This window comes from Hemibagrus wyckioides, linkage group LG07 (assembly GCF_019097595.1).
Source record: "Hemibagrus wyckioides isolate EC202008001 linkage group LG07, SWU_Hwy_1.0, whole genome shotgun sequence".
Taxonomy (NCBI): domain Eukaryota; kingdom Metazoa; phylum Chordata; class Actinopteri; order Siluriformes; family Bagridae; genus Hemibagrus; species Hemibagrus wyckioides.
In genome coordinates, this window is record NC_080716.1 from 30,539,901 (window position 1) to 30,659,907 (window position 120,007).

General features: G+C 38.9%; 3 protein-coding genes and 1 pseudogene across 4 annotated transcripts in view; 1 reads left to right on the forward strand and 3 right to left on the reverse strand.

The window, feature by feature from the left end:
* The window catches only part of ptprn2 (protein tyrosine phosphatase receptor type N2), a 219,173-nt gene extending 219,148 nt beyond the window's left edge, over positions 1-25 (forward strand). Inside the window, exon 23 of the mRNA XM_058395448.1 lies at positions 1-25. This exon is cut by the window's left edge and continues 716 nt beyond it. The gene's annotated coding sequence lies outside the window, so the exon portion shown is untranslated.
* Positions 26-28,961: 28,936 nt separating this feature from the next.
* dnajb6b (DnaJ heat shock protein family (Hsp40) member B6b) lies at positions 28,962-66,180 on the reverse strand. 2 transcript variants are annotated; one of them, XM_058395449.1, is made up of 10 exons: positions 65,908-66,180; positions 59,586-59,684; positions 57,712-57,821; positions 52,734-52,796; positions 52,535-52,639; positions 49,671-49,817; positions 48,443-48,608; positions 48,280-48,350; positions 31,229-31,327; positions 28,962-31,122 (listed from the first exon to the last, which is right to left on the reverse strand). In XM_058395449.1, exons 2-10 carry the CDS (start codon positions 59,645-59,647, stop codon positions 31,022-31,024), a joined length of 924 nt encoding a protein of 307 aa, XP_058251432.1. In that variant the 5' UTR covers positions 59,648-59,684; positions 65,908-66,180; the 3' UTR covers positions 28,962-31,021. The 2 variants fall into 2 exon arrangements, with proteins under 2 accessions (XP_058251432.1, XP_058251433.1); XM_058395450.1 differs by lacking the exons at positions 28,962-31,122; positions 31,229-31,327 and having other exon boundaries at positions 47,629-48,350; positions 65,908-66,179.
* LOC131356991 (U6 spliceosomal RNA) lies at positions 45,182-45,279 on the reverse strand (annotated as a pseudogene).
* A 3,768-nt stretch (positions 66,181-69,948) lies between the features above and the next one.
* LOC131356305 (B-cell receptor CD22-like) lies at positions 69,949-113,791 on the reverse strand. Its single transcript, XM_058395207.1, has 11 exons — positions 113,749-113,791; positions 112,223-112,495; positions 106,314-106,580; positions 104,374-104,646; positions 97,816-98,079; positions 96,974-97,246; positions 72,546-72,809; positions 71,527-71,799; positions 71,072-71,407; positions 70,457-70,720; positions 69,949-70,103 (listed from the first exon to the last, which is right to left on the reverse strand). The coding sequence occupies exons 1-11, from the start codon at positions 113,789-113,791 to the stop codon at positions 69,949-69,951; spliced, it is 2,685 nt and encodes an 894-aa protein (XP_058251190.1).
* Positions 113,792-120,007: the final 6,216 nt, after the last annotated feature.

Below are 120,007 nucleotides of genomic sequence, written 5' to 3' on the forward strand. Positions count from 1 at the left end.
GTCTAATAAAGTCTACCATGATGGACCTGCTGTCCCTTTCTGTTCTTCATCTTAATAAAACAAAGACAAGTAGGGAAAGAAAGAAAGAAAGAAGTATATTAAAAAAGAAAGAAAGAAAGAAAGAAAGAAAGAAAAAGAAAAAAGTAAGAGAGAGAGAGAGAGAGAGAGAAGAAAAAGTGATGCAGGGAAGAAAGGATGAAAAAGGAGAAAAGTTGAGGATGAAGGGAAGAGTGAAGTGTTTCCTCCGAAAGCCCAGCTGTTTCTCTGCAGAAAGTATTGGCACCCCTGCCTGAGTCCAGCAGTGACCCGGGCGTGATCAGTAAAAATCCAGATGTTTATGTCATGCAGCGTAACCACGGTAACCGACTCTCCGTCCTGTAAATATTTCAGTTTCCTGTCTTCAGAGAGATGCACGCTTCTCCCGAGTGAGCCTGAGGAGAGACCGCCGCTGTGTTTCAGACTGCAGAAGCTGAATAAACAGCATGCTAATTCACTATTAGCAATACCATCAGCACCTTGGCCTTCCTGCTGTTTCTTTTTTTTCCTACATTCTCATTTGCATATCATTTGCATATGCAACCTTAGATCTGCTGCTTAACCTGCGCCTCATCAGTATGCGGCTAATCTGAACGTAAGGCAGACATGCTAATCAGCTTATGAATAGCTATATGGCACACCTAATTACGCATCTTTAATTGGTCATCATCTGAAATATACAAGTTTATTAGCATTTTTTAAAAACGTAATAATAAATTAGCGGTAGTAATTGCCTCCAGCAGACGCTAGCGTGTTTCTGTGGGTGCGTGATATGCCGTCTTCTCTCATCGGAGATGATTGTTATTTCCTCTTATCATTCGATACAGCTAGCACAATCAATTACCGCTTCAGCTGTGACCGCTTTAACGCCAGCTGATTTCTTAATGAACTTAGTTTCGCCATCATTCGTTCCGTACTTTCTTGCATGTCGCACTCGTCCTTGTCGCTTCTTCTCATGACATTGCTCCACTTTACCGCTCCGTCTCGATTCAATCCCAGCGCTAATCTCTCTGTTTGCTCTCTGAAAGGATCCGGGGATCCGTAAAAAAGCTACATCCAGACCTTTTTTTATATCAAATAAGAGAGAGACATTGAGTGAATAATAAAATCACATGCATAAAAGAGTCAAATAAAAAGTAATGAATCATCTCAAAGAATCACATGAATCATATGACAAAAAAGAATTATCGGAAAGACTCACATGACAATAAATGAATCATCTGAAAGAATCACATAAGAATAAATAAACTGTGCGGAAGCAAACGTTAAACAAAATAATAAATGAATCACATGAAAATAAATGAATCATCTGAAAGAGTCAAATGAACATAAAGTATGCATGCATGAATCACATAAGAATAAATAAACCATTTGAAAAAATTGTTTCAAATAAAAACAATTATTCAAAAAAAAAATTATTCAAATAATTGAATTATTTGGAAGAATCACATGAAAAGTAACGAACCATTAAGAAAAGTCACATGAACATAAATGAACCATGAGGAAAATCTCACATGAAAGTAAACAAATCATTTTAAAAGAATCACACGACAATAAATGAATCATTTGAAATAATCACATGATAAAAAAGAATCATTGGAATGACTCACATGACAAAAAATCTGAAAGAATCACAAAAGATTAAATAAACCATGTGAAAAAAAGTTAAAGATGATAAAAAATAAATGAATCACCTGAGAGAATCACATGAAAAGTAATGAGTCATCTGAAAGAATCAAATGAACATAAAGTAATATAATAAATAAACCATGTGGAGAAACTCACACAAAATAAATAAATCATTTCAAATCAAAGAATCACACAACAAAAAATGAATTATTTGAAAGAAACATATGAGAATAAATGAATCATCTAAAGACTCACATGAAAAAAACGATTCATCTGAAAGAAACACATGGCAAAATAATCATCTCACATGAGAAGAAATGAATGAATCGCATAATAAATAAACCAAGTGGAAAAAAAGTTATGAAAATAAATGAATCATCTGAAAGAATCACATGAAAGAATCACATGGACACAAATAAACCATGTGGAAAAACTCACATGAAAATAAATCAATCATATAAAAGAATCACAAGACAATGAATGAATCATCTGAGAGAATCACATGATAAAAAGAATCATACAAATATACAAACCATGTAGAAAACCCCACATGAAAATACATTAATCATCTGAAAGAATCACATGAAAAGAAAAGAATTATATGAAAGAATCACACAAGAATCAATGAATCATATGAAAAAAAAGTTATATTAAAATAAAAATAAATAAATAAAACAGCTACAGAAATCACATGACAATACATGAATCATTATTAAGCATATGACAATAAATGAATCATGTAAAAGTATCACATAAGAATAAATGAATCATTTGGGGGGGAGGGTTATATAAAAATAAAAAATCATCTGAAGGAATCACGTGAAAGTAAATGAATCATCAAGCGCTAGAGAATAAATGAACCATGTGGAAAAACCTGAATCATCTGAAAGAATCACTTGAAAATAAATGAATCAAATGAAAAAAACAAATGAATCATTTGAAATAAATCACATGGATGATGAAATCAGAGGAGTTGCTCATTAAAAGTGGTTAAAATATTTGTTGTGTTCATGTAACACATTCATCACCAACTGTGCAAATAAAAGTTCCTAAGGTTAAGATATCCCTTAGCGATAATAATGTCAAATATTTTGTCTCGTAATTTTACTCCATCTCACCCGTCAGCATTCAAATTCATGCTAGCTTCGTTTCATTCGCTTTCTCTGCTCTCTGCTTTTTGCTCCCTCTAGTGGTAGCTTGTACACTTTGCTTCCTGTTTAGTGCATGAACCAGGAAGTGATATTAGCTAGGATTTTTTTTTGTTTTTAGTTCACCATTTTGTAGCTTCTCTCAGTTTTCTGGAATGTTCCTCACCAGCAAATCCAGCATGTTAAGGGTTACAGTGAGCAGGTAGGTGGAAAACTCCTCGTGACTATCCTCGTTACTTCAGACTAGCTAGCCATTTTCGTTATATAATTCCACAAACCTGTGTGTTTTTTATGATTTCTATACAAAACAAAACACATAATTGTTAGCATTTTGTGAATAGATTCATAGAACAGAGAGTTGCAGGTTGCCCCCTTGTGTGAAAAGATATATATTAAGGAATTAGCTCAGAAGAACAGGACGAAGAGTTTAATCCACGCCAAACAATTTGATTTTGTAATTTTTTTGTCAACAACAACAACAAAAAAAAAGTTAGTGGCTAACTAGCCTAGTGTCTAGGGTTATGCTAACACATGTAAAGTTGCTAGCATGTTATTATTAGCCAGGATGCTAGTTATTATAGCAAGGTGTGTTTAAACGTCATTATATACTAAACAAAAACGTTTACTAACGTTTAATATAAACCCCAATCAATCCATTTAAAGCAAAAAACGAATTTCGAAACCTTTTTCTCTGTTCTCGTTAATCATCCATCTCTCCTGGTTATGAAAACTAGCATCTCCCTTCATCCCCTGATTGCTAAAGCATTATATTTAAGTCCACTTTTCAGCTGTGGTGGAACTTTCTGGAAAGCGCGTCCGCTGCTTCACAGTTGTGGAGAAGCCAAAAAATTGGGAGGCGAACTATATTTAACGGGACGCATGGGAAAGAAGCGAGACTCTGGTTCTCAGTTCCAGGCAGAGCAAAAAAAAGAGATGAAAAAAGTGTGATTAGTTACCCTCAAGAGTTTAGCGCTATCAGAGCCATGGATAGAAGAAACCCAGCCAATTATCCTGCTGAGCTTTAGCCTGTCGCCTCGACACCGGGGTCTGACGCTAAACTGGAATTCAGACCAATATGATGTGTGACACTTATTCATATCAGATCTGGTTAACGATCACGTGTATGATTAGCATTAGCATTGTTTTTTCTTTAGGAACCGTTTGTGTACAAAACAAGCAAAGAAACATGTAAAAGAAAGGAACCCCTTGGAGCTGAATAGCATCAGGCGTCTGGGTTTATTCCTAACTGCCCGAGTGTCGGACGAATCGCTTCAGAGTCTGCAGGCTGTGAGATCAGTGGAGGCAGGAGGGAGCCGGAGCCGGAGGGAGCGCTGAGGAGCCACGCTGTTTGATTTGGGCGCCGTCCAGAGGAGCAGCGTGGGAAGTGTTCCAGAAAAGCGCAGAAGTGCTGGTGGTGGTGGTGGAGGAGGAGGAGGAGGAGGAGGAAGGGGAGGAAGAAGAGGAAGAAGAGGAAGAGGACAGGGAGGAGGCTGCGCTTCAATCCAGCCTTGTTGTTCCCTTGTTGGTGAGGCTGTAACGAGACAGCAACAGATTGCAGTGCCAGCGTCTCATGTCTAGCCAAAACCTCCGCTGGCTTTGATCTGCTTTAAAAAAACGCAAACGTTTTTTCGTGGCTCTTGCTGACTTTTCTTCTCTCTCTGTTCAATCTGAACAAAGTTATACTCGAATATCCCTCTGACTGCATAGCTCATGGCCTGGAACACTAGGTTAGGATATGCTGTGCTAGCTGAGATGCTAACAAACACTCCATTCCCTGACATGAAGGATTACAGTGTAAACATATAGAATAAATATTCATTCATCTCATTCCACAGCAACAGTTACTAGCTGTTACTAGCAGTTATAGCTTCTATTCAATTAAACAACGACACATGGTGTTTCTTTTATCCATTTCTAGTTACAATGAACATCTTAAAAGCAGGTTAGCATCTTTTATAGGGCTTAAATACTTACTTATCTATTGATCTACTTATATATTATTTCTATAATATGTAAAGTTTAGCTACGAGCACAAAAATGTGTGTGAGATTTCTCATGATTTAATGTAGAATATATTCTTTACACAGCTTATATTTTGTTTATTTATTTATTTATTTTTCACTTAATTTCAATTTTATTTCAATTTTACTCATTTATTTTGTTATTGTTTTTATTTTATCATTTGTTTCCTAATTAATTTAGTTGAGTATTAAGTTTATTCATTTATTTAGTTAGTTAATTAGTTAGTTACAGTTTTTTGTAGTTAATTATTTATTTTAATTAATTTATTTATTAAACTGTTGCATTTTTATTTATCTATGTTTTTATTAATTTATTATTCATTCAATATGTTATTTTTATTATTGTATTATTTGTTTACTAATTAATTCTATTTCCTTTGAAATGTATTTAATTTTTTTATTTATTTGAATGTATTTATTTCACTTTAGTTCCCTATATATTTCTTTATTTACTATTTGTTTCATTCATATATAATTCATTTACTTTGTTACTTTTAATTTTAATCTTAAAACTGTGTACCAGTTTCACTTGTTTGTTTGTTTGTTTGTTTATTTTACTTAATTGTTTTATTTTATTTTTTATTATCAGTGCATGTTGGTGTCACAGCTTTTTAACGGTTCATCTCTGTGTGGATCACGTCCTTGTCCTTCCCCATGTTGAAGCGGGAAACACTTCTGTCCTTCCTCCCGCCCCCTTGTCCCTCCCTCCATCCTCTTTACCTCTCCTCCTCTGTGTGGTTGACAGAAGTGACCTCGCTGCCCTCAATATCTCCGTCTGTCAGTCAGCGTGAGCGAGTTTATCAGCACACGTCGGATCGAGGCGCTCGTCTCCGTGGGGACGTTAACCATTTGCATACTGAAATTGGCTCTGGGCCACAAAGGGGGCGGGTCCAACACGTCGCATAATTACAGCTGATAATGAGGACGGCTAACAAGCGTGTGGCAGGATATTAGCGGCATCTCATCCGGTCAGAGGTCAGGGAATAGCGAGGGAAGCTTTCACCGAGCGCTAATAATGCAGCTTGGATGCAGGGTCATGTCGAGGAAGCTGATTGGTGGAACGGAACAGAGCAAATTAGCATAATGTTTTGTTTGCAAAATACGACACGACCTAAAGCCTTATCAAGCTCACGAATTCCGTCCACATCCAATTGTTTAAAATAAACCTCAGGTCAGAGATTGTTACGCTTCAGTGGCTGTTAGATAGTGAAGAGGCGCGGCAAGACGATGTCATCAAAAAGCGCCAGACAGATGACAGCTGTTACTGAGCTAACTTTATTTTTGATAGATAGATAGATAGATAGATAGATAGATAGATAGATAGATAGATAGATAGATAGATAGATAGATAGATAGATAGATGAATGTGAGTGCAAATAATATTTTGTAATATAATAATATTTATAAAAATTTTACATTTTTTTTTGTAAATGAAGAAATATTTGATGGAGAAATAAAAATTACAGGTCTGAATAACAAAATTGTTTAATTGTAGGGAAAAAAAATCATTAAACACTTTCATTTAAAAATATAGCATGAAATGACTGATTCTAAAAACACTTTACACGCATATTTTATTTGATTATTATTATTATTTTTTATTTATTTTGCCATGAATAATTTCAGTGGGCTGCATCAGATGAGCAGACACACTGAACCTAAATGTTCTTTATTCATAATTTATTATGGTTTTTTTTATTATTTATTTATTTTTTTAATAAAAGTTCATTTTCTGTAAGGCGCGTGTGAGATTACAGCAGAAGACGAGAAGGTTATTTATGATGATTAGGAATAAAAGATGTGTTTATTCAATATTTACCATTATTAATTCCATTTTTCACACACACACACACACACACACGGAGTGAACGAACAAACTTATAGCAAAAGGAGGGTGTAGTTGCTGTTATAGATTGCAGAAAGTGTGTGTGTGTGTGATATAGAGACATCTGCTTGTGGTAATTACACCTTTTATCCCCTTTAAGGATAGTCGTCTCTATGAATAGTTGCAGAGCTTCTCAGGAACAGCTGTACAATTAAAAAAAAAAAACTTTAGTGCATTCTGTTTTTTTTTTTTCTATAAAAGATGAAATATCATTCACTCGTCACTTAAAAAAAAAAAAAACAGCACAGAACCCCTGTCCCTGTATCCATTGTGTGAGAATTCAATAAGGTGTTATTAAAAACGCTTGAAGCGGTTGTAGTGACGACGTCGTGCACGCTCGGGCCTGATTACGCATTTTAATGAGGATGTGATTCAGAGGGAGAGGGAGAGGGAGAGGGAGAGAGAGAGGGAGAGAGAGAGAGAGAGAGAGAGAACAACATGGAACAAAAGAATGAAAAACAAAAGGCAGCGTGTGGAACAATACGCCGGCATGATCAAATCTGCATCCTGACAAATCAACATGTTTTATTCAACAACCGTGAGGTGTGTGTGTAAGAGAGAGAGAGAGTTGCATTATGGGTAGAGCTGAGAAATAAATTGCACTTTAATCATGATCACAAGATTTAAACTCTGACAATTAATTCAACTCCCACCGCAGCGCCGCGTTCCGATTGGTCAGAGGGTGTTGATTAGTTCATTCTGATAGGTGCCATAGTTTCTATGGTAACAGCTGGTGTCACCGAAAGAGATCGATAGAAGCTGGTGGATGTTTGTGGAGCTTGTAAGGAAGGAGTCTCCAGTGTCAGCGCTTTGGAACAGTCGGAATTTTTTATGTTTTATTTTTAGAATTTTTTTTGTTTGTTTGTTTTTTTGGTCACTCAGGTTTTTTTAATTGATGAATTTATTTATTTATTTAACTAGCTGATCAGGTAAATGTGAAAGTAAAGCTTTCCAGTGAGTGTTGTGAAAGTAATGGTACCCCCTTGCAAGACTATGTATTTGAAATAATACATATTTCCATTTCTCATCATATATCCTTTTGTCATCCTTCCTCCATCACGCCATTCATCAACAGCTAATCTCAGAGGTCAACAGAAGTCCCGCCAGGGACAAGGGGCCAAATCCCTAGTGCTTCTCCTGAACAAATAACACACCGTGACCTTTGACCCCTGGCGCAGGATAAGAATCAGAGTCTGGATTCTGCAGCTGGTCACCAATTTCTCTCTCTCTCTTTTTTTTTTATCTTCTTCCAGTTCCTTGACTCTGCATGGCAGATCAGACCTGCCTCTGCCCCTCAATCTCTCTCTCTCTCACTCTCTTTCTCTCTAAAAATCATCCATACATAATTCATCATGTGTTTCCCCCCAACAGCAGCGAGCCATCCTAGCAACAGGATCCTAGCAACAGCAGCGACTCTCTCCTCCACAATCAGCCTATAGGGAACAGTCATGTCTCACTAAATTCATCCAATCACTAGAGAGAGAGAGAGATGGGTTGAGAGACACTGACAGCAGGGAAGAGATCGAGACAGACAGACAGACAGACAACAGAGAAGTAGATGGAGTGAGAGACACTGACAGCAGGGGAGACAGACAGACAGACAGACAGACAGACAGACAGACAGACAGAGAAATAGATGGAGTGAGAAACACTGACAGCAGGGGACACAGACAGACAGACAGACAGATAGACAGACAGACAGAGAAGTAGATGGAGTGAGAAACACTGACAGGAGGGGAGAGAGAGAGAGAGAGAGAAACAGACAGACAAACAGAGAGGGATGTAGAGAAAAAGAGAGAAGCTTTACTGGAGCTCCTTACATTTTTCCATTAGAATAGTTGTAATATGAGATAAGACAGTTAAAACACAGTGCAACTACAAGAAGATAACCAAAAGCACTACTTATCTTAACAATTCCTCTAAACTTTTAGAAGAAAAGAGAAAATCTTTATGATCTAATCACCAGCTAACAGGCTAACAGAAGAAGAGCAGGAGCAGCTAAAGTAAGAAGAGAGTTAAAACAACAAAAGATTCCTGACTTTCTGCTCAAGTCCTCTGCAGTAAATAGTGAATGAAAACCTTCAGTTACACAAAATTGCTGCAGAACCTTCTAAATAATCAAGCTTCCTTCCTAACACAGCTAGCAACAATGTGTGAGCCATTGCTGATCAATAATGAGAAATCTCCGCCCCCTTTGCCATATCTGTGCTCAAATGAACTAAAGAATACACAGATTGCAGTGTAGACCTGAGCGTGGGGGAGGGTCATGAGGTGGGACAAGGGGAGGAGCAAGGTGAGGGTCTCTCAACACCATACAGCACAGCACAGGACAGACAGGTGAAAAGGACGGTGTCAGAGAGAACCTTTTTCTAAAAGTGGTAGAGCTGACAGCACTCTAAGAGATGGTACTTACCAGCAGATAAAAGATGAGCTTTATGAAGACCTCAGCGCTGGAGCTGAGAGAAGACTTTCAAAAGCTCCAACAAATCTGAGACATGCTGAGGATTGAACAGTAAGGGAAGAGCTCTACCTCAGGGACCATATAATCTACAGCCTGCGAGAGCAGCTAGAGAGAATCAAAGCTAGGCAACAATCACCCAATCCAGCAAAGGGTAGACCCCCTCATCTACCATACCACCATCCAGGACTAATAACTAATAACTAGACAAAGCCACAGCCACAGAAACCTTGGATAGCCACCAAGCCCCCAGCCACAGCCACCAAGCCTGCAGCTACAGCCACCAAACCCCCAGCCACAGCCACACTATCCCCAGCCACAGCCACACTATCCCCAGCCACAGCCACCATACCCTCAGCCACAGCCATTGAAACCTCAGACAGCCACCCTACCCCCAGCCACAGCCACCTTACCCTCAGCCACAGCCACCATACCTACAGCCACTGAGGCCTCAGAAAGCCACCATAGCCACAGCCACTGAGACCTCAGAATACAGCCACCTTACCCTTTGCCACAAACATTGTGTTATGTCCCGTCTAGGGTAAAGGGTCAACAAGAAAGAATTGATGACACAGGAGGGAGTGAAAAAAAGGGCATCAAGGTTGTATTTTTAATGAAATCCAAGGGGTTTAGAGTACAATGGGGGAGTGTAGCTACCAACTACTTTCCAGGTCTCTAAATACCCTACTTCACAAAAGGAAATAAAATAAAAGTTCATTCCCTAACTTCCTATCCAAACCAATCAATAAAAGGATCCAAAAAAGAAAATGGTTTTGGTCTCCCTACATCCTCAAAATCCCTTGTATGACTATTTACAGTGGTAAGAAGAAATTTACAGTCAAGAGTCAAGGTCTGATCACAGGTGATAGGCCGTATTATAAATGGTTGGGCTGGTCAAACAGAAACAGTAGCAAACAGTCATTTCCTTATGCTCAAACACTCAAACAAACACACACTGATATTCTCTGTCTTACTAGCATATACCTAGAAAACTAGTAGACAAGGCAGAGCAAATACAGCAAGTGAGCACAAGACAGAGCAAAAACAGCAAGTGAGCAAAAGGCTGAAGCAAGAAGTGATCAAGAAGATTTCTTATAGGCTGCAAGGAGTCAGCTGACCATGCAGGGCTTGGCACCAAGTAGACTGGGGGAACCAATTATTCTTCTTCCTAAACAGAAGACACAAACATCTCCCAAAACAAAAGAAAACACAGAAGTAATACAAAAGGGACCGTAATTTAGACCTCAGAAAGCCATCACACCCCCAGCCACAGCCACTGAGACCATAGAAGACAGCCACCATACCCTCAGCCACATCCACTGAGACCTCAGAAGACAGCCACCATACCCCCAGCCACAGCCATCTTACCCCCAGCCACATAGACTTCAAAAGACAGCCACCATAGCCCCAGCCACAGCCACCATACCACCAGCCACAGCCACTGAGACCTCACACAGCCACCATACCCGCAGCCACGGCCATCATACCCCCAGCCACAGCAACTGTCACCTCAGCCAGTGCCACCATACCACCAGCCACAGCCACCTTACCCTCAGGCACAGCCACTGAGACCTCAGCCAGAGCCACCATACCACCAGTCACAGACATCTTACCCCCAGTCACAGCTACTAAGACCCCCAAAAAGAGCCATTAAGACTATAGACCATTGGTGTCAAACCGGATCCACAAAGGGCCGTGTGGGTACAGGTTTTCATTCCAACCAAGCAGAAGCCACACCTGATTCCACCTGTTTAATCAACTGATCTTGGCTTTCAGTAGACTCAGGTGTGGCTTCTGCTCAGTTGGAATGAAAACCTGCACCCACATGGCCCTTTGTGGATCTGGGTTGATACCCCTACTATAGACAAAGCCACCAAGACTGTGGAAAGAGGCACCAAGACCCCAGACAGATCCACAGTTCCTCCACACAGTGCCACAAATTTCTGCTGAGAAAACTCCTACTGCCACAGAAAAACATCCTCAACAAAATCCCCAACACACATAAACTTTGTCATTCTATTAGACTCAAATTCTCAAGCTTAAATTCTTAGATGAAGAACAGCTCTTCCCTGGATGCAGATGCACTAAACTGGTGTGTTCTAGGACCCGCAACACACTTGAGCTTGTCACTAAGACCATTTCCAATGAGCCAAGACACATCATCATTCACATAGCACTTAACATCTGACAGCACAACAAGGAGGAGTTGAGTCTCTCAAAAGAGTGGCACAAACTGATACACGCAAGTTTCCTCCCTTCAAAATTATAATCTCTATCTTCCAACCCAGGAGAGATGGTCACCCTGTTGCCATCCAGCAGGTCAACACAGAGATCACCCACGGCTGTGTATCAATGTTAAACGTTCACCTGACACACCGACCCAACCTCAGCATCCACAGCCTCCGCGACTACATCCACCTACACAGAGACGCAGCAGACATGTTTACAAAGAACCTTACAGAACCCAGATGCCCTCAGAGAAGCAACATATGACTCAGCCTCCACAGACTTATTTGGAACCTTCTTCACAGTCACACACCAGAAGCAGTCCCAGTACTCCCAGAATCCCCTGAACATCCCAAGTACTGAACAGGAAATACTTTGAAACAAATGAAACACACTCAGGTACCTGATGGCATCCTAAAGGAGATGATTAAAAAAATTTCAATTAGTTATTCTAAATTTATTCCTCAATTCTGAGTGTAGGTTTTTTTTCATCTGGTGTCCAGATTGAAGATCTAATAACATTCATTTTTTTAAATGGAGATAAATTTGACCCTAATAATTACAGAGGCATCTGTGTGAACACTAACACGGGGATGAGTTTATACAGTATCATTACTGTATGAAAGACAGAAAAAGAGAAAAAGACTGAGACAGAGAAAAAAAGACAGCTAGAGAGAGAGACTTCAAGAGAGAATGAATGTGTGTGTGTGTGTGTGTGTGTGTGTGTGAGAGAGAGAGACTGAGACAGAGAAGGGGAGCAGATAGAGAGACTGAGACAGAAAGACAGAAAAAGAGAGATAGACTGAGACAGAGAATGAAAGAAAGAGAGAGACACAGAGGGACAGAGAGAGAGAGAGAGAGAGAATGAAGGACAGAAAGGGTTATTAATGTTACAGTAACTAGGACAATGAGCTGAAGTCCATGTTGCAGTGAGAGACACAGGACTCTTTTCTTTGTGGAATCCCGTTTCCAGAAACCTCTCCTGTTTCAGTCCATCAGCAGCACATGCTCACTGTCTGACCTTCACTTCATTACAGCACTGGAGCTACAAAGCTAACGTACTGGAGCTAACGACTATGTGGGCGATTTTATCATCAATAAATAGTTAAAGAAACAGCTGTAAAAAAGTCCATATTTACAATGACATGGTCCAGGCTTTAACTACAGCACCGTTATTACATTTTTATGTGTGAAGGTGAATTCATACCTGGAATCTATCTATCTATCTATCTATCTATCTATCTATCTATCTATCTATCTATCTATCTATCTATCTATCTATCTATCTATCTATCTGTCTGTCTGTCTGTCTGTCTGTCTGTCTGTCTGTCTGTGTCTGTCTGCTGTTCTGTCTTTCTCACCATCTATCTCTATCTATCTATCTATCTATCTATCTATCTATCTATCTATCTATCTATCTATCTATCTATCTATCTATCTATCTATCTATCTATTTAACTATCTATCTATCTGTCTATCTATCTGTCTGTCTGTCTGTCTGTCTGCTGTTCTGTCTTTCTCACCATCTATCTATCTATCTATCTATCTATCTATCTATCTATCTATCTATCTATCTATCTATCTATCTATCTATTTAACTATCTATCTATCTGTCTATCTATCTGTCTGTCTGTCTGTCTGTCTGCTGTTCTGTCTTTCTCACCCTCTATCTATCTATCTATCTATCTATCTATCTATCTATCTATCTATCTATCTATCTATCTGTCTGTCTGTCTGTCTGTCTGTCATCTCTATGCCTGTCTATCTGTCTGTCTTTCAGGCACACTATCTATCTATCTATCTATCTATCTATCTATCTATCTATCTATCTATCTATCTATCTATCTATCTGTCTGTCTGTCTGTCTGTCTGTCTGTCATCTCTATGCCTGTCTATCTGTCTGTCTTTCAGGCACACTATCTATCTATCTATCTATCTATCTATCTATCTATCTATCTATCTATCTATCTATCTATCTATCTAGGAGATGCCTAAGAAACAACTTTTCTGCTTTTTCAGGAATTAGAACTAAAAGTTAATTCACAGAAGGGGAAAGGACATTTTAAAGTCATCGTCTGAATCTTGTTTTTTCAGCCAATAGAAAAGAAGAAGGCGGGGATTTTGGGGTGAGTAACTTGTTACACCATTAAGTAGCATCACAAAGAACGTTCATTATACAGATAATCATCATGTCTTTGTTTTTTGTTTTTTTTTATTAGGAAATAAATGGCAGAGTTTTTATTTGAGATCGACGCTAAAACATTGGAGGTAATGATAATTAGGATTTCTCCTAATGCTCTGGGAAGGTAATTGTCCCGCTGTTGAGCAGATCTGAGCGTTTCTACAGCGCGACACTCTGAGGAACTGGAATAAACAAGTCAGGACCTGTGTGCAATAACGATATGCTAATGATATGGTAATAATGATATGCTAATGATGTTTTTCCAGCCCACCTGACCCACACACAGCCACTGATCCATATGATGAGGAGATCAGGAATGATGCGGCAGCAATAATTATCTTCTCCAATGATGGCAAATTAGAAAGATGCGCGTTTCAGCCATGTGCTAACTAACCGGGCGAGGTGGTGAGGTGGCGAGGTGAGGCGGCAGGGCGAGGCAGGGGAAGAAGAGGAAGGTGTAGAATATAGGAATCAGGGTCAACGTTTAGTTTTCAACTAAAGAGATCGTGTTTTGTAAACGTAAACAAATACAGCTACGAAAAACTGAATGAAATCCATCACTCATTCAAGTTCCACTGCAATTCCTTTAAACTAACACGTACAGCAGTTTAATTTGCATACTGAAAGGTGATTGGCTCTTATATTTTATGATGCAATAACATGTCCTCCACTGAACAAGCTCAGATCTCTTTCCGGTTCTCTCTTTGAGGAAATCTCTAACTGCCTCTATGACATCATATCCTGAGACAATGTACAAATAAAATGCTTAAATGATTAAAAAACACACATTTCACTGCTTTTTTTGTGTCCACTCACCAGAGTAAGGTGCTAAGCTCCGCACACTTTATATAAACACATTATAACAGTAGAGTTTGTCCAATCATCTGGTCAAACTGAACACATGTCAATGTATCACACTACTAGATTGTGTTAAATCTGATGGTGGAGGAAAAAGCTTCATAACCAACTTCTTTTTCTTTTTCTTCTGTTTTTTTTTAAATAGAAGAATTCACTGTCACTGGTTTTAGTGACACATTCCTCACATCTGCTAATAACCACAACTGAGAGGAATCTGGTGTGTAGAAGCAGGATAAACACCTGTGTGTGTGTGTGTTTGTGTGTGTGTGTGTGTGTGTGTGTGTAACACATGGTTTGTGCTGCAGAAGCAGGTGTCACTGCTATTTAAATGACATTAGCGTGTGTCGTACAGCACAGGAGCGCAATATCTCTCTAATCTCTGAAGACCCCGAGGAGTCCGTGAGGAACATACTGAACAAATGAAAACACACACACACACTGTAGACTTTATGACATCAATTAGCAGCAAAAGGAAGTAAAATAAAGCCCTGTAGCAGCGGTTTCGAGTTAGCGCTGGAGCTAGGAGTGTCATCAGACTCCTGACTAACAATAAATTAATTACAGAATTAAATCTGTTTATAAATCACACTGTTAGCCACACAACACAACACAACATGGAACAGGAACAGTGAGTGTGTTTCTGGCTGAATGATCACTAAAAGAGAGAAGGTGCAACATGTTTTCAGTGTCTAGATTTCAAAACAGGATGTATCTATCTATCTATCTATCTATCTATCTGTCTGTCTGTCTGTCTGTCTGTCTGTCTGTTTATTTACAGTATAGGATGTAACATGTACATTGTATGAGTTATGAGTTTTATCCCTTGGGCCACTTCTTCTCGCTCTTTACTGACTCTAATGCCAGTCAGTAAGAGTTAATGTCTGTGTGTATTACACACTCTCACAAGCCTAATGTCAAGATCATTATTGTTATTATTATTATTATTATTATTGTTATTATTATTATTATTATTATTATTATTATTATTATTATTATTATTAAGCTATATTTAATAGTATTAATGGAAGTCCAAGCGATCGTAGCTCTCAGCTCTCACTCATTAACAGACTTTGACTCCATTATGAGAAGACGAAGGCGTCTCCTTCATTTCCTTCCTGTTTAATTGTGGTCTAATGAATGACGTCCCACTGAGAGCCGGAGCCGTGTGCGTCCTGAACCCTGGTCAAGGTGAAGTGGTGGGAATATTTCACTGAGGAACAGAACCTGTCTCTGTTTTCCACATACATTCTTTATTCTTATTTTGTATAAATGTAGACATCTGTAATAGATGGCAAATGTGTGCTGATGTTATCGATTAAGTTTATTTAAAAATATCTACACAGCCTGGCTGCTATACCACAGCATCTGATCCAGCATGTAGAAAAATTCAGAATCCAGAAAATATCCTAATCCTAATGAGGAAAAACAGAAAGAAAATCACAGAATTTTTACAGTCAGATTTGTTGAATTTAACGATATGTAACTTTCAATTACAGTTTAATATCTTTTATGAATCTTTTAAGATATTACAATCTATCTATCTATCTATCTATCTATCTATCTATCTATCTGTCTGTCTGTCTGTCTGTCTGTCTGTCTGTCTGTCTGTCTGTCTGTCATCTCTATGCCTGTCTATCTGTCTGTCTTTCAGGCACACTTTCTGTCTGTCCAATCTATCTATCTATCTATCTATCTATCTATCTATCTATCTATCTATCTATCTATCTATCTATCTATCTATCTATCTATCTATCTATCTGTCTGTCTGTCTGTCTGATATCTCTGTCTGTCTGTCTGTCTGTCTGTCTTTCAGGCACACTCTGTCTATCCAATCATTCAATCAGTCAGTCTCTCTGTCTGTCTATCAATCAATCAATCAATCAATCAATCAATCAATCAATCAATCAATCAATCAATCAATCAATCAATCAATCAATTAACCAGTCGGTCTATTTGTCTCTCTGTCTGTCTGTCTGTCTGTCTGTCTGTCAATTAATCAATAAATCATTCAATCAATCAGTCTGTCTGTCTATTTTTCTGGAAAGTCACATGAAGTCTAGTTGCGTGGTTTAGGCCACGCCCACTTTGGGTTTAATAATCTGAGTAGCGGATGTTTGGAGCACAAACACCGATACAGATCAGTGACTTTGTGTCTCAGCGCTAGTAAAGTAAAACATAAATGAAAGGAGCATTCATAGGGGTCCAAGCACTTTTTAGAGCTCTAATGAAACTACAGTACTGAACAATTGTACGTAAAAAGCAAATACTGATGAATACAAAAAAGGCACATGGTCAGGTTTATGAGCACCTTAATCGCATTTTTTCACATTTCTTGATGGACTGGAATATGTTATCACCTCTCAACTCTCAGCTCTGACCCTTTAATGTGCTCTTCATTTAAAGATCAGAGATTTCACCTCCTTCACTCTACAAATGAAAAAAAACTCTGTTAGAAGAAATAAATATGTGTAATGTGTTTGACCTGCAAAAAATGAGATCAAGTTCATTTGCAGTGAAAAGAAGAAAAAAAAAACAAGAAAATTGAGCAGTTGTCTTCCTTTAGTTTTGTGCCATTCGACAGCGCGAGCAACACAAACAGATAAATCCACACAAAACCACACAGTCACATTTAATTCACAGGAACAATTAGCAGATAAGTTAATTATATTCCGAGCGTCGGAGTCGGAGCTGACAGAAATAATTAAAACACCCGGAATGAAGCACTCGCAGTTCCCAACTAAGTGATGATGTGTGTTTTAGCTCACAGCCGCGTAAAGCGTAGAATAAAATAATAATGTTAAGAGCTTCAAAAAAAAAGAAGCTCATTATTTAAAATTTTGAAACAACTTCAGAACTATTGGCACCCTTTAAGAAAAAAAAAATATTTATTTTCTATCTTTGTTTGTTTTTTCTGTTTGTTCCGGTCACAAAGTAAAGCACTATTTTTGGTAAAATAAAATAATAAAATAAAATAAAATAAAATAAAATAAAATAAAATAAAATAAAATAAAATAAAATAAAATAAAATAAAATAAAATAAAATAAAATAAAATAAAATAAAATAAAAGCTTTTACAGTTTTGAATTTCAACAACTTACAATGTCAACTTTCAAATTTGGAAGTTCAAAATTTCACAATTTCAAAAATTAACAATTGAAACAATTGTCACAATTTTATTTATAGAATTTATTCATAACAAATTTATTTGTCACATCCACAACCACTCACAGTATGGCATGTAGTGAATTTTTTTTTCTTTTCTTTTTTTTTTAATGGACTGACTAGAATAAACTAGAACTAGAATTAAAGATTTCATTTTTTATTTAGTATTTTTTAAATAAAAATTTAGTATATTTTTTATTTATTATAAAAAAAAATTGTATATTTATTACCTTATTACCTATGTTACCTTACCTTTTTTATTACCTTATTACCTATGTGGATATTGCTGGAAGTTGTAATAATTAAGTTTTATTATAATAAAAAAAATAATGTAAATTATACATTTTTGGAATACAGAGAATTCTAGAGAAAATAAAAATTAAAATTAAAATACATTACAATATTAAAATACAAGTCGGTGGCAGAGCAGTTGGCTTTTATGTTACATTATCCACAATATAATCTTCTGAAACATAATACAATGTGTTTATTATAATAAACACCATAATAGAAATAAAGCAAGATTCGGTCTGAAGTAATGTGAAAATGTAGAGGATTATTGTTGTGCTTTTGTGGTGAAATAATCAGAACTGTTGTGTTGTGATGAAGCTAACACGCTGACGCTGGAGACTCCTTCCATAAGCTTTATGTTTACGTTTCTTACACTAAGAAAAATTCACCACATTTCTAGGTTTCTGTGGAGCGTCTCCTGCACATGTCCTTCTGATGCCTCCACCTCCTTCACCAGTTCCTTTGTTGGTGTCTTGGGATTCAGGTTCAAGTCTCAGGGAGTTGATTTGTGCCCCTGTGATTTTTAGATTTTCAGCAGATGCAACTGTGTGATGATTGGAATTTGCTTCTTGAGGAAGATCTGGACCACCTGCTGGTCCACGTTTTAGTCCTGATGTCCTGTCTGAGTTCTTGCATCCAGGATGCAAAGGCACTGACTCTAAACATGCTGGACCAATTTTGAGCACTAGAGGCTTCTAGAAGTAATCCCAGACATTACATGATGTTTATGAAAAAACTTTTGGCTTTGTCTGTACATGCTGTAAGCAAAGTCTAATGCTAGCTGTTATTCCCTATTCCAACCCATGTGTGTGTGTGTGTATGTGCGTGTGTGTGTGTGTGTGTGCGTGTGTGTGTGTGTGGGGATGAAATGTATGCTAGCCAAAAATATGTGCCCCCGGCGGCGGTGTTGCAGAGGAGAGGTGAAGTTTTGAAGTATGCAAGAAGCGGGACACGTGTGTGTGTGTGTCTGTGTGTGTGTGTGTGTGTGTGAGTGAGTCATGTAGCCGAGACTGAACAGAGCGAAGCGGCGTCTCGGTGCCTTCCGGTCTCCCGAATCGAGAGCGAGAGCAGCCTGACCTCTCCCCACCCACACACTGCCCTGTCTCAGGTACACAACTGTGTTCTAACACCACCACCGCCTGCTGAGAGCTCGCTACTCTCTCCATCACTCTCTCTCTTTATCTCTCTCTCCATCTCTCTCTCTGTCTCTCTCTCTCTTTCTCTCTCTCCCTCTCTCTCTCTCTCTGTCTCTCTCTCTCTTTCTCTCCCTCTCTCTCTCTCTCTGTCTCTCTCTCTCTTTCTCTCCCTCTCTCTCTCTCTCTCTCTGTCTCTCTCTCCTCTGCCAGTGGTTTGGGATTTTATTCGGTCTTTTTAAGCTGATTTTCTGCATATTTCTGTATAAAAAAAGTGGATGTGGATTTTTTTCTATTCAAGAACGAAGGTGTAAAAGGTCACAGTGATCCTCCTCCTCCTCCTCCTCTTCCTCCTCCTCCTCCTCTTCACATTTTGTACTCTCTCTCTCTCTCTCTCTCACTCTCTCTCTTTTCCCTTGACAATTTACTTCCACACCTTTCCTGTCTCTCATGTTCCATCTCTTATACACACACACACAGACACACAGACACACACACACACACACACACTCCACTCTGCTCTTCACTCCTGTGTGTCATGGATGTATGCTAGCGTGCATGTGAAGCTCTGTACATGTTCATCATTTTCATTTTTGAATTAAAATTACATTTGAAATGTTCTGGAAAAAAACTCATAGTTCAACTGTGTTCTAAAGAAATCCCTGAGGAACGATAGAGATGGTGAGCTGAAAGAGAGATGGAAGCTGAAATAAATTTGTTAAATTATTAAAGTATAAACAATTAAAATAAGGAAGGATGGGTGGACGGGGGAATAGAAGGAAGGAAGGAAGGAAGGAAGGAAGGAAGGAAGGAAGGAAGGATGGACAGAAGGAAGGGAAGGGGAGACAAGGAAAGGAAAGGAAAGGAAAGGAAAGGAAAGGAAAGGAAAGGAAAGGAAGAAAAAAAAAAAGGAAGACTGGAAAAGAAAGGAAGGAAAAGGAAAGGAAGGAAGGAAGGAAGGAAGGAAGGAAAAGAAAAGTGAAGGAAAGGATGCAATGACAAGTAAGGAAGAAAGGAAGGAAAAAAAGAAGGAAGGAAGGAAGGAAGGAAGTAGGGTGTAAAAATAGAAAGAAAGAAGATGCAGAAGAAAGAGAGAAAAGAATGAAAAAGGGAACAGTCTAATAAATAAATTAACTAGGAAGAAGGAAGATCGAGTTATAAATTCACTAGAGAGAGAGAGAGAGAGAGAGAGAGAACCTCTGCAGTTAATATCACCAAAATAAACCATTTTTATTATTTAAATTTTTCATTTTATTATTATTTTTATCTACACAGTGTTTTAGTGAGGAGATTTTTTTTAACCTTGTCTCCTGGAGCTATGAGGCTAATGTAGCTAACAAGCACTGAGAGCTAATAGCCTCAGGTTTAGCCTGGTGCACACCGCGGGTCTAAAACTCACCTCGGGGCTTCACACCTTAAAATAATCAGTTACTCTCATCAACAACACTGTTTATTTTATCTGTTTATAGTTACATTTAACGTTGTGGAGCTTCTATTAGTTTGTTCTGTTCTATGTTGTGAAATTAAACACTGCTAATTGAAGTCAATCACCTCGTTTGTTTGTTTGCATGCTAGCTTTTCTTTTAATCTTTCCTTCTGCTGTTGAAGGAAGTGAAAGTGTTGCGGTTTGTATATCAGTGTACTGTATACAAAACCATAATAGGCTAATTTTTTATTCTTTTTTTTATCTAGTTGTGCTTACATTTGATAGCTAGTTTCATCCATTTTGTCTTGACTAGCATGCTGTAGCTGTATTAGCATACTTCCTTCATTATCTTGAGCACATTTAAAAAGCCCTGAGATAATCATTACCTAGAGAACACATACGCTAATCATTTTTTGTTTAGTTTTTTCTTCCAATCGTTTCAGCTGTAGTTTGATGCTAAAGTTTTGTTCCTGTGCTATTTTATTAACCCCAACCCCTAAAATAAAGTCGTGGAATCAGGGACTCAGCATTAGCTTGTAAGCCCTGGACTTTTTGACGTTCTGTCGCATTTCCCTGTAATAATGTGTTGGGATATAAGATCCACAGACAGGATATGAATCTGTAAAGCTGCTGGATTTTCGGAACAGTTCATATTCACGGCGAGATTTCAGCTATAGATGTGGGCTTTTATCCTTTACTTCACGGCAGCTGTAATCACCCATATAATAAAACCTTCCTGGCTGCACATCAGTGATTTCCCATCATCCTCAGTGTGTGCAGTCTCAGACCTGATCAACAGCACCTCCTAGTGTCCGCACGCCGCAGCACAGCAGCACAAAAAGCAGAGGACGGAGCATCAAACCCACCATTAGTCTGATCTGATTACAAACATTAAAATAAATTCACCTAAAACCTTACAAACACGCAGACAGGAGACGAGACGACTGGTTGTTGATGTAATTTCCTGTCATCTAGCGATTAAATGTTAAACACATACTGCTGATGGAGAAACAGGAAGTGACGCGTAGAATTGAGGTGTAAAAGTCATTTATTCTGTTTGTGATCCGTTTTTGACTTATGATGTTCGAGTAACACTGAAGAACATTTATATAATACTACTACTACTACTAATAATAATAATAATAACAATAATACAATCCAAAGTATTTATTTATTTATTTATTTATTTATTTATTTATTTATTTATTTATTTATTTATTTATTTATTTATTCCTTCCTTCCTTCCTTCCTTCCTTCCTTCTTGTTTATTTATTAACCTCATTTGCATTTGCTTTCTTATTAATTAATTATTTTATTTGTTTCTATTTCATTTTATTTGTATGTATTACCTTGTTTATTTAATTATAACGAGTTAGATAGTTATTAGTTTATGGATTTCCATTATACATGCATTTAGTTTTATTTTTTATTTTTGCAGATTTATTTATTAACTGTATCATTTTCTCACATTTATTATTATTATTATTATTATTATTAGGTTAGTTAAATTATTAATTAGATATTTTAATTTATTTATTTATTTGTTAGTAATTACATTATTACTTTATTTTACTCTACTTATTTACTCTACATTTACTTTTTTGCTGATTTATTTATTGTTTTTAATTGCTTTCTTATTTATTTGTTTACCTACTCATTTATTTATTTATTTATTTATTTATTTATTTATTTATTTATTCGTTTGTTTGTTTGTTTGTTTGTTTGTTTACTCTGTTTTTGGGCTGTGTGTTTAATCTCAGGTGTATTTTCAATCTCAGGTGTGTGTTTAACCTCAGGTTTATGTTTCATCTTAGGTGTGTGTTTAATATCAGGTGTGTGTTTAATCTCAGGTATGTGTTTAATCTCAGGTGTGTGTTTAATATCAGGTGTGTGTTTAATCTCAGGTGTGTGTTTAACCTCAGGTTTATGTTTCATCTTAGGTGTGTGTTTAATATCAGGTGTGTGTTTAATCTCAGGTATGTGTTTAATCTCAGGTGTGTGTTTAATATCAGGTGTGTGTTTAATCTCAGGTATGTGTTTAATCTCAGGTGTGTGTTTAAGATCAGGTGTGTGTTTAATATCAGGTGTGTGTTTAATCTCAGGTGTGTGTTTAACCTCAGGTTTATGTTTCATCTTAGGTGTGTGTTTAATATCAGGTGTGTGTTTAATCTCAGGTATGTGTTTAATCTCAGGTGTGTGTTTAATATCAGGTGTGTGTTTAATCTCAGGTGTGTGTTTAAGATCAGGTGTGTGTTTAATCTCAGGTGTGTGTTTAAGCTCAGGTTTATGTTTCATCTTAGGTGTGTGTTTAATATCAGGTGTGTGTTTAATCTCAGGTGTGTGTTTAATATCAGGTGTGTGTTTAATCTCAGGTATGTGTTTAATCTCAGGTGTGTGTTTAATATCAGGTGTGTGTTTAATCTCAGGTATGTGTTTAATCTCAGGTGTGTGTTTAATATCAGGTGTGTGTTTAATCTCAGGTATGTGTTTAATCTCAGGTGTGTGTTTAAGATCAGGTATGTGTTTAATCTCAGGTGTGTGTTTAAGATCAGGTGTGTGTTTAATCTCAGGTGTGTGTTTAAGCTCAGGTTTATGTTTCATCTTAGGTGTGTGTTTAATATCAGGTGTGTGTTTAATCTCAGGTATGTGTTTAATCTCAGGTGTGTGTTTAAGATCAGGTGTGTGTTTAATCTCAGGTGTGTGTTTAAGCTCAGGTTTATGTTTCATCTTAGGTGTGTGTTTAAGATCAGGTGTGTGTTTAATCTCAGGTGTGTGTTTAAGATCAGGTGTGTGTTTAATCTCAGGTGTTTATTTAATCTTAGATGTGTGTTTAATCTCATGTTTGTGTTTAATCTCAGATTTGTGTTTAATCTCAGGTGTGTGTTTAATCTCAGGTGTGTTTTAATCTCAGGTGTGTGTTTAATCTCAGGTGTTTATTTAATCTTAGATGTGTGTTTAATCTCATGTTTGTGTTTAATCTCAGATTTGTGTTTAATCTCAGGTGTGTTTAAGATCAGGTGTGTGTTTAATCTCAGGTGTGTGTTTAATCTCAGGTGTGTTTTAATCTCAGGTGTGTGTTTAATCTCAGGTGTGTGTTTAAGATCAGGTGTGTGTTTAATCTCAGGTGTGTGTTTAAGCTCAGGTGTGTGTTTAATCTCAGGTGTTTATTTAATCTTAGATGTGTGTTTAATCTCATGTTTGTGTTTAATCTCAGATTTGTGTTTAATCTCAGGTGTGTTTAAGATCAGGTGTGTGTTTAATCTCAGGTGTGTTTTAATCTCAGGTGTGTGTTTAATCTCAGGTGTTTATTTAATCTTAGATGTGTGTTTAATCTCATGTTTGTGTTTAATCTCAGATTTGTGTTTAAGATCAGGTGTGTGTTTAATCTCAGGTGTGTGTTTAATCTCAGGTGTGTTTTAATCTCAGGTGTGTGTTTAATCTCAGGTGTGTTTAATCTCATGTTTGTGTTTAATCTCAGATTTATGTTTAATCTCAGGTGTGTTTAAGATCAGGTGTGTGTTTAATATCAGGTGTGTGTTTAATCTCATGTTTGTGTTTAATCTCAGATTTGTGTTTAATCTCAGGTGTGTATAAGATCAGGTGTGTGTTTAATCTCAGGTGTGTTTTAATCTCAGGATTTTGTTTAATCTAAGATTTGTGTTTTAATCTCAGGTGTGTGTTTAATCTCAGGTGTGTTTAATCTCAGGTGTGTTTAATCTCAGGTGTGTTTTAATCTCAGGTGTGTTTAAGATCAGGTGTGTGTTTAATCTCAGGTGTGTTTTAATCTCAGGAGTTTATTTAATCTTAGATGTGTGTTTAATCTCATGTTTGTGTTTAATCTCAGGTGTGTTTAAGATCAGGTGTGTGTTTAATCTCAGGTGTGTGTTTAATCTCAGGTGTGTGTTTAATCTCAGGTGTGTGTTTAATCTCAGGTGTGTTTAAGATCAGGTGTGTGTTTAAGATCAGGTGTGTGTTAATCTCAGGTGTGTGTTTAATCTCAGGTGTGTTTAAGATCAGGTGTGTGTTTAATCTCAGGTGTGTGTTTAAGCTCAGGTGTGTGTTTAATCTCAGGTGTTTATTTAATCTTAGATGTGTGTTTAATCTCATGTTTGTGTTTAATCTCAGATTTGTGTTTAATCTCAGGTGTGTTTAAGATCAGGTGTGTGTTTAATCTCAGGTGTGTTTTAATCTCAGGTGTGTGTTTAATCTCAGGTGTTTATTTAATCTTAGATGTGTGTTTAATCTCATGTTTGTGTTTAATCTCAGATTTGTGTTTAAGATCAGGTGTGTGTTTAATCTCAGGTGTTTATTTAATCTTAGATGTGTGTTTAATCTCATGTTTGTGTTTAATCTCAGATTTGTGTTTAATCTCAGGTGTGTTTAAGATCAGGTGTGTGTTTAATCTCAGGTGTGTGTTTAATCTCAGGTGTGTTTTAATCTCAGGTGTGTGTTTAATCTCAGGTTTGTGTTTTAATCTCAGGTGTGTGTTTAATCTCAGGTTTGTGTTTAATCTCAGGATTTTGTTTAATCTCAGATTTGTGTTTTAATCTCAGGTGTGTGTTTAATCTCAGGTGTGTTTAATCTCATGTTTGTGTTTAATCTCAGATTTGTGTTTAATCTCAGGTGTGTTTAAGATCAGGTGTGTGTTTAATATCAGGTGTGTGTTTAATCTCATGTTTGTGTTTAATCTCAGATTTGTGTTTAATCTCAGGTGTGTATAAGATCAGGTGTGTGTTTAATCTCAGGTGTGTTTTAATCTCAGGATTTTGTTTAATCTAAGATTTGTGTTTTAATCTCAGGTGTGTGTTTAATCTCAGGTGTGTTTAAGATCAGGTGTGTGTTTAATCTCAGGTATGTGTTTAATTTTCGATTCAATTCATTTGTATAGTGCTTTTAACAATGGACAATGTCTCAAAGCAGCTTTACAGAAGTATAGAAACATAGAAGGAAAAAAATATATAAAGTTTAAGTTAAATTCACTATTTCATCCCTAATGAGAAGCCTGAGGTGATGGTGGTGAGGATAAACTCCCTGTGATGACCTGAGGGAGGAACCTCGAGAGGAACCAGGCTCAGAAGGGAACCTCATCCTCATTTGGGTGACATTGAACAGAAAATGATGTAAATGTAAATAAATAATGTCCTTTCTACAACAGCAACCAAGGGCTTATGGGGAACTATTACTCACAGCTTTGTGTTTAATTTAGAGCTTAAAAAAACCCCTCATGGTTTCAGTGGAGAAATAATCCAAGAATTTCTCTCATTTTCTCTTTAAGATTTTTAAAGGCATTTAGCCTTGGCCTCATTTTGGTTCCAGTATAAAATCTCCGAATGAAATACTTCTCACTGTATCTGTGGATTTTTAGTTGCCTATTTCTGTAGTAAAAGCAGCAGGAAGAATGTGTGTGGTATTTAATATCATGTAGCTTTAAGCCTAGCTTCAGTAACTTTACAGTAATGTAGAAAATAAAATCCTGAAGCTTGAGTAACAAAATTCAGTGTTTATTATAAAAATGAAACAGATGTTAAAAATGGATGATGGAGAGCAGAAAATTGAAAGAATTTTTTAGCCCTATTCAGATGGGATTAGGTTTAGAACAGAATGTGGAATAATCTCACCATCTTTTCTTTATTTTTTACCTTTTTTGTTTTTCTTTTTTTTTGTGAGCAGTTCGTTCCTTTAGAGTTCTGTTCAGATATAAAAGTCTTTATCTCACAGTGATAAAATAATTATATTTAATTATATTTATCAATTATATTAAATTATAGTTGCATATGTTTTATTTTTTAAAAATCTATATTTTTATAATCATTTTAAATTCATTTCTGTTTTATTTGTATAGCACTTTTAATAGGAGACATCATCACAAAGCAGCTTTATAGAAATGTATAAATTCAGAATAAAAGGATGAAAAAGGATGATGATGAAGAAGATAAGGATAAAGTTAAAAATAAAGCTCTGGTGGTAAAAAAAATTGTGATTACTGGTAATTACTGTGGCTTCTACAGCAGCACAACACAACGGTTTACTCCTTACTTCATCTGATCGGGATAAAAGTTTCTGATTAATCGGCTTCGGTGCATCAGCCGTGATTATAGGAATTAGACATTTCACGATGAAGAAGGCTTAATCACCCTCGCCTGGCTCTCAGAATACCTTCTCTGAGAGCTCGCTGTGGACGAGAAGACACTTAAAGACTTCATTAAAAGGTCTTTAAAGCGGTGACTGTAATACAGCCAAGCCAATAACGGACCTCTTTCTTCATCTTTTACTAGAGTGCCATTTTTGTAAACAAGACTGAACTCATTTGCATTCAGCGACGCCCACAAAACTCTATAAAAAGTCTGGGAGCACAAAATGACAAATACACCACCACTTCTTTCAAAACCAAATGTTTAGTTTGCCTTTTTATTTTATTTCATTTTATTTTTTGATCATTTTTATTTAGTTAATTAATTATTTTATTTTATTTTTTATTTAATTTAATTTGATTTCATTTAACTTAATTGTATTTTATTTTATTTATTTACTGTAGTTATTTTTTAACCAGTACTCTGGCATTTTATTTTCAATCCGTATAAAGAAACGAGTGTCTGTGAGTCTGATCTAAAACGAGTCTGTCGTCTTTCAGTGTGTTTCAGACGTGTGTTTTTCCCTCTGTTGGAGAACCTTACACAGAGTTTTACTGGCTGAAGATGAAATCTGAGCTGCTTTTTAGATGAACAAGCACTTGGAGCATCTCAGAGAGCAGAAATGGGTTTGAGATCAACATTTACTTTGAAGATACAAACATTTGTGTGGGAAAAAATAACAGTTTCTGTTTATTTGGGATCTTTTCTATAGACTAAGGAAAAACAGAAACACTACAAATTCTTAAAGTCCCGAGTGTCTACTTTCATCTGAGCTTCATATTAACCTCCACTGTGGAGTGAGACATGAAAAAGACACTCAACCATCACCATGGAGACGATAAACAGAGGAGGAAACTCTACTTTTGGGGCTTCTGGGGAAAAGAGTTCATTTATGGGATTTGTGTCGTATCAATAAAATAAAAACACAACATACTTTACAGGATGTTCCTGTAAATTAGTCTTAATGTTCATTTTTATTTTTCTCTTCTTTTCTTTTTTGTTATCTTTTTTGTTTGTTTTTATTTATCACACCCAGGAGCATGAGTAGGCTATGATTTTTCTTTCTTTCTTTCTTTCTTTCTTTCTTTCTTTCTTTCTTTCTTTCTTTCTTTCTTTCTTTCTTTCTTTCCTTCCTTCCTTCCTTCCTTTCCTTCCTTCCTTCCTTCCTTTCTTTCTTTCTTTCTTTCTTTCCTTCCTCATTTTCTGTTTTTTCCTTTCTTTCTTTCTTTCTTTCTTTCTTTTTTTCTTTCTTGTTTTTGTTCTCCAATTATGGGATTTTTATAAATAAGTCGATTTATAAATAAATGTTTTGTTATCCAGATTAATCCAACCAAGAAAGAAAGTTTACCACAAAAAAACACACTAAAACTCCCAATTTGATAGTCCCAAGTCTATGTAAGTCTAAAGTAAAAGTAACTGATGCCAGATGTAACAAATGTGTTTTTTCCTTATCCCATGTTCTTTTAGTTCATCAGCTTTTTGTTTGTTTGTTTAGTCTGAGCTCAGGTTTAGCTTTTTGTTTGTTTGATTAGTCTGAGCTCAGGTTTAGCTTTTTGTTTGCTTGTTTAGTCTGAGCTCAGGTTTAGCTTTTTGTTTAGTTTTGTTTTGTCTAAACTCAAATTTATCTGGAAAAAATCTATTTAAAGTGTAGTATCATATCAACAGAAATAATCAAGCTCCTCTGCCATCAGGTTACTCCCAGATGTTATTAAACTCTGCAGTACCAGGGAAGCTGTGGGTTTCATCTGGAATATGGAGGAAATTAAAATGTTAAGCATCAAAGGTTTTCGAGCCAGAAAACCAATCCTGAAAAAAAAAAATCAGAAATGAGGGGAGTTTTAACCGTGGAGGAAAAAATGAGAATGTGTTTTTACCTCTGCTTGAAATTGTGAAGATTATTAAGCTGTGATTTTATTTCTTTACCCCATTTTCTTTTAGATAGAAAAATGTTGAGCTACTCATAAAACATCCCAAATAAACACTATCTATAAATCTAAAAACTATTAAAAAAATCTATAAATATCAGGAGAAAAAAACAAATAAATAAAAAAAGGAAACACTGAGAAAAAAATATCTTTATAATAACAATATCTAAATAAATCAAATATTTTATCTTAATATAAATAAAATATAATATATAGTTTAAATAATGCTATTTGGGTCATTTTTTGCATTTTTTTTCCCCTCTCATTCTTTGACTTAATTAATTGTAGATAGAAAACAAATTTGTTATGGATCGAGTCAGTCAGTGAACACAGAAATATTCTGTGTATTTTTTTTTTGTAAAAGCATTTTTATTGCTCAAAATCTATTTAGCAAATTGTCTTTATCAAGCTTCAATCTAAATCTAAAATATTCACAAAAGTCTTTCTGGATAAAATAGAGAACTTTACTAATCTAATACAAAAAGTATATATATATATTTCTTATTGAAAAAAAAAAAACTACATTATTAAAGTATCTCCTACAGCCGAGGCAGTACACAGAGGACGTAAACAGCAACAGCAGATTAGAATCTGAATATTCTATTAGAAACAGCGATAAGTAGTGAGATCCGGGTTCTCCGGAAAGTTCAACACCATTTACACCTTTAATCTTTAAACAGATATCGTAAAAAGATTTCTGTATAACTGAGATGTTTGTTACAGACAGGAAATACTGTTCGCTTTTAAAGGTTCTTTAGTTCTCCTTCTGAGGGAATACTTACAAGGTCTCTGTACAAACCTTTTTTTTAATTTGGATCATTCTTTAATTTTTTTTAATCTGAAATTAAGATTAGAACCCTGAGCAAACCCTGAAAGAACCCCTTAAAGAACCCTCAAAGAAACCTTAAAAAACCTTCAACAAACCCTGAAAGAACCTTAGAAAATCTTGAACCGAACCCTTAAAGATCCCTGAACAAACAATGACAGAACAAAGAACCAATTAAGAAGCCTCAAAGGACCCTGAAAGAACCCTCAACAAACCCTTAAAGAACCCCTAACAAACCCTCAAAGAACCTTGAACAAACCCTTCAAGAGCCATCAAAGAACCCTGAAAAAAACCTCAACAAACCCTTAAAGAACCCCCAATGAACAGTGACAGAACAAATAACCCATTAAGAACCCTCAAAGGACCCTGAAAGAACCCTCAACAAACCCTGAAAGAATGCTCAAAGAACCTTGAATGAACCCTTAAAGAACCCTCAATGAAAAGAGAAAAAATCTTTAAATAACCCTCAAAAAACCCTTAAAGAGCCCTCAAAGAACCCTGAAAGAGTCCTCAAGAAACCCTTAAAGTACTTTGAACAATTCCAAACATCCTCAAAAAACTCTGAAAGAACCCTTAATGAATCCTGAAAGAGTCCTAAACAAACCAAAAGAACCCTGAAAGAACCATAAAGAACCCATTTCACAAAGTGTGTAGCTAGCTGCTAGCCTCCTCTCTGTTCCTCTGTCAGATATCTGTATTGATGAAAGTGAATATTAACGACATAACACGAGAACACTGAATTAATAAAAGTCCCAAATAAATAAACTTCTTCATTTCCACCCTTCACTTTTTACTGTAAGTGATTTTATTAATAATTTACTAATCTCTGTTCCTGAGCTGGTAAAGCACTCTCAAGATGATAAATTTGCTTATTTGCATTGACCCCGCCCACTATTTTATGTCACTTTCAGGTACAAACACATGTAATTCCATATTCAGGAAGTTTATGTAAATCAGCTTGATTGTGTTTGTACTGACTGTGTAGTGCTGAGCAAAGTAATAATAAAATATTAATATTATAAATTATGCAAAATGACAATACTTTTATTTGATTTTGAAATATTCTATAAGGCTATAGGACTCATGTTGATTATTAATTAGTGTTCATTTTTTGGTTCAAATTCTCTACAACTTTAAAGTGTCAAATGTAAAAAATAATAATAATAATAATAATAATAATAATAAAATAAAATAAATAAAACAAGTAAGGTATGCTTTTTGCATTTTTTTTGCCTTAAATTTAAACTAAAAGCATATTTGTTGTATTAAATCCCACACTGTCTTTATTTATTTATTTATTTATTTGTTTGTTTGTTTGTTTGTTTGTTTGTTTATTTATTATTATTATTATTATTATTATTATTATTATTATTATTATTATTATTATTATTATTATTATGATTATGATGTTTTCATCTAATAATGGGGCTCCTTTCCCAATCGTCAATCCACTTAAAAATGTAGATATTTATTTATTTATTATTAAAAAAAAATCAATTTCTAGTGATATCACTAATTCTGTGACTAAAACTCTTTAAGAAATGCCATCTTAAGTCGTGACATTACCCAGCTACAGGATACTATACTATACTATCACACACACTCTACAGTTCTTCTGTGGTTTTATTATCTTGCGCTTATGAAAAAAATAATAATATTATTCCAAAAAGTGCTGCAAAAAAACTCAGAACCAGGAGCCGATCCTCGGAGCCAGGCGTGGATTCATCTTCTTTTTGTTATCCGTGTCTGAACGCCAGTGTTTCTTTCTTCTGCTTTCGAAAAATCCTGCAAGAGAGCAAAACGTTTAGAAAATTATTGAAAAAATGTAGAACTATCTGCATTTCATTAAAAAAGTGAATGGTTTGTGGATAAATCTGCTGATCTGTCAGACCTCTGGTGCTTCCTCGTTCCCCGTCATCCTCGTCTGTGGCGTTTCTAAGGTAACGGGAGTGAGAGGCGGGGCCAGGCAGGGCACTCGGAGTGCTGATATCTGTGTGAAAATGAACAGATAGAAATCTGTAATAAATATACACATAAGCTGGAGAGAAACACGCTGTACAGAAAAGTGTCTGCTTTTTCACCTTCTGCTTTTTTTCCAAATCAAATCTGGACATGGGAGATGTATAGCCTATCATTATGAATTATAATGAAAATATATAAACTGTTAAAAGCAAGTCTTACCCCTTGCATGGTTATGAGAGAAAAAAAAATATGAAAATAAGCACTGACAAAAATGTAAATGTGTTGAATACACCATAAAATAATCTTTTTTTTTATTATAATAGAAAGGAATATGTGTAAATCATTGAAATATATTAATTTTCATTTTTAAGTATATTTAGCAGCTTCCATTTATTGTAGTCCATTATAAATTTTTAAAGGAAAATGTTTTGCCAACAGATGCACTAAAACATAAAATGAAGTAAAAGACATTATTACAAAATAATTATTACTAATGAATGAATGAATGAATGAATGAATGAATAAATAAATAAATAAATAAATAAATAAATAAATAAATAAATAAATAAATAAATAAATAAATAAATAAATAAAGTCTAGATGAATTCTGAAATCTTCATAAAGCTCATGATGCTCACACAACATTCCAAGCTGTTCTTAGTAACATGACAAGCTGTTGGTCTGATTGTGAAGAAGAGGCTGGTGAGAGCATGACTGTTTTATAAACAATATCTGCAACTAACTACATTTGCTGATAAAAATATAAGGTATAGCTTTGTAATAAATAATAAATAATACATTTACACAGATAAAAATATATATTATTATAAATTTTGCTATAAGATAAAATTTTTAAGAGTTAGTAAGATTAAAAGCATGACTAAGAGTATGCGTAAGAGTAAGAATGATTGAGTAAAAGTTACAGTAAGAGTATTTGTATGAGTATAAGTAACAGTAAAAGAATGAGTAACAGAGAAACATCATAATAAGAGAAACAGTAACAGTAACAGTGTGAGTAACAGTAACAATGTGAGTAACAGTAACAATGTGAGTAGCAAAAAAAGTATCAATGTCAGTAACAGTAACAATGTGAGTAACAGTGTGAGTAACAGTAACAATGTGAGTAACAGTAACAATGTGAGTAATAGCAACAGTAACAATGTGAGTAGCAAAAAAAGTATCAATGTGAGTAACAGTGTGAGTAACAGTAACAATGTCAATAATAGCAACAGTAACAATCTGAGTAACAGTAACAGTGTGAGTAACAGTAACAATGTGAGTAACAGTAACAATGTGAGTAATAGTAAAAGTAACAATGTGAGTAATAGTAAAAGTAACAATGTGAGTAACAGTAAAAGTAACAATGTGAGTAAAAGTAACAGTAACAATGTGAGTAACAGTGAAAGTAACAATGTGAGTAACAGTAACAGTGTGAGTAACAGTAAAAGTAACAATGTGAGTAACAACGTGAGTAACAGTAACAATCTGAGTAACAGTAACAGTGTGACAAACAGTAACAATGTGAGTAATAGTAAAAGTAACAATGTGAGTAACAGTAACAATGTGAGTAACAGTAAAAGTAACAATGTGAGTAACAACGTGAGTAACAGTAACAATCTGAGTAACAGTAACAATGTGAGTAACAGTAACAATGTGAGTAACAGTAACAGTGTGAGTAATAGCAACAATGTGAGTAACAGTAACAGTAACAATGTGAGTAACAGTAACAGTTTGAGTAACAGTAACAATATGACTAACAGTAACAGTGTGAGTAACAGTAACAGTGTGAGTAACAGTAACAATGTGATAAACAGTATCAGTAACAGTGTGAGTAACAGTAACAGTAACAGTGTGAGTAACAGTAACAATGTGACTAACAGTAACAGTGTGAGTAACAGTAACAATGTGAGTAACAGTAACAGTCTGAGTAACAATAACAGTGTTACAGTAACAGTAACAATGTGAGTAACAGTAACAGTCTGAGTAACAGTTACAGTGTAACAGTAACAGTAACAATGTGAGTAACAGTAAAAGTAACAATGTGAGTAACAACGTGAGTAACAGTAACAATCTGAGTAACAGTAACAATGTGAGTAATAGTAACAGTGTGAGTAACAGCAACAATGTGAGTAACAGTAACAGTAATAATGTGAGTAACAGTAACAATGTGAGTAACAGTAACAGTGACAATGTGAGTAACAACGTGAGTAACAGTAACAATCTGAGTAACAGTAACAATGTGAGTAATAGTAACAGTGTGAGTAACAGCAACAATGTGAGTAACAGTAACAGTAATAATGTGAGTAACAGTAACAATGTGAGTAACAGTAACAGTAACAATGTGAGTAACAACGTGAGTAACAGTAACAATCTGAGTAACAGTAACAATGTGAGTAATAGTAACAGTGTGAGTAACAGCAACAATGTGAGTAACAGTAACAGTCTGAGTAACAATAACAGTGTTACAGTAACAGTAACAATGTGAGTAACAGTAACAGTCTGAGTAACAGTTACAGTGTAACAGTAACAGTAACAATGTGAGTAACAGTAAAAGTAACAATGTGAGTAACAACGTGAGTAACAGTAACAATCTGAGTAACAGTAACAATGTGAGTAATAGTAACAGTGTGAGTAACAGCAACAATGTGAGTAACAGTAACAGTAATAATGTGAGTAACAGTAACAATGTGAGTAACAGTAACAGTAACAATGTGAGTAACAGTAACAGTTTGAGTAACAGTAACAATATGACTAACAGTAACAGTGTGAGTAACAGTAACAATGTGATGAACAGTATCAGTAACAGTGTGAGTAACAGTAACAGTGCGAGTAACAGTAACAATGTGAGTAACAGTAACAGTGTGAGTAACAGTAATAATGTGAGTAACAGTAACAGTGTGAGTAACAGTAACAGTGTGAGTAACAGTAACAATGTAAGTAACTGTAACAGTCTGAGTAACAGTAACAGTGTGAGTAACAGTAACAGTAACAGTGTGAGTAACAGTAACAGTGTGAGTAACAGTAACAATGTGATGAACAGTATCAGTAACAGTGTGAGTAACAGTAACAGTGCGAGTAACAGTAACAATGTGAGTAACAGTAACAGTGTGAGTAACAGTAATAATGTGAGTAACAGTAACAGTGTGAGTAACAGTAACAGTGTGAGTAACAGTAACAATGTAAGTAACTGTAACAGTCTGAGTAACAGTAACAGTGTGAGTAACAGTAACAGTAACAGTGTGAGTAACAGTAACAGTGTGAGTAACAGTAACAATGTGATGAACAGTATCAGTAACAGTGTGAGTAACAGTAACAGTGCGAGTAACAGTAACAATGTGAGTAACAGTAACAGTAACAGTGTGAGTAACAGTAATAATGTGAGTAACAGTAACTGTGTGAGTAACAGTAACAATGTGAGTAACAGTAACAATGTGAGTAACAGTAACAGTGCGAGTAACAGTAACAATGTGAGTAACAGTAACAGTGTGAGTAACAGTAATAATGTGAGTAACAGTAACAGTGTGAGTAACAGTAACAATGTGAGTAACAGTAACAGTGTGAGTAACAGTAACAATGTGAGTAACAGTAACAATGTGAGTAACAGTAACAGTAACAGTGTGAGTAACAGTAATAATGTGAGTAACAGTAACAGTGTGAGTAACAGTAACAGTGTGAGTAACAGTAACAATGTAAGTAACTGTAACAGTCTGAGTAACAGTAACAGTGTGAGTAACAGTAACAGTAACAGTGTGAGTAACAGTAATAATGTGACTAACAGTAACAGTGTGAGTAACAGTAACAATGTGAGTAACAGTAACAGTCTGAGTAACAGTTACAGTGTAACAGTAACAGTAACAATGTGAGTAACAGTAACAATGTGAGTAACAGTAACAGTAACAATTTGAGTAACAGTAACAGTCTGAGTAACAGTTACAATGTAACAGTAACAATGTGAGTAACAGTAACAGTAACAATGTGAGTAACAGTAACAGTCTGACTAACAGTTACAGTGTAACAGTAACAATAACAATGTGAGTAACAGTAACAGTAACAGTAACAATGTGGGTAACAGAACCAATGTGAGTAACAGTAACAGAACCAATGTGAGTAACAGTAACAGTAACAATGTGAGTAACAGTAACAATGTGAGTAACAGTAACAGTAACAATGTGAGTAACAGTAACAGTCTGAGTAACAGTTACAGTGTAACAGTAACAGTAACAATGTGAGTAACAGTAACAATGTGAGTAACAGTAACAATTTGAGTAACAGTAACAGTCTGAGTAACAGTTACAATGTAACAGTAACAGTAACAATGTGAGTAACAGTAACAATGTGAGTAACAGTAACAATTTGATGAACAGTATCAGTAACAGTGTGAGTAACAGTAACAGTACCAGTGTGAGTAACAGTAACAATGTGATAAACAGTATCAGTAACAGTGTGAGTAACAGTAACAATGTGAGTAACAGTAACAATGTGATGAACAGTATCAGTAACAGTGTGAGTAACAGTAACAGTACAAGTGTGAGTAACAGTAACAATGTGATAAACAGTATCAGTAACAGTGTGAGTAACAGTAACAGTGCGAGTAACAGTAACAATGTGAGTAACAGTAACAGTAACAGTCTGAGTAACAGTAACAGTAACAGTCTGAGTAACAGTAATAATGTGACTAACAGTAACAGTGTGAGTAACAGTAACAATGTGAGTAACAGTAACAGTAACAATGTGAGTAACAGTAACAGTCTGAGTAACAGTTACAGTGTAACAGTAACAGTAACAATGTGAGTAACAGTAACAATGTGAGTAACAGTAACAGTAACAATTTGAGTAACAGTAACAGTCTGAGTAACAGTTACAATGTAACAGTAACAATGTGAGTAACAGTAACAGTAACAATGTGAGTAACAGTAACAGTCTGAGTAACAGTTACAGTGTAACAGTAACAATAACAATGTGAGTAACAGTAACAGTAACAATGTGGGTAACAGTAACACTAACAGTAAAAATGTGAGCAACAGTAACAATGTGAGTAACAGTAACACTAACAGTAAAAATGTGAGCAACAGTAACAATGTGAGTGACAGTAACAGTAACAATGTGAGTAACAGTAACACTAACAGTAAAAATGTGAGCAACAGTAACAGTAACAATGTGAGTAACAGTAACAATGTGAGTAACAGTAACACTAACAGTAAAAATGTGAGCAACAGTATCAGTAACAGTGTGAGTAACAGTAAGAGTAACAGTAACAGTAACAATGTGAGTAACAGTATCACTATTAACAATTTGAGTAACAGTAACAATGTGAGTAACAGTAACACTAACAGTAAAAATGTGAGCAACATTAACAGTAACAATGTGAGTAACAGTAACAGTAACAATGTGAGTAACAGTAACAATTTGAGTAACAGTAACAGTCTGAGTAACAGTTACAGTGTAACAGTAACAGTAACAATGTGAGTAACAGTAACAGTAACAATGTAACAGTAACAATGTGAGTACCAGTAACAGTCTGAGTAACAGTTACAGGGTAACAGTACCAGTAACAATGTGAGTAACAGTAACAGTAACAATGTGAGTAACAGTCTGAGTAACAGTTACAGTGTAACAGTAACAGTAACAATGTGAGTAACAGTAACACTAACAGTAAAAATGTGAGTAACAGTAACAATGTGAGTAACAGTATCACTATTAACAATTTGAGTAACAGTAACAATGTGAGTAACGGTAACAGTAACAATGTGAGTAGCAGTAACAGTAACAATGTGAGTAGCAGTAACAGTAACAATGTGAGTAGCAGTAACAGTAACAATGTGAGTAGCAGTAACAGTAACAATGTGAGTAGCAGTATGGGTATGAATAAGAATATGCATATGAGTAACAGGCAGTATAAGTAAGAGTATAAGTTAGAATATAAGTATGGATAAGGGTAACAGTGTGAGTAACAGACAGTATAAGTTAGAATATAAGTATAGATCAGAGTTACAGTTTGAGTAACAGATAGTATGAGTAACAGACAGTATGAGTAAGAATATAAATATAGATGAGAGTAACAGTAGGGGCTTCATCAAGATGTAAGAACACAAATGTAGGGTTTATCCAGGGCATTTGCCTCCTCCTCCTCTGTCTCTCTTATCACATAATGGTGATGCGTCTGGCATTCATATTTCACTCAGCACGCTTTAATCGTGATTAGACGTGTAAACAGATCGAGGTTTCTTTATTCTCTCAGCATGGTCATTTACATTTATATTGAATTAGCGTGACGGAGTGAAGGGGCTCGCCTCCCTCTGCTATTGTGCTGTGTAATTACACAGGGGAGAAGAGAAGAAAGGGGACAGATGCTGCTTTAACCATTCCTCTTTTATCCAACACACACACACAGACACACACACAGTATCAGAAAAAGAAATGATCGTGATGTTTAATAGCTGAATGTTTAACAAATCCCTCGTTAAGCTCTGTGTTCCAGTCGAGACGCTCGGGAAGGAAACCCTGCTGTACGGCTTCAAGAAAATGAAACATCTCAGAAATGACCTTTGACCCCAAGCCTGTGTATCCTGACCAGCAGAACCAAATAACTTGATGGTTCTTTTCAGTGATCAGTCCATTTCACACAATTCAACAGAAGTTGTGTCTGAGCCTGAAAGGGTTAATTGCAATAAATCAGTCCTGTTTTTCTTGTTTATTTCACAACACCGCTGCTTCGTTAATTTCATTAATCAGGAAGATAAATACAACTCAGCGTGCTTTACTCAGAACAGACCAGGAATAAATAAACTGCTAGAATTCATTGTGTTGTGTTAACTAGCTACAGAACAAATACACAGATTTCAAGAGTTTATTTTATTTATTAAAGAACGGGACATGCTTCCTTTTTACCCAGTTACAGATACAATTAATTTAACTTCCTGTTCGCACTTATGTTATAGCAGTGTATATAACAACTTTATTCTCTGTCTTCAGTCTAATAAGACAAAAATAAACAGCTTGTCATTTTACACAGAAACCATGAAGTGTAAACTCCTCTGTCCTGAAGGAGTCGGAAAACTCGCCAGAAGATAGAAGGAGGAGAAATGCAGAAAACACAGTCACAGTCACAAGACTCAGTGGACAGAAAGAGAGACATATAGACAGAATGGAAAAGAGAAAGATGGAAAAAGGGAGAGAAAGAGACAGAAAGGGAGAGAGACAGACAGAAAGGGAGAGAGAGACAGAAGGAGAGAGAGAGAGAGACAGAAAGGGAGAGACAGACAGATGGGGAGAGAGAGACAGACAGAAAGGGAGAGACAGACAGAAGGGGAGAGAGAGACAGACAGAAAGGGAGAGAGACACACAGGGGGGGCGAGAGAGACAAAAGGGGAGAGAGAAAGATAGACAGAAGGGGAGAGAGAGAGACAGAAGAGGAGAGAGAGAGAGAGACAGAAGGGGAGAGACAAACAGAATGGGAGAGCAAGACAGACAGAAAGGGAGAGAGACAGAAGGGGGAGAGAGACAGACAGAAAGAGGGAGACAGACAGAAAGGGAGAGACGGACAGAAGGGGAGAGAGAGACAGACAGAAAGGGAGAGAGACAGACAGAAAGGGGGAGACAGACAGAAGGGGAGAGACAGACAGACAGAAAGGGAGAGAGACAGACAGAAGGGGAGAGAGAGAGAGACAGAAAGGGAGAGAGGCAGACAGAAGGGGGAGAGAGACAGACAGAAAGGGAGAGAGACAGACAGAAAGGGAGAGAGAGACAGAAGGAGAGAGAGACAGACAGAAGGGGAGAGAGAGACAGACAGAAGGAGAGAGAAAGACAGACAGAAAGGGAGAGAGACAGACAGAAAGGGAGAGAGACAGACAGAAAAGGAGAGACAGACAGAAGGGGAGAGAGACAGACAGAAGGGGAGAGAGAGACAGACAGAAGGGGAGAGACAGACAGAGTGTTTGAGTGTTTTTTTATAAAAACTCAGACTGATCATATCACTGTTTCAATTTGAAAGAAAAAAAAGATAAAAAGAAAAGGACAAAAAAGAGGGAAACATTCACATTTCCCTCAGTATTAATACCTGCTTTTATTTCACCTGCATGATAAAAGGAAAAAAACACTGTAAGAGCTGTGTGTGTGTGTGTGTGTGTGTGTGTGTGTTCCCACATAATCCATCTTCATTTAATTACGTTTGGAGGAGAAATAAATAATGAAAAAGCTAATGTAATAAAATGTAATCCTTTAATACTAATCAGGCCTTTTCTTCTCCTGCTGCTTGCTTCTACACACACTCCTGTGTGTGTTTGTGTGTGTGTGTTGTGTCTGTGTGTGTGTGTGTGTGTGTGTTATTTAGGTAAGATTTCTCTCTCTCGTGTCTCATTTATTTCATGTAATCACATTTTATACGGCATCACGGTTAAATACATTATCGTTTCTATAGTAACAGCTCGGACGCAGGTATATCAGATAATCAGAAACTAATCAAATGTTTTAAAGACGTTACTCATGTCATCATGTGTGAAATCTGCCATCATCATCCACCACCATCCACCGTCATCCCCCATTATGCACTGTCATCCACCGTCATCTATCATCATCCACTATAATCCACCGTCATCTACAATCATCCACTGTCATCCACCGTCATCTACCATCATCCAAGTCGTCCCCCATTATACACCATACCATCATCCACAATCATCCACCTTCATCCAAAATCATCCACCATCATCTACATTCATCCACCATCATCCACCATACCATCATCCACCTTCATCTATCATCATCCACCACTGTCTACCATCATCCACCATCATCCAAAATCATCCACTACCTTCATCTACAACCATTCATCATCATCCACCATCATAAACCGCCATACACCGTCATATATCATCATCCACAATACCATCATCCACTGTCATCTACCATCATCTACCATCATAAACCACCATACACCGTCATACACCATCCTCCACCGTACCATCATCCACCATCATCTACCATCATAAACCATACACCGTCATACACCATCCTCCACCGTACCATCATCCACCGTACCATCATCCACCATCATCTACCATCATAAACCATACACCGTCATACACCATCCTCCACCGTACCATCATCCACCATCATCTACCATCATAAACCATACACCGTCATACACCATCCTCCACCGTACCATCCTCCACCGTACCATCATCCACCATCATCTACCATCATAAACCATACACCGTCATACACCATCCTCCACCATACCATCATCCACCGTACCATCTTCCACCTTCATCTAGCATCATTCACCATCATCTAAAATCATCCACTATAATTCACAGTCATCCACCGTCATCCACCATCATCCACCGTCATCCCCCATTATACACCATTATCCACTGTCATCCACAGTCATCTACCATCATCCACCGTCATCCACCACCATCATCCACTGTCTACCACCATCCACTGTCATCCTCCACCATCATCCACCTTCATCTACCATCATCCACCACTGTTTACCATCATCCACTATCATCCACCTTCAACTACAACCATTCATCATCATCCACAATACCATCATCCACCATCATCTACCATCATCCTCCATCATCTATCATCATCCATCATAATCCAAGTCATCCACCATCATCCTCAATCATCCACCATCATCCACGTCATCCAACTCATCCACCGTCATCCACTATCATCAAAGTCTGTGTTCCACATCCAAGGTTTAATATCAGAGATTAGAGCTGGGGTCAGGATTCTGAGCTCAGGTTAGCGGATATTTCTCTCTCTGTTTCCTTTATCGCTTTCATCTTTCATTAAAAGCAGGCTGGCAAAAACACCTGGAGCTTCATCCAAAACATCAACATCAACAACAACAACAACATCAACAACAGCAGCAGCAGCAGCAGAGATTCGAGCTCGGGTTACTGAAACTGTCTGATGCCGTTCAGCTTCATTTTCAGGATTTTACAGGTTTCCATTAATTCCAATGTTTCATCAAATCAAACCTTTTTTTCTTTTTTATTTATTTTAAACTACAGCATCTTGTTTTTTATTTGTATTTTATATTCCTTTCAAAAAATCTCTTTTTGAAATTTAAGATATGGCCTATTTTCTCTCTTTTTTAAAAATCTATTTACAGCTATAAAGTAAATCAAATAGAAGAAAATTAAACTAATTTCTAGACATTTTATTTACTCATTTTAAGCAGGAAGTGGTACTTCTCTATTGGCAGAAAGTGTTTCTAAATTTTTTAAATATTTATGCATTTTTAGGAAAAAATATACAATATACAAAAATAAATAAAAAAATATAAATAATTAAATATAATTACATAAATTCATGAGGTTTTTGTTATTTTCTTCAGTATATAATCTATAATTTTACAAATTTTATAGCATTTTTGTGCCACTTTGAGTGTTATTCACAAAAAATAAAAAATAAAAAATAAATTAATTTTAAAAAATCATATATGTATTTTTATACTGATTATGTAAAGCTGTGTTGTGGTGATCTCTCCAGTGAAAAATGATTTCATAAATAAATTTGTATTAAATTTTGTAAATTATAAATCACAGATGGACGCTTTAATGTAGCTGATCGCTGAAGAAGAACAGAATAAACTCATCCCCTGTGTGAACGGGGGAGGAGGGATCGAGCCGAAACCTGTGTTTAAGCTAAATAAAGGATTGAAGATTGCACTCCGGGAAGCCTGACCTTTTCCCAACGAGCCACAGTTCAGGAAAAAGTGTGTGAAGGAGTGTGTGCACTTTAAACGTCCGGGTGTTCATCAATAATGCACGCAGCTCGGCTTTTAATTAGACTCCAGCGAGTGTTTAGAGTCAGGACGTGAACTTTAAAAGTGCCACTGAGTGAGAGCGAGTCTATAAACAGCACTGGTATTTTAACGCCAGGGAAGTGTGTGTGTGTGTGTGTGTGTGTACAGAGAGGAAATGAGGGTGTTTATAACAATTAGCCAAAAGCAAACACTGTGTAAGTTTAATCAGGAACAGCACTTAAACACTTTAAAGTTCTGGATCTATACACACACACACACACACACACACACAAGCACTTTCTCATATTAAAGTGGAGGTTTAATATCCAACAAATAGCTAGGAGTGTAAATATTATGTATATCAAATTAAAAGTCCTGCAATGTTGAGTCGCGAAGCAGTGCATTAACACAGATGGAGGAAATAAAAATGTTCCTTAAGTGTTTCTTTAGGGTTCCTCAAGGGTTCCTTATAAGGGTTTCTCAAGGGTTCCTAAATTGTTTCTCAAGGGTTCCTTGAGGGTTCCTTAAGTGTTTTTTAGGGTTCTTCAATGCTCTTTATAAGTGTTTTTCAAGGGTTCCTCAAATGCTGTTTATAAGTTTATAAGTTCCTCAAGGGTTCCTTGTAAGGGTTTCTCAAGGGTTCCTTGTAAGGGTTCCTCAAGGGTTCCTTAAGAGTTCTGTATAAGGGTTTCTCAAGGGTTCCTTAAGGGTTTCTTTAGGGTTCTTCTAATGCTGTTTATACGTTTTTCTCAAGGGTTCCTAAAGTGTTTCTTTAAGGTTCTTAAAATGCTCCTTATATGGATTTCTCAAGGGTTTCTTAAAGGTTCCTTAATGGTTCCTTGCTTCCCAAGACCCCATGTGGTTCTTTACCTAGAACATTTAAAGCTTCTCCTCCCAGAGAGAGATAAACCCAGAACCCTTTACAGAGCTAGAGCTCTGAGTTTAGATCAATACAAAGATCTCAGATATACCAGATAATGTATCATATCTTTCTATCTTATGAATGAACAAAATGAATAATGGAATGTATTTATTAGTAGAAAATACATAATAAGAATTATTTTAATTAAATAATAAATGATATAAGACAACAGGTAAGTTAATAATATAGTCATGCATTTAATTATTTGTGTTGATCAACTTCTAAAAGTGTGTTACCAAAGTATATTATTTATTTAAATATACTTTATTATTATTTATTATTCAATATTTATACCATTTATTATTAAATAATTATATATTAATATGAATTAATTTTATGTCGACAGTTTAAAAAAAACTTTGTAAATTATAAATATTTGTCTTTATTCATTTAAAAAAAATACTGTTAATATTTGTAAATATTGGGAAGTTCTGCTACATTACATTTCGTTTATATTCTTCATGTGTGTTTAAGAATAAAGAAAGTTAGGTGTTAAATCACTTATTTAGAACAATCGATATCAGTTAAATTTGTAAAATTAAGTGAGTGTATTATGGATCTGACCTGCAGGTGGAGCCAAAACACAAGAAATAATCCATTCACACCGCGCGCGTCATTCCCGAGCTCCCCAAAGTCACTTCTATGTATAACAAACTAATTTTGTACAATTCGTACAAGTTAAGTTAAGACGTTAAGGAGTTAATAACAAACAAACAAGCAAATAAATAAGTACATAAAAAGTTGTTAATGTTAAATTTACATTTAAAAGTTGTAAAACGTGTTAAGTTGTTTAATGAATTCAGTGTTTAAAATCTATCTATAAAAATGAAAGGAGTAAAATTAAATTAATCAGCATGACCATAAAATTGTGATAGATTGTGACAGATAGATAGATAGATAGATAGATAGATAGATAGATAGATAGATAGATAGATAGATAGATAGACATCACCACATGTTTGGTTTCTTCCCTGTTGTTCTCTCTGGTCTTTACATTTCAGCTGTCTTCACTTCCTGTTTGTTCAGTTTGTGGGTCAGTTTATCTTCAGCTTTGTTTTCAGTAAATGAAATGCAGCTCAGTTGTGTTCAGCTGAAGTGACTAACTTGCTTACTACAGAACATTTCACTTCTTTTCCTTAAATAAGTGAGCGAATTATATCACTCTAAACTTCAGAATCCATCCAGTCAGCTGTGACCACATTAATAAATACATAAGAACCAGTTCCACTGCAGCTGAAAACGTCCACCCCATGAAATGTGGAGGCTGTTGTTCGATAGATTGGGGTCGAAGCCATAGCACCACCAAGCTGCCACCACTGGGCCCCCGAGCAAAGCCCCCAACACCCCTCCCTGCTCCAGGTTTGCTGCATCATAGCTGCCCCTCTGCCCTGACCCCAACCTCCTCATCATTGCAAATGTGAAGAACAGAATTCCAATGTATGTGCGGTGATAATAAAGGCTTCTTCAGATCACGAGAAGTTCCTTCACTTCCCTGAACTCTTTCTTTCCATCTTTGAATGTAGGATGTTAGATCTTTCTGGAAAACTTATCTGGCCTTCCAAATTTTGACCCTTACCAGTGTTGAAGATCTTGTGTATATTCTTTAGATTGTTGACTTTGACAAAAATGCCACCTCATGGAGGATGTTCTAGATCTGGCCAACTGTCATGAAGAGGTTTTTCTTCACCGTCTGTCATGTTCCATAGTTGTTCCTCTCTTGTGGTATTTTGGGCCTGCTGGTGTTCATGAGTTTTTATTTCTTTCTTTCTTGTTTTTCTTATCAGTAGGCCAATGCCTTAACAACTAAGCTACCACATCCCCCACCATTCATCACAGGTTCTTGTTATGCCATGTCAGCATCATTGACTATTTTCATGGCAAGTGCAAATCTGAAAGTGTCAACAACAACAGGTACATAAAGACCTTTACTTTAATATTCAGTAAGAACTATAGTATTTTGTCTGGTGAGACATTATGGAAGATTATCTAGTTTTGTTAGCAAGAGGGTCCATTAACAGACTTTTGTCAATTCTTTTCTTTATATATCCCAGCTTCAGAGTTGAGGCTCAGAGCACAGGGTGGAGCAGAGAGGGTTAAAGGGCTTGCTCAAGGACCCCACAGTGGCAGTACTGGGGCTTGAACCCCAGCTTTCTGAGCAATATCCCAGAACTTAAACGACTTGAGCCACCACTGCCCCAAAAATATGGTAATGCTTCATGATTTTGAATGTCCACCTTGCCCAAGGGTCATGCTAACCTTCTCTGTTGTTGTAATTTGAGCTACTCCCTGTTCAAAGTTTTTTTTTTTTTTTTTTTTACACCGGATGCCGTCCCTGAGTTAACTCTTCAGTGGCTGTGTTAGCTCCTTGCCTGGGAATCGAACCCCTTGCCATGGAGCTTTGAAAGTGTCCAAATATTTATGGACCTGAATCTTCAACACATGAAATATACCCTCTTGGGCAGGTATGACTAGCATAGCATTGCTATATACTCACACACACACCAGATCCCATGGAATGTGCTAGAACCTGAAGAGATAAACAGAGTGATATTTCACTCCTCTCAAGGTTTACAGCAGAGGGATTTTATCTGCTTTTAACAGAAGTGACCTGCACAGACATGTTAGCGTTAGCGAGTCGACGCGAGGGTCTCGTGTTACAATCTCATCTCAGCTCTGTTTAAAGGTTAAAGACAGAGTCAGATGTTAAGAATGCTGATGATCACCTACTTCAACACAGATCCATCACTGAGACACCGCTTGTTACATCTGAGGCTTTTTGCAAAAGCTATCTGCTAGCGTTAGCTGTCTAGAGGGGCAGGTATGAGTGCATTCACACACACCTCAGGTTTACACTAGGTTACTAAGTTTTCTGTCGCTCAGTTAGCTGTTATTTGCCAGGTTAGCTACTCAAAATTAGCTTCATCTTGCTTTCTAGGAAATTTATCACACACTGGGCTAGTTTCTATCTGTCAGGTCAGTATTGCTTTCCAGCTAGCTTGCTTTCTAACTAGTTTTTATCTGCCAGATTAGCTTTCACATTCTATTTTTTTTCACAAAGCTCTAGGTCAGCTTTCTCTCAGTCCCTCAGGCTAGCATTCACAGACTAGTTTTTATCTGCAAGGACAGCTATTGCTTTCACTCACAAATCATTCACACAAGTTAACATGAAAATTTCACACACTTTCACACACTGGGAATAGCATTGTTCGCTCGTCTGCTTAGCTATCACACCCTACACTAGCTTTTGCTTGCACAGTTAGCATTCACAAACTAGGCCAGCTTTCTCACTCGCTAGATTTGTCACAGAATTTTTAAAAAAAATTCTGCTAACACTGACATTGGTGAAACTGGTGCATACACAAGCTTTACCCAAAACTAGCCACGCCCACTTTGCATTAAAAAAAAGGCTTTTAGAGACTACTCTGATGTTTCTGTGCAGATTGTATCATGAGACCAACAATAACCTCAAGCCACGTTCCTGTTATCCTTGCATGTCACTAGTAGGTGTTCCCCTCCTTCTATTGGTTGCCAAAGTAATAACATTTATCAGCATTTCCACTTTGCAACAAATCAATGAAACATTCTGGATGGAGATTTAGCGTTTGTTTGTCTATCAATCTGCATCGTATCATAGGAGACGAAGAAGCAGCAGCATGCTCTCTACTGCCTTTGCTCCCGCTGGTGCACCGAGTCGCTCCGTATTTGCATAAAGTTCGACTTTTATCAGCTTTGCTGCATCAGTTGAACACGTCTGAATCTAGTGTCTGGCGCTCGCCATCACTCATGTGTTCAGAAGTCATCAATGAGTAGAAAACAATCGATCTCTAGTCGCTTGGAGTCGCTGAACGAGTGAACGCAGCATAACGTAGCAGTATTGTCCATTCAAGATGACTGTGATGTCATTAGTCTTGTTTTATAATACCGCAGGAACACACACACACAAACACACACACACACACACACACAACACAGATGGATTTGCAGTAGCATTCTGCTATTTCTACTTGTGAATGTTGAGTTCCTGTAGCTGCAGGTTTCAAAAATTCTCCCCGGGGCCGAACTTCTCGTCCAACAACTCACAGTGTGTTGTAACACACCACATACCAAAACACACACACACACAAAAGGTCACAGTGTGAGACCTGTGGAGAATGTTACTTACTCTCACTGGGACATAGTTTTAAAAAAACCAAAAACATTTCATTCATATCTATCGTTTGCAGATTGTTTTGTGTTTCCATAGTAACAACTGTCTGGCATCCTTCAAGATAATCATCCAACACCTTCTGACCAATCAGAATCCAGAACTCAACAGTGCTGTGGTGAAATATAAGGTGTGTTAAATAGCTGATTTTGTCTGTTTTTTCCCCTGCTTTCCTCAGATGTAACAGAATATCTGAGGTCTTTAAATTGATGCGTTAAGTGTGACTTCACTTGTAACTCCGCCGAGACGTGTCCGTGTGATTAGTCAGCATGTTAGAGGCATGTGGGGGGGATTAGCAAGTTATTAGCACAGAGTGTGCTTTAATGATTTGTGAAACACACGTGAGGCAGGAAATAGGCAAAACGTGAAACACACACAAAGTTACTGGTGAAATCGAAACAGAGAAAGCGTGAGTGCACACAACTTCCACAAAACATTTTATTGAACCAGAAACCTTTATTTATTTACACAAAAAATCCTATGCACATATTTATATTAACAATATATTAATATTCATGAGATATTAATAATTAGTAACAGTGTCAGAGCTGGAGGTTATGTAACAGTCACGAGAACAACCACATGAGAAGCCGCTGGTGTCACTGGCAAAACCATGCAGTGGTGATCAGAAATAATATGGCCAACACACAGCTAATAATAATAATAATAATAATAATAATAATACACATTAGTTAGTATTAAATTAGTCCTAAGATACAGGAATGTACACAGTGATTGGTGAAAGCAGATAATGAGGATGGGAGTTAAATATTACAGAGGAATGGACCGCCTCTGGATGGTTCAGTGAAGTAAAGAGAAATAAAGACATTTTATTTTTTAACAAAAAACAATATTACAATAAATAAATTTCCTGGATGAATATTCTATGAGATGGAGTGTATGATATGTTGGTGGAATGTTGTACAGAGAGAGAGAGAGAGAGAGAGAGAGTGCTGTCCTCCTGAACACTGGGCACAGGTTGTGTTTTGGAAATTTTTTGGTCTGGCTTAGATTTTTATTATTATTATTTTTTTATTATTATTTTCTGCTGGAATGGTCACATGTTCTGGATTCGCATGAGCTGCTCCCTACCATTAACTGTGAGAGACTTCAGCTGGCCATCTTCCTCAACCTCCACCCGCTCCTGACCGTTCTCCACGATGCTACATGCAAACACACACACGATCATGAACATACTTCACACACACGGCTGCATATCACTCTTCTCTGGTGCGAGGTGTGATGTGTTCAGTACCGTTTCGTGGTGATCCTTCTGCCGTTGATGAACTTGGTGGAGGTGGACACAGAACGGAAGTTCCCCATGCTGCCGCCGCCTCCTCTTCCTCCACCGCCGCCACCGAATGATGATGAGGAGAAAGAGGTGAAGCTTCCTCCACCCATGGGGCCAAGAGCCGCGAAACCTACGTGATGGAGATCACAGATTGAGCTGCATCAATTTACATTTTTTTCTGGATTTAAAATAATCCTTATAGAATAGAGATGCTTCTGCAGTACAGGAGATGCATCAAGAGATGTAGACATCATAAAAATGTCTAGAATGACAGCCAAGTTGCATTTAGAAATATAAAAATTAAAAAATAATGAATTAAATTAAATTAATTAAAATATAAATATCATGAATAAAAATATTTATTAAATTAGTCTGATATTTATTCATTTAATTTTAAATAATAAAAACAGTAGACTTTTTATGCAATATATAATTTCTTTTTTTTTTTTTAAATAAAAATACTAAGTGTATAAAGATACATAAGGACGTCTAAAATATTAGTAGGAAAGCAGGTAATGACATCATGACATTAATGACATTTGACAGATGCCCTTATCCAGAGTGACTTACATTTTATTTTTGACATTTATTTTATTCATCTGAGCAATTGAGGGTTAAGGGGCTTGCTCAAGAGCCCAGCAGTGGCAGCTTGGTGGACCTGGGATTTGAACTCATAAGCATCTGATTAGAAATCGGAGGCCTTAACTACTAAGCTACTACGTCCCCAAACGTGATAGGTCATATCCCTCAGGCTTGATTTTTTTTAATGAAAAAAGGAAAAATCATCCCTGAAAAATGATCCTCTTTTCCTTAAAAATAAAGCTAATAAAATTTACACCGTCCAACTGTTTTTGTTTTTCACACGTGTAAAATGAATCAATTCAATTCGATTTTATTTGTATAGTGCTTTCAAACAATGGACATTATCTCAAAGCAGCTTTACAGAAAGTATAGAAATATAGAAAAAATTATAAAGTTTAATGGGGCTTTAATGGGGTGAGGGTGGGTGATTATACAAAGATGACAAATTGATTGCATTTGTTGGGGGAAAAAAATTTGTCATCTTGGATAAATGACACTAAAACAACTCTCAGCTGTTTCTGTGAGGTTAAAATACATGTCACAACTTTCACATCCATCACCACGCCTAGGTGAGTACAAGCACACAACCGCAACCTACACACACACATACCTGAGTCAAAGCCTGAGAAGCCTCCGAACGAAGGGAATCCCCCAAAACCAGGGAAGAAGGAGGGACCAGTTCGACTCCTCATTCCTCTCTGCCTCCGGCTGCCACCAAACCCAAAGAAATCGTCAAATGGGTCGAAGGGGTCGTCTCCTAAAACACAACAGAGAAGTGTGTACATGTCAGGTTTGTCTAGTGTACTTTATTTCTGTCACATCATTCTTAAAACAGATTGGATTTTATGTCACACAATGGATTCAATTTTTCTTTTCTTTTTTTAAATAAATGAGTGGACAGGGAACAAAACCTTCCTCCTGCTGCTGAGTTCGGTCAGAAATTCTTGGTTCATTTTATTTCCAGCCCTTGTGCAGGTTTATATCAATGAGTTCAGTTTAATACATGATTGTTTCTATAGTAGCGGCTCATTCACAGATCCACATCAAAACTGTCGATATGGTAAGGTTTGTAAAGCTGTAATGTTAGGGTTTATGCTCTACACACAGAGAGAGAGAGAGAGAGAGAGAGAGAGCGAGAGAGAGAGAGAATTGATTAATTCTTTAATCAATTTAAATTTATTGATAAACTGCTGCGACTTTATAATTTCAGTTAAACAGCACAATTCTGTTTATTCTTGATTTATTTCCTTATTATTCTGCAGTATTTAGTTTTGTTCCAGCATTGATTAAACCTGAGTGATATTCTGTTGGAATCAATCTGTATGACGCATTCACAGTCACAGCTTGTTTGAACCGTTAGAATAGACGTCACTCGCTGCTGTACACAGTGGCCTTTGGTGTTTTGATGTTCCAGAGGCTGTGTTGAACGGTCGATATAACGGCATGTGTTTAACACACCCAGACACGCTAAATATGGCAAGGGCACTTCCACGCGGCCGAGAAGAGACTCTGCATCACCAGACAGGAATGCTTTCTCAAATAGCTCCCGTATAAAACACAAGGGCCTGAGGCAAGCGGGAAAGTGTGTGTGTGTTCAGTTGAAATATTTAGGCATGGCCTGCGTGTGCGGCTATAAATCCTGAAATCAGTACGAGGACAAGGTGTGTTTACACACTGAAAGACAAGAAGGTTGTGATAGTTTGGAATAAACCCTATGTGTGTATGGATGACACTGTGTGTGTGTGTGTGTGTGTGTGTGTGTGTGTGTGTGTGTGTACAAAAGGTCAAACTCTGTTCATAACCGTTTCTAACATTTTTAGAGTCCCACGTTTTTTGTTTTTTTTTCTTCCCCCTTGCTTCACTGCATCAAAACACATTCTCTACATTTTGGCTGCATGACCCACCGTTCAGACCTTCCATCCTTCATGGACATGCCGTGTGGGAGCTCTGAATTTCAACATCGTGGAACAAGTTATCATTTTTTCTTTTCTTTTTTTTTCCTTCTCTACTAAGCTTGCTGCTTTAGATTTAACCAAACATGGTCAGCTTTTCAGCAGTCAGATGTTTGGAATATTTATTAAAACATCTAATTGCTAAAAAAGACATTCTCACAGCACTTCCCAGGCAAGGAAGACCTCGTATTTTCACCTCACTTTCATTAGGATTCATGCAAATCTACAGGACTGAGGTGCTTGATGGGCAAAGCTCCATGCCATGACCAGAAAGCTGGAAATTCAAATCCTGACCTTTTAATCTTCAGCTCAGCTCTATGTACATAGACTGCATGCTGAATGTGGCTTAAATTCAGCTCCAGAATTATTGGCACCCTTGGAAAGGATGGGTTAAAAAATGCAGCTATGAAAAAATGTCTTCAGGGTTAATTATTTAATCATTTATTACTATAAAACAATGTTAAAGTAGTAGAAGATAACATAAGAAATAGCCTTTATTTGTCACATATACATTACAGCACAGTGAAATTCTTTCTTCACATATCCCATCCTTGGAGGTCAGAGCGCAGGGTCAGCCATGATACAGTGCCCCTGGAGCAGAGAGGGTTAAGGGCCTTGTTCAAGGGCCCAACAGTGGCAACTTGGCGGTGCTGGGGCTTGAACCCCCGATCTTCCGGTCAACAAACCAGAGCATTAACCACTTAAGCTACCACAGCCCAATCTTTTGATCCTCCCCGTCGGGGAATTGAACCCCAGTCTTCCACATGACAGGCAGAGAAATTGTCCACTATACTAACGAGGAGTTGCAATTAGCATTGATTTGTTATGTAATTTAAGAACCTGAACCTCAACCCGGGATCCTAAGGCTGGGAATCTAAGACCAAGGACCTAAGGCCAGGAACCTGAACCCGGGATCCTAAGGCTGGGAATCTAAATCCAGGGACCTAATTCCAGAAACCTGAACCTGGGATACTAAGGCTGGAAATTTGAGAATGTGGACCTTACACCAGGAAACTGATCCTGGGATACTGAGGCTGGCAATCCAAGTCCAGGGACCTAATGCCAGGAACATGAACTCGGGATCCTAAGGCTGGGAATCTAAGACCAAGGACCTAAGGCCAGGAACCTGAACCTGGGATCCTAAGGCTGGGAATCTAAGACATTAGTATTGTGATTTGTTATGTACAGAGTTTACAGCATTCAATCTGATGCCACCACATCACATAAATTATAAAAAAAAAATTCATTAAATTCACAGCACCATTTTAAAAGAAATTACACGTTGTTGATTAAGGTTGGATTTCAGATTATAAATAAATGTGTAAGATTTTTAGACCATTTTTTAAAAATTACTTTGTGTATACAAGAAAATGTATAAGTGTGTATATATGTATATATATATATATATATATATATATATATATATGTATATATATATATATATATATATATATATATATAAAAATCATGTTATTTGCATATATTTGCAAGCTCATCATTAAGGAAAGATGATAAGTCTTACCGAAGAAATCTGCGAATGGATCTCTGCCTCCGAAGAATTCCCTGAAAACATCTTCAGGGTTACGGAATGTGAACACGCCACCGAAATGGTCATCATAATGCCCTCCTGAAGGAAACAGAGCATTTACTTAAGAGAACTTAAAACACTAAAATCAATATAAAGACTGAAAATGGTTCATATAGATCAAGTGGATCATTACCTCTTCCTCCACCTCCAGACAGGGCATCTTTGCCATATCTGTCATATAAACTACGCTTGTTTTCTGAAAGCAAAAAAAACATACAGCAATTTTAAATAAAAGTGATCAGAATGTTTATTCTTGTTTAAGTGTTAAAAGAAAGGACAGAACTGCCAACACTTCCTGAAAGTGTATGCTGACACACTCACACCTGAACCTGGGATCCTAAGTCTGGGAATCTAAATCCAGGGACCTAACTCCAGAAACCTGAACCCAGGATACGAAGGCTGAAAATTTAAGAATGGGGACCTAAGGCCAGGAACCTCAACTCGGGATTCTAAGGCTGGGAATCTAAGACCAGGGACCTAAGGTCAGGAACCTCAACCCAAGACTGTGAATCTAAGTACTTAAAGCCAAGAACCAGAGTCTGGAATCCACCAGGAACACATGTCCAGGAACATATCCACAGATATTTAAGGCTGGGGTTCATTTTGCACACAAGTTCTACTGAAGTGAACATCTGACCTCTCTTTTGAAGCGGACCAGAAAGTTTCCCAGTTTTAATGAAATTACCAAATATACTTTTATTTTATTAACAGCCTTTCAGAATAGTCATATGTAGCCAGATTTAAATGGATACTACCATGGCAGCCCATATATCAATTTCTGAACCTCTGTCTGAACCAGTCACCTAACAGCTCTCTGTGACAAACATTTACCCTGACACTCGTAACTTCATGACCTTTGTTTTAACCCCATGACATTTTTAGATGACTCAAAATTAACCTGTCGCTCTGTGACTCCACAGGACCTTAAATTATCTCATCACATATATACATTGACTCTCAGTCACTTCTCTAATCAGAAACATTGCTCTATATGACCTTATGCTGATCTTTCTGGTATTATACTACATTTTTTCCAGCAGTGACCTCTGGTACAGGTCAAAATGGAAGAGAAAGGTAATGAGACAAATGGGGAGATGATCTGTAGAGAAATCATAAAACTTTACAGTTGGGTATTCAAGGTTTGTGATGCAACTCTTACATTTCTGGCATTTGGCAGGTGCCCTTATCCAGAGCGTCTTACAATTTCTCTCATTTTATACAACTGAGCAACTGAGGGTTTAGGGCCTTGCTCACAGGTCCAGCAGTGGCAGTTTGATGGACCTGGGTTTGAATCTCATGACCTTACAATCAGTAGTCCAACACCTTAACCACTCCACTACCATGTCCCCTAACTCTTCAATTGAGCAAATATTGTATGCAAGTCATAATTTCACTTTAGTATCCAAGTTACTGGAAAGCCATGTGACATGTAAACACACTAAAACCATTTCATCAAAACTCCAATTTCCACCCAAATCACAAACTTCTTAAAGAGACACCTCTCTCAGCTTAAGAGCCAAGATTCCATGTAATGATAAAAAATGAAAACAACAAGGTAAAAAGTTGTTTCTTCTCAGTGTGGAACAGAGATCTTCCACACCTGTTTGACCAATTTTCTGTATTCCACTGTCAGTATTAGGGCAAAAATGACACTATTTAACTTCGGGAAAGGAAGAGGGAAAAAAAAAGTGTGCATAGAAAAGACAAATCACCCAAGCAGAAAAATAATAAATCAATAAAAACAAAATGCTTGATAAATGGTTTTATATATATATATATATATATATATATATATATATATATATATATATATATATATACACATAATTGCATTATGTTTATTTTCTTGGTTCAAATCTCTCTCAAAGCTCTGTCCTTTGGCTCGGTTTATGCCTCATGGCTCAGTTTAATGGCTCACCAACAAAAAAAATCTAACAAAATACCCCCTCCCATTTGATTCACTTCCTGAAGATGATTCAGAGTTGAATCACGTTCTTACTACGATGAAACCGTGCCCGAGTTGACTAGGATGTTCTCAGTCCTCATACAAATGTGATTGCTCAATTCAAATGGACTAAATTCTTCCACTAAATAAGAAACCAGAGAGTGGAAGAGCTGTTCTACACTTCTGCCATCAACATGTCACAGCATATAGCTTCTTCCATGTCTGTTTTTAGTCTATTGATGCAATATTGATTTTCTTTACACATCTCAACTGAAAAAAAACTTGAGCTGCTCTCGTCAGTGTGACAAAATGTCACCTCGAAAAGTCTCAAGGTCTATTTACACTTTATCTAAGGAAAGGGACTGTGACTGAACCAAGAGGAGCAAAGAGGTGGAAAGATTATCAGACAAACACAAACCCTGAGCACCTCCTTCTTTTTCCCACTCAAACACTGACATCTGCTTATAGAAAAATGATATAGATCATTCTTTTTCCTCAGGAAATGAAACACAGAGACTTGCCGTTGCTGCCAAGTGAAGAAACAACAGAAGTTAATCTACTTTCCATCTAAGTGACAGACAGAAATCTCTTCCAACAGCTGGAGACGCTTTTGACCTAAAGGAGGGTTAATAACGACTGTCCCTCACACACAAACACACACACACACACACCCCATGAGTGTACAGAATGTAATGTCTCTCACAGAGTCTCAAAAGAAAATCTGATCCGATAAGAAACCAGTCTGATAGTCAGGGAGTTTATTTATATTTAAGGTCTCAAAGTACAACCCTCAGCAGTAGAATGACTCATAGCCATGTTTAAAAGCTTCACAGGCAGGATTTTATGGGTAACATGAGGGACATTACAGGGTTTTTGTCCATAATCCCATGTGGAATGAGCGTCCAAATCTATATGCGTCATTAAATAAGGAAACAATTGCTGTTGAAGAATAAAGGAGCTGATTAAATGGTTATTTTTTATATAACAGCAAGTGTTTTTTTTCCATTTATACCACAGTAATATATTTAATTTTGTTTATTAAAGAACACATCGCAATGTTTATCCATTTATCGTTACATTCAACATTAATTAGAGTTTCTGATCTCACTTGCGTTATAGCAGCAATAAACGGTCAGTCCCTCATTAGCCTCTCTTTATTCTCTCTCTTGAAGTCAGTAAGACAAAATAAAACAAAAACAAAGCACTGACACTGGAGACTCCTTCATTAAAGGCTGGAGTCCATGTGAATGAGCTGTTGCTATAGAAACAATAACGGAGTAGAACGAGCACATTGATTTAAAGCTGCACTGCCATCTGAGCTGCTGTTAGAGAAATGTAATCAGCAAATTCTGACCAATCGGAGTCCAGACCTTAGCAATGCTGTGGTGTAAAATAAAGAGAAATAACACAAATTAACCCGAAGATACCACATTTTGGCAAGTAAACATACAACATATTCAAATTATATTATAACTAACGCCCTGAGCAATTTAAACAGCAGATAATGCCCTTAATCCCTAACGATCTTGAGAAAACTCTGCACCACATGGGATATTACCGTTATTACTGCTTTATTTGAGTCTCAGGAAGTCAGTTATTCCACTCTTCTCTGTTAGTCAGAGTGACACTGACCAATCGTGGGTGTCTGTGAGCTCATTTATAGTGAAGGGGATGGATAAAACTGCCCTGTGACTCAGCATGAAGAGCAGCTGAAACACTGTGGTGGTTCAATATCTCAGAGGAAGCACATGCTAACCCACACCATTTGTGAGCTGTAGATATTACACGATAAGGGAGAGCTAGATAGTGGGTGGGCAATTAGCAAATGCATGTAGTCTGCCTAAACTCAACCCCAAACTGCCACCTAATGACCATGAAATGTGAATGACTAATGTATTACACATAGATCAAGAGTGTTCAACTAAAATGGGTAAAAAGTTCAGTTACATAACATTACATACAATAAATAAATAAATACAACAACAAATCATTTTTAACTATTTCCATGGCAACAACAGTTTCCAACAGGCCAACATTTAACCATTAATAATTACCCTATTGCTGTGAATAAAATAAAATAGTTTGTTTTGTTTTAAAATGGTGCTTTGTGTCAATTAATGTCCAAATAGCAATTTTTTTAAAATTACATAAATGAAATATTTCCCATTCTGACCTAATTTCAATACTCTTATTGCTATACTCTTGTAATCTTATTAAAAAATAATAAAAAAATATAAAAAAAATAAATAAATAAATCAACATAAACACATATGACTGGGTAAACCACTATAGAGGATCTGCTACAGAAGTCGTGAAAAAACTGATCTCAGACATTTGGCCATGTTGGGATCTTGAACGTATTTGGATTAATACCAAAATCTAATCATTTCTTCTAGCTACAGTGATAATTCCATATAACCCTGCAAAAGTTCAACCTCTCACTTTGGAGATATCACACTGATGAGAATCTCAGACATGTCAGAGGAATAATAATAATAATAATTAGGCATAAATGTGACTCAGCAGCCAGTGAGAAAGACAGATAATTGGTCTCACAAGGGAATTCGCATTATTACATCAGCCAAAAATGAACTTAAAAATGTCAGTCATAAAAGAATATAGTTAGTGATGCAAACCTGCTAAACCTGAAGAGGAGAAATGTGAAGTCCTACACAAGGAGGGGACATTTTTGGGGGCCAAAATTTTGGTGCATCCCTAATTCGGTACATTGGATGTTAACTGCATTCTTGTCTAATCTTCTAAAAACATTTTATAAAAAAGATTCGATTTTGCCAACATTAATGAGCAAAAAGTTCTGATAAACAAGAAGAATGGGTGGGGCTTGATTATTGATATGAAATGTGAAAGGGGGAGGGGCTTGCAAGTGATCTTTTAATATTGGATAGTTCAAAACACCTACGCGTCTGTCCAGATTCATACGTAATTTGTTTTGTTGGGGGATTTGACATATTTTGAAGTGATTGTTGGGACTCATAGCAGTGTACTCCACTGTTAAAATACAAAGTTCCTACACAGAATTTGAATAAAATTTGGCAGAAATAAAGTATTCCAAGACAAGAGCTACCAACACAAGTTAAAACAACCCAATGTTTTTTCAAGTCTGCTTCTCTTTTAAGCAGGTAATGAAGCAAAAGCTGACATTTACCATCTGACAGGACTTCATAAGCTTCAGAGATCTCCTTAAATCTCCTCTCAGCCTCTTCTTTGTTGTCTGGATTTTTATCTGGGTGCCATTTTAAAGCCAATTTTCTGTACCTGTAAAAGATAGACAGAAATAGAGAGATAGATTAGTTATAAAATTACTTATAGGTCATCTCTAAGATCCCAGGGAAAACTGTAAAAGAATTTGCACGCACTACGAGTTTGAAAGCAAAGCTTTGGACACAAAAATGACAAGACAATTCATCTTAGAAAATGGCTCTGCTTTAACCAGCCGTCAGGTGTCGAGGTAATCTCAGCATCTCTGTGTGTATGTAGAGAAACGGCAGGGTCAGCAACGCTAATCCAACAACACAGCAAAGCATACGCTTCATAATAGTGGGGGGGATTTACTTATAGACCAAAAAGAAAACACCAAAACACAAAAGAAGCGAATTGACCTCTCTGGGATGACTGAGGCTGTGTTTGAAATCCACAAAAGTTCTCTACAACACAGCACTTTTCACAGATTTGACTGTGAATGGCTAATGTAGCAGAGTGAAGCATCATTTCAGTGAAGTTGTTTTAACTCATAAATACAATGTGCTTGACACAGGAACAGGTGATAAACTCACCATCCGTGTGGTTAAAACTGTGACAACAGCATTGTTTAGCAAATGAATAACATGGACACTATGCATTAGTTGGGTAATGAGTGAGATGATGGCCTTAGCTAGCTGACACGTGGCTTTTAAACACATTGTAAAGACACTGAGAATGAAAATGTAATAAAATTATCTGAAATATCAAATTTTCTCTCAGATGTGTTGGTAAATAACTAATAAAATACTGCCAGAAGCTCTTAAAGACATTGTAAAGACGCTATGATATGGAAAAAGGCATTAAATTGTCAGAAACCTCAGATCTTCTCTCATATGTGTTGGTAAATCACTAATAAAACACTGACAGAAGCTGTTAAAGACATGGTAAAGACACCATTATATTGAACAGGGCATTAAATTGTCAGAAACAAACATTTACCTCAGATGTGTTAGTATATCAATTAATGAAACAATAACAGAAGCTGTTAAAGACAACAGTATAATGAAAATAAGCCGAAACAGTCAGGAGCTTCAACATTTACCTCGGATATCTTGGTATAACTAAAACACTATTGGATGATGTTAAAGACAACGTGATAATGAATATAAGATGAATCAGCCAGGAACTTCAATATTCACCTCAGATATGTTGGTAGATCACTAATAAAACATTAAAAAAACTGTTAAAGACAATGTACAGACACTATGACAACGGAAATTACACACAATTATCCGGAACATAAACATTTACCTTAAAGATGTTGCCAAATTGCTAATAAAACAAAAATCTCTTTAACAAAAGCTGCTAAAAACATAAATGCTATAAAGACAATGGAAATGAGGTGAAACCATCATCTATACTCAGGTGTTTTAATAAACTGATAATAAAAACATTCCTGTATGACTAAAATGAAACTGGAAAGACACTTAGCATCAACCGCCAGCTTAATTCAACAACAACCGTAAAGTTTCACCATGACAATTATGTGTAAACTATTTTATCTGGGTATGTGTATGCTTTTTTCCACCCCAGAGAAAAATCCTAACCCTAAGACTACATGGGTTATTCATTTCTCCTTGATAGCTCTCTTGCTAACTACAGCAACGAAGCAGTGGATCAGGATAAAAAACGGTTTGTAACGGACACATAGTGTTCTGTGATCAAGTGGAAACATTGCTTTCGACTATCTGGAGTTATAATTAGTCCACCTGACCCGCTCTAACGTCCACAGTGGGTAAAAATATCAGGTGTGTAGGGAAAAGTAAAAATAACACTCACGCTTTTTTTATGTCGTCTGGAGACGCGTCTTTACGTACGCCCAGGATCTGGTAATACTCCATGATGGAGCTTCTGCTTAAGGTTTAACTCTGAGTAGATCTGGACAAGAGAGTGAACAGAGGAAGAGGAAGGGAGGGAGGGAGTGAGGGGGAGAGAGAGAAAGAGAGAGAGGTAGAGAGAGAGAGAGAGAGTTACATCAGGAAGGAATGATTGCATATAGTAAAATAGCAAACATTTATAAAATATTCAAATCACAATCATAACTTTAAAGAATAACAAACTTTCTGTAGTGAGAGTTTTACTTCCATTTATACCACAGCACCTAAAATATGTATATTTTTATCCATTTATAGTTATACTAATACTGTCGAATGTTATTTTCTTTCCCTTCAAAATACTACAAAGAGTAATCTCATTACATTACTGGAGATTTCTTCCATTAATGTCTAATACTAATAATACTAAAAAAATCTACCTTACAGGAAAGTTCACCATATCCACAATTACGTTGTTTTAAAATTATTTGGAGTGTCAGCTGTAGAAGTCCCTGTGCATGAGCTGTTACTATAGAAACCGCAATTAAAATTAATCAACTTCAAATTCTGACCAATCAGAACCCAGCTTTTTCTCAGCTATATACACTAAGCTCACATCTTTAAGAGATTGTAAAAAAATAAAATAAAATAACTAAAAACTAACTGAAAACTTGAACTCCTCATCATGAAGTGCTTGGTTTATTCAGCCTCAAACTTATGACTTGTACTCTAATCTTTAAGTCTTGGTACTTCACTAAATTAAAACTGTAATCAGTTTGTCCGCCTTCACGTAATGTTTGGTGTGCAGAAGGAGCTTGCTGCCACTTCCCTTGTCCTAGTTAGAGGATATAATGTTTTTAGTCTAAAAGTAGACGGGTTTTACTCCCAAAGGCAGTTCCTCTCGTCCTATTTTAAACGCTGATTGTATTTTTGTCCTCCCCTGACTGCCTGAGAAATTACAAAGTTCAAGGTCGAGTGGGCTAGGATTACACAATTCTACTTTTCCTGCCTGTTTCTTCAGTTCTGTTTGTAAAGATTTGTACGTCAGACCCATCAGACATGTCCAAGCACCAAATCGTGACTTGGATACTTATTTAAGAGCTCCTTGTCAATACACATTGCTCTATGGCAAAATGAGACACGGAGTTTGATTTCCATATTTCCACATATTCCACCGCTGTTTGTCACTCTCATTCCTCTCTTTAATAGTTAATAAGACAAAAATACAGCATGTTACTGAGACACAAAACGAATCTCTGACACTGGAGACCCCTTCCATAAAAGTTACATAAACATCTCCTTAATTTCACCATATGGCCATGTTACACATTACCTTGTACATAAGAACAATTGATTTATTATTACATTTTAAACAGCATTTGTCCTGTGAATGAGTTGTTGCTATAGAAACGATAAAGTACCAGGACGAATGTGTTAATGTAATATAACTATATAATGTGCTATTAATGTGCTGCTGGTGTTGAGAAATAAATCAACATCTTCTGGCCAGTCAGAATGCAGAATAGTTACCGTCTTGCATTAATTTTTTGTAAATGAGTACTATTTTATTTTTATATATATAAAAAAAAAACTTTGATACCCATTACACACAATTATAATTAGAATCAAAATGCTAATAAAAAGCAGCACACGGCAGGGTGCAATTTGATCGGCCCTACTTCCAACTTCCCGTAAAGCACCTTGAGAGAGAGAACAAGGGCAGCAGAGTGGAAAAAGGCAATTAAACACTGTCGAGAGGAAATCTGAAACACGAGCATGCCGAGAGATCCAGAGCCAGAAAGCTTGTTGTTTACGTATGAGCTTGGGCTGTTTCTTATGACCAAGACCTGACCAGAGGAGACATTTTCTTTTTTTTCTATTATTAATAAGACCTTTCAGAATGCTGCTGAATCTCTTTATCCAGATTTTAACCAAAGAAAGGATTTAGGTCATGTGTGTTCGGGGCTGTTTGCTTTTTACTTCCAGCTAGCAAAGCGAAAGGGGGAAAAAAGAAAAAGCTCGTTTTTATTTCTTTGTAATGGTCACATGACCTCCCATAGCGTTCTCAGTAACTCGGTCTCTTATGTAGACAAACTGAACAAAGATAATAAGGTGTTGAGTTACAAACTGAAGTATCTCGTTCAGCTGCTATTTATATCCACCGTGCCCTTTTCCAGCAAGCAAGCAAATACGTTTTGCCAGCACTTTTAACCCAATAGTTGGAAAACACATAGCAGAAAGGGGCTGAGATAATCAAATCACACTTGGGCGGGGAAAGTAGCAAAACTGAAACTCCAGAGAGGTTCAAACAGAGCTCTCCTATCTGAAGATCTGCTAAGGTGCTAACGGGAGCTGGGTGTGATAACTGAGATACACAGCACTGTGTGAGACCCTGGACTACAGGGAGGAAAGAAAGAAGCGAAGAAGGGAAGGTCAGGAGGATGTGTGGAATGCGGTGAAAGAGAATAGAGTCAGAAAAAGCACATCCACGGGGCTATGAGAAACCGAAAGCATGTGATGAAGCTAACCTGATCCTGATTTACAGATGTAATTTGATTCTAGACCAATCTGTGCTGCTTTTGCTAAAAAGCCGATAGTTTGATGCTGAAATGAATAGTCTATGAGATGAACATTTCCTCATTCCAAAATGCCCATGAGAGAACTCTGAATCAATTAGCTGGTTTTTGGACCCAGTACCACTGGTTTTAAATTTTCAAGAATGCATAATATATAGGGATGACACCTTCTTGTTCCAACATGACTGCACACCAGTGACCAAAGCAAGCTCCATAAAGGCATGGATGAGCGAGTTTGATGTGGAGGAACTTGACTGCCCTTCAGTCCAGAATTTGAGTCCTGACCTCAACCCCATAGAACACCTTTGGGATGAATTAGAGCAGAGACTGGGAGCCAGGACAAAAGTTTTGGGATGTCTGCCTTTACATGCACATGAATGTAATATGGAGTTGTCCCGCCCTTTACAGCGATAACAGTTTCAACTCTTCTGGGAAGGCTTTCCACAAGGTTTAGGAGTGTGTTTATGGGCATTTTTGACCATTTCTCTAGAAGCAGATTTGTGAGGTCAGGCATTGTTGTTGGAGGAGAAGGCCTGGCTCGCAGTCTCTGCTCTAATTCATCCCAAAGGTGTTCTTTGAGGTTGAGGTCAGGACTCTGTAATGTTCCTCTACACCAAACTCGCTTATCCATGTCTTTATGGACCTTGCTTGGTCACTGGTGTGCAGAACACGTTGGAACAGGAAGGGGTCATCCCCAAACTGTTCCCACAAAGCATGAAATTGTCCAAAATGTCTTGGTATGATGCTGAAGCATTAAGAGTTCCTTTCGCTGGAACTAAGGGGCCGAGCCCAACCCCTGAATGCAATGATTTGGAGGGGTGTCCCAAAACTTCTGGCAATATAGTGTAAATTTTGAGCTCCAGGTTGTCCAATGGCAGGATCTCATTCTCTCACAGCCACAAACCGAGTTCAATTCCTAGGCAGCAAATTAACCCGGCCACTGAGGGGTTAACTCCCAGTGCTGATCCCGAGCCAGGATAAAATGGGAGGGTTGCGTCAGGAAGGGCATCCGGCGTAAAACCCGTGCCAAATCAAAATATACAGATTGGACGATCCTCTGTGGCGACCCTGAACAGAGAGAAGCCACAACAACAACAACAACAACACAATATATATTATCAGATTCCAGTCTTTGACAGCTCAAAAGTTTAGTGTCAGTTCAATGGTTCAATCTGGTGCTCAGACACAGCGAGAGTTTACTGATGAATTTAGTGGTTTAGTTAACAAGACAGGAAGTGGGTTTGGGCTTTGTTTGGAATTTGTCTGGTCTGTTTAAATTAAAAACAACAAAGACATGCCTCGATATTCTCATGAACTTTAGCTTAAGAAAGCTGAACAAAGCCATGAAGGTGCTGAGTTACAAACTGAAGTATCTTACTTGACTGCTATTTATACCCAGCATGCCCTTTCCAGCTGGGATACAAGCACAGTGTCCGAAAGAACCTCCAGCACCTTTCTCCAGCTGACCTTCACTAATCTCTGTCTCATGTTCGGGTTTCTTACTCCACATGTTAACGTTCACTACCTTCAGTTCTCTAACCACATTAAGCTTTATGCACACCTATCCTTTACCCAAGTCTCTACAACTCCACAGATAGTATCAGTGACAGCAGTGTTTTTTCCCCCCCATTTCCTGTCCTGAAACTCCACCCACTGCCTCGCTGATACACTACCTGCTACAACTGACCCAGATCATCAGCCAACACTCAGGCCTTTAATCAGGTGTGTCTCCAAGCAACCAGAAAAAAACATTCAGATCAATGTCTTTGTCTCACACACACACACACACACTTCCTCTCTCTGTCTTCCACAACATATTTTAATCCTACACCAAAACACACACACATACCAAAACACACACCCAGAGATGCACAAACACACACCGACACAAACACAAACTCCCTGACACAAACACATGCTCCTCTATCACACCAGGAGACGAGTCCTATACCTGCTTGTGTGCTCATTTATGCTCCATAATGTTTAAGCTTTAAGCCCAGTATCCCAGTGGCTACAACACATGCTTGTGTGAGACAACAACGTAACCATTTCAACACAATCTTACACACCACATCAGCAACAATGCACTTATTCCTCACACCAGATACAAGATTTCAGTCGGGGAAAAAAAAAAAAAAAAAAAAAATTCCACATTTATTGTGGATTTATTCCACATTTAATTGCTGATGATCTTGGAGTTTGGATGAAACCAGAGGAGCAGAGAGAATCACCACCACTTAACTTGTGCACTTCACTCTAAATCAACAGCAGGGGGAAAAAGATCGATACACACCACAGTTTAAGCCTCAGAGTGGAGCAGATGCAGCTGGATTAATCCTATTCAGCCTTGTCCAGCTCTCACCTTTCCATCTGCTCCTTTATAAACAGATCAGTCCATCTGACCATGATGGAGCTCTGTCCACCTGAACACCAGATGTAGCCCAGAACTGAGATACACTATATTGCCAAAAGTTTTGGGACACCCCTCCAGATCACTGAATTCAGGTGTTGTTTTTCAGGGGTTGGGATCGGCCCCTTAGTTCCAGTGAAAGAAACTCTTAATGCTTCAGCTTCATACCAAGACATTTTGGACAATTTCATGCTTTTTGGGAACAGTTTGGGGATGACCCCTTCCTGTTCCAACATGAACAAAGCAAGGTCTATAAAGACATGGATGAGTGAGTTTGGTGTGGAGGAACTTGACTGGCCTGCATAGAGTCCAGACCTCAACCCCACAGAACACCTTTGGGATGAATTAGGCCAGTCAGGCTTCTCCACACCAAACTTGCTCATCCATGTCTTTATGGACCTTGCTTTATTCATGTTGGAACAGGAAGGGGTCATCCCCAAGCTGTTCCCACAAAGAGCATGAAATCATCCAAAATGTCTTAGTATGAGGCTGAAGCATTAAGAGTTCCTTTCATTGGAACTAAAGGGTCGAGACCAACCCCTGAATTCAATGATTTGAAGTGGTGTCCCAAAACTTTTGCCAATATCGTGTATGTCCGAGGCTTGTGGCTTCCAGTGATCTCAGCCAAAATGAGATCACACTGAGTAACAAGTTCACATATGTCCCATGTTTGATACTGCACTGCGATTTGTTTAAAGCTTTAAGCCAACAAATTAAGCTTTTGTGTGGACTTTAACAGCAGAACTAAATGCACAAGCTATAAATTTATCAATAAGGCGCTTGGGTTAGAACTCCTCCTGGAACATTCCCGCTACCCTGGCAACACTTCCACCTTGTTGCAACACCTCCAGTAACAGGAGAATAACTCCTGGTATCGATTATTCCACAACACATGACTGGGTGGTTCAATCAATCAGATGGACGAGATGTTTCTAGAAGGTTCTTCTGGTTGTAAAGATGTTCATTACAATATCAGGATCATAAAACACACTCTGGAAGTTTTTTTTTTCCCCCATTCAAGTCAGACAACTTCATTTCCTGTCACAGAGCCTTTTGCTTTAACGATTAACCTGAGGAAGTTTCTAGATAAACAAACAAACAAACAAACAGCCGCATCACCTGGATGTGCAGGTAAATTATTGCCCCAGGTATATTAACAGCTTTGCAGCTTATTTAAACATGTGACTGCTACATAGGGGAAAAACTCATTTCCTAAAGCTTAGTGAACATCATGTAGAGGTCAAACATCCAAAGAAAACACATGTAAATAAATACATAGACGTTGCATTTAAATGACCAACCTGCTCAGCGCGTGCCTCTGTCCTGTCCCTGACCTCCTTCCGTGAAATCCTGCAGTAATGAGAACAAAGTCACTTTATTTATATTTCAGCTCTCCGCTTGATAACGCACGCCACTTGTGACCGTAGTTCGCCTGGTTTCGGTTTAAAAAACACACGAAGGAAAATAGCAGAAGGGAGTTGTTTATAAATTCACAAGCAAGACTTTATTCCAGAGACTTCGGTCAACACGAGCGCTGCCGAACGCGCAGAACAACTCCTGCGCATGCGCCGTGAGATAAACGCGTGTCTACACCCCGTGCATGCGCCCTTCTGTTTTTTTTTTTGTACTCTGGGTTGCCATATCCGATGTTTCCCCCCATGATGTTTGTTTTTTCGGTCAAAGTTTATATAACAAGTTATTATTTCTATAGTGTCACTCTCCAGGAATTTCACGTTAAACTTTAAACAAATTAAAAACTTATATCTAAGTGTCGATGTAGTGAGGTTTGCTGTAAGGAGACGTTTATTTAACATTTATGGAAGCAGTCACCTGTGTCTTTGAAACAGCCAGAAAAAACGGGGGGGGGGGACACAATCGTTGGACACAAACTGGAGACAGTGAGGAACAGGAGTTCACTGAACAAACTGCTCTCCATCATGGACGATCTATCTCACCTGCTTACATCTTAAATAGTGTCTAATCTTTTACTGTTCTTGCTCTGTTACATTAATAATCCATATTTAATCTCACATTAACCAGATCACATGTGCCTCAAACCAATCTCTGTTGTCACCTCGTACAGACACAGGCACTCATTCATGGAGCAGAGGCAATCTCATCTACCCTCCTCTGTCTCAGTCTCAAACAGTGGTGGTAGGTGGGCTCTGGATTTGCCAGACTGGCAGACTGGTAAGGAAGGCTGATTTCATCTCAGCTTTAATCTCCCTGGCACTAACCGAGACCTGGATATCCCCACAGAACACTGCTACACCGTCTGCTCTATCCTCTGCCTGTGCTTTCTCTCACTCACCACAAGAATCAAGCAGTGTTGGTACAGATCTGCTGTTGTCACGGAGATGGTGTTTCACGCCTCTCCCATTGTCTAACCATCTCTTCTTTTGAATTCCATGCAGTTTCGGTTACCTCTTCAATCAACCTCTTCATCATTGTCATTTACCATGCTCCTGGTTCCCTAGGAGACTTTATAGAATAAATGGACAGACTCCTCAGTGCCTTTCCTTCTGACAGTGCCCCTCTGACAGTCCTTGGAGTTTTCAACCTCCCCTCCGACGAGCTTCAGTCTTCTTGCCTCTTCTTGACTCTTCTGGATTCATTCTCCTTCTCATTCAACAGCTGCCCTCCGACACACAATGGAGGAAAGGTCCTGGATCTGGTCTTCACTTGTCCTTCCCCAGCTACAGACATGTCTGCTACCCCACTTCACACCTACGATCATCACTTGGTACCCTTCACGGTCACTCTCCCTGTCCTACCTAAATGTAACTCCCAGCATCTCTTTCTTACCAGTCAAAACCTTCAATCTATCTCCCCTTCCTCTGTAGCTTCCAGCACTCCTTTATCTCGCCCTGACCATGACTCCCTTTCCCCCCTACCATTGGACTCGGCTACACACACTTTTCTAACTTTTCATGAACCTTCTCTGCCCTGTGTCCAATGAGCCCAGAAAGACTTCTTGTCCTGCTCCTTGGTTGTCCGATGTGCTGTGCAACAATCAGAGAGAACTACAATCAGCAGAGAAGAAGTGGGAGAAATCTAAACTCGACACTGATCTCATCTCTTACCGTGCTCTCATGTTCAAATTCTCTTCAGACTTTTGCCAAGATTGCCTTCTACATGGAAAAGCAGGAAACTTCTGCACAAGATCCTTGAAAGCTCCACAACATCTTCTCTTCACTACTTATGTCTCCAGCTCCACCTGCTCCATCCTCCCTGACTGTTAAAGACTTTTGCCCCCTTTTACAGCGAGAAGATTGAGAAGATCTTCCAGACCTTCATTCTGACCCAACTTCATCTAGATTACACAGCCAGGACTCCCCTACTCCTTCATTGTGAAACTACATGCTGCTAGATCAGCCATCTGTCCTCATCCTCCTCGACCTTTCTGCAACATTTGACACAGTAAACCATAAGACTCTCTTGTCCACCCTCAGGAGTCTTGAAATTTGTGGAACAGCATGGGAATGATTTGCTTCCTACCTGGATGGTTGCTCATATCAGGTAACATGGAAGGGATTGACATCTGCTCCACGCAGACTTTCCACTTGTGGAAACTTGTTTTCAACCTGCCTAAGTTCTCCCACACCACCCAACTGCTGCATTCCTACCACTGGTTTCCAGTAGCTGCACGCATCAGATTCAAAACACTAATGCTTACCTACAAAGCCAAGAATGGACCAGCACCATCTTACCTCAAAGATCTTATTACTTCTCACACTGCACCTCACTGTAAATAAACATCCTTGCTCTGATATTCTATTGCAGTTCAGTCATCATTCTTGTACAGAGAGCCTTCACCAACATAACATATCTGTCACTCCTCTACAAAGGTGTAGCAAAGGGCTGTGTCAAAGTCTGGTCTTAAGTATACTGCTGGACAGGTTCAGGAAATCCAGGTTCATCATCCTGGAGAAGTCTGTAATTTGTTCTCCTGCTATCACTGTGTGCACCACTGCTGCCCTCTGCTGGCTGCTGTCGGTGTAGCATGGTCTCAGAGTAACAAACAGGATTAAATGTTAATTAATACAGTAAAATATACAAGAAACTATTTTCATGTTACAGTTTTCCCCTTGAAGAAGTGTGTGATGTTCTTCACTGCAGACACCTAGCAACAATTCACCCCAGTTCTGTAGACCGTGTTAGTGCTCATATACAACACTGATTTAGGTCTAAGCTTGATTTACAAACCTCTAACCCTGACTGTCTTACTCCCTCTGCCAGGACTGGGAAGAAATGCACTTATGATGATGTTGTCTAGCAGAGTTTTACACTGAAACCATGTACTTCACTTCATAAGTAGCTTTTGATTGGCTGTAATGTTGATTTCCTGATTGGTTTTCAGTGTTGTGTTAGTCCTGTACATCAGTGTACCAGTGTGTAGACATGCAGAAAGAGTAATAACACTTCTGTTTGATTCCTCATTTACTCCTGACCTTTACTGCACTGAGATCCTCTACTGACACTGAATAATACTGCAGGATCGAGTTATCTGATAAAACTTTATTAATCCCACGGAGGAAATTCCAATGTTACAGCAGGAGACAAGAAACATTATGAGACAATGAAAAGACAACAATATAGCAGCAGTGAACTGATAATGATGTATTTATTTAATTGATCAAACAATTCATCCATAAATCTCCTCAAATAACTACAATTAAAGTTCACACAGCTGAAAAGTCAAACAAAACTACCGTAACATCAAAATCTAACTAAATTTTAAGTCTACTCGTTATTTAACTAGAGAAAATTGCATAAAGAAATAGAAAAAAACATTGTAGTACAAATACAGTAGACAATTAATTTGCTTTTATATTGCATACATATTAAGCTGATTTTTAAAAAAAAAAACTTGAACTGTTTGAGCCAATAGATACAAATTGTTTAGATTCACACATGATCACTTTCACCTCATGAGGAGGTTTACAGGCTTTAGCTAAACAAATCCATTCAGAACAGTGAGGGTGTCTATAAGATGCTGAGAAAATAACAGCAGGACACTAAAATGAGAAATCAGTATTATTTTCAAATCCACACAAAGCCATGAAGAAAGAAATTCTGAAATTATTTTTTAATAAATATATTCTCTTTTTATAGATGAACTTTGCTCACTCCTCTATGACTGCATTCTCAATTCTTCATCAGTGTGAGCTGTTAAAGAAATGTAAAAAGTCATCTCTTTCATTTCAAAATTTATTCCAGGTTTTTATGGCAGAAAAGAAACCAAACTGCATTTGATATTGTCCTGAATACAGTAGATTTTTGCTTTTAAAATGAGAAGAGTGAGTCAAATGCTTTTCAGATGCTTAAAGTCATGATGCTCGTTATGTGAAGTGTCGAGACGTACTGAAAGAGTTTTTTCCTCGAGCTCTGTAACATATGAGCAGCAGAATGATGGTCACCAGCAGATACGGAGAGACCGTCACCACACTACAGATCAGCATGAGCACTGAGAATGGAGCTTCTACACCTGATGGACCTGAAGCAGAATAAAATAATAATTATTATAATGTTTTATTCATGCTGAACTGTTTGAATGTTTATATATGAACATGAGTAGCACACAACAGCAATCAACATTCAAAATGCTGAGTCACATCTCTTATTGATTATTTATTGGTAACTCTGCGTATGTATTCAGCCTGGAAGGAAACACAGGCATCCTTACTCAGAATTATAGAAATCACAGGTAATGTATAGAGGGGAAAAAACTATTGTCTTTGTCATCCTGAACAATTATTTCCAGTTGGATTTCTAAATAATCTGTAATGAATAATTTTTCTTTTCCTTTAACATTAAACACACTACATGAAGACTCACCATGCACTGTGATGTGGACAGGATTACTGTTTTCTCCAGATTCAGACTCACACCAGTAAACTCCAGTGTAGGATGTGGAGAGGAAGCTGATGTTACATGTAGATCCTGTAACTGATCCCCAGTGTGAACAATCTAACACTCTCTCACTGTGTGTGTATCGTCTCACTGTCCATCCAGTAGAGTTACTCTGGTCCTCACAGCTCAGTGAGAGAGAGTCTTTAGTAAAGTGTTGAGTTCTGCTGGGATTGATGATCAGAGAGACTGGAGGAGATTCACCTTAAATGAAGAATAAATGACTGTATTTAATTTAGAGCAAAATATTGTTTTATTATGCCACAGGATTGTTCTGATTAGACAATTAGAGCAGTGCATTGGCTTACAGTAAAATACCAAAAAACGCAAGGCCCAGTAGGATACCATGACATCATCTGTACTAGAATAATTACACTATGAATAGCAGTGGAGACATCACACAATACAGGGGAACACAAGGACATAATCCTCGGCCAGCATTCCTCTGACTCTTTAACTGCCTTATACATATGAATAAATAAATGCTGCATTAATCTGATCTTACATTCACACTTTTCTATTCTACACTTCAACACAACAGTTAATTTTCCTCACCAGTGATCCATAGTGGCTGTGGATTGCTGTACTGTGAGTGAAGGGCTGGTTCTCCTCTCTCTCCTCTGCACATATAAACTCCTGTGTGTTTAAGAGCAGCAGGACTGAGAGTGTATTTGCCTCCAGATCCTCTGCTGCTGTCTGAGAGGAGCTCCACATACACGCTATAGCCACCATTATTATTTATTCCAGTTAAGCCGTCTCTGTAGGGAACAACTGTGTACCAGCTGAATGTCCAGTCTGTAGAGGAGTCTGTAACCTCACAGCTTAGAGTCACTGAGTCTCCTTCAGTCAGCCAGCTCTGTGGAGATACACTCAGTACTGCCTGTGGTCTCTCTGTTACACAGGAAATACAAAACAATGTCTTTTCTAGGTTCATTTAATACACAGTAAGAAGCTTTTCATGAATGTCTAACTGCACATTTTCATGTCTCCAGAAATCCTCACACACTCACCTGATACAGTCAGTGTAACAGCATCACTGGAGTGTGAGGAGCGTGAACCTCCTCTCTCTGTTCCTCTACAGGTGTATTTACCTGTGTGGGTCACTTCAACACCACTGATTCTGTACACCTGTCCACTACTGACAGGACTGTGTGAAGCATCTTTATACCAGCTGTACTGCCAGCTAGAGACACTTTCATCCTGTATGTCACATCTCAGAGTGACGGTCTCTCCACTCAACACCTGATTATCAGGATTTATGGATGCCACTGGTTTAGGTCTTGCTGTAAAATAATAGAGCATCTAAATTGTTATGATGAATGTGTCATCATGGTGTATAAAACCACACAACACAACATCTAGATCCAATTAAACACTACTAGACAGTGTAGGATTCATAAAGTTAACTGAAATGAAAAATTATAATTAAGAATACAGCATGGGGCAGGTTTTGCGTAAAATTCTATTTTATTAATTACAGTAAATTTCTGCTTAACCCTTAAGACTTTACAACAGTTTGTGGAGATAAGAAGTTATTATTCTATTCAATATAGTATGTTGGGTTTAGACTGTAATAAAATGAGAATTTATTTAGAAACAAAAACACCACTAAATCATTTCTAAATGTATGTGTAGAGTCTGGTGGGGATGTGTCACAAATTCCTGTGACAGTTCTCACATTATAAGTCTTTTCCCCCCTAAGCTACCTTTTTCACACACTCTTTCAATAAATACATAAAAAATGCAGCTTTCATGTTACAGTAGAACTGCAAAACATAAACTCCTTTGTCCTGAAGAGTTTTACATGTCAGAAAACAGAAAGTTAAAGCTTTACCTCAGTTTTTTTATTTGTTAATGAAAATGTTTAGCATTGGATCTCACCAGCAACAAATGACAAATACTTTTAAACATATATATTTCACAATTATTTTAAACATTCTGGAATAACAAGGAATTACATTAATTAAGCAATATTTTTTATTACCCCTTCTAACACATGAAATGAAAAGAGGAGAAAATGATGACATACCTCTCACTGTAATATTGACAGGATCACTGAACTCTGTGTAATAGTTTCTCCTGAATGCTCGACACTTGTACTCTGTTTCTCCTGCATTAACGACTGTCACTTTAAGTGTGTTCTCTTGTTCACTGTACTGATTCTGTAACTGATTACTTTTGCGCCAGTAAAACCTCCATCCAGTCTCCTGCTGCAGCTCACAGCTCAGAGTGACGGTGTCTCCAGTGTAGACGGAGCTCTGAGGATTCACTCTCACAGTCGGTTTGGGTTTTGCTGTTGGTATGAAATGATGAAGGAGTCAGAGCTGCTTTTCACTTTACAACATAAGCAGTAGATTCACTGTCACTGTGTCTTACAGAGAAGATCAGGAGGTCACACTCAAGATACATTAGACAGCATCTGTCAACATATGGCTTATATCCAAAGGACAGTGAAAGGATCATGTATAACTAAATTCATTCATAGATAGCCTACACAGACAAATAATTAAGCAAGCAAGCAAGAAAGCAAGAAAGCAAGCAAGAAAGCAAGAAAGCAAGAAAGCAAGCAAGAAAGCAAGAAAGCAAGAAAGAAAGCAAGAAAGAAAGAAAGAAAGAAAGAAAGAAAGAATATTTGCATGTTCTTAGATTATTATTAGGTTATTTTATGAATCCTGCTCAAATCCTGAACAACCATCTGAATATGTCTGTAATGAAAAAAGAAAAAAAAAACTTCATACATTAAAGCCATGACTTTTTCCAGAATCTAGAGGCAATCTGTAGCTGAACATAATCTAGACTTTCCTTTCCTTTATTACTTTCAACATTTTAATTTCAGTCCAAGAAGGAGGATCGTGAATGTATGATCAGCCTGGCTTTTTAGTGAAGATTAAATGTGTTTGTATTCATATCAGTTCAAGTACATTAAGTACAATTATATAAAATTATACTATATATCAAATCTGACATGTGATACTCCTGTGCATTAACACTGGGAGGAGTCCTTACACATTTTATACAGATGACAGCAAAGAAATACAAAGATATTAATAACTAGAAATATATCCAACAGAACAGAAGTGAATCAGGGATTATTTCCCCAGCAGTGTTAGTGTGAACAGACATCAGTCAAGTGAAGAGATAATGATAATAAAGATAATGAGACTTGTATATAAATGCTGTGAGGGATTTCTACCTCAGGTGATGAGACAGAGACTGATGTGGATGATCCTGATAATCCAGATCGCTCAAAAATACAACATTCTCAGATAAAACCTTATAATTCCATTGCCTTGAATTATTATTACATTACTTTCTAGGAAAATCTGAACACATAATGTTAACATCGTAAATAAAAAAATAAAAACACGCACAGACTCACCTGATACAGTCAGTGTAACAGCATCACTGATCTCTGAGATCTGAGAGTCTCTCCCCTTTATACTGCAGGTGTAGGTACCACTGTCAGAGACTTTAACAGACCAGAAACTAAACTCCTTCTGTGTGTCATCTGTGTAGAAAACATCCCCCCCCTCTGAGAGTACTTTATTATTTTTCTTCCAGCTGTAAGTCCACTGAGTGTCTCCTCCTCCCTGTATGTCACATCTGAGAGTAACACTCTCTCCAATGAACACATGTGTATCAGGCGTTATGGACACCACAGCTTTAGGACTCCCTATAAAACATTCTGTTATTAATAAACCTTACATAAAGTCATTCCCAAGTCTACACTACTAATATCATGTTTAGAGTGAGTATGAGTACATGTTTTTGTTACTTGTTGATACTGATATGTGTAACCTGCTTAATATTAAGAAATCAGGGGCATCATGGAGCATTTTATTTAGCACTAGTTATTTCAGTTGCTCTCTTGTGCTGCTGTCATTAAACTTGTGCTGTTTTATATTTAATATTTAAAAGCATTTGAGGCAGCGTAAAACTATTTGTTCACATCTGATGTTTTGTTTTTCTAATGTTATATTATATTATGACACTATTTTTCTTTCTGAAAGGTTTCACTGATGTGTATGTTTTAATTTAATTTTTTTATGCAAATTCCTTTGGTTAAAGCTATAAAAAATGCATTAATATACTAGGAACAAATTGTGCACACTTTCGTAGCCCCAAAACCAATTATCTATGCAGAGAAAATAAAGGATAAACTATATATAAATCACCTTCAGCCTGGGCCACTGGTATAAGTGAAATCAGCACTAAAAAGGGAACAGAAACAGGATGTAAATATGGAAAATATTCAATAATGAACGCATCACATTTTAGACACACAGAACACACAAGATTAAATCTTATTCAGGAAATCTAAACTACCATCTGTGGGAAATACATTTCATCCTCTCTTAATAATAAACAAAAAAAACTACAATAAAGAGGATTATTACACTAATGTTCTTAAATAACATTTTGTGCTTTGGGGTGTGTGTGGTGTGTGTAGTGAGTGAGTGTGTGTGTGTGTGTGTGTGTGTGTGTGTCAGAGATGAACTGTTTCTCAAAAAAAGGAGAAATACTAATTAATAAAAACATCGGGTCTTACACTCACCTGCAAACAGCCCAGACCACCCACCACCCAGACACCAGCAACCCACACTCTGACACCTGAGTCCAACACTGCAACAACCTCAGAACCACAGACAACACAAAAAAGACCCCAGAACACCCACAAGAGCAAGAAAATACACCCAAATATGTAGACGTGTTCATTTTCATTTATTCAAACGGCAAGTTAATCAATGAAAAGCAGTTTCTTCCTAGCCATAATACATTAAAAATTTGGTCGCAAAAAACTGACAATGCCTTACAACTAAACAAGGAAAATCTGGGTAAACCCAGCCAGATCCTCATTCATGTGGAGATGAATGACCTGAGCACACAAGAGCGAATGGCAGAATCAGGACATGGGAGGCCATGAAAACAACACACACCTCCCCAACACCAAAAATAGATACGTCCACGATCATACCCAGTACAGACTTCTATCCTAGGACCATACAAAGAGTGAATACAGACATTTCATGTGGATGTGCTGGAATGCCAAATAACCTACATAACCAATATTTACCTGGCATAGGTAAAAAAACACCCAATATTTACCTGGCACAGGTAACAAAACACCCAATATTTACCTGGAACATCACCCCACACTGGATCTTCACTAGCTCCATGACCACCTCTCTAAAGACAGGGTTCATTTGTTTAGTAAAACCCTTAAAATATTTGCTCAGGGCTGATCCTATGGCAGTTTTCCAAAGACAACCATAAATGTCCCCCATCCCTCAACCACTTAGATGCTTTTTGTCAGAACCGATACAAATCAATGCTTCTCCACACTCAGCTGAGCTAAACAATACATCCTCCACTCAAAACCCACATCCTATACCCCTGCATTAACACTGGACCCCTGCACCTACAGACTGGACCTCCACACCTTTCACACTACCACCATCTGCCTACACTGCAGCCTTGTTGTTCCTTGACCCCTATTTCCAGGGAACAAAAGCAGCAAAAACACTGAAGAACAACTGAAGCAGCTCCAGAAACGAGCATCAGCAACTCTGTCTCCCTCTCTGTGTCTATATATATAAATATAGGCTTTTTGGTGAAATTCATGGGAAATGTAAAAAGTTCATGCTACAGTGATATTAGATCATGAAAGTAGGGCACTTAACTAGAAGCATGCAATGGTGATTTCCTCATCTCAAACAATTTATTGAAACAAAAGCCAACAACAGTGGAGGGTATACCACAACAAAAAATGTCAATGTCTCAATAATTTGTCATGTGCCCTTGACCATTAATTACAGCTTGACAACGATGTCTCATGCTGTTCACGAGTCGACTTATTGTCTGCTGAGGCATGGCATTCCACTCTTCTTGAAGGGCGGCCCTCAGGTCATTGAGGTTCTGGGGTGCAGGGTTATGAGCCTCTACATGGCGACTCAGCTGATCCCATAGGTTTTCTATGGGATTCAGGTCTGGAGAAAGTGCAGGCCACTCCATCTGAGGTACCCCAGCCTCCAGCAGCCGTTCCCTAATGATGCGACCTCGATGAGCTGGAGCATTGTCATCCATGAAGATGAAATTAGGCCTGTGTTGTTCATGCAGGTGCACAATGACTGGATTAATGATGATGTTTCAAATGGTCTGACGTGACACTTGGGTGACTCTCTCCTCCCTTAAATGTGCCTGGAGTTGAGTGGCATTTATCATCCGGTTCCTCAGGGCACTGTTCACAATGAAGCAGCCATCAACATGGGATGTGGCCGAAGGACATCCACTTCTATGCCTTTCTGTGACTCTTCCAGTCTCTCTGTATCTCTGTCACAACCTGCTGATGACACTCTGTGACTCTCTAAGCTCAGTGGCCACTTCCCTCTGAGAACATCCTGTTTAAAGCCTCGCAATGGTGAGGTACTGTTGATCAGTTGTTAGGTGTCGTCTTGGTCTCATGATGTGAAAATGTCAACAGCATGATGAAGAGGACTGTTTAAATACCAATTCTAACTGAACCAGAAAATGTATTGGTCAATTCATGGATCAAACACCAGTTGTGAATTTTGCCATTAAGCACCTTGTTAGAGAACAGCAAGTTATGCAAAAAAGTACTGAAACACTGAACAGTTGGACATGTGTATTGAAAAGTGTAGAGAAGGTCAAAATAAGTTCACCTGTAAAGGTTATAGTGCATTTTAGGTGCATCCTGAAATTTCACCTGAAAGTCAAATATAACTATAAAAGTATCTTTTTGTGAGTACAGTATATATACACCAACCAGGCATAACATTATGATCACCTGCTTAATATTATGTTGGTCTCCCTTTTGTTGCCAAAACAGCATGAGGGTGTGCTGTGGTATCTGGCTCCAATATGTTAGTAGTAGATCCTTTAAGTCCTGCAATTTACGAGGTGAGGCCTCCATAAATCAGATTTGTTTCTCCAGCACCTCCCACAGATGTTCAATTGGATCGAGATATGGGGAATTTGGAGGCCAAGTCAACACCTCAAACTGGTCGTTATACTCATCAAACCATTCCAGAATCATTTTTGCTTTGTGGCACTGCACATTATCCTGCTGAAAGAGGCCACAAACATCAGGGAATGCCGTTTACACTGAAGGGTTAGATGGTCTGCAACAATGCTTAGGTGGGTGGTACGTGACAGAGTAACATCACATGGATGGTAGAGGTAATGGTTTCCCAGCAGAACATTGCCGACAGCATGGCACTGCCTACGGCCTGCCTTCTTTCCATAGTGCATCCTGGTACCATGTGTTCCAGGTAAGCGATCCACATGCACATGGCCATCCATGTGATGTAAAAGAAAATGGAATTTATGAGACCAGGCCACTGTCTTACAGTTTGTATGCATATATATATATCAAGCTGATATATGCAAGTGATCCCAAAATTTTGAGTGGTAGTATATATACACAGTATCTCACAAAAGTAAGTACACCCCTCACATTTTTGTAAATATTTTATTATATCTTTTCATGTGACAACACTGAAGAAATGACACACTGCTCCAATGTAAAGTAGTGAATGTACAGCCTGTATAACAGTGTAAATTTGCTGTCTTCTCAAAATAACTCAACACACAGCCATTAATATCTAAACCATTGGCAACAAAAGTGAGTATACCCCTAAGTGGAAATGTCCAAATTGGGCCCAATTAGCCATTTACCCTCCCCAGTGTCATGTGACTCGTTGGTGTTACCAGGTCTCAGGTGTGAATGTGGAGCAGGTGTGTTAAATTTGGTGTTATTGCTCTCACACTCTCTCATACTGGTCACTGGAAGTTCAACATGGCGCCTCATGGCAAAGAACACTCTGAGGATCTGAAAAAAGAATTGTTGCTCTACATAAAGATGGCCTAGGCTATAAGAAGATTACCAAGACCCTGAAACTGAGCTGCAGCATGGTGGGAAAGACCATACAGAGGTTTTACAGGACAGGTTCCACTCAGAACAGACCTCGCCGTGGTCCACCAAAGAAGTTGAGTGCACGTGCTCAGTGTCATATCCGGAGGATGTCTTTGGGAAATAGATGTATGAGTGCTGCCAGCATTGCTGCAGAGGTTGAAGGGGTGGGGGGGTCAGTCTGTCAGTGCTCAGACCATACGCCACACACTGCATCAAATTGGTCTGCGTGGCTGTTATCCCAGAAGGAAGCCTCTACTAAAGATGATGCACAAGAAAGCCTGCATACAGTTTGCTGAAGACAAGCAGACTAAGGACATGGATTACTGGAACCATGTCCTGTGGTCCGATGAGACCAAGATAAACGTATTTGGTTCAGATGGTGTCAAGCGTGTGTGGCGGCAACCAGGTGAGGAGTACAAAGACAAGTGTGTCTTGCCTATTGTCAAGCATGGTGGTGGGAGTGTCATGGTCTGGGCCTGCATGAGTGCTGTCGGCACTGGGGAGCTACAGTTCATCGAGGGAACCATGAATGCCAACATGTACTGTGACATACTGAAGCAGAGCATGATCCCCTCCCTTCAGAGACTGGGCCCCGGGGCAGTATTCCAACATGATAACGACCCCAAACACACCTCCAAGATGACCACTGCCTTGCTAAAGAAGCTGAGGGTAAAGGTGATGGACTGGCCAAGCATGTCTCCAGACCTAAACCCTATTGAGCATCTGTGGGGCATCCTCAAATGGAAGGTGGGGGAGTGCAAGGTCTCTAACATCCACCAGCTCTGTGATATCATCATGGAGGAGTGGAAGAGGACTCCAGTGGCAACCTGTGAAGCTCTGGTGAACTCCATGCCCAAGAGGGTTAAGGCAGTTCTGGAAACTAATGGTGGTCGCACAAAAAATTGACACTTTGGACCCAATTTGGACATTTCCACTTAGGGGTGTACTCACTTTTGTTGCCAATGGCTTAGACATTAATGGCTGTGTGTTGAGTTATTGACTGCCATTAGGTATCAGGATGAAATTCTTGGACCCAGTGTCAGACCCTATGCTGGTGCAGTGAGTCCTGGGTTCCTCCTGGTGCATGACAATGCCTCCTGGCGAGAGTATGCAGGCAGTTCCTGGAGGATGAAGGAACTGATTCCAGTGAATGGCCCCCATGCTCTCCCGAATGAAATCCAATAGAACACCTCTGGGACATTTTGTTTTGGTCGATCCGACACCACCTGGTTGCAGCTCAGACTGTCCAGGAGCTCAGAGATGCCCTGGTCCAGATCTGGGAGGAAATACCCCAGGACACCATCCGTTATCTCATTAGGAGCATGCCCTGATGTGGGGGCCATACAAACTACTCAGTACCATTTTCAGTTGCTCTAGTCTGCTGTATCTTTTTGTCACTTTGATTTTCAGGGTGTCTTTGAATTCAGTGCTCTGTATGTTGATAATTTTCATTTTCATTAAACAATGTGGTATCCTTTTGTTCCTAACACATTAAACAGCCCATATCAGTATAGATATCCAGCATGATATTTTCCCCCATTGAGATCTGATGTGTTTTCAAAGTCTTCCTTTAATTTCCTTTAATCTCCATACTATAATGAAGACATCTTTAAGACGATCAAATAAACCACTTTTAGGCCCAGGGAAGTGTGTTGATCTGTGGGGATCTAAATGCTAGGGCTTCAAGTGTCAACACCATGAACTCTGACACCAACCTGCTTGTATTTATTTAGGCTGCTTGTGGTGGTCTAGGAATGCTTTCTTGGCACACAGTTGATCACATTACAGATCAAAATTTTCAAAAATGGATTCAAATGGTAATATCTGGATTGGAAAACTTTTGTCCTTAAAAAAACTCAAACCCATTTTGTCATCAGTTCAAAAGTTAAAAGAGAGTTATTACTTTCTCACATCCTTCTTCACACCTTTTGTGCTTTTTCACAGCAGAATGTGCACCACAACACTAAAATAGGAAATAAACTACATAGTTAACAGTATAATATTCCCAGTAATCGTAATAATATAGTGTTCCTAATAGAGTGGCTAGTGATGGTATGGTCAGAGATCTTATTCTTCAGAATACCACTAATAAAGTTATTTATTGCTTTCCCACGGTTATTTTCACACCTCTTCCATTTTTCTCAACAGAATGTGCACCACAACATGAAAATAGAAATAAACCACAGGGAGCTGCTCTCTGTTCTCAGGCCTCTAACACGTCTCTGCTCTGTGTGCAGTAACAAAAATGGAAATGTAGGTATTATGAAGCATTTTCTCAGTAAGTCTAATTAATGCTAACAGATTTTGTTAAAACCTTTATGTATACAGGAAACACCACCAGAAGATACAGATTCCAACAATACAGACTCATGTACATTTACATTTATAGTGTTTAGCAGACGCCCTTATCTGGAGTGACGTACAAAAGTGCTTTGAGGTCTCTATCAGTGAATACATTCACCACTGGTTCACTAGGTTACAGACTTAGGATAGCATCAGCCTAAAACTCTGTTGGGAGGAATTCAGTTTGTTACTTGTTTCTTGGGTTTTATTTATTTATTTATTTATTTATTTAGTTAGTTAGTTAGTTAGTTAGTTAGTTAGTTAATGGCACATGTCATGTTGAATATTGTGATAATTTTTTTGTGATTGTGTGTGTTTGTCTGAAACCCTAATTGTGTTTTATTTCCCTTCAGAGTTGGAGTGGCCAGCGATGGTGTGTGCCTTTCTGCATGTTGTTGGTGGTGTGTCTGACAGTTGCAGTGCTCACAGTGGTGTGTTGTATGTGTTGTAGTGATGGTGTGCACATAAGTTTGGTCCACTCTGGCTTGGGGAGGCCAGCACCCAATCTGGAGAGGTAATAACCTGATTACCTGTTTTCTTCATTTGAAATGATTTTATCTGCTATCAGAAATAAACACTATTTTATAGTTGACTGTGGTCTGATACCTGACTAATTAGAGCTTAACCTTAGGTCCCCAGTAGTTACTTTAGTTAGCAGCCTAAATTTAGCTAGTATAATATTCCCAGTAATGGTAATAGTATAGTGTTCCTAATTAGGTGTCTTATTTCTTTCCCACAGTTATTTTTCACACCTCCTCCCCCTTTTCACACTTGAAATTGCACCACAAAATGAAAATAGAAAATAAACCACATCCACGAGCTACTCTCTGTTCTCAGGCCTCTAACATCAGGCCTTTATTCAACCCTTTCTGTAAACAGGAAACTCCAACAGAAAAAGACGATCAGACACAGACTCCAACCAAACTTTGTTGTTTACTCTCATTAGATGATTTAATGTGTTTTAAATTTGCTCTGCCTTTACTGTTACCTGTTGAACTATCATAGTTACTGAGAGTAGTTACACATGAAACTAAACCCTTCTCATAACAGATATGGAGACACTGATCCACCTGAGCAGTCATGCTGAAGTACACACAATGTCCTAATCACACAATAAGATCATCACTCAGGACATTCAGACTGCAGATGAACAACTTTATACCCCACTACTCACTCTAATGAAGACACAAAGAGAACATTTACTCACAGAGCATCACAGAGAGTGGACTGAGCTCCATCCTGTCCCTCTAACGACTGACTGACTGACAGAGCAGAGGTGTGAGTTAAAGCTGAGCCACTTTACCACTTCCTGTGTTCTAACAGAGAGAGAGAGGAAGGGGGTGGGGGATAGACATATGTGCATTAATAGCCATACCATTACACAACTTGCTTGATATTGTCTATGTCCCACTTATGCCACCAAAACAGCTCTGACCTGTCAAGGCAAGAACAGGACCTCTGAAGGTGTGCTGTGATATCTGCACAGACAATAGCAGGACATACACTACCAGTCAAAAGTTTGGACACACCTTTTAATTCAATGTTTTTTGTTTAGGGATTTATTTTTGTTTAGGGACCAAAACTTACCTCTGCTGCAAAAGGGAAGTTCATTTCAAGTTACCAGCCTCAGAAATCACCAATTAACAGCACCTCAGATTAGAGCCGTTATGAAGGCTTTACAGAGCATCAGTAGCAGACATATCTCAATATCAACTGTTCAAAGGACATTATTGTGTATTTCGGCCGCCTTCAACATTGTTTTACAATGTAGAAAGAATTAACCATCAGGAAAGACCATGGAATTAGATGTGTCCAAACCTTTGACTGGTAGTGTAGCAAGGTCCACTCCGTTCTGGCGAACATGAGGCATCTATCAGATGTGTGGATCATGTCTATATTACGTCGATCAGTCCAGGACTATATCTGTTTGTCTGCATGATGTGCAAATCAAGTTCAGTATCTGGATTATTTTTCCAAACTTTAAATAGGGTTTGTCCTGCTCACACAGCCACTAGATGGTGCTGTGAGTTTGTCAATGCTGCCGGAAGTGACACGTGCAGGAAATAAATGCATTTAAAAATGCAGGATTTTTTAGTTGCATTGTTTAAGGACAATAAATAAATAAAGAAAGATATTTATTTATATATTTATACATATATAAATAAATATTTATATTTATTAATTTCTTCTCGTCTATATACAATAAAAAATGCTGTTTTAATGGATATCATACTGATGAGTCAGAATGTCAAGGTTTCACAGCGTTTTGGTGATTTTTTTCCTTCATCTTATACTGTATGTGGCCCTTTCACAGCTGTCATGTTTTCTGCTGTTCCATTTTGAGCTCAGTGCTGCGTCATGACTGATGCTATAAGAACGCTTCATTGAGGAAGTTGTGTCTGAAGCTCTGTGTGCACACATGCCAATTTATGGGTTTGGATAGGACACATGACGAAGGGAATACATGCCAACAAGTCCATACAAGCCAAAATAAGGGTATATTTTGTTGTCTGAGTCGGGCTCTGAGGAGCTCCACATAGGTGAGGAGGGGAATTTGTCCATTGATCTGCCAGCGCAGTCAGTGGCATTCAAGGAGCTCCTTGATGTTTTAACGTGAGCTGTCGGTAAGTTAAATTTAAACTGGCCTGAAAAGGAAGTTAGTGCTGTCCTCTCTAAGCTTGATGGCCACTTCCTGAATTCAGGCTGCGCCGGTAGACAGCTACCATTTTTCCCGACCTCTATGCTGAGGTATTGAGGTCCTGGAATGATCCTTATTTGGCACGCCTTTTTTCTCTGGCCTCCTTTAATCATTTGGCCATTGTGGGGCTTGAAAATTATGGCTATGCAGCCATGCCCAGGGTTAAAGAGACACTTGAGAGCTATCTACATCGCTGGCATTGAGGAGGCTGGCGCTCCCTTCTAAGCCATGTAGAGTCACTTCAGCCCTTGTGGGAAAGGCTCACACAGCAGCAGACCAAGGTGGTGCATCCCTGCACACCATGGCAGTTTCGCAGGCCTACCAGGCTGATCTCCTAAAAGAGCTTGACTGTGGTGAGGGATTTAACACTGAGCTACATCAAGCCACAGATCTCGTGCTCCCTGCCATGGAGCAGAAGGCCATTCTATGGCTAAGTTAGTTGCCACAGAGAGGCACCTGTGGCTTAACAGGGATTAAGGACAGAAATAAGTCCTTTCTCCTAGATGCCCCGATTTTGCCTCAGGGCCTGTTCGGCGATGCAGTGAGCATGGTCATTGACTGGCACCAAGAAGTGAATTCCCTAAATGGCGGCTGCATTTAGGGAATTTATCCCTCGCCACAGTGAGCATCCTGAGCCATCTTCCAGCCTCACCTGCCCCCCAAAGCTCACTCAGAGCAGAAAGAAGGGCTAGTCAGTCAGCCCATGCCCTCCTGTCAAAGTCTATGAAGGCCAGCCAGCATCCTCAGGCCCAGGCCCATCAGGCGAGACCTGACCTTAGGTCTGTCATCTCTGCCAAGCGGGCCAAGAAGGAATCCTGATGCCCAAGGCCTGGGGTTCCTAGGAGCAACCTCCCAGTTTCTTCTATATTCTGTCCCAGCACCTCTGGCATTTTGGGGGTTAGTAGGGTCCACCCTCACTCCTTTTTCCTGCATGAATCTATCCCCCGGGTCTGCACCGGCCAGCTCACTGTTTTAGGGTGCTATGTAGTTCAGCACGAGGTTGACACCTCTTTCAGGCAGCCTGGTAGCATGGAAACATCTGCCAGGTGTCTCTCAGTGGGTCCTAGATACCCTAGAGAAAGGGTACAGGATCCAGTTCGCTACCCATCCTCCTCCATTTCAGGGAGTGTTGCCCACTGTCATTGGCAAACATCAAAGCACATTCTTCCAAGAGGAACTTCTCTCTCTTCTCACCAGAATTTTACAGCCTGTATTTTGTCATTCCCAAGAGAGACTGCATCCAATTGTGGACCTGCAGGCTCTGAACTGTGCACTGAAGATGTTCAAGTTCAAGATACTCACACTCAAACTTATCACGTTGCAAATCAGGTCCAAGGACTGGTTTGTGACAATAGACCTCAAAGATGCCTATTTTCAGGTAGGTATTCTGCCAGAACACAGGAAGTTCCTTAGGTTTTCCTTTTACACATTGTTTGCACATTTACAAAGTGCATGGATGCTGCCCTGGCCCCGCTGCATCTCCAAGTATCAGTGTACTGAATTACCTGTATGACAGGATCAACCTTGTCCAGTCGAAGGCCATGGCAGCCAGTCATCAAGATGCTGTGCTTGTTCATCTGAGGTCTCTAGTTCTCTAGGTCTGAGGTCTCTAGTGAGGTCTCTGAGGTCTCAAGTTGAACCCAGAGAAGTGTGTACTTTCTCCTTCTCAAAGAACCACCTACTTGGGGGTAGTTTGGGATTCCACCATGTTGCAAATATGTCTATCTCCTGCTTGGGTGGCTTCCATACTGTCAGCAGTGAAAGTTATTCAGCTAGACCAAGGCACAGGCGAAGAGACCATAAGGCCGAGGCACAGAGAGTGCGCAGCAGCAACCAATATTATCCCTTTGGGTCTGCTTTACAGGAGGCTGTTCCAACCCTGGCTCAGGGGTGTGGGTTTTCATCCCCTCAGTGCCATTAGGGTTACATGCCATGGGCTTTGTACCCTTCTTATGTACCCCACACTAGGGGCGCGTCATCATCGCAAGACTTTTTCAAGGGATGCCTTGCTTTCGGGCTGGGGAGTGGTCTTGGAAGGCTGCCCCACACAGGGTCTCTGGGAGGGCCCTTAACTCTCATTGCACATAAATTGCCTGGAGATGAGGGCCGTGTTTCTAGCATTGAAACATTTTCTCCCACACCTCAAGGGCTACCATGTGTTGGTGCACACAGACAGCACCACAGTAGTTTCTTATATCAGTCATCAGGGCGGTCTGCGTTTGCGTTATCTTTCAGGTTGGTGCAGAGTGATTTTCGTCCCAGGGCACATAAATCGGGATGCAGACTTCCTGTCAAGGCAGGTGCTGGGGCCCAGGGAGTGGCATCTCCATCCACAGGTGGTGGAGAGCATCTGGCAGATTTTCGGCCAGAAGTGGATATGTTCGCCTTTAAGAAGTCGACCCACTGTCCACTGTGGTATTCCGTTTCTCACCCAGCCCCTCTGGGCCTGGATGCTCTGGTACAGATGTGGCTGAGGCTATGCCTGTATGCTTTTTCCCTGGTAGCTTTGCTCCCAGAAGTCCTAGCCGGAGTGCACCACAATCGAGTCCACCTTCTTCTAGTGGCTCCTCGCTGGCCCGCTTGGTTTGCGGACCTTGTCTCCCTCCTAGATGGCGCTCCTTGGGAGATTCCTGTCAGAAAAGATCTCCTCTCTCAGGCACAGGGGGTAAAATTACACCCCAGCACCGAGATATGGAAGCTCTGGGTCTGGCCCCTGAGGAGAAGCAGTTCCTACAGGCAGGCCTCTCATCAAAATTTTTCCACATATTGTAGATTCCTGGTTTAATCACTGCAAACCCTTATGAATGACCATTGGAAATTAACTGAGGTCTAAGAACACCAGACTAAATTCATCAAATAAATTTGTTATCTACATTACTTAAAACTGGAAGAAGAAGCTCCCCCAAGTCCACCAAAACACTCAGCCTCAGAGCAACAGCAATAGAGGACAGCTTAAGAATTTTCAAGAGAAATGCAAGGACAGTACCAAGTTAAGATAAAATCTGTTCTTGATACCAGATATGGAAATGTGGGTGTGTCTTTAAGTCCATATACTGATAGTTAGAATAATGTTTTTGCAGCTCATGTACAGAGATTCACTTTCAGAGATTTTGTGAATGCATAATATCTGTATTCCATTTCCAAAGCTTTATTAAAATAGGTATTGTGCATGCATAAAACTTTAATACAAACATTATTTAAGCTACAAAAAAAGTCATATCAGGACATTTATGAACACAGTGAGATGAGTTACAAAGCATCAGGTCATTTTTAAAGACGAAAATATGAACAATAAAAATGTTTATAAAAATATAGGAAAATAACATTTCCAAAACCGTGTGTCTGTGTGTGTGTACAAGCAGAACAACAGATGATATGACATCATCAGTGATCCAAGACTGCATGTTGCAAAACCAAAAAAAGTAAATAATTCTTCATCTTAAATTTTACTTTCATCTTAATTCGTTCATCAGTGAAGTTTTGTACATCAACAAGATGAACTTACTTTCTGTTAGAAAACAGTGACGGCCTTACAGACTTCACTCACGTTTCCAAAAACCAACCAAAAGCACTGAAGTGTAAGTATATGAGTAAAAGAAATAAGCATTTTTGTTAAAATATGGAAATGAGCATAAATTAATGCATTAAAATAGCATGTATATACCAGTTGAAAGTGCATTAATAAAATTCTATTTACACTGAACAAAATTATAAATGCAACACTTTTGTTTTTGCCCCCATTTTTCATGAGCTGAACTTAAAGATCTAAGACTTTTTCTATGTACACAAAAGGCCTATTTCTCTCAAATATTGTTCACAAATCTGTCTAAATCTGTGTTAGTGAGCACTTCTCCTTTGCCGAGGTAATCCATCCACCTCACAGGTGTGGCATATCAAGATGCTGATTAGACAGCATGATTATTGCACAGGTGTGCCTTAGGCTGGCCGCAATAAAAGGCTACTCTAAAATGTGCAGTTTTATCACACAGCACAATGCCACAGATGTCGCAAGTTTTGAGGGAGCATGGAGCATGCCACCCGGACAGCTGCTGCAACAACTGGTTTGCATAACCAAAGAATTTCTGCACAAACTGTCAGAAACCGTCTCAGGGAAGCTCATCTGCATGCTCGCCATCCTCATCGGGGTCTCGACCTGACTGCAGTTCGTTGTCGTAACCGACTTGAGTGGGCAAATGCTCACATTCGATGGCATCTGGCACTTTGGAGAGGTGGATGAATCCCACTTCACGGATGAATCCCAGTTTTCACTGTACAGGGCAGATGGCAGACAGCATGTATGGCATCATGTGGGTGAGTGGTTTGCTGATGTCAACATTGTGGATCGAGTGGCCCATGGTGGCGGTGGGGTTATAGTATTGGCAGGCATATGTTATGGACAACGAACACAGGTGCATTTTATTGATGGCATTTTGAATGCACAGAGATACCGTGATGAGATCCTCATGTTGCAGCATGATAATGCACGGCCACATGTTGGAAGTATCTGTACACAATTCCTGGAAGCTGAAAACATCCCAGTTCTTGCATGGCCAGCGTACTCACCGGACATGTCACCCATTGAGGATGTTTGGGATGCTCTGGATCGGCGTATACGACAGCGTGTTCCAGTTCCTGCTAATATCCAGCAACTTTGCACAGCCATTGAAGAGGAGTGGACCAACATTCCACAGGCCACAATCAACAACCTGATCAACTCTATGCGAAGGAGATGTGTTGCACTGCGTGAGGCAAATGGTGGTCACACCAGATACTGACTAGTTTTCTCAATATTTGAGAGACATAGGCCTTTTGTGTACATAGAAAAAGTCTTAGATCTTTGAGTTCAGCTCATGAAAAATGGGGGCAAAAACAAGTGTTGCATTTATAATTTTGTTCAGTGTATTATGAATGATCTAATTTTAAACGTTCTAAAATATGCAAATGTGCCACATGTGTATATGTATAATAAGTATAAAAAGAGCAAAAAAATGTCAAAAATTGTTAAGTAAATTTAAGTAAAAAGTGAATGACATGTTCCTGTATACAGGAAGGGGATGAATATGCTCTACTGCTGTGTACTGGAAGGGGATGAGTAGACTCTACTCCTGTGTACAGGAAGGGGATGAGTAGACTCTACTGCTGTGTACAGGAAGGGGATGAGTAGACTCTACTGCTGTGTACAGGAAGGGGATGAGTAGACTCTACTGCTGTGTACTGGAAGGGGATGAGTAGACTCTACTGCTGTGTACTGGAAGGGGATGAGTAGACTCTACTGCTGTGTACTGGAAGGGGATGAGTAGACTCTACTGCTGTGTACTGGAAGGGGATGAGTAGACTCTACTGCTGTGTACAGGAAGGGGATGAGTAGACTCTACTGCTGTGTACAGGAAGGGGATGAGTAGACTCTACTGCTGTGTACAGGAAGGGGATGAGTAGACTCTACTGCTGTGTACAGGAAGGGGATGAGTAGACTCTACTGCTGTGTACAGGAAGGGGATGAGTAGACTCTACTGCTGTGTACAGGAAGGGGATGAGTAGACTCTACTGCTGTGTACAGGAAGGGGATGAGTAGACTCTACTGCTGTGTACAGGAAGGGGATGAGTAGACTCTACTGCTGTGTACAGGAAGGGGATGAGTAGACTCTACTACTGTGTACAGGAAGGGGATGAGTAGACTCTACTGCTGTGTACAGGAAGGGGATGAGTAGACTCTACTGCTGTGTACAGGAAGGGGATGAGTAGACTCTACTCCTGTGAACAGGAAGGGGATGAGTAGACTCTACTCCTGTGAACAGGAAGGGGATGAGTAGACTCTACTGTTGTGTACTGGAAGGGGAAGAGTAGACTTTACTGTTGTGTACTGGAAGGGGAAGAGTAGACTTTACTGTTGTGTACTGGAAGGGGATGAGTAGACTGTACTTTCTGAAGAAGCTCAGATGCTTTAATGTTTGCAGTAAGATGTTGGAGATCTTCTACATGGCGGATATTGTGAGTGCTGTCTCATCTATCTACCAGTCTGTCTGTCTGGCTTTCTGTCAGTCTATCTCTCTATAGGTTTTTCTTTTTTCTGTTTAACTACTGTAGCTTTATCAGAACAGACACATGGCTCACTGCAAAGAGAAAGACAGAGACAGTAAATACATTTATAAATACATTTCTCCTGATATTGCTGTCACTGATGTTACAAACTAGTTAACTTGTTGAATCAGTGACCAAGGCAACAAATCAGTTATTCAAGTAATTTCCTGTGTCAGTATTTTGTATGTTCATAGTTATCTCTGTCATAACTGTCCATGTAGACTGAGATGATGGATAGTTATCTAGTCATTTTCCAAACAAACATGGATGACCTCTCACAGATTCTGTAAGGTGGGGGTTTGTGTACATGGATACTGTAGCTGCTTTCTAATGCAGCATTAAAAATCTTTCCTCATGGTGTTTTGTCTTTTCAAGATTTATGCTGTAAATGTCATGAGTCTTACCTTGCTGTGCTTTATCTCTGAGTAGACAGTATTATCAGCCACACTAGCCTTTCCTAGTGGGAATTAGATATCATGAATTAATCTCCTGAAATATTACAAAACATTTAAATTATTACAAAGAAAATGATCTGGATATTAAATCATACACAATTAAAGACATTAGACCACCGCAGGGTTGACTTCTGGATTCTGACTGGTCAGAATTTGTTGAATAATTTTCTATAACAGCAGCTCTGACAATAGTGCAGCTGCAAATCACAGGTGTATTTTAATGCACTTGCTTTAATAACTTCAAATTTCTTCAGTTTTCTTTTTTAACATTTATGGAAGGAATCTCCAGTGTCAGCACTCTTTAACAGTCAGGACATTTTCTAACATGGGAAGGTCTTCAAGACAGAGGACTTTATGACAGATTGTGGTTTTTGTAAGATAATAAAAGAGAGGTTGGTGAGGGAACAACTTCATTCACTCACTGACCAATTTTTAGAAACCCCTGTACATATGTTCACATGGAAGCAGCATGGCATTCATGGCGATATTTTAAATGTCAGACTGCACGAGGGCATCGTTTTGCATTAGTTTTGGTCTGTGTTGTCAAACACTTAAGAACATGATTTGGGTGACACCAGAGAGAGTGATTATAATTAATGTAATTTCTACAGCTGTATGTAGCCCTGGGTAAAGTCTTAATGATGTTCCTAATATGGTAAATGCATTAGGTTTAAATTGAGTTAGTGCATGCGCTGATTTGTTGCTGTGTAATTTAACCTAGTTTGTTTAGAGTGTATTAGAAGACCATGAGTTCACACAATCTAGTTTACGGCAGCCTGAGTTGGAATAGGATTGGTCATGCTTAAGTGTAATATCCCTAGTAGCCAATCGGAGCCATCCATGAGCAGGACTACTGATGGGGTGGGGAATAAAAGAGGGAAGAAAAAGAAAAGGAGTTTTTGAGAAAAGTGGAGCATGTGTGTATATTCAGAGAGAAAACCTAGGCGAGAGTCACTGCCCGTGAGCCTCGGCAACTCTAAGAATTCTATCTAAAGGTGTTTTCATAGTTCTCTGAAAGTATTGTGTAAACTTTTTTAAAGTAAAGAGTGTGCCGTTTATCTACATGTGTTCAACTAGAAGACTGTGTTTAGCTGTGGTGTTAGCAGGCCATGCTAATGCTTTAATACTCTACTAAAGTGGTTTGCTACAAGGACTGGGACAATTTGTGAGAGCATGTTTGGAAGTAGAGCTGGCGGATAGTGCCCCATTCAACCGGAAACATTCGGGGTTCCTCCATTTGGCCGACGAGGAACCTGAGGACATCAGACGGTGACTTGAGCTGCCAACGACACAGAGTTTAGCATCAGTTTGCTAAGGACTCATGAGACTGCCGCTTGGAGACAATAAGCCACTGAGAGGTATTATCCCTACAAACGTTGTGGTGCGACACTTCAACGGAGACTGTGAGTGCGGTGAAACAGGCCTGCAACGAGTATAGTTTTTGCCAGCATTTTAGTTTGTTTGTTAATACAGCTAGGTGACCGGTCACATTAGTTAGTGTAACTGAGTGTGAATACTGGTGTATTAAGTGTTATGATTGGTAATCTGTATTTTTGTTCATCTACAGAGTTATACTAATCTGTAAAAGCAGAAGAGAATTAAGTTGCTATATTTCCATTGAGTATTTAAATTGTGATTTATTTTATTTATAATTGTACTATTTGTTTTTATACCCAACAAGGGATTGTTTAGTTTATTTTGTTATTTTTAATACACTTATTATTATCAGTACAATATATTTTGGTTATTTATATATCCAGATTCGTGTGTCTATTTGTTGTTGTAATTACTAGGGTTGAGAGTGTTGAAGGCATATTAGGCAGCTAAGCAACAGGTGAGAACCCAAACTAAGAATCCAGGTATAACAAAGTTAAATATAATTTAACAACAAGCACTCAGTTTGCCAGGGTGGCCAAAGGGGCGCTACATGTATATACTAAAGTGGAGTTGTGCAACTAAGAGGTCCTGAGCAACTTATAGGTCAGCATATTTTCTGAGTTTGTTATAGATTTTTCCCTGATGTATAATGGGGCATTCAGCTATGGGAATTTGCAGTGCTTGTTTTGCTACCTACATCAAGCTCTGTGGTGCATTACAAATTCACTACTTCACTCTCCTTAACCATGATGGGAGGTGGTCCCTGTGGCCTTGGTGATGGTTGTTCCCAAGAGGGAGGAGTTGGGATTGGATATAAATACAAAATCGTCAGTTTCCTCCACTTCGGCCCCCTGTGGAGACCAACTTTCATTGTCCCAACTTTCTGACGTGTTTGAACCTCTCCCAGGTCACAATGACCTCATAGCAAACCACACTAATGCACCCCCCATGTTACGCAGCCAACCCTTTCGCCTGAACAAAAAAACAGCTGATTCAGGAAGAGCTCATGGCACAATAATGGTTAATCAAGGAGTCACACCTCCTGGTGGTTTTGGTGCCCGAAGCTGATGGGTTAGTTCGGTTCTTTGTGGACTATAGAAAAGTCAATGCCCAATGCCTCATAATGACAAATTGTGCAAGTAGAAAGGTGCAGTTCTATATAATTGAATGCTAGATTTAATAAAGGGATATTGCTACATCCTTTTGACTACAATATCCAGTGAAAAAATGTCTTTTCTAGACCGAAGAGGTTGGAGGACATCAGCCCGAGGTTATTGGTGGAATAGACCAAGTACAGCACAATTTAAAAGGAGTGTCTAGCCATCAAATGGATGGTCTTCACCCATACTAATGATGCTATCTGCTGGGATGGGCCTACTTTCTCTGCTCAGACCACACACCACTCCAGTGGCTCCACCGCATATAGGATGCCAACATGAGGATCATTCATTGGTATCTAGCACTTCATCCATTTAAGTTCAAGGTGGACCAGAATCAGACTTTTTCCTTATGTTGCAGGGGAGTCTGTTGCAGGGTTATTGTGGTCACACAAGTTAATGGAGAGAGGAGTTGGTGAAGATAAATTGCTAGAATCAAATACCTGTGCTTATTTCCACTACTGACTTTTCCTCTGTTGCAGTGAGTGGGTGGCAGAGATTAAGTGCAGTTAAATAATACTGCTGAAATACTAAAGCAAAAACAAAATGCATTTTGAGTTCCCATGCCTGCCACCATTTCCTTTTTCCTGACCCTTCTGAGTTGTCCACAGTTTGTTTATGCGAATATCTAACTGTGGTATCATGAGACAGCATCATAAATGTAAGTATGAGTCAAGAAGGTCAGTTAATATTAAGATCAAATATCAGATTGGGAGAAATTAATTAAATAGGGAAGCTGCTGTGGTAAAGCACTTTGGGATGTGCTGTATTAGAAAAATAATCATTCAGTGTAGGAACTCTGAAGAATTAACCCATCATACCACACCACACCACACTGTCACTGATTATTTTCCTTTAACAGCACAACATGAGTGTTTCATTACATAGCATAAGAGTGATGTTTGACACAAGACATTTTCCTTTACCTTTTATTCTCTTTGCTTTTTTCATTGTTTTTAGTTCAATCTTAGCATAAGTCACATCAGCATCAGCACCTGCAGTAGCTGAAAACAAAACCATCCAATGATCTTTAGCCTTTTAATACATCAGGCACAACTCAAAAATAGACATCAGTCATTATGAGTCTCCTGCTAATTATTTGATGCAGTTTATTCAGATAACAAATAATTGACAGTGCTGAAGATTTGAAGTGTTATTTGTTAACATTTGTTTTTAATAAAATTTAATATTGTAGCATTAAAAATACTTGACCATTGTTTGCCTTCTTTTTCTTCATGACCTGTGCGTAATTGGCTTCCCTGCTCTGACCTGCAGCTTTACCTGAATACAGTGCAGTGTGATAGTCTCTACAAGACACTTCTGTACTTTACTGTATAGAGTTAATATTTGTTAAATCTCCTAATGCAAGAGGAAATGTCTGAAATTAAATAAAGCTACCTGTTCTACTCCTTATATTCTACAAAACATGTATAAAGCAGTTATCTTACCTTTTCTTCTTTTGCAGGACCACAGCACGATCATTAAGATCAGAAAAGCGATGAACACAAATCCCAAACCCACAAACAGTCCTACTGTTCCACCACTGGATCTAGAAGCTGATACAAAGTGGAAAAGAGCAGAGGTTCAGCATATCATCACTGTTATGAAAAAGAGAATTAAGTAAAAATACCCCTTTGCCATCCTAAACAGTTTCTCCCCAGTGGAAACACAGAATTCTAAATATTCTGTATACATTCTGTATACTGAAACATTTCGTTTTTCATTTAACATTGAACACACTCCATGAAGACTCACCATGCACTGTGATGTTGACAGGATTACTGTTTTCTCCAGATTCAGATTCACACCAGTAAACTCCAGTGTAGGATGTGGAGAGGAAGCTGATGTTACATGTAGATCCTGTAACTGATCCCCAGTGTGAACAATCTAACACTCTCTCACTGTGTGTGTATCGTCTCACTGTCCATCCAGTAGAGTTACTCTGGTCCTCACAGCTCAGTGAGAGAGAGTCATTAGTAAAGTGTTGAGTTCTGCTGGGATTGATGATCAGAGAGACTGGAGGAGATTTACCTTAAACACAGAAAAGAACCAAGTTAAAAAAAAGGATATAGAGAACATGCACAATAATAAGAACACAAGGAATTTGCTATAAATTGAAAGTTTTTATTTTCTTGTATGATACCAAGAAAAATGACCCAATTACAAGGAGTGGGACATCACCAAATACAGGGGAACACAAGGAACATCATGACAATAATCATCTACCAGCATTTAATACTCTTTAACTAACATATACCCATGAATAAATAAATGCTGCATTAATCTGATCTTACATTCACACTTTTCTATTCTACACTTCAACACAACAGTTAATTTTCCTCACCAGTGATCCATAGTGGCTGTGGATTGCTGTACTGTGAGTGAAGGGCTGGTTCTCCTCTCTCTCCTCTGCACATATAAACTCCTGTGTGTTTAAGAGCAGCAGGACTGAGAGTGTAGTTGCCTCCAGATCCTCTGCTGCTGTCTGAGAGGAGCTCCACATACACGCTATAGCCACCATTATTATTTATTCCAGTTAAGCCGTCTCTGTAGGGAACAACTGTGTACCAGCTGAATGTCCAGTCTGTAGAGGAGTCTGTAACCTCACAGCTTAGAGTCACTGAGTCTCCTTCAGTCAGCCAGCTCTGTGGAGATACACTCAGTACTGCCTGTGGTCTCTCTGTTACACAGAAAATACATAAAAGTTTTCTGTATTTATTTAATACACAATAAGAAGCTTTTCAGGAATGTCTAATTGAACATTTTCACCTGATACAGTCAGTGTAACAGCATCACTGGTGTGTGAGCCTCCTCTCTCTGTCAGAGTGACCGTCTCCTCAGTGAACCCCTGATTATCAGGATTTATGGATGCCACTGGTTTAGGTCTTGCTGTAGAAAAATAATAGAGCATCTAAATTGGCATGATGAATGTATCATCATGGTGTTTAATGATGATATAGGAATAGTGGAATAGTGAATGCACCAATTTTCTTTTATTAACACTATTATCATTTTATTATCATTTATTTTACAGATTTTTGTGAGATCGTTCCATATTAACTCTTCATCAATTATTCTTCAATCATTTTTGTTTTTAATATAAACAACATGTTTAAATCCAGTTAAACTGTACTGGACACTTCCCTGCCTTATATTTTGCCAAATTTGTTATGTTTCCTTGTATTACATGATTCCTGTGTTTGCCTAACCCTCTTGATACTGTTTGCTCATCATGATTTCTAAATCTGCTCACTAGGAAGGCATTGAAGTGGGTGTCCCCTGTCTGGGATCAAGAAGGCAAGGCGAGGGCTTCCTAGAAACAATTCACTGAGCTGTTTCAATGTGTCTTCAGTCACTCTCCAGTGAGCAAGGAAGCAGATGAGCAATTCCTGTCCTTGACCCAAGGAGCATTCTGCCTCACTGATTCCACACTCGAGTTCCATCAAGGCTTGAAACCAGAAATGATCATGACTCCCTCACTGATCTATGGTGTGCTCCTCAAACTTAATCTCAACATGCCTACAAAACCAATACCACAGCCACTACAAATTCGAGCTATCAACAGGGGACCCATTGGTTATATCCACCACTATCCACCAGCCTATCCACCACTGTTGACAGGGTTCTTCTTTAGGAAGAAAGGGGGAGGTCTTCAACCTTGTATTGACTATAGGGGCCTGAATCAGTGCACTGCAACATATTCATGTCCACTGCCTCTCATTACAGGAACCTTTGAGCAATTCCACACCACCAAGTTCTTCACCAAGCTCAACCTACACAGTGCTTATAACCTGGTGCACATTCATGAGGTTGATGAGAAGTTGACAGCCTTCAGCACTTCCAGTGGCCACTATGAGTATTGCACCATGCATTATGTGCTCTCTAGCACCCCCTCTGTATTCAACTGTTTAAGTAACAACATGCTATATGACATGCTGTGCATTCACTCTCACAGTCGTTTTGGGTTTTGATGTTGATATGAAATGATGAAGGTGTCAGAGCTGCTGTTCTAATAAAATTCATGATTGGATTGAAATGTAGAAACACTGTATATATTTAAATGACCTGATATGAAGACATTAATAACTAGAAATATAGCCAACAGAACAGAAATAGGTTATCTTCTAATAAATCAGATAATGGCAGAGCCAACACAAGGTAAGATTTACTTCAATTTATTTTTTAACTGTGTTCTATTAATCAGACTGACTCACCACAATTATACTACAAACTTAATATAAAACCCAGAAACTACTGAAAAAGATATGATGATGATTCTTGTAAAAGAAATTGGTGTCTACTAGACAGGGAAGTGAAAATCACCATCAAAGAAACAAGGACTGAGTTACTGACAGCTCAAAATCTGGACTCTAAAAAATAATGTTAAATAAGAAATAAAAACACCCACAGACTCACCTGATACAGTCAGTGTAACAGCATCACTGGAGTGTGAGGAGCGTGAACCTCCTCTCTCTGCTCCTCTACAGGTGTATTTACCTGTGTGGGTCACTTCAACACCACTGATTCTGTACACCTGTCCACTACTGACAGGACTGTGTGAAGCATCTTTATACCAGCTGTACTGCCAGATAGAGACACTTTCATCCTGTATGTCACATCTCAGAGTGACGGTCTCTCCACTCAACACCTGATTATCAGGATTTATGGATGCCACTGGTTTAGGTCTTGCTGTAAAAAAATAGTAGTTACCACCCAGATTATTTCCTATAACAGCATGTCCTTGTGTGTTGTATTCTTTTAAAGCACAGCACAGTGCCATAGATTACTTTGTTTATTTTTAATGAATTAATGAATGAAACAGTGCACTTTTCTTCTATTTATAGTTACATTTATGGTCGTTGGAATGCCTGTAAAACACCTTCTTTTTCTCTCTTACATTCAAACAAATATAATCATGAGTCATTTCCTTACTAGGCTCTTTTTTCCTTCAGTCTTTTAATGAATAAAGGGGAGAAATGTAGTTTGCTATGTTACAGCAAAACTGTAAAGCATGAACTCCTCTGTCCTGAAAATATTTATATGTCAGAAAATGTGCAATTATTTTTTCCACTCAATTTTTTATCATTGTCATTATATTCTTAAACTTTTGCATTGAATCTCACAGCCACAGATGAAAAACAGTGTTAAACATATGTATTTCAAGATTATTTTGAACATTCTGGAATAAAAATTAATTAAAATTTTTTGTTACCCCTTTTATCAAAGCTGAGAAAGAAAGGAAATAATTCAAGACATACCCCTTGCTATAATCTTGACAGGATCACTGAGTTCTGTGTTGTAGTTTCCCCTCTGTGCTCGGCACTGATACTTTGTTTCTCCTGCATCATTTATGGTCACTTTAAGTGTGTTCATTTGTTCTTTGGTTGGAGGCTGTAACAGCTGATTATTTTTGTACCAGTGAAACCCCCATCCAGTCTCCTGCAGCTCACAGCTCAGAGTGACGGTATCTCCAGTGTAGACGGAGCTCTGAGGAGTCACTCTCACAGTTGGTTTGGGTTTTGCTGTTGGTATGAAATGATGAAGGAGTCAGAGCTGCTTTTCACAACATGTGACATACAGGATGAAAGTGTCTCTAGCACCTGAGTGATCTACATCTATCTCATTTTTTATACAACTGAGGGTTAAGGGCCTTGCTTAAGGGCCCATTAATGGCATCTTGTCAGTCCTGGGACTTGAACCTTCTGATCAGTAGTCCAATGTCGTAATTATTGAGCTACCACTTCCCATGAATCACCCATTTGTATGTGGCATTTCAACAATTGAAATTCCAGTTGTTCCACAGGCTGACTTCCTGTCCCGTCAATGGGGCTCAGCTGCAGACCGGACGGCTCACCTGCCTCAGTTGGGTGGTGGAGGTATGTAGAAGTGGAGGCATGGTGAACGCTAGTTTGTGAATAAAGGCCGGAGCCAGAGGGACCCTGGTAATGATCATCACACCTGTGATGAATGAAAAACAGTCTCCTCTTCCCTAAACTGCGATCTTTACAGCATGAATTCCTACAGTAAAGCCATGTCAGAGGACTTTTGGCTGAGAACTGAGACATCATTTGTATAGTATAGTAGTTTCTAATGCTCTGTAAATAAACACAATTCTGCTTTTGCATCCTTTCTAACCTCCTCATGACAAAAAAGTAAACCAAATATGGATGTATTACAATTTTTCATTGCTGCCAAAAACAGGGGAACATATCTGACACACCTAAGGCATATGAAGAGGCTTGAGACTCTACTGAACTAGCTCAGGGTCAATCTCAAGGTCACGCTCCTCCTCAACTCTATTTTTATTTTTCTTTCTAATTATGTTCTTAAACTTTTGCACTGGATCTCATAGCCACAAATGACAGTGTTAAACATATGTATTTCAAGATTATTTTGAACATTCTGGAATAAAAATTAATTACATTTTTTGTTACCCCTTCTACCAAATCTGAGAAAGAAAGAAAATAATTTAAGACATACCCCTCGCTGTAATCTTGACAGGATGACTGAGTTCTGTGTTGTAGTTTCCCCTGTGTGCTCGGCACTGATACTTTGATTCTCCTGCATCATTTATGGTCACTTTAAGTGTGTTCATTTGTTCTCTGGTTGGAGGCTGTAACAGCTGATTATTTTTGTACCAGTGAAACCTCCATCCAGTCCCCTGCTGCAGCTCACAGCTCAGAGTGACGGTGTCTCCAGTGTAGACGGAGCTCTGAGGATTCACTCTCACAGTCGGTTTGGGTTTTGCTGTTGGTATGAAATGATGGAGTCAGAGCTGCTTTTCACAACATGTGACATACACGAGGAAATTGTCTCTAGCACCTGAGCGATCTACATTTATCTCATTTTTTATTCAACTGAGGGTTAAGGGTCTTGCTTAAGGGCCCATTAGTGGTATCTCGTCGGTCGTGGGATTTGAACCTTCTGATCAATCATTAAAATTCCAGTTTTTCTACTACTTCTGATCAGTAGTCCAATATTTTAATTATTGAGCTACCACTTCCCATGAATCAACCATTTGTATCTGGCATTTCAACAATTGAAATTCCAGTTCAAGGTTCAAGTTCAAGGTTCAAAGTTCTTTATTGTCAATACCACCATATGTGCAAACATAGAGGAATCTAAATACCATTTCTCTTCTCTCGTCAGTATTAACATTGTAATTTCAGTCAGTGGAACAAAGAACAGATTTTGTGACAGTATCAGCAGTATACTTATAATAAATAGATATAAATAAACCAGTGAAAAATAAATTGAACATCTGAATGGATATATATCTGATTAAGTGTAAACAGTGAATTCTATTAAATATTTGCACCTTAGAATATATTTGTATAAGTTGAAGACAAATGTAAACATGAACATAAACATGAAGAAAAATGTAAACATTCAAAAAGTTAGGTGCAAAACAGCATGTACAATAGCAGTAATATAGTGCAATAAGACGGTAAGGTGTAAAGTGCTAAACAGTGTCGGATTGAAATAGTTTGTGCATGTACTGTATGCTGAAACATGTAATGTTTGAACAAGTGTTTGTTAACAGTTCAGTGTGTATAGAATTTTATTGACAGTATAAAGTGTCTAATGTGCAATGAAGTGTGGGGTGAGCTGAGTCCAGGAGTAGGTATGGGAGGAGGGACATGATGGACAGAGTTCAGCATCCTGACAGCCTGATGGATGAAGCTGTTTGAAAGTCTTGTGGAGCGAGCCTGGAGGCTCTGGTACCTTCTCCCTGAAGGCAGGAGGCTGAAGTAGAGGTTTGGTGAGTGTAAACCATCTGCTGCAATGCTGATGGCTCTGCTAGTGAGGCGGGTATGGAAGATATCCACAAGGCAGGGCAGAGAGACACAGATGATCTTGCCGGCTGCTTTCACTATGCGTTGCAGAGTCTTTCGACAGGAGGCAGTGTATCCTCCATACCACACAGTGATGCAGCTGGAGAGAATGCTCTCAGTGGTGCCCTGGTAGAAGGAGCACATGATAGGAGGCGGGACTCATGCTTTCCTCAGTCTGCGAAGAAAGTAAAGGCGTGACTGAGCTTTCTTGGCCAGCGATGTGGTGTTCGTCATGCAGGAGAGATCCTCAAAAGATATGCACCCCTAGGAACCCGGTGCTGTTCATCCGCTCCACTGCAGCACTGTTGATGGTTAGTGGGGGGTGCTGTGGTGGACCTTTCCTGAAGTCAATGACAATTTCTTTGGTCTTCCCCACGTTGAGGAAGAGATTGTTGTCGGTACATCACTGGACCAGATGGCTCACCTCGCTCCTGTAGTTGGCCTTGTAGTTGTTGATGAAGTCCACTACAGTTGTGTCATCTGCAAACTTTATGATGTGGTTGGTATTGTAGCTGGGTCAACAGGGTGAAGAGCAGCTGGCTGAGCAGGCATCCTTGTGGTGACCCTGTGCTCAGTGTGATGGTCTTAGGATGTTTTTCCGCTGACTCGTACATTCTGTGGTCTCTCTGACAGGAAGTCCAGAACCCAGTTACAGAGAGACGAGTTGATTCCCAGGTGTCTTAGTTTGTTTATGAGCTGCTGGGGGATAATTGTGTTAAAAGCTAAGCTAAGGTTCAGGAATAGCGTACGCACATACGAGTCTTTGGAGTCCAGGTGTGTAAGGGCTACATTGAGAGTGGCTGAGATGGCATCTTCAGTGGACCTGTTGGTTCTGTATGCAAACTGGAACGGGTCGTGGGAGGGAGGAAGAATGGATTTTATGTGCTGCATGATCAGTCGCTCAAAGCACTTCATAATGATGGGGGTCAGTGCAACAGGCCTGTAGTTGTTATGGCTGGAGGGGTGTGGTTTCTTTGGGACTGGAATTACTGTGCTGGCCTTGAGACACTTGGGGACGACTGCTTGACTCAGTGAGATGTTAAAGATGTCAGTTAGTACATCCTTGAGTTCTGCAGCACAATTATTTAGAACATGACCAGATATGTTGTCTGGTCTAGCTACCTTGCGTGGGTTGATCCTCAGGAGGGTCTTTTCCACATCGACTGGGGTCAGACACACAGCCTGCTTGTGTGGTAGAGGTGAGATCTTCTGTGCCTGTGTGTTTTTGTAGATCTCAAAATGGCCAAAGAAATCATTGAGGCTGTTAAGTAAAGACATGTCACTGTCACAGGTCCATGGTAGGGGTTTATAGTTCGTAAGAGTTTTTAAGGCCTTGCCAGAGACTCTGTGTGTCTCTGAAGCTGCTGAAATGTTTGGATATTTTATTGCTGTATTGTTGTTTCACTTTCCTGATTCCCCGGGACAAGTTGGCTCTTGCAGTTGCTAGGCCTGTAGTGTCACCAGCTCTAAAGGCTACATCCCGTGCCCTCAGAAGTTTGAACACTTCTTCTGTCAGCCATGGCTTCTGGTTAGCTCGAATATTGATGGTTTTTCTGTGTGTGACATCATCTGTGCACTTTAAGATGTATGCAGTAACAGCCTCAGTATATTCTTCTATGTCCGTGTGGTTATTGTAAGTTGCTGCTTCTTTGAAGATGTCCCAGTCTGTAGTGTCAAAGCAGTCTTGTAGGGCAGACTGGGCCCCCTCTGACCACACATGTACCTCCTTGTTGGTTGGTCTGATGACTCTCACCTTCGGTCTGTACGCAGGTATGAGCATGATGGTGATGTGGTCAAAGAGTCCAAGGTGGGGGAGGGGTGGACTTTGTATGCTCCTTTGCTGCTTGAATCTGCTAAGTCCAATGTGTTATTGCCCCTTCTGGGAAAGTTTATGTGCTGATGAAGTTACAGTAAAAAAGGCTTTAAATCCACGTGATTGAAGTCCCCAGCAGTTATGAGAAATCCGTCTGGGTGTGCTGTTTGTTGCTCACTGATAGCATGGTAGAGCTCACTGAGTGCCTCATTCCGTTTGCTGTTGTTAGCACTGGCGGGGATGTAAACAGCAATGAGTAAAATCACTGTGAATTCCCTCAGTAGGTAGAAGGTTCGACACTTTACAATAATAAACTCTACCAGTGGAGAACAGTGTTTTCGAACAATAACAGCATTTTGGCACCAAGCTTTGCTGATATAAACACAAACTCCCCCGCCAGGAGTCTTTCCTACCTCGGCACAGACTCGGTCGGCACGGTAGCATGTTAGCCCAGCTAGCTGGATAGTAGACTCGGGTATGTTTTCATTTAACCACGTCTCCATAAAGATGAAAACACAGCATTCTCTCACCTCATGCTGCGCAGATCTTATAAGTTGTATGTGGTCCATTTTATTATCCAGTGATCTTACATTTGCTAAAATGAGGGATGGTATTGTGGGCCTGTGTGGGCTAGCTGCTAGCCTAGCCCCGATGCCTCTGCGTTTGCCTCGTTTCTGCTTCCTCTCACAACGCTTCCAACACCTCCTCTATGGGCGAGGTGCCACAGGCGAGGTCAGGGTTTGGTCGGCCAGCGAAATATACCGAGATCCCGAAGCTCCTCAGCTACTGTGTTGTCCAGGATGTCGTTTGTTATCCTTGCTTCAATTCCCAAAAGGAAATCACGACTACGACTAGCTTTAAAAAGAGATGACGGCAGACTTTGAGAATGTAAATGTGAACAAAAAGCACTCGAAAAAGCACAATTGGACATTGAAGTCGGAGATAGAGGGGACGTTGCGTCTGTACGTGCTGCCATCTTGTTCCACAGGCTGACTTCCTGTCCCGTCGATGGGGCTCAGCTGCAGACTGGATGGCTCACCTGCCTCATTTGGGTGGTGGGGGTATGTAGAAGTGGAGGCATGGTGAACGCTAGTTTGGGAATAAAGGACGGAGCTGTTTGAACAGACATCTTATGTGTGGGGATGCATTGCCTTGGCCATTGACAGGGGATCCCAGAGGGTGTTCAGGGCCCAGCACCCTCTCCCTTTATGAAATTTCCTCTGGGGATTTCCCCCTAGAACAGTTGTGTGATAAATCCCTCTGGTTAACCTTAACTTAAGTGAAAGCAATTGATGGTCAACACCTATAGCCAACCTTTGAACTTTCCAACCCATACATTTCAATTAATTACAAGAGACTATATGAGTGATACAGGACACTTAGACCACAGTATACACAGAGACTACACAGTTATTAGTGCCAAAGAGCCATTGGGAATCGTTATTCAAGGTCGTTCCCCATGACTTAATGTTCAGGTACTTAGATCACAAAAAAAAACTACACCTTCTATTGGCCCATTTCTACTGGCTGGGCATTCACAGTGATGTACACAAGTGGTGTGTGGCATGTTACAAATTTGGGAGTCTGCTGGACACCCCAAAAGTGCCATTACCACTGATTGAGGTCCCCTTTAAAAGAATTGGCATGAAACTTGACAGGCCATTAGAGAGGTCTGCAAGCAAGAATTGTTTTGCTTTAGTTCTGGTGGATTATACAACACAATACTGTCAGGACCTTCCACTAGCAAAAATGAAATTCAGTATGTTCTCCACCTGAGAGCAAATCTCCAGTGACTTGGGCGCCTCTTAATGAAGAATTAGCTATAGGCACGAGAATGTCAACCAGCTAAGCGAATTTCTCATTTTATTATCCATGTTGAGCTCAAAATTGCTGAATGAAAACTCTGAGAATAAGCAAACAGATAAAGCCAAATCTCTCACCCCAACCTCCTAAAACCATGGAGGGAGATAGTCCCTGCTAACTTAATATTAAACCCAGTTGCTACTGCAAAAGACACTGATGAAAGAAATTGGTGTCTACTAGACAGGGAAGTAAAAGTAAACATTAAAGAAATAGGGACTATAAAAATAAACCATAAAAATAACCATAAAAACCATAACAATAATGTTAACATATTAAATAAGAAATAAAAACACCCACAGACTCACCTGATACAGTCAGTGTAACAGCATCACTGGAGTGTGAGGAGCGTGAACCTCCTCTCTCTGTTCCTCTACAGGTGTATTTACCTGTGTGGGTCACTTCAACACCACTGATTCTGTACACCTGTCCACTACTGACAGGACTGTGTGAAGCATCTTTATACCAGCTGTACTGCCAGCTAGAGACACTTTCATCCTGTATGTCACATCTCAGAGTGACGGTCTCTCCACTGAACACCTGATTATCAGGATTTATGGATGCCACTGGTTTAGGTCTTGCTGTAGAAAATTAACAGTGCATCTAAATTGTCATGATGTATTTGATGTCATGGTGTATGATGATGATATGGGAATAGAGGAATAGTGAATGAAAATCCAAGTTTTCATCATTAAAACAGTTCTATTTAGTTTGTGTTTAGACTGTGATGAAGGAAATATAATGTATTTAACTTATTTATATATGTTATTTTGTTACCACCCAGATTATTTCCTATAACAGCATGTCCTTGTGTGTTGTATTCCTTTTAAAGCACAGCACAGTGCCATAGATTACTTTATTTATTTTTAATGAATTAATGAATGAAACTGCACTTTTCTTCTATTTATCGTTACATTTATGGTTGTTGGAATGCCTGTAAAATTTCCTTTTCTCACTTATATTTTAGCAAATATAATCATGAGTCATTTCCTCACTAGGCTCTTTTTTCCACTCTTTTAATGAATAAAGGGGAGAAATGCAGTTCACTATGTTACAGCAAAACTGTAAAGCATGAACTCCTCTGTCCTGAAAACATTTATACATGGGAAACTGTGCAATTATATCTTCCACTCAATTTTTTATTTTTCACTGTAATTACATTCTGAAACTTTTGCATCAGATCTCACAGCCACAAATGACAGTGTTAAATATATGTATTTCAAGATTATTTTTGAACATTCTGGAATAAAAATAAATGACAATTTTACCCCTTCTATCAAAGCTGAGAAAGAAAGAAAATAATTTAAGACATACCCCTCGCTGTAATCTTGACAGGATGACTGAGTTCTGTGTTGTAGTTTCCCCTGTGTGCTCGGCACTGATACTTTGATTCTCCTGCATCATTTATGGTCACTTTAAGTGTGTTCATTTGTTCTCTGGTTGGAGGCTGTAACAGCTGATTATTTTTGTACCACTGAAACCCCCATCCAGTCCCCTGCTGCAGATCACAGCTCAGAGTGACGGTGTCTCCAGTGTAGACGGAGCTCTGAGGATTCACTCTCACAGTTGGTTTGGGTTTTGCTGTTGGTATGAAATGATGAAGGAGTCAGAGCTGCTTTTCACAACATGTGACATACGGGATGAAAGTGTCTCTAGCACCTGAGTGATCTACATCTATCTCATTTTTTATACAACTGAGGGTTAAGGGCCTTGCTCAAGGGCCCAGCAGTGGCATTTTAGTGGTTCTGGGATTTGAACCTTCTGATCAATCATTAAAATTCCAGTTTTTCCACAGGCGGGCTAAACAGATGGCTATAGCAGACTTCCTTTCCTATTATTGGAGCTCAGCTGCAGACCGGACGGCTCACCTGCCTCATTTGGGTGGTTGGGGGTATGTAGAAGTGGAGGCATGGTGAACACTACTTTGTGTATGAAGGCCGGAGCCAGAGGGACCCTGGTAATGCTCATCACACCTGTGATGAATGAGAAACACTCTCCTCTTCCCTGACCTGCGAACTTTACAGCATGAATTCCTACAGTAAAGCCATGTCAGAGGACTGTTAGCTGAGGATTGAGACATCATTTGTGTAGTTTAGTAGTTTCTCTTGCTCTGTAAATAAACCCAATCTTATGGTAACACTCCTCCTGAACTATTTTTATTTTTCTTTGTAATTATCGGATCTCACAACCACAAATGTTACTCCTTCTACCAAAGCTGAGATAGAAAGAAAAAAAATTCAAGACATACCCCTCGCTGTAATCTTGACAGGATGACTGAGTTCTGTGTTGTAGTTTCCCCTGTGTGCTCGGCACTGATAATTTGTTTCTCCTGCATCATTTATGGTCACTTTAAGTGTGTTCGTTTGTTCTCTGGTTGGAGGCTGTAACAGCTGATTATTTTTGTACCACTGAAACCCCCATCCAGTCCCCTGCTGCAGATCACAGCTCAGAGTGACGGTGTCTCCAGTGTAGACGGAGCTCTGAGGATTCACTCTCACAGTCGGTTTGGGTTTTGCTGTTGGTATGAAATGATACCAAAAGAGTCAAAACCAAATCCAGGTTGTCTTAAACAAAGGGAAAGAGAACGCTGCAATCTCAAACACACGGTGTGTATATTTCTTAATAATACAAAAACACATGAGGCTTTAAATCCTGACATCAGTCAGACAAAACTGTTAACAGGTGAGCTGATTCATACATGAGGGAAACAACCAATGACAAAACAGACGAGGAAAAAAGACAGAAGTCAGTCGTCACATCGCTACATGAAAGAAAACAATGAAATACCGAACAAAAGTTCTAACAATCCTGTGATGAAAAGAGGAAAAAATCATGACATACCTCTCACTGTAATCTTGACAGGATCACTGAACTCTGTGTAGTACTTTCTCCTGACTGCTTGACACTTGTACTCTGTTTCTCCTGCATTATCGACTGTCACTTTAAGTGTGTTCTCTTGTTCACTGTTCAGATTCTGTAATTGATTATTTTTGTACCACTGAAACCCCCATCCAGTCCCCTGCTGCAGCTCACAGCTCAGAGTGACGGTGTCTCCAGTGTAGACGGAGCTCTGAGGATTCACTCTCACAGTCGGTTTGGGTTTTGCTGTTGGTATGAAATGATACCAAAAGAGTCAAAACCAAATCCAGGTTGTCTTAAACAAAGGGAAAGAGAACGCTGCAATCTCAAACACACGGTGTGTATATTTCTTAATAATACAAAAACACATGAGGCTTTAAATCCTGACATCAATCAGACAAAACTGTTAACAGGTGAGCTGATTCATACATGAGGGAAACAACCAATGACAAAACAGACGAGGAAAAAAGACAGAAGTCAGTCGTCACATCGCTACATGAAAGAAAACAATGAAATACCGAACAAAAGTTCTAACAATCCTGTGATGAAAAGAGGAAAAAATCATGACATACCTCTCACTGTAATCTTGACAGGATCACTGAACTCTGTGTAGTACTTTCTCCTGACTGCTTGACACTTGTACTCTGTTTCTCCTGCATTATCGACTGTCACTTTAAGTGTGTTCTCTTGTTCACTGTTCAGATTCTGTAATTGATTATTTTTGTACCACTGAAACCCCCATCCAGTCTCCTGCTGCAGCTCACAGCTCAGAGTAACGGTGTCTCCAGTGTAGACGGAGCTCTGAGGATTCACTCTCACAGTCGGTGTGGGTTTTGCTGTTGGTATGAAATGATGAAGGAGTCAGAGCTACTTTTCACTTTACAACATAAGCAGTACATTCACTGAGACTAAAACATGTGTACTTTGAGACTAACGTATGTACAATTATATATGCACATATAAGGAATTTGTTTTAGTGTCACAAGCTTCCAATGCACAGAGACAACAACAACAACAATAAACAGGCAAATAAAAATACACATATGTAAACATAATTGTACAAAAATCAAAATATTAACTGAAAAATGAAATAAATTGTATGTACAGAATAGAATAGAATAGAATAGAATAGAATAGAATAGAATAGAATAGAATAGAATAGAATAGAATAAAATGAAGGAATGTACTTGGATGTAGGCTGGTACCAAATAAATAAAAGTAAGAGTGAAAAAAGGAGATGAGTGAAAATAGACAGGGATAGAGCTGAGCACTAAGAGAACCATGTGCATGTGTGAGTGTGCGCTTTGGACATTGAACTCGCTGAAAACCGGACAGCTTCCCTGTCTCATTTGGGTGGTGGGGGTATGTAGAAGTGGAGACGTGGACAAGTGCTGGTTTGTGAATAGTGGACAGATCCAGAGAGAGCATGGTAAGGATCATCACACCTGTGATGAATGAGGAACACTCTCCTCTTCTGTCGGAACTCAGAGCCCCCTCCGAGTGGACATATCACAGGGTGGAATTTTGTCTGTATCTAATACTCTTAGCTTTCCCAATAACCTCCACAATCTATAAAACTCAGCTGAAATAAAAGAGATCTCAGTCAACAGATGAGAAGAAGCAGGTTTCTTTATTCAGTCATGCAGTCAACAACATGCATATCTGAAGAGAGCAGCTGGTCTCAAAAACCCCGAAAAAGTCCCCTCTACTTATACCCCAGGCGCCCCGGGGCGCCTCCTTTTCTCTAATTTAAATATTTCCAGCAATTTCCCATTATATTCAGTGTATGGCTACTTTAGTCCCTCCTTCCTTAGTTTACATACGTTTCCCAGTTCCCATTATTTTCGCATTTGTCCCGATGACTTCATTTGACCATCACCTCTTAAAGGTGCTTCCTCGGCTCATCCTGACCTCGCGCGTTGCCCCCCACAACAATGTGTAAGTACCTTGCTCTCTTCCTCTATGTCACGATGACTTTTCTCTCTACCTACTTGATCTAAGTTTTGTTTTACTAATTTTAAACTAAGCTGTGCCATTAAGCTGCCTCATATCCTTTTCCTCTTTTCATTACTGTTGGTTGCTAGTATTCCAATGCTATTGTCTCCTCTACCTGCCTATCACTGTCATGTCACAGTGACCTGGCCTACTTCCCACACTGTGTTCCTCCTGCCTTAGTACACGCTCTCTTTTGCTGACTACATAGTCACGCAATATGCACTTCACTCATCTTCACTCATTTCCCATTATTTTTCCTAGCTCGGTCAGCCCGCCGTGCTATCTTCCGGAGAAGTCCCAGGGGTGCTCTGCGACGCTATCGCCAGTATCAGCTATCCTGTTTGGCCATTGAACTTACTGGTTTCCTGGAGCACCTATCTGAATCCTCTATTCCTGAGTCTCCTTACCTCGCTCACCATATCGTGAGAGATACCGTCTGTCTTGATCAGAGCACCCAATTTCACCCCACAACCTGTGATCAGTCTACTCAGACCTTCTACTGGCATTGGACACGCACCACCTCTCAAGGCGTCCAGACTGAGGATTTCCCTGTTGAGATTTCCTCTAATGATTCTTCCTCTGACTCCTCTTCATTTCCTAATTCCCCTGACATTCCCCAACTTTCTCCTGAATTTGTGCCTATGCCTTACAGTGTTCATGATATTCCTCAGTCTTCTCCTGACTATTCGCCCCCAACTTCTCCCACTGATTACTCTCCGACTTCTCCTCAGGATCCCGAGATTCCGTCTTCTACAACTGACCCTCCGGTCCCACTGATCCCATTGGATAGGCTGGCTGACTGAGTTGTAACTCCTAATGTTTCAATAAATCTCTCCTCTTTTCTGTTCCTTCAGTCTCAGTGTGGTTATTACGCTAGCATGCTGCCATTAATAATTCTGCATGTTTATTATGAAGACTATGAGGCTATATCTGATTATTAAAGCTATTTTTAATCAGAGTTAACTACTTACTACGTAATAAATGGCTAAATTATTCTTGATAGATACACACTACTCTTTAGGCAGAATATTGCCAAGTCAGAGCTTAGAGCATTGAGTACATTAGCACTTAAGCTACTAAACTAGCTCAGGGTCAATCCCATGATCAGGCTCCTCCTCTAAGGATTCCCGGAAGTTGGGTTTGCTCAACCTGTTGGGAGCCATTTCCCTCTCTTCCTACTCCACCTTGGACTTCACTCTGCTTCCCTGCTCTGAATAAAATGCTGCCCCACTTTTTTTCTGCTCTTTAGGGGATGCCACTCAGACTCTTGGTTTCACAGGGGACAGCACTCCTCTTTCTGGCCCAATTTAGGGTGTCACTCTGCCACCTTGGTGACAGACATCACTCTTGACTCCTTGCCTTGCTGTCATTTTTGATCCCCCATTGTGGTCTAGCCAAGCTCTTCGCTTCCAGTTGGTCTTAACATGTTCTTTGCTCCATGCAGAGTTCAAAGTGATGAAGGGGCGGTCTGAGTGACATATACACTATATTGCCAAAAGTATTCACTCACCCATCCAAATAATCAGAATCAGGTGTTCCAATCACTTCCATGGCCACAGGTATATAAAATCAAGCACCTAGGCATGCAGACTATTTTTACAAACATTTGTGAAAGAATGGGTCGCTCTCAGGAGCTCAGTGAATTCCAGCATGGAACTGTGATAGGATGCCACCTGTGCAACAAATCCAGTCGTGAAATTGCCTCGCTCCTAAATATTCCACAGTCAACTGTCAGCTGTATTATAAGAACGTGGAAGTGTTTGGGAACAACAGCAACTCAGCCACGAAGTGGTAGGCCACGTAAACTGACGGAGCGGATGCTGAGGCGCATAGTGCGAAGAGGTCGCCAACTTTCTGCAGAGTCAATCGCTACAGACCTCCAAACTTCATGTGGCCTTCAGATTAGCTCAAGAACAGTGCGCAGAGAGCTTTATGGAATGGGTTTCCATGGCCGAGCAGCTGCATCCAAGCCATACATCACCAAGTGCAATGCAAAGCATCGGATGCAGTGGTGTAAAGCACGCCACCACTGGACTCTAGAGCAGTGGAGACACGTTCTCTGGAGTGACGAATCGCGCTTCTCCATCTGGCAATCTGATGGACGAGTCTGGGTTTGGCGGTTGCCAGGAGAACGGTACTTGTCTGACTGCATTGTGCCAAGTGTAAAGTTTGGTGGAGGGGGGATTATGGTGTGAGGTTGTTTTTCAGGAGCTGGGCTTGGCCCCTTAGTTCCAGTGAAAGGAACTCTGAATGCTTCAGCATACCAAGACATTTTGGACAATTCCATGCTCCCAACTTTGTGGGAACAGTTTGGAGCTGGCCCCTTCCTCTTCCAACATGGCTGTGCACCAGTGACCAAAGCAAGGTCCATAAAGACATGGATGACAGAGTCTGGTGTGGATGAACTTGACTGGCCTGCACAGAGTCCTGACCTCAACCCTATAGAACACCTTTGGGATGAATTAGAGCGGAGACTGAGAGCCAGGCCTTCTCGTCCAACATCGGTGTGTGACCTCACAAATGCGCTTCTGGAAGAATGGTCAAAAATTCCCATAAACACACTCCTAAACCTTGTGGACAGCCTTCCCAGAAGAGTTGAAGCTGTTATAGCTGCAAAGGGTGGACCAACGTCATATTGAACCCTATGGATTAGGAATGGGATGTCACTTAAGTTCATATGAGAGTCAAGGCAGGTGAGCGAATACTTTTGGCAATATAGTGTATCTTAAATATTTCCACGCCAGTCCACCAGAGGGCAACCCTGCACGTATTTGTTAAATTGTCCTTCATCTTTTTTTTTTTTTACCTTTTCCTATGTATATTATGCTCATTCATTTTGTGTTATTTAATTTGTTATAATTTGTGCCTAGCCTTGATGCAGTGTTTGTGTATTCTTGTGTCCTGTCTTAGTTTTGCTTACTTTTTTTTTTTTTTTTACCATAGTTTTAGTTTAGTAGTTTCTCTTGCACTTTACATAAACATAGTTCTGCACTTGCATCAATGTTCCTCGCCTCCTTAGGACATTGTGTGTGATATCTTCCTTTGGTGATGTTTCTGCTTTTATTCTTAATGTTCACTATTATTAATTAGACTGACCAAAATTATGCTGCAAACTTAATATTAAACCCAGTTACCAGTGCAAAAGACTGATGATTCTTGTGAAAGAAATTGGTATCTACTAGACAGGGAACTGACAGTAAACATTAAAGAAACAAGTACTCAGTTACTGACAGCTCAAAATCTGAACTCTAAAAAATAATGTTAACATATTGCATAAAAAAATATAAACACCCACAGACTCACCTGATACAGTCAGTGTAACAGCATCACTGGAGTGTGAGGAGCGTGAACCTCCTCTCTCTGCTCCTCTACAGGTGTATTTACCTGTGTGGGTCACTTCAACACCACTGATTCTGTACACCTGTCCACTACTGACAGGACTGTGTGAAGCATCTTTATACCAGCTGTACTGCCAGATAGAGACACTTTCATCCTGTATGTCACATCTCAGAGTGACGGTCTCTCCACTGAACACCTGATTATCAGGATTTATGGATGCCACTGGTTTAGGTCTTGCTGTAAAAAAATAGAGGATCTAAATTGTCATTATGAATGTGTCATAATGGTGTATAAGGATGATTTAGGAATAGTGGAATAGTTTGCGTTTATTATTATTATTATTATTATTATTATTATTATTAATCAGCTAATTTAGATCTGTTAATATTAACTCTTGAATGTTTGTTGTAACATTAGCACCACATCTAGATCCAGTTATACTCTAATGGACAGAGTAGGCTGTAATGTTTTCCACACTTCCACACTTGTGATTATGTCACTGGTAGAAGAAAATAGAACAGGGTTGAGTAGAAAAAAACACCCAAAATAAGAGGTGAGCATGAGGTGATGCTTTTTATGATTTCCAAAATAGCAATCAGCAATCAAGGTTTCTACTGTGTATTTTTCTTCTTTTTTTTTTACAAAGTTTAATAATAAAACACTGTTATATTATATATGTGACTGTTATATAAAAATACTGAGTGATATGATTGCGTAATGAAGCAGAGTTACTGTTTCCACACTGAAGTACATATCATTTTCAATAACAGCATGTCCTCATGTGTTTTATTCCTTTCAAACCACAGCAATGTGTCAAAGATTTGTTCATTTTTAATACATTATTTAATGTCCTGTACTTTTCATCCACCTATAGTAACATTAATTGTCATGGAATGTGTGTAGAACGACTTAGTTCTTGCTCTCACTTAGATTATAGCAGCTAATTGCAGCTTTTTTATATTATAGCTGTCAGAAGAACACAGAGTCACAGGGCTGAGAGGACTCAAGTGCAGAAGAGCTCTTTATAAAATCTTTATTAAACAAGTCCAAAAACGCTAAGGTAAAGACAGGTCTAAAACGCTGTGGGCCATACATGGAAAAAACAACCAACAACAAAATACAATATAGAGAAACGAATCAAAACCAAATCCAGGTTGTCTTAAACAAAGGGAAAGAGAACGCTGCAATCTCAAACACACGGTATGTATATTTCTTAATAATACAAAAACACATGAGGCTTTAAATCCTGACATCAATCATAGACAAAACTGATAACAGGTGAGCTGATTCATACATGAGGGAAACAACCAACGACAAAACAGACGAGGAGAAAAGACAGAAGTCAGTCGTCACATCGCTACATGAAAGAAAACAATGAAATACCGAACAAAAGTGGAAAGCCTTCTAACAATCCTGTGATGAAAAGAGGAAAAAATCATGACATACCTCTCACTGTAATCTTGACAGGATCACTGAACTCTGTGTAGTACTTTCTCCTGACTGCTTGACACTTGTACTCTGTTTCTCCTGCATTATCGACTGTCACTTTAAGTGTGTTCTCTTGTTCACTGTTCAGATTCTGTAACTGATTACTTTTGCGCCAGTAAAACCTCCATCCAGTCTCCTGCTGCAGCTCACAGCTGTGGGTTTTGCTGTTGGTATGAAATGATGAAGGAGTCAGAGCTGCTTTTCACTTTACAACATAAGCAGTAGATTCACTGTCACTGTGTCTTACAGAGAAGATCAGGAGGTCACACTCAAGATACTTTAGGCAACATCTGTCATGTACTATGGCTTATGTCCAATGGACAGTGAAAGGATCTATATAACTAAATTCATTCATAGATAGCCTACACAGACGGATAATTAAGCAGTAAATGTGCAAGCAAGTAAGTCGAGAAGGAGCTCTATTGTCATTTCAACCATATATAGCTGACGAAGTACATAATGAAATGAAACAGGACCCAGGTGCTACATAAACATACAACATACAGTTTGGACACAAAAAACAACACAGAACTAGGACAGAAGTTTGTCCCAGACACAAAGTGCAAAGTGTGCAACTAGGTGCAAACAGAGCAAAGACAAGACAGTGCAAAAACAATAAGTAAAAAAAACAGGACACTTAGCACAGAACATGTGCAATGAAAAATTAAATAAAATGAAATGAAATGAACAAAAAACACGTAACTAATAACATGTGTGATTGTAACATTATATATATATATATATTATATATCGCGGCCTGACAACACGCATTGTGCAAAAATGTAGCAGCGCTTGAGGTAGTACAAATAGAAATAAACAAAAATATAGCAGATGAAATATTAACAGGATTGAGGTAGTGCAATAAGTAATGAACAATATACAGTAAGTTTGTTCACACAGGTGAGTGTGTGTGTGAGAGAGAGAGAGAGAGAGAGAGAGAGAGAGACACAGTTCAGTCCTGGTTGTTGAGGAGCCTGATGGCTTGAGGGAAGAAACTGTTATACAGTCAGGTTGTGAGGGCCCGAAGGGAAGGAAGGGAAGGAAGGAAGGGAAGGGAGGAAGGGGAGGGAGGGAGGGAGGGAAGGAAGGAAGGAAGGAAGGAAGGCAGGAAGGAAGGAAGGAAGGAAGGAAGGAAGGAAGGAAGGAAGGAAAGAGCATATTTGCATGTTCTTAATTATACTTTTATTTATAATTTCTTTCTAAGTTAATAAATGTATTCCTGACATTATACCTCAGTTTATCTTCTATGTTTTAATTAAATCAGGTGAAATTGTTAGAGGGATTTTATCACAATATTTCACTTGTCTTATTTTCAGGTAAATAATGAAAAAAGTACATCTTTTATTCATAAATAAATCACACATTTCTACACGACATATGAAAAGAATAATGTGAATAAAGAAAATGCTTTGTACCCTAAATACCTTTCTACTCTGTGTGCTGATTTTAGATTATTAAATTAGATTATTATTAGGTTATTTTATGAATCCTGCACAAATCCTGAACAAACATCTGAATATGTCTGCATTTTCTTAAAAAAAAAAAAAAAAAAAAAAACTTCATACATTAAAGCCATGACTTTTTCCAGAATCTAGAGGCAATCTGTAGCTGAACATAATCTAGACTTTACTTTCCTTCATTATTTTCATTTTAATTTCAGTCCAAGAAGGAGGATCGTGAATGTATGATCAGCCTGGCTTTTTAGTGAAGATTAAATGTGTTTGTTTTCATATCAGTTCAAGTACATTAAGTACAATTATATAAAATTATACTTCTGTCACTAGGCAGCCTGGGCGCGAACACCAGAGGGAGCCCTCGCCTGAGTATTAACCATCTCTGCCCTACTTCCGGTACTGAGGGGTATTTAAGCAGCGCGCCACCTTCACTCCAGTGCGAAGCATTGTTTCCGTTTAGCATGACTTGCCAAGCCTTTATTCTGTTCTCGTTAGCTACATCATGTATGACCTTGCCTGTTTATTTCTCTTTACTACAAGTTTCGGATTTGCGTTTTTGTCTAGTTTGCCTAGTGTTAGTCTTTCTGGTATTTGACCCTTTGCTTTCGTTTTCCTGACCTTGATTTCCTGCCTTCTGTTCTTCAATAAATCCGTGAATGGATTCTAATACACCGGCGCCTGACGATTCATTACAACTATATATCAAATCTGACATGTGATACTCCTGTGCATTAACACTGGGAGGAGTCCTTACACATTTTATACAGATGACAGCAAAGAAATACAAAGATATTAATAACTAGAACTACACTATATTGCCAAAAGTATTCGCTCACCCATCCAAATAATCAGAATCAGGTGTTCCAATGACTTCCATGGCCACAGGTGTATAAAATCAAGCACCTAGGCATGCAGACTGTTTTTACAAACATTTGTGAAAGAATGGGTCACTTTCAGGAGCTCAGTGAATTCCAGCATGGAACTGTGATAGGATGCCACCTGTGCAACAAATCCAGTCGTGAAATTTCCTCACTCCTAAATATTCCACAGTCAACTGTCAGCTGTATTATAAGAATGTGGAAGTGTTTGGGAACGACAGCAACTCAGCCACGAAGTGGTAGGTCACGTAAACTGACGGAGCGGGGTCAGCGGATGCTGAGGAGCATAGTGCGAAGAGGTCGCCAACTTTCTGCAGAGTCAATCGCTACAGACCTCCAAACTTCATGTGGCCTTCAGATTAGCTCCAGAACAGTGCGCAGAGAGCTTCATGGAATGGGTTTCCATGGCCGAGCAGCTGCATCCAAGCCATACATCACCAAGTGCAATGCAAAGCGTCGGATGCAGTGGTGTAAAGCACGCCGCCACTGGACTCTAGAGCAGTGGAGACGCATTCTCTGGAGTGACGAATCGCGCTTCTCCATCTGGCAATCTGATGGACGAGTCTGGGTTTGGCGGTTGCCAGGAGAACGGTACTTGTCTGACTGCATTGTGCCAAGTGTAAAGTTTGGTGGAGGGGGGATTATATTGTGGGGTTGTTTTTCAGGGGTTAGGCTCGGCCACTTAGTTCCAGTGGATGGAACTCTTAATGCTTCAGCATTTTGGACAATTTCATGCACCCAACTTCGTGGAAACAGTTTGGAGATGACCCCTTCCTGTTCCAACCTGTTAGAGTGTCGATTGCAAGCCAGGCCAACTCCATATTAAACCCTACAGAGTAAGAATGGGCCTATGCTGACTTCTGTCCACATATGAAAGCACTTACAATGAGTTCCAACCTGTTAGAGTGTCGATTGCAAGCCAGGCCAACTTGGCCCCTTAGTTCCAGTGAAAGGAACTCTGAATGCTTCAGCATACCAAGACATTTTGGACAATTCCATGCTCCCAACTTTGTGGGAACAGTTTGGAGCTGGCCCCTTCCTCTTCCAACATGACTGTGCACCAGTGCACAAAGCAAGGTCCATAAAGACATGGATGACAGAGTCTGGTGTGGATGAACTTGACTGGCCTGCACAGAGTCCTGACCTCAACCCGATAGAACACTTTTGGGATGAATTAGAGCGGAGACTGAGAGCCAGGCCTTCTCGTCCAACATCAGTGTGTGACCTCACAAATGCGCTTCTGGAAGTATGGTCAAAAATTCCCATAAACACACTCCTAAACCTTGTGGACAGCCTTCCCAGAAGAGTTGAAGCTGTTATAGCTGCAAAGGGTGGACCGACGTCATATTGAACCCTATGGATTAGGAATGGGATGTCACTTAAGTTCATATGCGAGTCAAGGCAGGTGAGCGAATACTTTTGGCAATATAGTGTATATCCAACAGAACAGAAGTGAATCAGGGATTATTTCCCCAGCAGTGTTAGTGTGAACCGACATCAGTCAAGTGAAGAGATAATGATAATAAAGATAACGAGACTTGTATATAAATGCTGTGAGGGATTTCTACCTCAGGTGATGAGACAGAGACTGATGTGGATGATCCTGATAATCCATATCGCTCAAAATTACAACATTCTCAGATAAAACCTTATAATTCCATTGCCTTGAATTATTATTACAATACCTTCTAGGAAAATCTGAACACATAATGTTAACATCGTAAATAAAAAAATAAAAACATGCACAGACTCACCTGATACAGTCAGTGTAACAGCATCACTGATCTCTGAGATCTGAGAGTCTCTCCCATTTCCTCTGCAGGTGTAGGTACCACTGTCAGAGACTTTAACAGACCAGAAACTAAACTCCTTCTCTGTGTCATCTGTGTAGAAAACATCCCCCCCCTCTGAGACTACTTTATTATTTTTCTTCCAGCTGTAAGTCCACTGAGTGTCTCCTCCTCCCTGTATGTCACATCTGAGAGTAACACTCTCTCCAATGAACACATGTGTATCAGGCGTTATGGACACCACAGCTTTAGGACTCCCTATAAAACATTCTGTTGTTAATAAACCTTACATAAAGTCATTCCCAAGTCTACACTACTAATATCATGTTTAGAGTGAGTATGAGTACATGTTTTTGTTACTTGTTGATACTGATATGTGTAACCTGCTTAATATTAAGAAATCAGGGGCATCATGGAGCATTTTATTTAGCACTAGTGATGTCAGTTGCTCTCTTGTGCTGCTGTCATTAAACTTGTGCTGTTTTATATTTAATATTTTAAAGCATTTGAGGCAGCGTAAAACTATTTGTTCACATCTGATGTTTTGTTGGTCTTCATTTTCTAATATTATATTATATTATGTTATATATTATATTATATTATAACATTATTTTTCTTTCTGAAAATGTTCACTGATGCATATGTTTTAATTTAACTTTTTTAATGCAAATTCCTTTGGTTAAAGCTATAAAAAAAAATTATTTTTATACTAGGAACAAATTGTGCAAACTTTTGCAGCCCCAAAACAAATTATATATGCAGTGAAATTATAGAATAAACTATATATAAATCACCTTGAGCCTGGGCCACTGGTATAAGTAAAATCAGCACTAAAAAGGGAACAGAAACAGGATGTAAATATGGAAAATATTCAATAATAAAAACAGCACATTTTAGACACACAGAACACACAAGATTAAATTTTATTCAGGAAATCTAAACTATCATCTGTAGGAAATACATTTCATCCTCTCTTAATAATAAATGAAAAAAAACTACAATAAAGAGGATTATTACACTAATGTTCTTACAGAACATTTTGTGCTTGTGTGTGTGTGTGGTGTGTGTAGTGAGTGAGTGTGTGTGTGTGTCAGAGAGGAACTGTTTCTCAAAAAACGGAGAAATAGAAAGGCTAAAAACAGTGAGTCTTGCAAACTCACCACTCACCTGCAAACAGCAGCCCAGACCACCCACCACCCAGACACCAGCAACCCACACTCTGACACCTGAGTCCAACACTGCAACAACCTCAGAACCACAGACAACACAAAAAATACCCCAGAACACCCACAAGAGCAAGAAAATATGCCCAAATATGTAGACGTGTTCATCTTTATTTATTCAAACGGCAAGTTAATCAATGAAAAGCAGTTTCTTCCTAGCCATAATACATTAAATATCTGGTTGCAAAAAACAGACAGTGCCTTACAACAACTAAACAAGGAAAATCTGGGTAAACCCAGCCAGATCCTCATTCATGTGGAGATGAATGACCTGAGCACACAAGAGCGAATGGCAGAATCAGGACATGGGAGGCCATGAAAACAACACACACCTCCCCAACACCAAAAATAGTTATGTCCACCATCATACCCAGTACAGACTTCTATCCTAGGACCATACAAAGAGTGAATACAGACATTTCATGTGGATGTGCTGGAATGCCAAATAACCTACATAACCAATATTTACCTGGCATAGGTAAAAAAACACCCAATATTTACCTGGCACATCACCCCACACTGGATCTTCACTACCTCCATGACCACCTCTGTAAATACAGTGTTCATCTGTTTAGTAAAACCCATAAAAGCTTTGCACTGGGCCGATCCTTTGGTAGTTTCCCAAAGACTACTAGAAACGCCCCCATCCCTCAACCACTTAGATGCTTTTTAACAGAACCAATACAAATCAATGCCTCTCCACACTCAGCTGAGCTAAACAATACAGCCTCAACTCAAACCCCATGTCCAGCTCACTGTGCCTTCACATCCCTCACTGTCCACATCCTATATCCCTGCACTAACCCTGGACCCCTGCACCTACAGACTGGACCTCCACACCTTTCAAACTACCTCATTCTGTGGGACATGTTGGACAAACAAATCCAAACCATGGAGGCCCCACCTCACAACCTAC

Coding starts and splice junctions, on each gene's coding strand:
- dnajb6b (XM_058395449.1), bottom strand. CDS start 59,647: ATGGAGTATTACCAGATCCTGGGCGTACGTAAAGACGCGTCTCCAGAC. Junction 52,797..57,711: donor TTATGAAGTCCTGTCAGATG/GTAAATGTCAGC, acceptor TTTTGCTTTCAG/AAAACAAGCGTAGTTTATAT. Junction 31,123..31,228: donor GGAACGAGGAAGCACCAGAG/GTCTGACAGATC, acceptor GCTCTCTTGCAG/GATTTTTCGAAAGCAGAAGA.
- LOC131356305 (XM_058395207.1), bottom strand. CDS start 113,791: ATGCAGGAGAAACAGAGTACAAGTGTCAAGCAGTCAGGAGAAA. Junction 112,496..113,748: donor TGTCAAGCAGTCAGGAGAAA/GTACTACACAGA, acceptor ATTTTTTTACAG/CAAGACCTAAACCAGTGGCA. Junction 70,104..70,456: donor AAACAGTAATCCTGTCCACA/TCACAGTGCATG, acceptor ATTCTGCTTCAG/GTCCATCAGGTGTAGAAGCT.